Source organism: Entelurus aequoreus, linkage group LG13 (assembly GCF_033978785.1).
Source record: "Entelurus aequoreus isolate RoL-2023_Sb linkage group LG13, RoL_Eaeq_v1.1, whole genome shotgun sequence".
Taxonomy (NCBI): Eukaryota; Metazoa; Chordata; class Actinopteri; order Syngnathiformes; family Syngnathidae; genus Entelurus; species Entelurus aequoreus.
This window is the reverse complement of record NC_084743.1, coordinates 48732987-48847986: the sequence shown is the minus strand read 5'-3', so window position 1 is coordinate 48847986 and position 115000 is coordinate 48732987. Positions and strand designations below refer to the sequence as shown.

The 115000-nt window shown below is 39.0% G+C and overlaps 4 protein-coding genes across 9 annotated transcripts in view; 1 reads left to right on the top strand and 3 right to left on the bottom strand.

The window, feature by feature from the left end:
• The window catches only part of LOC133663473 (paired box protein Pax-3-like), a 61670-nt gene extending 51819 nt beyond the window's left edge, over nt 1–9851 (bottom strand). For 3 of the 4 annotated variants that reach the window (XM_062067957.1, XM_062067956.1, XM_062067953.1), the window contains exons 1-4: nt 9460–9851; nt 9145–9380; nt 9014–9071; nt 7569–7718 (exon numbers count right to left, since the gene is read on the bottom strand). In XM_062067957.1, coding sequence (XP_061923941.1) covers nt 7569–7718; nt 9014–9071; nt 9145–9380; nt 9460–9544 — 529 coding nt within the window. In that variant the 5' untranslated portion in view covers nt 9545–9851. The remainder of the gene's footprint in view (nt 1–7568; nt 7719–9013; nt 9072–9144; nt 9381–9459) is intronic. The other variant, XM_062067954.1, reaches the window with a different exon arrangement.
• A 10875-nt stretch (nt 9852–20726) lies between these two features.
• LOC133663472 (E3 ubiquitin-protein ligase RNF182) lies at nt 20727–23278 on the bottom strand. The gene has a single exon (XM_062067952.1). The coding sequence runs from the start codon at nt 23091–23093 to the stop codon at nt 22314–22316; it is 780 nt and encodes a 259-aa protein (XP_061923936.1). The 5' UTR covers nt 23094–23278; the 3' UTR covers nt 20727–22313.
• A 25053-nt stretch (nt 23279–48331) lies between these two features.
• Nucleotides 48332–104359, top strand: LOC133663883 (sphingosine-1-phosphate phosphatase 2-like). Of its 3 annotated transcripts, none has more exons than XM_062068606.1 (5): nt 48334–48496; nt 58804–58971; nt 90328–90507; nt 100060–100149; nt 103703–104359. In XM_062068606.1, the coding sequence occupies exons 1-5, from the start codon at nt 48416–48418 to the stop codon at nt 104249–104251; spliced, it is 1068 nt and encodes a 355-aa protein (XP_061924590.1). In that variant the 5' UTR covers nt 48334–48415; the 3' UTR covers nt 104252–104359. The 3 variants fall into 3 exon arrangements, with proteins under 3 accessions (XP_061924589.1, XP_061924590.1, XP_061924588.1); XM_062068604.1 differs by having other exon boundaries at nt 48334–48601; XM_062068605.1 differs by lacking the exon at nt 100060–100149 and having other exon boundaries at nt 48332–48601.
• An 8858-nt stretch (nt 104360–113217) lies between these two features.
• The window catches only part of LOC133663025 (paired box protein Pax-3-like), a 3307-nt gene continuing 1524 nt past the window's right edge, over nt 113218–115000 (bottom strand). The window contains exons 4-5 of the mRNA XM_062067205.1: nt 113288–113338; nt 113218–113222 (exon numbers count right to left, since the gene is read on the bottom strand). Coding sequence (XP_061923189.1) covers nt 113218–113222; nt 113288–113338 — 56 coding nt within the window. The remainder of the gene's footprint in view (nt 113223–113287; nt 113339–115000) is intronic.

Here is a 115000-nt window from a genome sequence, read left to right as displayed (position 1 = left end):
CTGGGTCAAGGCCCTTAAAAAAGTATTTGAAACTTGTTGAAGTAGAATATAAAATATATTTAGTCAGTTTAAAAAAGTATTTTAAACTTGATGAAGCACTAGTATTTATTTTGGCACTTTTTGAAACGTTTTTTGAAACTTAAAAACAGTATTTGAGCAATTTCAAAAATATTTCAAACCGTGTCAACATACTTAAAAAGTATTTTAACTGGATGAAGTATTTTACACAGTATTTATTCCGGCACTTAATGTTTGAAACATGTTGAAGTATAGTTAAAAGTGTTTTAACTGTATTTATTTCAGCACTTTTAAAAAACTTTTTAAAACTTGAAAACAATATTTGGGCAATTAAAAAAAAATTATACTTGGTCAATGCACTTAAAAAAGTATTTAGTATATAGTATTTGTATAGGCAGTTTAAGAAATATATTTCAAAGGTGTACTGGCACTACTATTTATTTATGCACTTTGAAAAAGGATTTGAAACTTCATACAAACAGTATTCGAGTCCCTAAAAAAGGATTTCAAACTTGTTGAAGTGTTTTATACTGTATTTGGGAACTTTTTTTAAATATATAAAAATTATTGGGGCCATAAAACTTGCTGAAGTTTATAAGACTACAGTAAAAATGCAATATTACAAACGTGTTGAAATAGTGTACAGCTCTAACATATAAATTATTAAATATTGATTTGTTTTTAACAAAAAAACATTTAAAAGTTATGAAAGTTGTTATTTGCACTTTGTAAAATACATTTGAAACGTGTTGAAGTACTAGTATTTATTCAGGCACTTTTTTAAAAAGTGTTTGAAACTTGATAAAAACAGTATTTGAGCAATTTCAATTATATTTCAAATTGGGTCGAGGCATTTAAAAAAGTATTTGAAACATGTTGAAGTAGAATATAAAATATATTTAGTCAGATTAAAAAAGTATTTTAAACTTGACGAAGCACTAGTATTTATTTTGGCACTTTTTTTTTAAGTTTTTGACACTTGAAAACAGTATTTGAGCAATTTCCAAAATATTTCAAACCGTGTCAAGGCACTTAAAAAGTATTTCAACTGAATGAAGTATTTTACACAGTGTTTATTCCGGCACTTAGTATTTGAAAGTTGTTGAAGTAATTAAAAGTATTTGAAACTTGTTGAAGTACTAGTATTTATTTCGGCACTTTTAAAACAGTTTTCGAAAACTTGAAAACAGTATTTGAGCAATTAAAAAAAAAAAAACTTGGTCAATGCACTTAAAAAAGTTTTTAAAACTTTTTGAAGTAGTATATAGTATTTGTTTAGGCAGTTTAAGACATATATTTCAAAGGTGTACTGGCACTACTATTTATTTATGCACTTTGAAAAAGGATTTCAAACTTGATACAAACAGTATTTGAGTCCCTGAAAAAGAATTTCAAACTTGTTGAAGTGTTGTTTACTGTATTTGGGAACTTTTTAAAAATATATAAAAATTATTGGGGCCATGAAACTTGCTGAAGTTTATAAGACTACAGTAAAAATTCAATATTACAAACGTGTTGAAATAGTATAAAGCTCTAACATATAAAGTATTAAATATTGATTTGTATTTAACAAGAAAACATTTAAAAGTTGTGAAAGTTGTAATTTGCACTCTGTAAAAAACATTTGAAACGTGTTGAAGTACTAGTATTTATTCAGGCACTTTTTAAAAAGTGTTTGAAACTTGATACAAACCCTATTTGAGCAATTTCAATTATATTTCAAACTGGGTCAAGGCAGTTAAAAAAGTATTTGAAACGTGTTGAAGTAGAATATAAAATATATTTAGTCAGTTTAAAAAAGTGTTTTAAACTTGATGAAGCACTAGTATTTATTTCAGCACTATTTTTTAAAAGTTTTTGAAACTTGAAAACAGTATTTGAGCAATTTCAAAAATATTTCAAACCATGTCAAGGCACTTAAAGAGTGTTTCAACTGGATGAAGTATTTTCCAGAGTATGTATTCCGGCACTTAGTATTTTAAACTTGTTGAAGTAGTCAAAAGTATTTTAAACTTGATGAAGCAATAGTATTTATTTCGGCACTTTTTTTTAAATGTTTTTGAAACTTAAAAACAGTACTTGAGCAATTCAAAAAATATTTCAAACCGTGTCAAGGCACTTAAAAAGTATTTCAACTGGATGAAATACTTTACACAGTGTTTATTCCGGCACTTAGTATTTGAAAGTTGTTGAAGTAATTAAAAGTATGTGAAACTTGTTGAAGTACTAGTATTTATTTCGGCACATTTAAAACAGTTTTCGAAAACTTGAAAACAGTATTTGAGCAATTAAAAAAAAAAAAAAACTTGGTCAATGCACTTCAAAAAGTATTTAAAACTTGTTGAAGTAGTATATAGTATTTGTTTACGCAGTTTAAGACATATATTTCAAAGGTGAACTGCATGGTACTATTTATTTATGCACTTTGAAAAAGGATTTGAAACTTGATAAAAACAGTATTTGAGTCCCTAAAAAGGAAGTTCAAACTTGTTGAAGTGTTTTATACTGTATTTGGGAACTTTTTTAAAATATATAAAAATTATTGGGGCCATGAAACTTGCTGAAGTTTATAAGACTACTGTAAAATTTTTATATTACAAACGTGTTGAAATAGTATTCAGCCCTAACATATAAAGTATTAAATATTGTTTTATATTTAACAAAAAAACATTTAAAAGTTGTTATTTGCACTCTTTAAAAACATTTGAAACTTGTTGAAGTACTATTTATTCAGGCACTTTTTAAAAAGTGTTTGAAACTTGATACAAACAGTATTTGATCAAATTTAATTATATTTCAAACCATGTCAAGGCACTTAAATTGTATTTCAACTGGATGAAGTATTTTCCACAGTATTTATTCCGGCACTTAGTATTTGAAACTTGTTGAAGTAATTAAAAGTATTTGAAACTTGTTGAAGTACTAGAATTTATTTCGGCACTTTTAAAAAACGTTCTTGAAACTTGAAAACAGTATTTGAGCAATTTAAAAAATATTTCAAACCGTGTTAAGGCACTTAAAAAGTATTTCAACTGGATGAAGTATTTTCCACAGTATTTATTCCGGCACTTATTATTTTAAACTTGTTGAAGTAGTTAAAAGTATTTTAAATTTGATGAAGAACTAGTATTTATTTCGCCACTTTTTTTAACGTTTTTGAAACTTGAAAACATTATTTGAGCAATTTCAAAAATATTTCAAACCGTGTCAAGGTTCTTAAAAAGTATTGTAACAGGATTAAGTATTTTACACAGTATTTATTCCGGCACTTAGTATTTGAAACTTGTTGAAGTAGTTAAAAGTATTTGAAACTTGTGGAAGCACTAGTATTTATTTTGGCACTTTTAAAAAAGTTTTTGAAACTTGAAAACCGGATTTGAGCAACTAAAAAAATAAAAAAAATCCAACTTGGTCAATGCACTTATAAAATTATTTGAATCTTGTTGAAGTAGTATATAGTATTTGTTTAGGCAGTTTAATAAATATATTTCAAAGGTGTACTGGCACTACTATTTATTTATGCACTTTGAAAAAGGATTTGAAACTTGATACAAACAGTATTTGAGTCCCTAAAAAAGAATTTCAAACTTGTTGAAGTGTTGTTTACTGTATTTGGGAACTTTTTAAAAATATATAAAAATTATTGGGGCCATGAAACTTGCTGAAGTTTATAAGACTACAGTAAAAATTCATTATTACAAACGTGTTGAAATAGTATACAGCTCTAACATATAAGGTATTAAATATTGATTTGTATTTAACAAAAAAACATTTAAAAGTTGTGAAAGCTGTTATTTGCACTCTGTAAAAAACATTTGAAACGTGTTGAAGTACTAGTATTTATTCAGGCACTTTTTTTAAAGCGTTAGAAACTTGATACAAACAGTATTTGAGCAATTTCAATAATATTTCAAGATGGGTCAACGCAGTTAAAAAAGTATTTGAAACGTGTTGAAGTAGAATATACAATATAATTAGTCTGTTTAAAAAAGTTTTTCAAACTTGAAAACAGTATTTGAGCAATTTCAAAAATATTTCAAACCATGTCAAGGCACTTAAAGAGTATTTCAACTGGAGTAGGTATTTTCCACAGTATTTATTCCGGCACTTGGTATTTGAAACTTGCTGAAGTAGTTAAAAGTATTTGAAACTTGTTGAAGCACTATTATTTATTCTGCACTTTTAAAAAAGTTTTCGAAACTTGAAAACCAGATATGAGCAACTAAAAAAATAAAAAAATAAAACTTGGTCAATGCACTTATAAAATTATTCGAATCTTGTTGAAGTAGTATATAGTATTTGTTTAGGCAGTTTAAAAAATATATTTCAAAGGTGTACTGGCACTACTATTTATTTATGCACTTTGAAAAAGGATTTCAAACTTGATACAAACAGTATTTGAGTCCCTAAAAAGGGAGTTCAAACTTGTTGAAGTGTTGTTTACAGTATTTGGGAACTTTTAAAAAGTATATAAAAAATATTGGGGCCATGAAACTTGCTGAAGTTTATAAGACTACTGTAAAAATGTAATATTACAAACGTGTTGAAATAGTATACAGCTCTAACAAGTAAACATATTGATTTATATTTAACAAAAAACATTTAAAAAGTTGTGAAAGTTGTTACTTGCACTCTTTAAAAAGCATTTGAAACGTGTTGAAGTATTGTGTATAGTATTCAAAAAGGTGTTTGCTGAAAGTGATGTTTGTAGTAAAGAGGAGCTTAAAAAGGAAACATTTTGTAAGTGACTATTTTGTTTTTTTCTGGTAAAAAAAAAAAAGGCGGGTGGGGAGGTGTGAGGGGATAAAAGGCTCCGGATCACTCCCTGAATAATTCATCCTTCATTGCGGCTTCATAAAGTGTTTTGTCGGGCTTTGCAAGGAGAAGCTCCTCTTCGCTCTCCTTGAATTCTAAACAGGTCTCCTTTTCGTTTTTTTTTTAGTGCACCGAATGTGTTTCCAAGCTGGGCCTTTTGTCCGCGCACAGCCCGAGCGTGAGGCCTAAATGGACTCCTGCGTCTTTTGTCTCCAAGTTCATCCCCGTTGTGCGCGCAGCCTCGGCTTTGTGCGCTGATGGAAACCGTTGAACAAATGTTTGATCAACTCATCGTGGGGGGACAATGGTGTCCCCTCAGACCAGGACGCTTTATCTCTCATCCTGCACTTCACTCAACAAAGACAAGCAATGCAAAATACGACGCGTGGATTTGGAGACACTATCAAAATACTAGCCGGTGGGGGGGGCGGGAGGCATGCAAAAATCGATAGTATGGATCAGTGTCAGGTCAATTCTAGCGTGATGAAATCGATATTTTTCAGTTTTATTCAATAATTTTCACAAATATCTGTTTTTGTTGTGTTGATATTGTAAATGTTTTAGTTATATTATTTGGAAACTGGGAATAAGTCACTATTTTTTTTTCTTTTGTTTACTAATCTTGTATATTAACTTAGGTTTGTTCAACTAATTGTAAAAAGGAGCACATGTTTTATTTTGTTGATATTTTGCATTGTTAAATTGGTCAAAAGAATACGTTTTTGACTCACATATCTGTCCGGTGTTCTATTATGAATAGAATTAACATATTAAAAGTAATTACAGCAATGAAAAGTAAAAACTTTGATTAGTTATTTTGTCAAAGTGCATATTATCTTGAATAGGGAAAAAAAAAACTGAATAAAAAACATAATTAGCCAGCTTATATAGGACCCAAAAACTGGTTCCAAAAATGTTGCGCATGCACACAAATTCAAGGATAAGGTGACCATTATTTTTGAAAAGATGCTAAAAACCCAATCCAAGTAAGTAAGTAAGTAAATTGCAGATAAAATCACAAAGTGCTGTACAAAAAATAGGTAAAGTAAAACAACAATTCCATTTAAATCAACAGGGGCAACATCATAAAAAAGAATACAAAGTGGATTAAAATGATAGTTAAAAGGTGCATTAACTAAAAGCTTTACTAAAAAGATAAGTTTTCAAATGTTTCCTAAAAGTTTCAAGTTAACACAGTCAAGATCACGGAGGGACTGGTGCAAATTGTTCCAGAGTCTGGGAGCTATAGCCTGGAATGCCAGGTCTCCACGGGTTTTAAAACGAGTTTTTGGGGTCTTTAAAAGACCCTGGCCTGAAGACCGGAGGCTGCGACCTGAAGAGTAGGGGCATAGCTAGTCACTGGTGTACTGAGGGGCCCCACCATGCAACGCACGGAATGTCAGGACTAAAATTGTAAACTCAATGCGGAAATTAACTGGAAGCCAATGAAGACTGGATAAAGTACAGGTCAATCAATGCAGAACAAATCCGCTGTATATAGGTGACAATCCAAATTAGTGTAATATAATGCATTCATTTAATTTTTGAATGCCGAGGGGCCAGTAAACAAACAAGCTGCAGTCCCCGGGGCCACACGTTGGACACCCCAGCACAAAATGATCACAATATTGTAAACATATACATTGCCTAATTAAAGAAAGCAACATGAGTCCAATATGATATTTTAGATATGCTGTAGTAAGCACTCTGCAATGTGAATGAAAGAAAACCCTACACACACACACACTCTCCCCCCTTTTTCCCGCACTAAACCATCACCTGCTGTTTGATTTACTGTGCGGGCCTCCTGGGAAAAGCCTTAAGGCGTGGAGACATGGTCGATAAAGAATTCAAAATACAACCCCCACCCAACAACGTCACATGAGAAACTGAGAGACATCCAACAGGTCAAAGAAGTCCGAAAAGCAGCAGGAGGAAGCCGATCTTATTCAATCCCCATAACTTTTCTCCATATTCCTTCGCGCCATGCCTTTGCTGACACTTTTAATATTCCATGTTATATTTTTACAAGAAAAAGTTAGGACATTCCCTGCTGTGGTAAAATGCTACTATTTAGAACATAGAATGTGTAACATACAGGGATGAAATAAACAACAAGAATATGAAAATAATAAAATGGCACAAAAGCATGGCTTGTGAAAAAGTTTCAATGAATGTTTGGGAAAAAAAGGAATGAAATGAAAATGGAAGTAGACAAAACAAGTAGGTGATTGATTAAATGTGAAAGAATCAAGAAAAATTACATAATATTATATGATAATTCACTGCATGATATGATGAATAATAAACAAGTAAATATTGTAGTAAAAATTCCCAAAAAGCAGCATACAAGTGTTTCAGTTTCTTCTAGTCAGCAAATGTTTTAGTATAATGTAGAATAAAATAAAATAAAAAAATTATAACTCTTTGTTTATGTGAATTCATGTATCATTATTTATTTGTGTATTTGTGTCACAGATCGAACACAGGAAGTGAACCAAAGTATTAGCTATAATGAAATGTAGAATGGGTGTATGTGATTAAATAAGCTCTGCTTCTTCCTACTCCTTTTGAACATGTGGAACTATGTGCAACACTGTAATGTTGTGTTTTAATGTTGAAAAGAAACATACCCCAAAATCGTATATTCAATAAAAAGCAGCACAATATAGGACCACTAATCTGCATAAAAATGAACTCTAATACAGTATTTCATGAAGAAGAAGTTCACTCACATCTGTCGCCCAAGATGCCTTCAATGCTGTGTTTGGCCCTGCGGTCACTGTCCTCCATCCCGTTCTTCTCCCCATCATCCTCATCATCCTCTTCTTCTACATCCACTTTACCCCCAAACTTGCTCCTAATGACGCGACTGATGGAGGTTACTATATGGTTTAAAAAAAGAAAAAGAAAAGTGCATGCAAATAATGTCAACATTGTTGCCACTATTAAAACACTAACCTGAATATAACAATAAGCATAATGTTCATTCCGGCACCTGTTTTAGTGTTGTGTTCACATATCCCAGTGGTTCTCAACCTTTTTTCAGTGATGTAGCCCCTGTGAACATTTTTTAAATTCAAGTACCCCCTAATCAGAGCAAACCATTTTTGTTTGGAAAAAAAGAGATAAAGAAGTAAAATACAGCACTACGTCATCAGTTTCTGATTTATTCAAATGTATAACAGTGCTAAATATTGCTCATTTGTAGTGGTCTTTCTTGAACTATTTGGAAAGAAAGATATAAAAATAACTAAAAACTTGTTGATATATACAAATAAACAAGTGATTCAATTATAAATAAAGATTTCTACACATTGAAGTAATCATCAACTTAAAGTGCCCTCATTGGGGATTGTAATAGATATCCATCTGGATTCATGAACTAAATTCTAAACATTTCTTCACAAAAAAATACATCTTTAACATCAATATTTATGGAACATGTCCACAAAAAAAAATCTAGCTGTCAACATTGAATATTGCATTGTTGCATTTCTTTTCACAGTTCTTTTTGACAGACATTTTAGTGAGGGTCAAACCATCATGGCATGGGGGAAGCTCTGGGTTTATGGTAATGAATGGAATAGCCTACTTGATTTGATGTTCAGTTTATGAACTTACATTCATATTTTGCTGAAGAATTATTAAATAAATATATTTATAAAGGATTTTTGAATTGTTGCTATTTTTAGAATATTAAAAAAAAATCTCACGTACCCCTTGGCACAGTGGTCCCCCACCTTTTTGTACTTGCAGACCGGTCAATGCTTGAAAATTAGGTTGGGGAGGGGGTAATAAAAAAAATGTTTTTTTTTTTGTTTTGTTTTTTTTGTCATAAAGAAATACAATCATGTGTGCTTACGGACTGTATCCCTGCAGACTGTATTGATTTATATTGATATATAATGTATATATTGTGTTTTTTATGTTGATTTAATTTTTTTTTTTTTTTAAATATATATATATATTTTTTTTTTTTTAATTTTATTTTATTTGTATTTTTTTTTTTTTATTCTTGTGCGGCCGCGGCCCGGTACCAATCGGTCCACGGTGGTTGGGGACCACTGCCTTGGCATACCTTCAAGTACCCCCAGGGGTACACGTAAACCCCCATTTGAGAACCACTGACTTATCCCATCCTTTAGTAATTTATCCCCAATCTCCTAGCTAAACATACCCGGGTTTTCCCGCTTGTAGTCTTCAATTCTCCGGTCCACATCCGGCGTGGTCACCTGCTTTCAAAAAGTCAGAAAAGTGTCACGTGGTATTTGTTGTTGTAGTTGTTGTTGTTTACATGTCCTTAACTACCTTGGGCTTGCTGCCCCCGATGGCCCCCGGTCGGATGGAGCCCGTCTCCTGGTATCGGCACAGGATTTTGGACACGCAGCCGTGGGACACCCGGAGCTGTCTAGAGATGACGCACGGCCGGATCCCGTGGTGGGCCATCTCCACGATTTTATGCCGGATGTGGTTAGGCAAAGGTCGGCCATTTATGAATACTCCGCCGAGCTGGTTCACGCGGCCTTGACCCAGCGGCGTTGACACTATATTAACGGATAAATAAACGGCTTAAAAGGTAAAAGCGCGTCTTAAAAAAAAAAAGTCGCACTTGTGAAGTCTTACCTTCCAGGGGGAAGCCGCTGCGCGGGTAGTTTTGAGCCAGCGTGGGTCGCATCATTCTGGGGATAGACCCGGCCAGCGCGGTCATACTTCCTCCAACCCAAGCGATAGACGGAGCCCTTATCCAGGCGGTAAGGGAGTGTGATGCTGCCGGTCACCGTCTACCGCATGGGACGCTTCAAACGTTTGCGGTTCGGTTGGTGTCGAAGCGAACATCCAAACGTCCGCGAATTAAAGCCAGAAAGTCGTAATAGTCCACTTTATCCCGTCTAGTTCAACACGGAGGTGCCAAAGTGTCGTATCCGAAATGGTACTATAGTTTGTTGATGGCGGACAAAGTAAGAAGAGATAATCCAAAGTAGCCCAGCTCGTCTCCGAACCGGTCAGCGTTCTCGTCTTTGATTGGTCGAGAGGGCAGCCCCTCCCCTCCTCCTCACTTCGTTAACCAGACGCTTACTCTGATTGGTCGAGGATGGAAACTTTCCTCCAATTAGAGGCGTTGTTACAGTTAGGGACGTCTATTCGTTTATCAGAATGAAAGACCACAACTTTTCTTTGAAAAAAAAAAAAAAAAGTGTGTCTAAACTGGTTTGTTGGACTAGAAACTTAAATAATGTGACAGTCATTAAAAAAAAAAATTTTAAAAATTGACGGATTGGACAGGCAGGAAAAAACGAATTTTATTTTCATTTCAAAAACAATAGAACATATGTCGCGTAATTGCGTGCATACAAACCAATGCACCAATATGTTTTTTAATAGCAGAATGAAAATCAATATTACATTCTGAAACAATAACTTGAAAATAAGTTAAATATAATGTATTTAAATAATTGCATTATAGTTGGCACATTAAACTGTGAGTATTAAGAGATCACATGCGACATTAGGGTCTATACAACTTTTGAATATTATTAAAAAATATCCCCCTGGCCACACTTTGGCTGCACCAATTACTTAATTTTGATTATATTATTCAATGTTCTTAGTCCAGTTTTATGTTATGTCATTATGGAATTGAATGTGTTGATGTGTGCACTTGAAGCTGCGCGTCCTCGCATTGCACATGTTATTAATCATTTACTTGTGTAGTATTTGCGTCAATAAATGGCAATACATCGTTAAAGAACCATGCAATATAAAGCCCTGCACTCAGCGCGCCATCCTGAGACATTTAACGCATCCTAATTAGTTCCCACCCCATGTCCTCTGTATTGGACATCAATGGTGCTAAAGTGTGCACAACTTGAGGAATTTATTGCGGCTTTTTTTCAAGGCCTGAAAAGAATTGGGACGTGTGCCCGCAGCAGGATACGACGCCAGGGCCGCTGTAAAGACAGTCTGTGTGCATCCCATAATGTGCAATAATCCATAAAGTCGCACCCTTAAAACAGACAATGAGAGTATACTTAAAAATCATAATTCGTTTTCTTTGTGGGCAATGCTGAGGTTTTTTTCTCTCCACTGTGCAAGCTGAATAAAGTCATGCTCATCCTTTGATGAAATGTTTTTATTTTTATTTTTTCAAAACAAATTGAATTTATATTAATATAATTCGTTCATGATTAGGGACACATGGCTGCAGCTGTGTCTATTTTCATCATGCAACCAGTGCAAGAAAATAAACAAGAGGATGCAGTCAGTGTTTTCTCACGATCTATGCAACTGCCCCATAAACACCTGGTTTTTTTTTTTTCATGTCTCTTATTTTATTTATTTTTTTACTGGTTTTCAAGTTCCTGCATGAAGTGTGTGTGTGTGTGTGTGTGTGTGTGTGTGTGTGTGTGTGTGTGTGTGTGTGTGTGTGTGTGTGTGTGTGTGTGTGTGTGTGTGTGTGTGTGTGTGTGTGTGTGTGTGTGTGTGTGTGTGTGTGTGTGTGTGTGTGTGTGCGTTCCTTGATTTTATTAGGTAAAAGAAGGACCCTCATGCAACCACCAATTCGTGACGATTCGGGGGTCTTATTGAAAGGGGATATTAAGAGTCAAGCAAAACAGAGGGTGCAAATGGGAACCATGCATACCTCTTCTTTTAAAGCGACATTGAATATCCGTGTCTAATCCATTAGTATGGTGTGTGTGTGGAGGGGGGGATTCAAAGTCGGAACTTTGAATGAAAAAATAAATGAGTTGCATCACATGATCTGCGTGGAGGCCAATTACCAACTCATTATTGTCCAATTAATTTAAGCTGTCGTCATGATGCATAACAAAAAAGTTACACTAGATGTACTTGTCGGCATTTGAAAATGAGTAGAAAGAATGTGGGAAAAAAAGGATATATTCATTTCTATATGTCTATTTGGGCAAGTTTTTCTGTGCAAAATTGTTTCATTACTGTTGTCACCAATGTGAAGTTATGTGAAGCAAAAATAAAAGTAGCACAATTCAACACATGCCTGAAAAGGAGTGGGAAGAAGCAGAGTTTATTTATTTTACAAATCCCTAAAATCCCTTAAATATTGTAACTTTAAAATAATGGAAACTCAATGGAAAAATACTCAATTTCCCAGAAGAATAATAATAATAATACATTTTATTTATAAGGCGCCTTTCTAGGCACTCAAGGACACCGTACAAGATCGAAACAATAAAATCAAATTGGATAAAAACAACAATAATAACAACAACAAAGATAGAGAATAAATTATGATTATAATGAATAAGCAGTCAGAAATAGGTGTGTTTTGAGTCTTGATTTGAAGAGGGATATTGAGTCCAAGTTTCGAAGGTCTGGTGGCAAAGAGTTCCAAAGATGTGGGGCAGAGCGGCTGAAAGCTCGGGCACCCATGGTGGACAGTTTAAATAAAGAATGTGGAAAATCATGTTCAAAATAGATGGAATTTGTGTTGAATTTGGGTGTTTGTACAAAGTTGCGTTATTTTTGTTAGTGCTTATACCAATACATTTTTTACATGTGAGAAATGCATCCTTAATTAGGTAAAAATAATTAATCAGAATCGCAATGAACTTAATTCCACTTCCTACATGTAACTCCAGTTCAACATCCTGCACGGGTGGAGCCAATTCAATTCAAATTCCAATAATTCAAAGGAATTTCATTGAAAGCCTATAGCGGGGGTCGGCAACCCGCGGCTCTAGAGCCGCATGCGGCTCTTTAGCGCCGCCCTAGTGGCTCTCTGGAGATTTTTCAAAAATGTATGAAGAATGGAAAAAGATGAGGGGAAAAAAATTATTTTTTTGTTTTAGTATGGTTTCTGTAGGAGGACAAACATGACACAAACCTCCCTAATTGTTATAAATCACACTGTTTATATTAAATATGCTTCACTCATTCGAGTATTTGGCGAGTGCCGTTTTTTCCTACTTATTTTGGCGGTCCTTGAACTCACCGTATAGTTTGTTTACATGTATAAATTTCTCCGACTTTCTAGGACGTGTTTTATGCCACTTTTTCTGTCTCATTTTGTCCACCACACTTTTAACGTCGTGCGTGAGTGCACAAAGGTGAGTTTTGTTGATGTTATTGACTTGTGTGGAGTGCTAATCAGACATATTTAGTCACTGCATGGCTGCAAGCTAATCGATGCTAACATGCTATTTAGGCTAGCGATATGTACATATTGCATCATTATGCCTCATTTGTAGCTATATTTGAGCTCATTTAGTTTCATTTAAGTCCTCTTAATTAAATGTATATCTCATGACACATGTAATATAGCTTTTAATTTTTTTGCGGCTCCAGACAGATTTTTTTTTGTATTTTTGGTCCAATATGGCTCTTTCAACATTTTGGGTTGCCGACCCCTGGCCTATAGTGACAGTTCGGTGCACTCAAACAGTGTTTATTTTTATGTGTATGGTACAAAGAGCGATGTGCCATTAATGTGACGACCTTTAATAAACCGAACAAAAATATGAACACAGCACTTTTGTTTTTGCTCCCATTTGTCATGAGTTCAACTCAAAGATGTAAAACTTTTACTATATACACAAAAGACCTATTCCTCTCAAATTTTGTTCACAAATCTGTCTAAATCTGTGTTAGTGAGCATTTCTTCTTTGCCAAGATAATCCATCCCACCTCACAGGTGTGGCACGTCAAGATGCTGATCAAATAGCATGATTATTGCACAGGTGTGCATGTCCACAATAAAAGGCTACTCTGAAATGTGCAGTTTTATCACACAGCACAATGCCACAGATGTCGCACGTTTTGAGGGAGCGTGCAGTTTGCATGCTGACTGCAGTAATGTCCACCAGAGCTGTTGCCTATGAACTGAATGTTCATTTCTCTACCATAAGCTGTCTATGAAGGTGTTTCAGAGGATTTGGCAGTACATTCAACCGGCCTCACAACCGCAGACCACTTGTAACCACACATCCAGCAGGTGCACCTTTATAACCAACTGAGAGCAGCCACACGAACAGCTGCTGCAACAGTTAGTTTGCATAACCAAAACATTTCTGCACAAACTGTGAGAAACCGTCTGAGGGAAGCTCATCTGCATGCTCGTCGTCATCATCGGGGTCTCAACCTGACTGCAGTTCGTCGTCGTAACCGACTTGAGTGGGCAAATTCTCACATTCAATGGCGCCTAGTACGTTGTAAAGGCGTTCTCTTTACGGATGAATCCCGGTTTTCACTGTTCAGGGTAGATGGCAGACAGCATGCGTGGCGTTGAGTGGGAGAGGGGTTTGCTGATGTCAATGTTGTGAATGGAGTGGCCCATGGTGGGGGTGCGGTTTTGGTACGGGCAGGGGTATGTTGTGGACAACGAACACAAGCGCATTTTACTGATGGCATGTTGAATGTACAGAGATACCGTGACAAGATCCTTAGGCCCATTGTTGTGCCATTCACCAGAGACCATCACCTCATGCTGCAACATGACAATGCACGGCCCCATGTTGCAAGGATCTGCACACAATTCCTGGAAGCTAAAAACATCCCAGTTCTTGCATGGCCAGCATACTCAGCGGACATGTCACCCAATGAGCCTGTTTGGGATGCTGTGGATCGGCGTATACGACAGCGTGTTCCAGTTCCTGCCAATATCCAGCAACTTGGCACAGCCATTGAAGAGGAGTGGACCAACATTCCACAGGCCACAGTCAACAACCTGATCAACTCTATGCGAAGGAGATGTGTTGCACTCTCTGAGGCAAATGGTGGTCAAACCAGTTAATGACTGCTTATTTGATCACCCCAGAACCCCAATAATAATAATAGAAATGGATTCGATTTTATATCGCGCTTTTCTATTATTAGATACTCAAAGCGCTCACAGAGAAGTGGGAACCCATCAATCATTCACACCTGGTGGTGGTAAGCTACATTTGTAGCCACAGCTGCCCTGGGGTAGACTGACGGAAGCGAGGCTGCCAGTTTGCGCCTACGGCCCCTCCGACCACCACCTATCATTCATTCATCATTCATTCACCAGTGTGAGCGGCACCGGGGGCAAGGGTGAAGTGGATGTCAAGAGGCGGGGAGCGAACCTGCAACCCTCAGGTTTCTGGCACGGCCGCTCTACCCACTACGCCATACCGCCCCTGAGCACCCAATAAAGCAAAACTGCACATTTTAGTGTGGCTTTTTTATTGTGGGCAGCCTGAGGCACACCTGTGCAATTATCATACTTTTTAATCATATGCAAACTGACTGTTGCAGCAGCTGTCCGGATGGCTGCTCTCTGTTGGTCATGAAGGTGCACCTGCTGGATGTGTGGTTACACGTGGTCTGCGGTTGTGAGGCCGGTTGTATGTACTGCCAAATCCTCTGAAACCCCTTCGGAGACAGCTCATGGTAGAGAAATGAACATTCAGTTCATGGGCAACAGTTCTGGTGGACATTACTGCAGTCAGCATGCAAACTGCACACTCCCTCAAAACTTGCGACATCTGTGGCATTGTGCTATGTGATATAACTACACATTTCAGTGGACAGGCACACCTGTGCAAGAATCATGATGTTTAATCAGCATCATGATGTGCCACACCTGTGAGGTGGGATGGATTATCTTGACAAAAAAGAAGTGCTCACTTACACAGATTTAAACACATTTGTGAATAATATTTGAGATGAATAGTTATTTTGTGTATATAGTAAAAGTTTTACATCTTTGAGTTCAACTCATGACAAAGGGGAGCAAAAACAAAAGTGTTGCGTTTATTTTTTTGTTCAGAATATGTTACGTTTTAGCGTCAGAGGAAATAAATGAATTTTACTTTAATATATTAAGGACACATCATCTTGAGGAATGTGAGGTTTTTTTAAGGATGTGGAGGAAAATATGAGATTTGCAGTGATTCTCATCACTTTAAGTGTCATGTAGTACCTCCGGTCTACCGGCTGAGGGCGTAGTTGACGCACATTATTATTGTGTCAAACTGCAAAGACAGGTCAAGCATGATTTAAAAAAGAAGGCTTGCTGACATAACACACATCTGTACATGGAGAAACCAACACATATATAAACAATGTGGTGTATATTATTGTTTCCTTTATTACGGAAATGTGTTTTGAGAACATTTCTCTGTGCAAATACATTGGGTACTTCAACGACAACAATCACAATCAAAAAAGCCAACAATAAATACAATAACGCTCTCTTTTTTTTTTTTGCTCGTGTCGAATTCGAGGGAGAAAGTGCTTCAGAAGACGGGGGGTTTGGAATCATATTGGATAAATTATCACAAGTTTTGTGTTAGTCCCTCACATGAGCGTATCAGAAGATCCAAATAATCCATTTAAATTCTTCTTTTTGAGATTGCCATTCACATGCTCCAAATACAGCAATACTACTAGATGTTTCATTACTGTATATATGCAGACGTAAAAAAAACCACTAAGTTCATCCCAGGGTATGCAAATCCGCATGTTATCACCTTTGATGGACATCTTCATTCATTTGCATTGAAACCAGGCCCCGAATAAATGCTACCGTGTAAAGCAGATTTCCTTGCAATGTGCCTTGTTTGGGATGATTGCAATAAAAAGGTCGCTTCAAGGAGAGGCACAGGGTAGTCAGAGACAAAAAGTCCCTTCCGTTAGAAACAGCAAGAAAACAAAGTCCCCCTTTCAGCAGTCATATTGTGCACATAAATAGACAAAACAGTGTGAGTGTATCCCGTTTAGCAAAAGAGAAAACATTGGAAGGGGTGCAGTTCTTTCATTGTCAGAAAAGGAAAAAAGTGCCATGTAGGGCGGGGGTTTCCAAACTTTTTTTTTTTTTGCAAGAAAATTGAAGGATGGGAAGGGGGTGCAATATGATACATTTTGTACATGAAGGATGCTAAAATGTTGTTCAGGGAAAAAAATACAGAGAAACTCGACACAATATGTGTTGACGTTATTACAGTATGTACAATACAGTGGTACCTCAGTTAGCAATTATTTTTGGGATAAGAGCTGTCTCTCGGCTAATTGTTATACTCTAGGTTACTAGCAAAGGATTTGTGTTCCATGTGGTTGGCGTAATATCAGATCACTACATCCGGTGTTTCACTCTCTAGCTCTTTAGCTAATGGCTATAAGACATAACTCTGTTTTTGCAACCATGGGAACGAAGAAAGTGAGTGAAGAAAGCGGATGATATTCATTGAATTAAAGAAAGAAATCATTGCAATATATCACCGAGCTTGGTTAGGCAGCATAGGCAAAACAAGTACCCTACAATCATATAAGGGTGCTGCATTTTTTTTTTTTTACCACAAACGTATTCTTAGCCCATTCCTGCTCCGTCACTGATAAGAATATGATGCGAAATTTTACACAACATTTTGATTGTCACTGTGACGCACGGTGTTAGTGCGGGGTTGAAAAGTTGACAATCGAATTCCGGTCAGAGTTGTGCCGGAAATATGAGCAACTTCATCCATCCATCCATTTTCTACCGCTTGTCCCTTTTGGGGTGGCTGGAGGTGCTGGAGCCTATCTCAGCTGCATTCGTGCGGAAGGCGGCATACACCCTGGACTTCATGTCAAACATATTATTTTGCACTTATAAACTTTAAAAAAAAAAAAATACTTAACTAGTTTTAGTATAAAACATACATCCAATTTAAAATATAAAAATCGTTTGTTATAAATTTAAAAAAAAGTGTGAAAAAATGTAATGAAGGAAGGGGGGCCTCCAAATAAAATTCTGCTTACGGCCCCAATTTAGCCGATTTGTAGGTGTCTCGTTTTGTGGGAAGAAGCACATGTAAATCATCAATAAATGAATGACAGGGTGCATCATATGGAATGTTTTACCTTTAACTTATTCTTAGCCCCTTCCTGCTCCGACACTGATAAGAATACGATGGCATATTTTGCCCCAAATTTTGATTGTCACTCATGGCGTTAATTTGACAAATACAGATCGAATGCCGGTCTGCGTTACACCAGAAATATGAGCAACTTTGGATAAAATGTGTTGTTCTGCACTTCAAAAGCAAAACAAAATGCTGTTATTAATTTTTTGTGGAAAAAAAATGCATCAAATTAAATTCAAGTTTGATTTAGAAAATTATTGTTTTACGCAAATAAAACAAACATTAAAAAATGTAATGGGGGGCCTCCAAACAAAATTCTGCAAAGGACCCCAATTTAGCTTGGGGAGGCCCTGGGCCCCATGATCTGGGTGCCCCTTTTTGCGTGAAGAAGAGCATGGAAAACGTCAATAAATGAACGGCAGGGTATGCTTCATATGAAATTTTACAGCAGAATTATTCCTAGCCCCTTCCTGCTTTGTCAATGATAAGAATATGATGGCATATTTCTCCAAGAATTTTGATTGTCAGACATGGCGAAGAGTGTTGGTGTTAGTTTCTTCCCATGTAACTTATTTTAGTACAAAACATTCATAAAAAAAATCAAGTTTGATTGAAGAACTATGAGTAATCGTTTGACATAAATTAAAAAAGTGTGAAAAAATGTATAATGGCGGAAGGGGTCCTCAAAATACAATTCTGCTAGTCTGCTGAAACAGATGAAGTGGATAAAGGCTATAATGAAACCAACCAATGATGTTTAAAAGATATCTAAACTGCAGACATTTATCGATGAAAATATAGAGCAGCTGAAGATGGTGTGTTTGACTGAGAAGCATGGCTCAAAGAAGATTCCGAACAGAATGCCTAGAACTTCAAAACTCTGCTGTAGTTATTTGTAGTATTGTATTGTTTTTGATACAATATTAGCTATAGAAGGTTGTTTTTCTCATTGAAAAGCTTGTCACGTGTTAAAATGGCGGTATTTTGTAAGGGGCTCAGAACGGCATAATTGAAATTCGATTCATTTCAATGTGGAAGGTTGATTTGAGATATACGAGTATTTTGGGGAACAAGAACCAATTAAAGTCATAAGCTGAGGTACGACTGTACTTGGGCGAATCTGACAAAATGAAATGGCTGCGCTCTGGACACCTCTTAGTGGACAGATACTAAAGCAAATTAGTCTTATATCCAATCATAAATCTCTTTAATGATCATTTAGCGGTTGCCTGAATGGACAGATGTACCTCCTGGCCAAGTATCGAACCCAAGCCCTCTGCCATGCAAGCCAGAAGCATTGACCATTACACCACCAGTTTTGTTTTGTTTGTTTAACATGCCAAATATCATGGACAAAAACCCCCAAAACAAGCTATGATCCAAAAATGGCCCCCAGGTCACACTTTGGACACCCCTTCTGCATCGTAAAGCTGCAGGAGAATAAAACGTGTGCAGAAATAACATCCAAACACACCCCACCGGATGTATGTTTGGAATATTTATATCTTAAAATATTTTATCACGTTAAAAAAAAAAAAACTAAAGTCGTCCCGTGCAACATTTTTAAAAATAATATTGTGGCCGAAAATAAGCATTTTCAAGCATAAAAATGTCTCAAAAGAACTAAAAACATAAACCCCAAAGTACACTGTAAATATGTTCATTGTAAATTCACAGCCAATTACTGGCTAATCATTTCACAGTAATTTACTGTAAAATACCAACTGCTGAGCTGTGATTTCATGGGTGATTACAATAAAGTTATGGCAATTTTATAATTAACCGCTCTATCACCACCTCTTCCTGGACAAGAGTGCGCAACGCAGTCTACGGAACCCAGTTTGAATTTAAAGTAACAATATGGCTGTGTACACACTAAAAAATGTTGGGTTAAAAAATAACCCAGTTTTAACCCAACTGCAAGATCAGAAAAGGACAAAACCCCTTATTTGAGGTATTTTAACTCAACATTTTGGGTTAATTTTTTCAACCCAACTTTTGCGTTGAATTATTTAACCAAAAAGTTGAGTTACGATAACTTAATGTTGGGTTATTCCCAACCAAACTCCTGGGTTGAATTATTTAACCCAAAAGTTGAGTTACGATAACTTAATGTTGGGTTATTCCCAACCAAACTACTGTGTTGAATTATTTAACCCAAAAGTTGAGTTATGCTAAGTCAATGTTGGTTGATTCATAACCCAACTTTTGGGTTGAATTTATTTAACACAAAAGCTGAGTTATGCTCACTACAATGTTGGGTTATTCCAAACCCAACTATTGGGTACCGCAATTTTAGCACTCCTTGACCCAATAGTTGGTTAAACATTATAAATTTTACTGCTGGTTTGTTCTAATTCCTTCCCAACTTTTTTATTCAATTAACATATACTCAAAAGCAAGATATGAGTGACATTTTTTTTTTTTTACAAGAATTGCTGTGTATGGTCATAATAGTTCTATACAGCATGCTCATATATTTCCATGTACATAAGATGTGTGATTGTAAATAATGTTAATGATATTAATCCTTAATAAGATTCCCTTAAAGAAAAAAGTGACTTCTAAATAAAGAAAGCCTTTTACCCAAAAATGCGTTACTCAATGAAAAACAACCCAAAAATGGTTCATAGTTTTGAAAACCCAGAAATTTAGTTAAAATACCCTTATCACCCAAAAAATGAATTGCTCTTCATAAAAATAACTAAAAAATGTAACCCAACACTCGCAACTCATAGTTTTGGTTATCAAAATAACCCAGCATTTTTTAGTGTGTAATATAGGGATATCCATTTTGTATAACCATGTGTTGCAATGTCACAGTCAATTTTGATTATGGTATTTTTACTGTGAATATCCTGGTAATTGTTTACAGTGTAGCATTGGCCACTTGCCTATCAGCATGGTGGCCACTGATTGGTTCAGCCTCAGGCAGCATTACTATTGGATTAAAATAGTGAGTTATTTCATGTCTGAGGACTCTCCTAATGTTAAAAACAGTATTTGGAACACTTTTTTTCTATATGAATTGTGAAATTAATTTCTCACGGTCAGGCTCGCAACCACTTAACAGCAATAAGCAAGGGATTACTGTATACCATTTGCAAAAAAAAATGAAAAAAGGAGTTGAGATGATATCAGAGTGCATCATCGTGGGCGGTAAAAGTAGAATATGCATATCAGTCATGGTATAAATCCCAGCTTCAATCGGGCCGATACCATAAATCAGGGGTGTCAAACGTACGAGTTTGAGGGATGAGTTTACTAAGTATAAAAATTAACCTGAAATATTTGAATGAAATGTGTTCTAAATGTGTGCACTAGATGTCGCAATAGCAATTCTTTGTAGATGATGCTACATATACACACAATAAACCACATGATGTTCATACTACATCAGGTAAATGATCAAACTACATAAATAACATAGTGTAATTTGATTTTGACATAATTTTAGGTAACACTTTAGTATGGGGAACACATTCACTATTAATTAGTTGCTTATTAACATGCAAATTAGTAACATACTGGTTCTTAATTAGTCATTATTAAGTACTTATTAATGCCTTACTCTGCATGGCCTTATTATACAACCAGTAAGCCATTAACTAAGAGTCTTCTCTCGATAATCTCAGAATTATTGCTTATTAGTAACCCTAACCCTTATATGTTCTCCTATATAGTGTCCAAATAACTGTAAATTAAGTATTTGTTACTTAGAGCAGTGGTCCCCAACCACCGGGCCACGCCACAAGAAATACAAAAATTATATAATTATTTTTTTTTTAATTAAATCAACATGAAAAACACAAGATACACTTACAATTAGTGCACCGACCCAAAAAAACTCCCTCATTCGCACAAAAGGGTGGTTTCTTTCTGTTATTAATATTTCTGGTTCCTACATTATATATCAATATAGATCAATACAGTCTGCAGGGATACAGTCCGTAAGCACACACGTTTGTATTTTTTTTAATGACCGGTCCGCAGTTACAAAAAGGTTGGGGACCACTGACTTAAGAGTATGTTCCCCATACTAATGTTTGTATATTGATAGATTGAAAATTAACACCAATGGGTTGACTGATGAACATTATCACATAATTTATTCAGAAAATATAAATAACGACAAATAAAAAGAGAATACTACTAACCGCAACATGTAAGTGTGAAAAAGCCCCAACGACATTATGATTTTTTACAATTTCAGATTGAGCTTGTTCTATTTTTAAACAAAGAACCCAATCTGAAGTTGTCTTTATTTTTAAGTTATCGTGCCGTGATTTTACCAGTCCGGCCCACTTGGGAGTAGATTTTTCTCCATCTAAAATGAGTTTGACAGCCCTGCTATAAGTTAAAGTATAATGATAGTCACACACACACTAATTTGACCCATCCCCTTGTTCCACCCTCTGGGAGGTGAGGGGAGCAGTGAGCAGCAGCGGTGGCCGCGCCCGGGAATCATTTTGGTGATTTAACCCCCCAATTCCGCCCCCTTGATGCTGAGTATAAGTGCATATTTTGCGGAGAAAATGAGAGAAAGGTTGACCTCAAAGGCCTTTGGGTGTTTGCTATCAGCTAAAGGCCATTTAGGATGATTTCATTATAGAAAAAAAGGGGACAAGTCCCAGCAGCTCAGGCGTTCCTCCGGGAGTTTCCGGTGGTGGACGAGCGGCCCGTCTCGTGGTCCGGGCGGTATTTGAGCCAGCAGATGAGCCAAGTGACCACCACCGAGAACATGGCCAGGATGCTGGCCACCGACAAGCAGATGGGTCCCGCCGGGGACGGAGGGATGCTGTGGCTGTGCACGAAGATCAGGCCCATGAAGAGCAACACCAGCATGGACAGGAAGGAGAAGATCACGCACACGCATCCGGTGGTCAGAGCCACCCGCTTGCAGCTCTGACAGCTGTCGTAGCGCGCCGAGTCCTGCGAGAGGGTGGTGGCCGTGGACACGGTGGTGGACGGCGTGGCTTGGCCGCCGGACGCTCCCGACGCCTCCTCCCGGCGGAGCGCCACCAGAGCCGGGTGCAGCGGCGGAGGGTAGGGCGGCAAGGCGTCCTGCGGGAGCGGGTCGGAGTCGATGTAGAGCGGGAAGTCCTCCGTCACCTTGGTGTTGTTGGGCAGGTTCTGTATCCGGTAGTCCGGCACCGGCGTCCGGTGTCGACACACCGGGCAGCTGATGCGCCACGGCCGCTCTTCGCGGAGGTGCAGCGTGTTGAGGCACTCCTCGCAGAAGGTGTGCAAGCACTCCAGGATCTTCGGCGCCCGGCGGTCGAGGTCGAAGTAATTGTAGCAGATTTTGCATTCGTACTCCTCGTACGTCAACGCCGAGGGGGGGTCGGCGGCGGCGGCGGCGGAACCCGCTCCGCCGCGCGGCGCCGCGTCTACTTCTGCCATGTCATCTTTCGCCATCCGCGTTGAACACAAAGGAAGCGGAGATGCTGACGTCTCTCGGCGCTCGCCCCCTCCTCCCAGCTCAGGGAGACGCCATCATCCTCCCCGCAGAACGACGACGACGACGATGATGATGATGATCCGCTCGTGAATATTCAAAAGCTCTCATTTCCGCCTCGCTGGTGAGGGAGCGGGTGACGTCACTCGCCAACAATCACATCCTGTTGACCGTCCTTATAAGGGCGGGCAATACGGCATGTTTTGGTATCGATCCGATACCACATAATTGTGACTAGGGGTGTGGGGAAAAAATCGATTGGAATTCAAATCGCGATTCTCACGTTGTACGATTCAGTATCAATTCTCATGTTTCAAAAATCGATTTTTATTTTAATTTTTTTTATTATTTTTTAATCAATCCAACAAAATAATACACAGCAATACCATAACAATGCAACCCAATTCCAAAACCAAACCCGACCCAGCAACACTCAGAACAGCAATAACCGGAGCAATTGAGAGGAGACACAAACACGACACAGAACAAACCAAAACTAGTGAAACAAAAATGATTATCAACAACAGTATCCATATTAGTAACAATTTCAACATAGCAGTGATTAAAAATCCCTCATTGACATTATCATTAGACATTTGTAAAAAAAAAATAAAAAAAAAGAACAATAGTGTCACAGTGGCTAACACTTGCATCGCATCTCATAAGCTTGACAACACACTGTGTCCAATATTTTCACAAAGATAAAATAAGTCATATTTTTGGTTCATTCAATAGTTAAAACTAATTTACATTATTGCAATCAGTCGATAAAACATTGTCCTTTACAATTATAAAAGCTCACTGCTGCTGCTCACTGCTCCCCTCACCCCCTGGGAGGTGAGGGGAGCAGTGAGCAGCAGCAGTGAGCAGCAGCAGTGGCTGCGCCCGGGAATCATTTTGGTGATTTAACCCCCATTAGTGTAGTAGTGTTGTCCCGATACCAATATTTTGGTACCGGTACCAAAAGTATTTCGGTACTTTTCTAAATAAAGGGCACCACCAAAAATGTCATTATTGGCTTTATTTTAACAAAAACAATCTTAAGGTACATTAAACATGTTTCTTATTACAAGTTTGTCCTTAAATAAAATAGTGAACATATAAGACAACTTGTCTTTTAGTAGTAAGTAAACAAACAAAGGCTCCTAATTAGTCTGCTGACTTATGTAGTAACATATTGTGTCATTTTCCATTCTATTATTTTGTCAACATTATTCAGGACAAGTGGTAGAAAATGAATTATTAATCTACTTGTTTATTTACTGTTAATATCAGCTTATTTTCTGTTTCGACATGTTCTATCTACACTTGTGTTAAAATTGAATAATCACTTATTATTCTGTTGTTTGGATGCTTTACATTAGTTTTGGATGATACCACAAATTTGGGTATCAATCCGATACCAAGTCGTTACAGTATTATACATTGGTCATATTCAAAGTCCTCATGTGTCCAGGGACATATTTCCTGAGTTTATAAACATAATATGAATTTGAAAAAAACGAAAGAAGATTTTGTGATGTTAAAAAATATAGATGTAATCATAGTAGTATCGACTAGATACGCTATTGTACGTGGTATCATTACAGTGGACGTTAGGTGTAGCTCCACTAATGGCGTTTGTTTATATTGTAGCATCCCGGAAGAGTTGTTGCTGCAGGGAATTCTAGGGAATTTGTTCTGTAGTGTTTATGTTGTGTTGCGGTGCAAATATTCTTCCAAAATGTGTTTGTCGTTATTGTTTAGTGTGGTTTCACTATATGGCACATATTTATGACAGTGTTGGCATTGTTCATACTGCCACCCTTAGTGTGGCATGTATGGCTGTTGAGTAAGTATGCACTCCATTCGTTCGTGGGCAGTGTTCAAAGCAAAAAAAACTAAGTCATTAATTCACATGGTAGAAGCATTGTGTACATTTGATATTTATAGACTCTTTGAATATCAACTCAAAGGTTCTGTGAAACGGACAACACACGCCACTTGGGTGCTCGACCCATAAGCACCCACGGTATCGGCGCCTATGATAACAGCAGAATATTTGGTTCCATGATAAAAACAACAAACCATCAAATTTGATTAAAAAAAATAGATTTGAACTATACACACTTTTTTTTACCTTAAGTCTCATCTTAAAACTCATTTGTATACTCTAGCCTTTAAATAGACCCCCCCCCCAGTTGATCTGCCGTCTCTTTTCTGCTCTATTGTGTAGAGGGGGTGCACAGATTAGGTGACCACAGATGACGCACAGCTGTTCAACGTCAGGACCCGGGGTGGACCACTCATCTGTGCATCAGTTGGGGACGTCTCTGCGGTGCTGACTTGTCTCCACTCAGATGATCCCCTGCTGGTCCCACTACGGACTGGACTCTCACACTATGATCTAGATCCACTCGACGTCCATTGCAGCGGTCCCCACATCTGCGGTTTCTCATTGTAGCCCATTGGGTTAAGTTTTTTCTTGCCCTGATGTGGGATCGTTGTGGCTTATGCAGCCCTTTGAGACACTCGGGATTTAGGGCTATATAGATCAACTTTGATTGACTGATTGAAGCATAAGTTTCACACTAATAATATATAATAAATATACCTGCAACAGTGCAACTTAAGGGGGGATTACACTTTTTTGGAATTTTGCTCATTATTCACAATCCTTATGTGAGGAAAACACACATTTATTTATTTTAATTTGTATGCACTCTAACTCATAAATAAACACAAGCCAAAGTCAGTTAACAATGGAGCCAATGTGATTTGTTTTATTCTGCCTATAAAATGCTCTAAAAAACAACCAAAAGCCTCCATCATCATTTTATATACATGTTGTAAGTATACAGTGGGTACGGAAAGTATTCAGACTCCTTTAAATTTTTCACTCTTTGTTTCATTGCAGCCATTTGCTGAAATCAAAAACGTTCATTTCATTTTTCAATAATGTACATTCAGCAGTCAGAATCCCATCTTGACTAAACAAAACAGAAAAGTAGACATTTTTGCAAATGTATTTAAAAAGAAAAACTGAAATATCACATGGTCATATAGGGATGTATGTCGTAAGAATTTCATGGGTACGATACACTTACCGATATTGGTACTCTTATCAGTTCTATATGGAATTGGTGTAAACAAAGATGTTAAAAAAATGCATTTTCATTACAATTACAATATTGAAAACAATATTTATATAGACACAGCACATACCTTTTACATGGTACTGTACATCACATCATAATTTGTATCATATCAAATATATAATATAGATCAATACAACCAGTTAGCATATTAGGTGGGTGTGCAGTTGAGCAAGGTGTATTTTGATGCCACGCAAACACAGCGACTGTCAGCAAATGCTATCTTGCCTTTGAGCAACTTTCTCAATGATTGTATTTCTTAAATTTTTCACTCTTTTGAGTGTATTAATATTGGCCTGTCGATTACTGGATCGCTTGACACTGGACTTTGAGGGTCTTTCGAGGCAGGAATATTGTTGTGCTACAAATCTTTGTGTGGTGTTGCTTCCTTATTTGTGGTTATTGCAAGCTGATTATCACATCTTTATGGGGCTGGGCAATATGGCAAACAAATTAAAAATTAAATCGTTTGATTCCAAACATAATCACAATTTAAAAAAAAATGTTTTAACCTGACAGTTTTATAGAATCTGTACTAAAAAACAAATACACTAGGGATTAGTTGAATGTTTTATTAACATTCTAAGTGAACAAAAAAAGGAAATTAAATAAAGAAAAGCACAATAACATATTGATAAATTTGAGTTCACATGTTTTCAAGTGAAAGAAAGATGCATCAGTTATTATTTCATCACTAGTGTTCCAATTAATGTATTAGAAGCTGTCAAGTTAACATCAACTTACCAATGAAGATTGGTCACAGTTGTGACCACCAATTAAATTGCAGTAGTAGCAGGTGTTTTTCACACAGTTTTATGGCGACAAGTAGTCATCATATTTTCAAAAGAAACATATCACCTGACACGAAAAAGTCATTTGGGAAATGTTCGGCTCTGTATTTTAATGTTACTTTAGTAGCTCGTGTGTCCCGTAGGCAGGCACAGAAATGGCCCCAGAAGGGTGCACCGTGCAGGGCTGCACTGGCTGGCAAAGCTCAATGGAGGTAAGTGTTTCTCGAGTGCCCGGTGAAAATGATTTCCCCTTTTCTTCTCAATGACGGCATTAGTAGTAGTAGTACATTACACCAATTTCTGTGACTTTTCGCATTTAGATTCTGTTTTTAGCGAACATTGATTGCATCCGCGATTCCGATGACACGCAAATCTATGATTCTGTTTACTTCCGCGTACCCAAAAGTGGGGCAATTAAAGGTCGATTCCGATTGGCTGTTCTGCCATGCCTTTTTTTGTGCTTTAAAGCAGCGCCTGAATGAATGTGACAGCGCACGGGTGTCATAATTACAACAGTCACCTGAATAAAAAAATACAGATGGCAGTATCATTAGTCCAGAAGTTTCAGTTTGGATCGACCCAATTAGGAACTGCTACCTAAATATACCAGTACTCGGTGTACATCCCTAGTCATATGTATTCAGACCCTCTGCTCAATATTGAGAAGAAGCACATTTTTGAGTTAGTACAATCATAAGTCTTCTTGGGAATGATACAAGTTTTTCACACCTGGATTTGGGGATCCTCTGCAATTGTTTCTTGGAGATCCTCTCCAGTTCAGGTTGGATGGTGAACGCTGGTGGACAGCCATTTTCAGGTCTCTAGAAATGCTCAATTGGGTTTAGGTCAGGACTCTGCTTGGGCCAGTCAAAAATGGTCACAGAGTTGTTCCGATGCCACTCCTTTGTTATTTTAGCTGTGTGCTTAGAGTCATTGTGTTGTTGGAAGGTGGACATGTGGCACAGTCTGAGGTCCTGAGCATTCTTGAACATGTTTTCTTACAGGATATCTCTGTACTTGGCCGCATTCATCTTTCCTTCACTTGCAACCAGTCGTCCTGTCCTGTCCCTGCAGGTGAAAAACACCCCCATAGCATGATGCTGCCACCACCATGTTTCACTATTGGGATTGTATTGGGCAGGTGATGAGCAGTGCCTGGTTTTCTCCACACATACCGCTTAGAATTAACACAAAACAGTTCGATCTTGGTCTCATCAGACCAGAGAATCATATTTCTCATAGTCTGGGAGGTCTTTGTTTTTTGGCAATCTATGCAGACTTTCATGTCTTGCACTGAGGAGAGGCTTCCGTTGGGACACTCTGTTACAAAGCCCCCACTGGTGGAGGGCTGCACTGATAGTTGACTTTGTGGAACTTTCTCCCATCTCCCTTCTGCATCTCTGCAGCTCAGCCATCGTGGTATTTGGTTTATTTTTTGCCTCTCTCACCAAGGCTCTTCTCCCACGATTGCTCAGTTTGGCTGGACGGCCAGGCCTAGGAAGAGTTGTGGTCATCCCAAACTTCTTCCATTTCAGGATTATGGAGGCCACTGTGCTCTTAGAAACCTTGAGTGCTGCAGAAATAGTTTTGCAACCTTGGCCAGATCTGTGCCTTGTCACAATTCTGTCTCTGAGCTCCTTGGGCAGTTCATTTGACCTCATGATTCTAATTCACTCTGACATGCACTGTGAGCTGTAAGGTCTTATATTGACACATGTCTGCCTTTCCTAATCAAGCGCAATCAGTTTGATTAAACACAGCCAGACTCCAATGAAGGAGAAGGACCTTCTCAAAGAGGTACAGAAGAATTGGACATAATGTGACAGCAAATGATTGTAATACTTATGACCAAAGTGATATTTCAGTTTTTCTTTTAATACATTTGCAGAAATGTCTACATTTGTTTTCTTCTGTCAAGATGTGGTGTTAAGTTGGTATGTTTATCAATAAGATTTTATCAATAAGATACCCTTATCAATATTCCGTTATTTATCAGTACTATACTGAACAAAAATATAAATGCAACAACACCTGTGTTTTTGCTCCCATTTCTCACGAGTTAAACTCAAAGATCTAAAACTTTTGCTATGTACACAAAAGTCATATTCCTCTCAAATATTGTTCATAAATCTGTCTAAATCTGTGTTAGTGAGCACTTCTTTGCCAAGATCATCCACCCACCCTCACAGGTGTGGCATATCAAGATGCTGATTAAACAGCATGATTATTGCAAAGGTGTGCCTTAGGCTGCCCACAATAAAAGGGCACTCTGAAATGTGCAGTTTTGCTTTATTAGGGGTCTGGGCATCCCAAACATGCTCAATGCCTGACATGTCCGGTGAATATGCTGGCTAAATAAGAACTGGGATGTTTTCAGCTTCCAGGAATTGTGTACACATCCTTGCAACATGGGGCCATGCATTGTCATGCTGCAACATGAGGTGGTGGTCTCTGGTGAATGGCACAACAATGGGCCTCATGTGCATTCAAAACGCCATCAATAAAATGCACTTACGTTCGTCACTAGAGAAAAGCGCTATATAAAACATAAATCACTTTATAAATGACTACAAATGTGCAAACTGCTTTACGGCATACGTCACTCGCCCTTTCCCCATTCGTTGCAAAGACGGAAGTCCATGCGAACGCCTTCGTGCAATTACTGCTATCATGGCAGAAGCTGCAAAACAAAAAAACAAAAAAAAGCTTCATAAGTTTTGTCTGAGGAAAAAAAAAAGGAAGGCTACCCAGATAAAAGGACAGTGAAGGATCAACATTGGCCCGCTGGCGTGAGCTCAAAGACGAGGAGGGATTTCAGACCGATGCTGCCTTGGCTCTGTTCATGCTTCAGTAGTAAGTGACTTTCGATGCTCAGATCAAAATGATAATGTTAGCTATCGGAAATTAGTGTGGTAGCAATAAATAGCCCCCAGCTTGATATTTCACAGTTCCACACGGACACGACCAGCCACACAACACTGCAAAGCGCAAATATAAAGTTTGAGTAAAATATGTAGGTTTCTACTGTGGAAAGATCAGTCATACTGAATCACTGTGGGATTATCCATCTATCCATTTTCTACCGCTTATTCCCTTTGGGGTTGCGGGGGGCGCTGGAGCCTATCTCAGCTACAATCGCGTGTCAGTTTGTATGTACGTGACGTATGTAGTTTCTGACGATTTTACGACGCTATGCGCTGGTCCTCATGGGAAATGTGGTCTTCCTTCAGGCAAAACACTACCGCTTTGGTCCACAGCCGTGGCTAACATCAACCAAAACTGAAAGTTCTTCATAGGGAAACTGCATAATCATTATAAGAGACATGACGATAGATGTTTATTTTTTGCATTATAAATATTAAATAAACGTGATCAAAACTTTGCTTACGATGGAGCCAATGCGAGGCGCGCAATCCCATTTCTAAAGCTCTTAAAACAACATCCAAATACCCCCAATAGGGTTTTATTTACTTGATTTAAGTAAATATGTAACGTAACGGGCATATTTATAATAAAATCTAAAATTTACCTTTTTTGATCATTTTAAGCATACGCGGCGCTTTGATTAAAAAAACGCATTGCTTTTCTTTTTCTTTAGCACTGATTAATACTCACTGCAGACTTCATGAAAGCCAACAAACATAATAAAACATCACTTACTGTTCAACGTCTGCTGTCATTAGGATGCAGACTGCGAGGGTGCTCATATATTCCCATTTAGATGAAGAATGACTCATAATCCTCAAAACGAAAAGGGGTGGAGGGCGGGGAAGGCATACTTGCCAACCTTGAGACCTCCGAATTCGGGAGATAGGGGATTGGGGGGGTTTGGCGGGTTTGAGGTGGTGGGGGGGCATGGTTCTGGGGTTAGCCGGGGTGTATATTGTAGCGTCCCGGAAGAGTTAGTGCTGCAAGGGGTTCTGGGTATTTGTTCTGTTGTTTTTATGTTGTGTTACGGTGCGGATGTTCTCCCGAAATGTGTTTGTCATTCTTGTTTGGTGTGGGTTCACAGTGTGGCGCATATTGGTAAATAGGGTTGGGTATCGTTTGAATTCGAACGATTCCGATTCCGATTCTTTGTTTCGATTCCGATTCCTGACGGTTCTCTATTCCGATTCTTTCAAGAGGCAGGGTCAAAAAAAAGTTTAGGATATTTTAAATGAGCTAGCTAACCTACAGTCTTTCTGAATTAAATAGTCTGACATTCTCCATCAATTTTAATTCTATTAACTTTTTATGAACTTTACTATAAATTCCTCACAGGGCTGTTTTCAACTAGAATATAAATATCAAATCTATGAACTTGAATATAAATATTATAAATTATGAATACATTTTCCCAGGGGTACACTTTCCTCAAGAGAGCTTTATTTTTGAAAACCTCATGAAAACACATTTACACACACAAGTGTATGATGCTGCAGGAAACCTCATGAAAACACATTTACACACACAAGTGTATGATGCTGCAGGAAACCTCATGAAAACACATTTACACACACAAGTGTATGATGCTGCAGGTACTTAAACATGTTACCGTGCTCCCACTGATGGGTTAACCTGGTGCAGAAAAGCAAATAAACAATAAGAAACAACTTGCAAAACCCAGTCCAGATTAGCAGCAGGTACAGTATAAAATCAGAGACAGTTCTTGTTTAGGAAAATGACCATATCCGCCTTCTCAGGCAGGATGCGTGAGCGTTCTGGACAGATAGTGTCTCCTGCTGTGGAAAATACACGTTCGCTGGGTGTGGAAGAAGCTTGAACGCATAAATAGGAGAAAGCGCGATCTGACAGCAAAGGATAAGTCTTTTGTTGGTTCCACCGGACCATCACCATGCAGCAGGGTCGTCAGACATAAGTATCGGTGGAACGTCCTGGTACATCTGCAGCTCTCTCTCCACTCGTTTCTTGATGGACATGGAGCTCTGTTATTTCGCGGTTATTTCTTTTTTTTTTGTAAAGTAAAGCCACACTTTCGACCGCCGACGCCCGCTATCCATGCTTGAGCTTGACTGACTCGCTCGGCTATGCTAACACTTCCGGCGGTGGGCGCTTCTTCGTTGGTGCTCAGCGGCTTCTTCTTCTGCCTTTTTTTTTTTTTTTTTCCGGTCGGCGGACTGGGTATCGAAAATAGGAATCGAAATTTAAACTTTTGAACGATACCGGGAGAATCGGAAAGTTAGTGCCGGTTCCAATCGATACTCGATACTCGATACCCAACCCTATTGGTAACAGTGTTAAAGTTGTTTATACGACCACCCTCAGTGTGACCCGTATGGCTGTTGACCAAGTATGTCTTGCATTCACTGATGTGTGTGCTAAAGCTGCATTTATTATATGAATGAGCCTGCTCGCTGTTTGCATGGGGTAAAAGCGGAGAATGGAGGATGCTAAAGGTAGTGCCTTTAAGGCACGCCCCCAATATTGTTGTCCGGGTGGCAATCGGGAACAATTCAGGAGAAAGGTTGCCCTGGGAGATTTTCGGGAGGGACACTGAAATTTGGGAGTCTCCCGGGAAAATCGGGAGGGTTGGCATGTATGGGGGAAGGACCTGTTGTCCTCGCCAGTTTCGGTTCCTATAAGGCTGTCAAAGTGTACCTACTCAGACGTCTTCTGTCCAGGTGAGATGCATGATTTATGATCTACAATAAACTCCCAGGCAGCAAGGAAGCTTGGAAGCAATGTTTACATTATCGAGTGGATAATGTGAACATAGAGACACACGGTAGTGATCACGGCGCCGCTATAAATAGTAGGCCTGCGTTGGCGCTTATAATAACAATATCACAAATACTTGGTTAATATTCAAGTCACGAAACGTAAATGGAGTATTGCTGCCGCTTTTTGAATGGTTATTTATCGGATTTTGCGGGCCAAATAGATGAGCTACCATTGGCTCCGCTGTAAGCAGAGTTTTATTTACTTTTATTCAGTATTTAGAATGCATTAAAAAAATGTAATCCATCAGTCGTCATGTCTTTCATAATGATTGTGAACGATAGGCAAAAAAATAAAAAATGCAGTTCCCCTTTAAGTGGCGCTTTAAATAGTAAATTTTAAAATGAGATTTTATTAATAAACATGCATCCATCCATCCATTTTCAACGGTTTGTCTCTCTCTGGGTCGCAATTAACATTTATTAACACACACAAAACAGAGTATAGACTGAAGGCTAAGCTCGTGACTTCAATTCCATTTGTTCTATCAATCATCTTTCGTTATCATTCATTATGGGTGACCTACTGTACCATGTACATAGTGAATATGCTCTGTATAATGCTCTGTTTATTAAATTAAAAACATTAAAACTGCACGATCTTGTTGACCTCAACACTGCTCTTGTGACGTACAAAGCTCATAACCACATGCTGCCTCGGTGTCTACAGGAGAAGTTCAAACCTAGGGAGAGTCCCTATGACCTCAGAGGTTCAGCTGTCTTTCAGAAAGCAAACATAAGAACGAGCTTAAAAAGTAGATGTGTTTATGTCAGGGGGGTTCAACTGTGGAACAGCTTGGATGATTCCTTAAAATGTTCCAGTTCCATTCACACATTTAAAAAAAACTTTAAGACCAATGTCTTGGAAAAATATATCACTCTTGAATTAACACAGTAGTTATTACTATGATCAATGTTAATTAAAAACTAAATGTGGGATATAAATATAATGGAAGTATAATTGTTTGTATATAGTATATAATTGGTGCAAAGGTTTAACATGTGTACAAGGATATTTCACATGCCTTTACTGTGTATATAATTGAACAGTATTTATGTTGTATACAATGTGTATTTATAATAGTTGTGAAAAAGAAATGTCATATTTTTTTTGGAAGCTCATCTCGTACTTGACTTTGTTTATAGGGTTATGCGCATTAAGTGTTCAACTTCAGCCTAAACTCTTTCGGTCTGCAACATTTTTTATTTTTTTTAATGAATGTACAACTGTTTGTTTATGTAAAACTGTTTGTTTATTTTGTTGACCATTGACCGAAGAAATAATAAACTAAACTAAACTAAACTATATACTCCCGCCCCATTTTTTGTGTATATTGTTTTTCAAATCACCTGACATGTATACTGTGTATATGTACATAATTTATCAATTTTTTTTACGTCATTTTTATATACATGTGACAGGTTATATATCTTTTATTATTGAATGCATCAAATGTGATGAATATAAGTTGTGGTGAAGAAGGAACTGAGCCGGAAGGCAAAGCTCTCAATTTACCGGTCGATCTACATTCCCATCCTCACCTATGGTCATGAGCTTTGGGTTATGACCGAAAGGACAAGATCACGGGTACAAGCGGCCGAAATGAGTTTCCTCCGCCGGGTGGCGGGGCTCTCCCTTAGAGATAGGGTGAGAAGCTCTGCCATCCGGGTGGAGCTCAAAGTAAAGCCGCTGCTCCTCCACATCGAGAGTAGCCAGATGAGGTGGTTCGGGCATCTGGTCAGGATGCCACCCGAATGCCTCCCTAGGGATTTGTTTAGGGCACGTCCGACCGGTAGGAGGCCGCGGGGAAGACCCAGGACACGTTGGGAAGACTATGTCTCCCGGCTGGCCTGGGAACGCCTCGGGATCCCCCGGGAGGAGCTGGACGAAGTGGCTGGGGAGAGGGAAGTCTGGGCTTCCCTGCTTAGGCTGCTGCCCCCGCGACCCGACCTCGGATAAGCGGAAGAAGATGGATGGATGGGATGGATGGGTGATGAATATTTAATGGACCACAATGGAAACAAGCCTTTTGGTTTTTTGTGCCATCCATTTGCCTTTTTAAAGCATTACATGGATTCAATTCTTTAAGATGTCAATAAACTTCTCAATCAATCAATCAATGTTTAATAAGCGTATGAGGATTTTAAGTGTCAAAAAAAAGACCTTTTTACGGATGTCTCCATTAGTCGCGTTTTTCCACTGGAAACAGACCCACTCTGCTTTGCCCTAATACCTCGTCCTCATGGCGGTGCTATGTCTGTATGATTACCATAATCATTTGTAAAGCATAGAAAGCGCTGCGTCTCTATAGCTTCAGAAACCACTGGAATAATCTGGAGAGTTTAAGGTTTACTATCATTTGAAAATAGCATTGCAAATCCTCTTACCAGCTACAGCTTCCATGTTAAAGGTTTAAGAAAATAATTTGGAAGCATTTAGCCGGCCGGATTAAAAAGCTTAACAGTATGTACAGTATGTACACTGTAGTCCACGGGCCGTACTTTGCCCATGTCTGCTGTAGACCCTATCATGTGCCTCTCAGTTATTCAATTCCGTTTTACACAATAAGAAACAAATACATACAGTATTGTACTTACAAAATGTAATCAGGTCATGTCTCAGCTTTTTTGCTGGACAACGTTGAGCGAATTGACTTGTTAGAAAGCATCCTCTGCTGGATTCATAGCTGCAGCACGCTGTATACAGTTCACATTCGGTTTATAGACTCGTGCGGCCAGTATATGTACAAAATAAAATGTGTCCAAAGATTAGGCTGGTGCGCCTCTTTAACCCGCATATTACAGTATATGTATGGAAGTCAAACATTTCTGCCTAGTATTTATTTGGGATGCACAATAATGGAAATTTGAACCAAGACCCATAACTGATCATTTCGTAAATAAAACCAGAAAACAATGATTTGCAAATCCTTTTCAACCTATATTCAATTGAATAGACCGCAAAGACAAGATATTTAAAGTTCGAACTGGTAAAATGTTATTTTTTGGAAATATTAGCTCATTTGGAATTTGATGCTTTGATGTTTCAAAAAAGATGGCACAAGTGGCAAAAAAGACTGAGAAAGTTGAGGACTGCTCATCAAACATTTTTTTGGAACATCCCACAGGTGAACAGGCTAATTGGGAACCGGTGGGTGCCATGATTGGGTATGCAAGCAGCTTCCATGAAATGCTCAGTCATTCACAAACAAGGATGGGGCGAGGGTCACCATTTTGTGAACAAATTGTCTAACAGTATTTCTCAATGAGCTATTGCAAGGAATTTAGGGATTTCACCATCTACGGTCTGTAATATCATCAAAAGGTTCAGAGAATCTGGAGAAATCACTGCACGTAAGCGGCAAGCCTGAAAACCAACATTGAATGCCCGTGACCTTTGATCCCTCAGGCGGTACGGCATCAAAAAGCGACATCGGTGTGTAAAGGATATCACCACATGGGCTCTGGAACACTTCAGAAAACCACTGTCAGTAACTACAGTTTGTCGCTACATCTGTAAGTGTGAGTTAAAACTCTACTATGCAAAGCCAAAGCCATTTATCAACAACACCCAGAACGCCACCAGCTTTGCTGGGCCCGAGCTCATCTAAGATGGACTAATGCAAAGTGGAAAAGTGTTCTGTGGTCTGACGAGCCCACATTTCAAAATTGTTTTTTGAAACTGTGGACCAAAGAGGAAAAGAACCATACGGACTGTTATTGACGCAAAGTTGAAAAGTCAGCATCTGTGATGGTATGGGGGTGTATTAGTGCCCAAGGCATGGGTAACTTACACATCTGTGATGGCACCATTAATGCTGAAAAGTACATACAGGTTTTGGAGCCATCCAAGCAACATATTTTTCATGGACGCCCCTGCTTATTTCAGCAAGACAATGCCAAGCCACATTCTGCACGTGTTACAACAGCGTGGCTTCATAGTAAAAGAGTGCGTGTGCTAGACTGGCCTGCCTGTAGTCCAGACCTGTCTCCCATTGAAAATGTGTGGTGCATTATGAAGCGTCAAATATGACAACGGAGACCCCGGACTGTTGAACAACTTAAGCTGTACATCAAGCAAGAATGGGAAATAATTCCACCTGAAAAGCTTCAAAAAATTGGTCTCCTCAGTTCCCAAACTTTTACTGAGTGTTGTTAAAAGGAAAGGCCATGTAACACAGTGGTAAAAATGCCCCTGTGCCAACTTTTTTGCAATGTGTTACTGCCAATAAATTCTAAGTTAACGATTATTTGCAACAACAAAAAAAAAAAAGTTTGTCAGTTCGAACATTACATATCTTGTCTTTGCAGTCTATTTAATTGGAATATAAGTTAAAAAACATTTGCAAATCATTGTATTCTTTTTTTTATTTACTATTTACACAATGTGCCAACTTTACTGGTTTTGTACATTTACACAAGATTTGGTGGAAGAAATGTAATTTAACCATTCACACTTTTGCCCAAATTGTAGACACAACAACGAATATGCACATATATTGAAGGTAAAGTGGTACCTCAACTTAAGAGTCCCCCAGCTAAAGAGTGTTTTGCTCGAATGATTGTTATGCTTTATGCTACAAGCAAACATTTGAGATACAAGCATCGCCGCAAATGCCACAGCGAACCCCGTAAGATCCGCCCAAAACATCTGGTCTTACTCGCCATCATTAGCGTCATTGAATTTAAAAAGGAATCATCAAAAACATGACATAGTGTGTAACTAGCTAACTATGAAAATACATTTGAGTATAGCACTGCTAGTCTGCACCATACTGAAGCAAAATGCCAGCCAAAAAATTTACAATAATATTTAAACAGTAAACATTGATCCATGAAAATATGGAACAGCTGCTAATGGTGTGTTTGACAGAGAAGCAGCTGGAAGGAGATACCGTGGAAGTCCACTCTCCAATGCTGTACCCTATTATTAACATACTTAATGAAACTACTGTAGTTATTAGCAGTGCATTCAATTGTATTGTTTTTGTACAATAGTCCTTATCTAAAAGTTATTTTTTTCTTCTTAAAAAGCAATTGTGCTGTTTTGGGTGGGAAAGCACCAATTTCAATTAATTAGATTTCAATTAATTTCAATGGGCGACGTTGATTTGAGATGCAAGTGTTATGAGTAAAGAGCTCTGTCACGGAACCAAGCTTCTAAGTTGAGGTACTACTGTCTAAGGATAACGTCAACTAAAATGTTTCTACCTAATTAACTATAATTTGAGTTCAAATATACTTTTCTACTATAATTCTGACCCACGCTAACGTCATTCCATAGTTCTTTAGCTATGTGGGACGGCGTGGCGAAGTTGGTAGAGTGGCTGTGCCAGCAATCGGAGTGTTGCTGGTTACTGGGGTTCAATTCCCACCTTCTACCTTCCTAGTCACGTCCGTTGTGTCCTTGGGCAAGACACTCTGATGGCTGCTGGTTAGCGCCTTGCATGGCAGCTCCCGCCATCAGTGTGTGAATGTGTGTGTGAATGGGTAAATGTGGAAATACTGTCAAAGCGCTTTGAGTACCTTGAAGGTAGAAAAGCGCTATACAAGTATAACCCATTTATCATTTATTTATTTATCTACGTCTAAATCACTAATGCTCGCCTCCATTGCGACAAATAAAATACATTTCTTACAAGTATCATCCCTCCAGGACGAAGAATAGCTAAACATGCTTCACTATATGCAATAGCTAACAGCAAGCTAGCGCTTCTGAACACAAACAAAAGAATGGGCTTACACAGATATCGATTGTAACGATATCAAGTACAAGACACGTATCTAGTCAATACTACAATAATTACATTGAGATTTTTTTTCTATCACCACAAAGTCTTTTTTCCATTTTTAATTTGTATTATGTTTATAAACTCAGGAAAAAAGTCACTGGACACATGAGGACTTTTTATATGACCTATGTATGACCCTGTAGCTATTTGGTATCGGATCGATACCCAAATTTGTGGTATCACCCAAAACTTATGTAAATCGAACAACAGAAGAAGTGCTTCTTACATTTTAACAGAAGAGAAGATGGATCATGTTAAAACAGAAAATAACCAGCTATTAGTGTTGTCCCGATACCAATATTTTGGTACCGGTACCAAATTTATTTAGATACTTTTTGCTGCTTCGATACTTTTCTAAATAAAGTGGACCACAAAAAAATTGCGTTTTTGGCTTTATTTTAACAAAAAAATCTTACAATACATTAAACATATGTTTCTTATTGCAAGTTTGTCCTTAAATAAAATAGTGAACATACAAGACAACTTGTCTTTTAGTAGTAAGTAAACAAACAAAGGCTCCTAATTAGTCTGCTGATGTATGCAGTAACATATTGTGTAATTTATCATTCTACTATTTTGTCAACATTATCAAGGACAAGTGGTAGAAAATTAATTATTAATCTACTTGTTCATTTACTGTTAATATCTGTTTTGTTTTTTTTTCCCCAAGATGGCGGCGCGCACAGACGCAGCGGCTCTCGGCTCTCCTTTTCAGTGCTCTTTCCTCCTTCTTTTCTTCTTGTTTTTTTTCCTTTTGTGCACCACCTGTACTGCAAACACCCGGTACACCCGCCAGTCACTCTTGGATATCGGGAACTCGCACCAGACATCTGCTTCAAGCGACTTTCACCACGAGCACAACATCCCAGACGACATAGCAAGAGCACCGGGCTCTCCGTGGTTTGTTGTCGGGTCTGGGAGACGGCGCAGACGGAGGAGGGAGAGGAAGCAGAAGCGTGGCCGCAGGTCCGGCGTCTTGCTCAGGCTTAGGAAACAACCCCACAAGCCACCTCTACCGAGCCTGTTCCTCTCCAATGCCAGATCCCTCGTACAGAAGATGGAAGACCTGGAGTTACAACTCGCTGGAAACCGCTATGTTCGGGACTGTTGTGCTATGATTATCACCGAAACCTGGCTTCACCCGGAAATACCCGATGCTAGCATGGAGCTAGCCGGCCGCACTCTGCTCCGCCGGGACAGAACTAAGGACTCTGGTAAGAGCAGAGGAGGGGGGCTCTGTATTTACGTGCGTGAGAACTGGTGCAACAACGGGACAATCATTGAACAGCACTGTTGCCCGGACGTGGAGTACATGTCTGTTAGATGTCGGCCTTTTTTTCTCCCGAGAGAGCTGTCTGTTGTTATCATCACGGCTGTGTATATTCCCCCGGACGCCAAAGTAAACACAGCGCTCTCTCTTCTGCTGAACACCGTCAACGAACAGCAGCGGGCCCACCCCGACGGTGTTCATATCATAGCAGGGGATTTTAATAAGGCCAATCTAAAGACTGTACTCCCTAAGTTCTACCAGCACGTGAAGTGTTCTACAAGGGGCAAGAACACCCTTGACCACGTGTATACCAACGTGAAGCACGCGTACAGAGCTACACCCCTCCCCCAGCTTGGACAGTCAGACCATCTTTCCCTCCTGCTCTCTCCTACCTACACCCCCATCAGACGCCAGGCCAGGCCCATCACAAAGATTGTTATGACCTGGCCTGACGATGCACTCCCCAAACTTCAGGACTGCTTCCAACACACAAATTGGGAAATCTTCCAACAACAGGAGCTGGAGACAGCCAGAGGAACGGTGCTGGACTACATACAGTTCTGCATCGGGAATGTGACTGTGGAAAAAAACATCCGGGTTTACCCCAACAAGAAACCCTGGATGACCAGCCAAGTCCGCACACTCCTCAGGGCCCGCGACGCAGCCTTCAGGTCAGGGGACAGGGCACTGTACAGTGCTGCTAGAGCCGACCTGAAGAGAGGGATTAAAAAAGCAAAGGCGGACCACAGGAGGTGCATAGAGTCCCATCTGTCCAGCAATAACTCACGGGAGGTGTGGCGGGGCATTCATGACATCACGAACTACAGAGGCTGCAATGTGACAACTGCGGATCAGAGTGTGACACTGGCAGAGGAGCTTAACTGTTTCTTTGCCCGTTTCGATACCCCCCAGCGACACTCATCTGCTCCAGCCCTGCCCCCGCCCCCACCGGGCTCCGGCACCACTCCACTCACTGTACAGGAGCACAGTGTCAGACGAGTGCTCCTGGCTGTGAACCCCAGGAAGGCTGCCGGACCAGACGGAGTACCTGGAAAGGTGCTCAGGGCGTGCGCCCACCAGCTCGCTCCCCCCCTCACCAGGATCTTCAACCTCTCCCTGGCTCAGGCAGTCATCCCATCCTGCCTGAAGTCATCTACAATAATCCCGGTGCCGAAGAAGTCTCCCATCACCAGCCTGAATGATTACCGACCAGTGGCCCTCACTCCGGTAATCATGAAGTGCTTCGAGAGACTGGTTCTCCAGCACATCAAGGACCATATACCTCCAGACTTTGACCCCCACCAGTTCGCATACCGGGCGAACAGATCCACAGAGGACGCCATCGCTGTTGCTCTCCACTCTGCTCTGAACCACCTGGAGCAGCAGCAGAGCTACGTCCGGATGCTCTCTGTGGATTATAGTTCTGCCTTCAATACAATAATCCTGGACAGACTCTGCAATAAACTGGACACTCTTCGCCTCCCCCCTCTCACAAACGCCTGGATAAGGGACTTCCTAACGGACCGACCCCAGAATGTGAGACTTGGCCCCCACCTCTCATCCACCCACACGCTGAGCATCGGCTCCCCACAGGGCTGTGTGCTGAGCAACCTCCTGTACTGCCTCTACACCCATGACTGCAGTCCAGCCCACAGTGACAACCTTATCGTCAAGTTTGCTGACGATACCACAGTGGTCGGGCTCATCTCCAGGGGTGACGAGGCTGCCTACAGGGAGGAGGTCCTGAAGCTGACGGCCTAGTCTTCGGAGAACAACCTCGCTCTCAACACCAGCAAGACCAGAGAGATCATCGTCGACTTAAGGAGGAGCAGCACCGACCCTGCCCCCCTCTACATCAACGGCGAGCGTGTGGAGGGGGTCCACACCTTCAGGTACCTTGGAGTCCACATCTCTAACGACTTTTCCTGGACAGTCAACACCACAGCAATCATCAAGAAGGCTCAGCAGCGGCTACACTTCCTGAGAGTCCTCGGGAAGTACAACCTGAAGCCTGACCTGCTGCTGACCTTCTACCGCTCGTCCATCGAGAGCCTGCTGACCTACTGTATTACAGTATGGTACGGCAGCTGCACTGCAGCAGACAGGGAGAGGCTGCAAAGAGTGGTCAAGACGGCTCAAAAGATCATCGGCCGCCCTCTCCCCTCTCTGATGGACATCTACACCTCCCGCTGCCTCAACAGAGCCAGTGCCATCATCAAGGACAGCACCCACCCTGGCTCTGACCTGTTCCACCTGCTGCCCTCTGGGAAGCGCTACAGGTGCATTAAAACCAAGACGAACAGGCTAAAAAACAGCTTCTTCCCCAGGGCCATAACCACCCTGAACAGACTTCCCCATTGACCCTCATAACTGCCTTCTCTTCGGTGCAATAACCCATTCCACCAACCACCCTGTTTCATGTAGATATTCATGTACATATTCATTTCACCCTCTGTATTGAGTGTACACTTGTTTTATCGCACTGTATGGAATGGCCTCAATCTCGATACCCTGCGTAATGACAATAAAGCTGATTCTGATTCTGATTCTGATTTTCTGTTTCAACATGTTCTATCTACACTTCTGTTTAAATGTAATAACCACTTATTTTTCTGTTGTTTGGATGCTTTACATTAGTTTTGGATGATACCACAAATGTGGGTATCAATCCGATACCAAGTCGTTACAGGATCATACATTGGTCATATTCAAAGTCCTCATGTGTCCAGGGACATACTGTACTTCCTAAATTTCTAAACACAATATACATTTAAAAAAAATTAAAGAAGATGTGATGCCAAAAAAAATGAGGTAATCATAGTAGTATCGACTCGATACGCTCCTGTACTTGGTATCATTACAGTGGATGTCAGGTGTAGATCCACCAATGGTGTTTGTTTACATTTTGACACCGGTGAGCTACGGTGTGTAGTGAAGCATGTTTAGCTATTCCTCGTCCTGCAGGGATGATACTTGTAAGGAACTAACTTTATTTGTCACCATGGAGACGAGGATTAGTGATTTAGAAGTAGCTAAAACACTGCCGACTGTGGCTGGACTTTCGCCGCTAGCTAACTAGCCATGTCTTAAAGCACCTCTTCCTGTGGGTGTTTCAGTGTTATAACTTCACCTTTATCATTACTTTTTAAGCCAAAATGCGTTCGTTCTCCCTTTTCTGTCTACACACCGTGTCTGCTTGTAAGTACTCTGTGAATGTGCGCTGCCGAACATGCTCGTCTGCTCGTAAACCAGCAATGACACGACGTGACGACGACGGGGGTGCGGGGTGGTGGAGGGGGACCGGTACTTTTCAGAGGCGGTATAGTACAGAATATGATTCATTAGTATCGCGGTACTATACTAATACCGGTATACCGTACAACCTTACCAGCTATTAACAGTAATTAATAAATAGAATAATAACCCAATTTCTACTGCTTGACCCTCATCATTTTGACACAATAATAGAATGGGAAATGACTCAATATGTTACTGCATATGTCAGCAGCCAAATTAAGAGCCATTGTAGCCTAAGTAACCCGTTTGCTTACTTACTACTAAAAGTGAAGTTGCCTAGTATGTTCACTATTTTATTTAATGCCAAAACTGTTCTTTGATCGCAAAAATTAATGTATTATAAGACATTTTTTTGTAAAATAAAGCCAATAATGCCATTTTTGTAGTTTCCTTTATTTCGAAAAGTATCAAAATACATTTTGGTACCGATATCGCCACCAAAATATTGGTATCGGAACAACCCTAACCAGGTGTCGGCTTAGCAGCACGGGCAGCTTCATAATCCTATAAATCTTCCTGATGGTGAATTTGAAGTAACTCATCAGATTTGTTGTGTTGACACTCGCCTTTTTCACTCACGGTTTAATTTCTGCAGAACACTGTTTACAAACTACTACGTGGTCTTCTGACATGCTAAAGACGGCAGTGTCATGGCATCGGTAGATGCGGAGACTGGAGATGATGTGCAGGTAAGAAAAGGATTTACTCCTTATGTACCTTATGTTGCGTTACATTGTGTGAACCGATCCCTTATTTTGGTTGTGTTAGTTAAAGTTGTGTTAACTTATGTTGTATCATGGCGCAAATTCTTACCTTATAACACTGTGTCACAAATACTTGTGTTGCATTTCTGTACTATACCTTATGTTGCGTTACATTGTGTGAACCGATCCCTTATTTTGGTTGTGTTAGTTAATGTTGTGTTAACTTATGTTGTATCATGGCGCAAATTCTTACTTTATAACACTGTGTCACAAATACTTGTGTTGCATTTCTGTACTATACCTTATGTTGCGTTACATTGTGTGAAACGATCCCTTATTTTGGTTGTGTTAGTTAATGTTGTGTTAACTTATGTTGTATCATGGCGCAAATTCTTACCTTATAACACTGTGTCACAAATACTTGTGTTGCATTTCTGTACTATACCTTATGTTGCGTTACATTGTGTGAAACAATCCCTTATTTTGGTTGTGTTAGTTAATGTTGTGTTAACTTATGTTGTATCATGGCGCAAATTCTTACCTTATAACACTGTGTCACAAATACTTGTGTTGCATTTCTGTACTATACCTTATGTTGCGTTACATTGAGTGAAACGATCCCTTATTTTGGTTGTGTTAGTTTATGTTGTGTTAACTTATGTTGTATCAAGGTGCAAAGCCTTACTTTATAATGCTGTTTCACAATTACTTGTGTTGCATTTCAGTACTATACCTTATGTTGTGTTACATTTGTACTGTAGGTTGTGTGAAATGATACCTTATTTTGGTTGTGTTAGTTAATGTTGTGTTAACTTATGTTGTATCATGGCGCAAAGCCTTACCTTATAACACTGTGTCACAAATGCTTGTGTTGCATTTCAGTACTATACCTTATGTTGTGTTACATTGTGAGAAACGATCCCTTTTTTGGTTGTGTTAATTAATGTTGTGTTATCTTATGTTGTATCATCGCGCCAATCCTTACCTTATAACACTTTATTAAAATTACTTGTGTTGCATTTCTGTACCATACCTTATGTTGCATTACATTGTGTGAAACGATCCCTTTTTTTGGTTGTGTTAGTTTATGTTGTGTTAACTTATGTTGTATCATGGTGCAAAGCCTTACCTTATAACGCTGTTTCACAATTACTTGTGTTGCATTTCAGTACTATACCTTATGTTGCGTTACATTGTGTGAAATGATCCCTTATTTTGATTGTGTTAGTTAATGTTGTGTTAACTTATGTTGTACCATGGTGCCAAGCCTAACCTTATAACACTGTGTCACAAATACTTGTGTTGCATTTCAGTACAATACCTTATGTTGTGTTACATTTGTACTGTAGGTTGTGTGAAATGATACCTTATTTTGGTTGTGTTAGTTAATGTTGTGTTAACTTATGTTGTATCATGGCGCAAAGCCTTACCTTATAACACTGTGTCACAAATGCTTGTGTTGCATTTCAGTACAATACCTTATGTTGTGTTACATTGTGAGAAACGATCCCTTTTTTGGTTGTGTTAGTTAATGTTGTGTTATCTTATGTTGTATCATCGCGCCAATCCTTACCTTATAACACTTTATCAAAATTACTTGTGTTGCATTTCTGTACCATACCTTATGTTGCGTTACATTGTGTGAAACGATCCCTTATTTTGGTTGTGTTAGTTAATGTTGTGTTAAGTTATGTTGTATCATGGTGCAAAGCCTTACCTTATAACAGTGTCACAGTTACTTGTTTTGCATTTCTGTACTATACCTTATGTTGCGTTACATTGTGTGAAACGATCCCTTATTTTGGTTGTGTTAGTTAATGTTGTGTTAACTTATGTTGTATCATGGCGCAAATTCTTACCTTATAACACTGTGTCACAAATACTTTTGTTGCATTTCTGTACTATACCTTATGTTGCGTTACATTGTTACTGTGGGTTGTGTGAAATGATACCTTATTTTGGTTGTGTTAGTTAATGTTGTCAACAAGGCAAGGAGCTGTGCTACAGGGAAGCGCACATGAAGCATAAAGCAACAGTCTGCAAGTCACACAAAGAATATGCAATAATCCAGCACCCGCTAAGATGTGAGGCTTGCATATAAAGCCCTCTGATTAGCATAGGCAGCAGGTGAGAAACACTGAATCACAAATCACAAGCAGGTGGTGACAACAGTGCTTGGCAGCAGGGGTGACATCAGTGCAAGCCAACGCACACAGAACAGGAAGTAAGAACAAAATAAAAGTGCTAAACAGGAAAAAACACCCACAAAACCAAACAAGTGGTTACAGGCCATGACACCTTCATCATTATGGGCTAATTTTTCAATATCGGAATTATCAATGTGGTGTCAATATTGCCACTATTGTGGATCCTTTGTACTTACAGTATCTTTTTCAACAATGAAAGTATGATAAAGGGATTGTTTTGCACTCAAGATTGCAGAGTTTTAGGGACGTGCCCCTTCATACATTTTGGGTTAAACAATCTAGTATAGTCAAGTATAAATATATAACACATTTACCGTATTTTTCGGAATATAAGTCACACCGGAGTATAAGTCGCACCTGCCGAAAATGCATAATAAAGAAGGAAAAAAACATATACTGTATAAGTCGCACTGGAGTATAAGTCGCATTTTGGGGGAAATGTATTTGATAAAACCCAACACCAGGAATAGACATTTAAAAGGCAATTTAAAATAAATAAAGAATAGTGAACAACAGGCTGAATAAGTGTACGTTATATGACGCATAAATAACCAACTGAGAACGTGCCTGGTATGTTAACGTAACATATTATGGTAAGAGTCATTCAAATAACTATAACATATAGAACATGCTATATGTTTACCAAACAATCAGTCACTCCTATTCGCTAAATCCGATGAAATCTTATACATCTAGTCTCTCACGTGAAAGAGCTAAATAATATTATTTGATATTTTACGGTAATGTGTTAATAATTTCACACATAAGTCGCTCCTGAGTATAAGTCGCACCCCCAGCCAAACTATGAAAAAAAACTGCGACTTATAGTCCCAAAAATACGGTAGCTTCATTTTAGAGATCACATGGCAAATTAGAGTAATATCCCATAATACATCGCACTGCCAATAAACACCCTTGTGTGGTGTTCGGGTCTGTGGGACCCGTTTTCATTTTTTATTAAAAGAAAAATGATACAATTAATTAATTTTTCAAACTGAGACTCACTGGCTTCGGCTCATTTTCTGTGAAGAACATATATCAGAATACATATTTAATGACCACACACCATACACCCCCCCTGCACATTTCTATTACATATAAGATGTGCGGGTCCACTGGACCGGGGGCTAATAGAAGTGTGGAAATTGATGTTTTGTGTACCACACGCACGCATGCATGCACGCACGCACGCACGCACACAGCAGGCCTAGACAGGAGGAGGACAGAGAACATGAGAGGGTCAAATGTGCGAGAAAATGAGAGCAGACAGTGTTGACAAACAATACTGCAACCTTGTGTGGGAACCGCAGGTGCAGAAACACAAAAGAAGAATCCCTGTGGGATGCAGAAACTGGCAGAGAAATTTCCATGCCACGTTCATATTGTTGTTACTCAGCCAGCGTTTGTGGGTCTGATGGACCCGTTGCATTTTCTGGCTTTTAATGCCTCACAATCAAACACTTGTATGTTAAAATACTGAACAGATGTTTATTGGGATAAGGTAAACATTTTGTGGCTTTTAATCCCTCACAATCAAACACTTGTATGTTAAAATACTGAACAGATGTTTATTGGGATAAGGTAAACATCTGTTTAGTATTTCAACATAAAAGTGTTTGATTGTGAGGCATTAAAAGCCACAAAATGCAACGGGTCCATCAGACCCACAAACACTGGCTGAGTAACAACAATATGAACATTACACAAGGGTTCATTTTCCTTCAAGAATAAAGTGAGTGCCAAAAATGGCCACCAGGCTGCACTTTACACAACAGGTGGACTCTTGCATAGTAACTTTGGCTACAATCCAGCATATACATCGTTGTCTCTAATCCACACACAAGTGTAATAAAACCCTGCTTTTGGATGACTTTATTTTTCCATGTCCTTGTTACCGACTTGGAATCAAAATCGATTCTTCCTCTCTCACACACACACACACACACACACACACACACACACACACACACACACACACACACACACACACACACACACGCACACACACACACATACACACACACACACTTTCGTGACGTCACTAAACAAGTGCAAGAGGACGCCGAGCCAACCTGTTCCACCTGTCAATCACACGACCACGCGGTCACAAGATTGTGGAGATAAAAACCTTCACTACTGCTCCTTGTCGTCGTTATCGTTACGTATTTTCTAATCTACGTTAAACCCTTCAAACGTAGCGCTGGGAACATGTTGAAATCGATCACTTCCGTCCCTTTCGCGGCTTAGCACCGCCCTGCTGCGCGCACCTGTGACGCGCATCAGCCACACCCCTGTGCCGCACGGTGCTTTTTGCTCTACAGTCAGGTGTCATTTCGTCCGGAAGTCAGGTAAACGCGTACACCTGACATGCGGGAGGCCCTGGCTTACCTGCATGACTCGGAGCTGGTGGCGGGCTTCCAGCGGCGATGTGGACTCTTCTTGGTCGAGGTAACGCGTCACAGACGCGGGGGGGCTATTGACCAATCAGTTGGTCCGCACCAGAAGACTTGGGACCACCAGGACAGCAAATCAAACTACAAATATGGAGAAAATGTATGTATTGACATTGAAGACAAATATTTTCAAATATATCTAATTAGAACCAAATCTAGATATTATTAAAACGCAATCATTTTTAATAGTATCTTCATAGTTTTAAATACAAATAATTTAAAATTAAATTATTATTAATTAACCTAAATAAAAAAAATATGTCAAGAACAACACCGGCTATGTTATTATTAGTGGTTAACATGAATTTTTTTTTTCCTTCAAAATGTCATTATTATTGACAATATTGATTAAAAAAATTGCTTGTCATCAAAAATTGATAAGGGGTGCAAACAGCCCTTTTAAGAATAAATGCAACTAATAGTAACACTAATAATAGTTTTAAATAAAATATAACAAATTATTATAAAATCTACACTGGACTAAAAAGCAATAATTTTAAATAGCATGTTAATAATTTTGATTAATAAATAAATGCAATCAAATAATTTTATAAGACACTATATATTTAATTTTAACACATTTTAAATAATGTCTTCAGAATAATTTTAGATATAAATATATTAAACTAAAACAAAAATACACAAGAAAAAATACATTTTAAATATTGTCTAAATAATTAAAATATATACTTAAATATATCAAATAAAAAAAATAAAAATTGAAGAACAACATCGTCTATGTTATTATTAGTAGTTTAACATAACTTTTTTTTTTTCCAAAGTGTCATTATTATTCACAATTACTAATTATATTGATTAAAAAATTGCTTGTCATCAAAAATTGCTAAGGGGTGCAAACAGCCCTTTAAGAATACATGCAACTAGGGATGTCCGATAATGGCTTTTTGCCGATATCCGATATTCTGATATTGTCCAACTCTTTAATTACCGATACCGATATCAAACGATACTGATATATCAGTCGTGGAATTAACACATTATTATGCCTAATTTGGACAGCCAGGTATGGTGAAGATAAGGTCCTTTTTTTTAAAATTAATAAAATAAAATAAGATAAATAAATTAAAAATATTTTCTTGAATAAAAAAGAAAGTAAAACAATATAAAAACAGTTACATAGAAACTAGTAATTAATGAAAATGAGTAAAATTAACTGTTAAAGGTTAGTACTATTAGTGGACCAGCAGCATGCATAATCATGTGTGCTTACGGACTGTATCCCTTGCAGACTGTATTGATATATATTGATATATAATGTAGGAACCAGAATACTAAAACAGAAAGAAACAACCCTTTTGTGTGAATGAGTGTGAATGAGTGTAAATGGGGGAGGGAGGTTTTTTGGGTTGGTGCACTAATTGTAAGTGTATCTTGTGTTTTTTATGTTGATTTAAAGGCCTACTGAAATGACATTTTTTTATTTAAACGGGGATAGCAGATCCATTCTATGTGTCATACTTGATCCTTTCGCGATTTTGCCATATTTTTGCTGAAAGGATTTAGTATAGAACAACGACGATAAAGTTCGCAACTTTTGGTCGCTGATAAAAAAAAGTCTTGCCTATACCGGAAGTAGCGTGACGTCACAGGAGGAAGGATTCTTCACAATTCCCCGTTGTTTACAATGGAGCGAGAGAGATTCAGACAGAGAAAGCGACGATTACCCCATTAATTTGAGCGAGGATGAAAGATTTGTGGATGAGGAACATTAGAGTGAAGGACTAGAGGCAGTGCAGGGTGTATCTTTTTTCTCTCTGACCGTAACTTAGGAACAAGGTCTCATTGGATTCCACACAATCTCCTTTTTCTATTGTGGATCACGGATTTGTATTTTAAACCACCTCTGATGCTATATCCTCTTGAAAATGAGAGTCGAAGAACGCAAAATGGACATTCACAGTGACTTTTATCTCCACGACAATACATCGTTGACGCACTTTAGCTACGGAGCTAACGTGATAGCATCGGGCTCAAATACAGATAGAAACAAAATGAAAAAAAAACCCTGACTGGAAGGATAGACAGAAGACCAACAATACTATTAAACCATGAACATGTAAATACACGGTTAATAATTTCCAGCTTGGCGAAGCTTAACAATTGAAGCTAACTAACTTAGCTACGTAGCTAACGTGATAGTATCAGGCTCAAATGCAGATAGAAACAAAATTAAAAAAAACCCTGACTGGAAGGATAGACAGAAGATCAACAATACTATTAAACCATGAACATGTAAATACACGGTTAATAATTTCCAGCTTAGCGAAGCTTAACAATTGAAGCTAACTAACTTAGCTACGTAGCTAACGTGATAGTATCAGGCTCAAATGCAGATAGAAACAAAATGAAAAAAAACCCTGACTGGAAGGATAGACAGAAGATCAACAATACTATTAAACCATGAACATGTAAATACACGGTTAATAATTTCCAGCTTGGCGAAGCTTAACAATTGAAGCTAACTACAAGGCGGCGGTGGGCGTTGTAGCTTTCGACGACACCCCGGCCGCCATCAGAGTCGGCAAGAAACATATATTTCCCCAAAGTTACGTACGTGACATGCACATAGCGACACGCACGTACGGGCAAGCGATCAAATGTTTGGAAGCCAAAGCTGTACTCACGGTAGTGCGTCTGCTATCCAGCTCAAACACAACACGACCTCCTGATTGTGTTGCTGTAGTCCGCTGCTAATACACCGATCGCACCTACAACTTTCTTATTTGCAGTCTCCATTGTCCATTAAACAAATTGCAAAAGATTCACCAACACAGATGTCCAGAATACTGTGGAATTTTGCGATGAAAACAGAGCTGTTTGTACGGTGACACATTGGGTACGAATACTTCCGTTGCCTTCGTGACATCACGCGCATACGTCATATCCAAAGAAGTTTTTCAACCGGAAGTTTAGCGGGACATTTAAAATTGCACTTTATAAGTTAACCCGGCCGTATTGGCATGTGTTGCAATGTTAAGATTTCATCATTGATATATAAACTATCAGACTGCGTGGTCGGTAGTAGTAGGTTTCAGTAGGCCTTTAATAAAAAAAAAACACAAAAAAAACGATACCGATAATAAAAAAACCGATACCAATAATTTCCGATATTACATTTTAAAGCATTTATCGGACATCTCTACTGCAACTAATAGTAATAATAATAATAGTTTTAAATATAAACATAACACATTATAATAAAAATCTACACTGGACTAAAAAGCAAGAGTTTTAAATAGTGTGTTAATAATTTTGATTAATTAATAAATTTAATTATTTTATACTAGACTATATATTTGATTTTAACACATTTTAAATAATGTCTTCAGAATAATTTTGGATATAATTATAATAAACTAAAACAGAAATACATTTTAAATATTGTCCAAATAATAATTAAAATATATACTTAAATATATCAAATTAAAACTAAATATGCACTAGAAAAAACACTTGTATTAAATACAGTCTGATAATCATTTTAAATACATATGTATTAAATTAAGACTACATTTACACTAGAATAAAAGCACATGTTCAATGTCATTTTAAGAATAATTCTAAATAAGAAATGAATTAAAATATTCTAAATTAAAATAAAATCTACACTAGAAAAAAAAGCAATAATTTCAAATATCGATTTAATAATGATGATGAGGATGATGTAATAATGAGATCAAATATTTTAAATGAGAACATATATTACATTATAAACAAAGTCTACACGAGAAAAAACTAATTTTAGATAATGTCTTGAGAATAATTTTAGATACAAATATATTAAATAAAAAATAATCATTAAAATCATTAAAAATATATACTCAAATATATCAATTTAGAATTAAATATACACAAGTAAAAATACTTGTATTAAGTATAGTCTGATAATTTTGAAAACATAGGTATTAAATTAGAACAAAATCTACACCAAAAACACATGTTCAATGTTGTCTTACAAATAACCTTAAATATTAATAAATTTAAAAATATTAAATTAGAATAAAATCTACACTGGGATAAACTGTTTTAAGAAATAATTTTAAATTAAAATATATTTAAAGATATCAGATAAGAAACATCTACACTAGAAAAAACACATTTTGGATATTATTGCCAGAATCATTTCAAATACAAACATATTAAAACAAATATACGACTAATATTTTTTAAATACAAAAATACTCAAATATATTGAATTGGAATTAAATCTTCACTTGAAAATATTGCTTATATTAAATACAGTCCGATAATAATTTTGATTACAAATTAATTTCAATATACTAAATTAGAACAAAAACTTCACAAAAAAAATACAGACACTTTAAATGTTGTCCTTATAATTTCAAATACTAATATATTTATATATAATCTAGACTAGAAAACGAACAAAGTCAAAAGCAAACATTATCACGAATAGTCAATCAGGCTCTGACTGGCTTTTCTCGTTTGTCTTGCTGCCTGTGTTTGCAACCGTTTATACAGTGACAAGTTGAGTAGCATGTTTACATTTGTCCTTCTGCTTTTTTGTCGGCGAGGGTCGGATTCAAAACATAAATTAGTGTTAAATCTAATTTTTTTTAAAAAAAGCTTATTTTTTAGTAGTTTTAGAAAGTGATGCACTTGGTGCAAAACAAATCCTACTATTCAAAAGTAATGTACTGTATACACATTATACTGCTGTCTATTCAGGCTGGATGAAAAGTAACTCCCTGATTTATATTGCCAACAAACACTTTCAATATCCATGCATTAGTGAAAAAGTAAACACATTTTAATAGTATTTTTTTATGTAAGAGCTGGGGTTGTCCAGGAATTGTGTCCAATGATTTCAGCAGGATTTCTTGTGAGATGAAGAACATAACTTCCTGTATTTGCCATTCAAGTCTTTGTTTTGGTACAAGAGACTTCTTACTGTAACCAACTCCAATGAATACAGTCACAGGGTGTAAAAAAGTGATATTCAACTGGCGGCTTGCGGGCCAGATCCAACCCCGGAAGGACACCAAAGAGTGCTCCTGTTGTATAGAGGAACTTGGACCATTGTGAACAATCGGGTCCAAAGTTTACATCACTGATGCATAACTCAAGGCAACTCTTTAAGTCCTCTCCTTTTTTGGCAGTTATAATTTTTTTGTAATGTGATTTATGTAACTAAAGTGTTGATGTAGCTTGTTTAGTTCAGATGCAGTCAGTAGTCGTTTGTTCAACTTCTTTAGGTATACTAGTGGTGTTCCTCAAGGTTCCATTTTAGGTCCCCTCCTTTTCATTATTTGGCCTATTCAACTGGAGGCCCGTGAGTTTAGTTTAAAACAACTTGTGACTCACATTTTTGCAGCAGATTCTTATACTGTATACATACTTGCAAACCCTTCCGGTTTTACCGGGAGACTCCCGGTATTCAGCGCCTCTCCCGATAACCTCCCGGCAGAAATTTTCTCCAGACAAACTCTCGGTATTCAGCCGGAGCTGGAGGCCACGCCCCCTCCAGCTCAATGCGGACCTGAGTGGGGACAGCCTGTTCTCACGTCCGCTTTCCCACAATATAAACAGCTTGCCTGCCCAATGACGTCATAACATCTACGGCTTTTAGAGAGTAGAGTGCACAACTGCGCACACAACAAGGAGACGAAGCAGAAGAACGAGGAAGTTACAGACATGGCGACGCCGTCGATGAGCAAGATGAAGAAATACGCTTGTAAGTTCCAAAACGTATGCAAACAAGAATTTCAGTTCATCCAGGACAGTTCAGAATCAGAATAGTTTTATTGCCATTGTTTGAGAACGGGTTCACAAACTAGGAATTTTTCTTGGTGCAATCGTGCAACATAAAACACATATAACACATATTTGGTATGTTGCCTGTACATTTTGTAGAACAGACTTCTGCTCTGAACACGGTGGCCGAAATGATATACTCATTCATTAACGGAGAAGTTAAACAGGACAATACTGCCATCTACTGGATAGCCTCCGGAACACTGAAATTCAAGTATTTATTTTATTTATATGTATAATAAAATAAATATATATATATATATATAGCTATAATTCACTGAAAGTCAAGTATTTCATACATATATATATATATATATATATACACCTCCGAACCAAACCGAAAACCCCGTACCGAAACGGTTCAATACAGATACACGTACCGTTACACCCCTAATATATATATATATATATACACTACCGTTCAAAAGTTTGGGATCACCCAAACAATTTTGTGGAAAAACCTTCATTTCTAAGAACAAGAATAGACTGTCAAGTTTCAGATGAAAGTTGTCTTTTTCTGGCCATTTTGAGCGTTTAATTGACCCCAAAAATGTGATGCTCCAGAAACTCAATCTGCTCAAAGGATGGTCAGTTTTGTAGCTTCTGTAACGAGCTAAACTGTTTTCAGATGTGTGAACATGATTGCACAAGGGTTTTCTAATCATCAATTAGCCTTCTGAGCCAATGAGCATACACATTGTACCATTAGAACACTTGAGTGATAGTTGCTGAAAATGGGCCTCTATACACCTATGTAGATATTGCACCAAAAAGCAGACATTTGCAGCTAGAATAGTCATTTACCACATTAGCAATGTATAGAGTGTATTTCTTTAAAGTTAAGACTAGTTTAAAGTTATCTTCATTGAAAAGTACAGTGCTTTTCCTTCAAAAATAAGGACATTTCAATGTGACCCCAAACTTTTGAACGGTAGTGTATATATATATATATATATATATATATATATATATATATATATATATATATATATATATATATATATATATATATATATATATATATATATATATATATATATATATATATGAAATACTTGAGTTGGTGATTTCTAGCTGTAAATATACTCCCCTATTAACCACGCCCCCCGCCCCCAACCACGCACCCTGCCCCACCCACGACCACGCGTGGTGTATAGAGGCCCATTTCCAGCAACTATCACTCCAGTGTTCTAATGGTACAAAACTGACCTTCCTTTGAGCAGATTGAGTTTCTGGAGCATCACATTTTTGGGGTCAATTAAACGCTCAAAATGGCCAGAAAAAGAGAACTTTCATCTGAAACTTGACAGTCTATTCTTGTTCTTAGAAATGAAGGTTTTTCCACAAAATTGTTTGGGTGATCCCAAACTTTTGAACGGTAGTGTATGTATATATATATATATATATATATATATATATATATATATATATATATATATATATATATATATATATATATTAGGGGTGTAACGGTACGTGTATTTGTATTGAACCGTTTCGGTACGGGGTTTTCGGTTCGGTTCGGAGGTGTACCGAACGAGTTTCCACACGGACATATTAAGTAGCGTACCGCACGTTGTGTAAACAATGCACACCGAGGCACAACACACAGCATGCTAGCAGCGACCGGGCTATGACAACATGTAAAAGCCAGAGCTGGAAGACCCTCCTGCCTCGTTAAGATCTCCCGTTTGGGAACACTTTGGCTGCGCGATACAACAATGGAGGACGGAAGGTTTGCCGACATTGTTCAGCAGCTGTTTCTGACAACACGTCAAACATGCTAACCCATTTGAAGCGTCACCACCGCATTCAAGCAGCCTCTCCTCGGCGAGTCAGGCCGGGCTAAAGCAATAACAAATGTTTTTATAGCAGCAGATTTAAGACCATATTGCATTAGAAACTAGATTCTGACCCACTTCTATGGTGGAAGAACAATGAGCCCATATATCCTCTTACTGCCAAGTTAGCCAGGCTGGGGGGGGGAAAGAAAAGTTAATCTGAGGCTGAGTGGACTTGAAACTGTTTAATGTTGCACTTTTTATATGTAGAAGAAAAGTTTTGTCATTTTATTTAATCTGATTGATTGAGACTTTTATTAGTAGGTTGCACAGTGAAGTACATATTCCGTCTGAGTCTGAGCAGCAACTTCAGGCAATTTAATGTTGATTAACGTGTACCCCGACTTAAACAAGTTGAAAAACTTATTCGGGTGTTACCACTTGGTGGTCAATTGTACGGAATATGTACTGTACTGTGTAAACTACTAATAAAAGTCTCAATCAATCAATCAAAAAAAGCACTTTATATGTAGAAAGGTTTTGTTAAGAAACCATTCTGAGCCTAATTTTATTTAGTTTTTTATTTTATATTTGTTGACCACATTAACCCTGGCAATGGACCCTGTGTGTATACTGTATGTATGTTATGCCATTGTTTACAAATTTGGTAAATAAATAACCAAAAAATGTGTATTTTGTTGTTTTCTTACTGTACCGAAAATGAACCGAAACGTGACCTCTAAACCGAGGTACGTACCGAACCGAAATTTTTGTGTACCGTTACACCCCTAATATATATATATATATATATACATATATATACATATATATATATATATACATAACACCCAACAGGTGCGCTCAAAACCGAAAAAAGGGCAATCATTTTATCTTGTGTCTGGGAATATGTTTTCAAACACTGGGAGTTTCTGAGCTATAAACGAGCAGTGGCTTCACATAGTCACCACTAGCGTTAGCACTAACTAGCAGTGTGAGGCAATCCTTCATCGGCTTGTGTCCAGGTAGTGCCTTTTCCTTTGCTGCAGTAAAGGTCCGCTGTGGCATCTTTTTTGGTCTGATCAAAATAAAAAACTTGCTAAAGAACTACTCCTCTTTCGCTGATAACATCTAAGTGAAGGTGCCGCAAGCCAGAGACCAACTACTCAGCTAAAATGTTAACTTAGTGGTTGTTCTGCAACCCGAAGCTGTACGGCAAGACTGAGAGTTTGGACACATTTAAAGTGTTTCTGATCCAACAAATTGATCTCTAAGATCGGCTGACACAGCTTTGACCGGGGCTAAACGCATCAAAAGTGCCCTTAGCCTCGAAGCTCTTCAAAATGGCCGCGCCGGTGTGTACAGGATGTAAACGGGATGTCACGTGGGGACCCCGCCTCTTCAAAATGGCCGTGGCAGCCATACAGGAAGTGATGTCATCAACATGGCAGCCCACAGAGCGCTTCCAGCCACACACAAAATTTATGAAAGAATGAAATGTAAATGAAATGTTTATATCAGCAACCCGCGGCTCTCAAGTCGCATGCGGCTCTTTAGTGCCGCCCTAGTGGCTCCCTGGAGCATTTTTTAAAAAAGGATTAAAAATGGAAAAAGATTGGGGGGGAAATACAAACGAACACAATAGTTTGTTTACATGTAAAATCTTACACTCCTTCTTTGTCTCATTTTGTCCACCAAAAGTTTTATACTGTGCGTGAATGCACAAAGGTGAGCTTTGTTGATGTTATTGACTTGTTGGAGCGCTAATCAGGCATGACTGCAAGCTAATCAATGCTAACATGCTATTTAGGCTAGCTGTATGTACATATTGCATCAATATGCGTAATTTGTAGGTATATTTGAGCTCATTTCATTTCCTTTACCTATGTCCTCTTTGTATATATTTAGTTTTGCATGTCTCATGACACATTACCTGTATGGAATATTGGCTGCATTTCAGATAGTTGTTTGTGTGCCATGTTGTTCCAGACCACAGCAAACAATTCCTAGCTTGCCAAAGATTGTAATAAATGTATTAGAAGACGAGAGCCTGCCGTTTCCTTTAACTTGAGCACACACATATATACCTTTTACCATTATAAGCCAGTAATTTCCAGGAGTTATCTCACCTTCTGAGTAACCTCGGATTTACTAATGGTTTCTAATGTTGTAAAAATGTGTAGAATAAATATGACATTTCTAAATTTCTGTCAACAAAGATTTGCTTCAGCCTGCGACACAGTCATTTTGATAGTAGGCTATTATAGCTAATATAGACACTTACATCATGTGTTGCCTTCATTATAAGATTTATATACGACTTTTCATTTATTGCGGCTCCAGACAGATTAGTTTTTGGTCCAACATGGCTCTTTCAACATTTTGGGTTGCCGACCCCTTGTTTATACGCTGAGACATGGTCCCCACACAGCGGCATATTATGCGCCATGTAAACGTTCGCAAACGGAAAATAACACAAATAGAGGCGTTCGTAAATTGATGTTCCACTGTACGTTGTGGCTTTTCATTAAAAAAAAGGGAACATTAAGTTCCACCAATCACTCCACTACAGCCACAGACAACTTTTGAAGGATAGTGCATGGAGTCACTTTTAATGAGCTGCAGGTAACCAACTAAACAGTGACATGCGAGATCGATCCTGCTCCTGCTTGAGCTACCTTTCTGTGCCCGGCTGGCCCACTGTTGATTATTTGTGATGTCCTGACAGGGTTGCATCATCACCAAGCCAGGGTATGAAGTGAAGAACCGGCTGCTGCACATCCTCTTCCTGCTCTCGGCTGGCCTGGGGCACGAGGTCTTTTACATCACCTGCCTGCCGTGCATACACTGGAACCTGGACCCCTTCCTGTGTCGACGCCTCGTCAACATGTGGACTGTGAGTCCTCACTGTGCTCTTCTGTCCCCCCGTCTCGCTTTTACAAAGCATCCTCTCTTCTCTCTGCGGTCCATCTCTTCACCTTTCAACCTCCTTTCATCCTTCCCCTCCCATCCGTCCAGTGCCCTGTCTGTGGCATGTACATATATCCTCAGGCCGGGGGCCACCAAGGCCAGACTGCTTGGGCCCTGGACTGAGAGTTTACACATCAGGACATCAGAGAGGAAATTCTCTTTACCTTGTTTTATGTTTGTTCCTTCTAGAAGACAAAGGAGTCACACATGTCAGATTTGCTCCTCGAAAGAGAGATTGACATTTTAGACGGGCAGTGTGTTTTTGTGCCCTATGTGTCCCCTCCCCGCAGCACTTGCTGGGTGCCCTGTGTCTGAACCCCTTGTTGGGCCCCCTAAGGGCACACGATAGAATTCTTTTCTCATCCTGGCTACACCAGGCCCTTGAATGAACTCATCCTGCACACACACACACACACACACACACACACACACACACACACACACACACACACACACACACACACACACACACACACACACACACACACACACACACACACACACACAAACTCTTGTATTTCTTACCTTCTTGAGACCTCTGAAAAATGCCTACCTCTTTAGGACCACCCTTTCTAGATATATAATGATTTGTATTTACAACATTAATAATACCTACATACTATGCAAATATAGAAAAGGTAAGCTTATAGTATTTTTTTCATTATTTACTTCAAGTTATTATAGTATGTCTCTATATACATATTTATTTTATTTTTTAAATTAAGTTTGGCCAAAGGGGACTTACTTCAATTTCTTAAACACACTTGTTATTACATATTTTGGCCAAAGGGGGAGCACTTCAAAATTTGTACACAAACTTGAGGGGGAGCACTTTTAAAACCGACACACAGTCAATTTGAGAAATCCCTCCTTTTGGGGACCACCCTAGTTTTGATAGATTTCACCACCAGGTGTGCAAAAGAGATCTCTATTTTTTGTTTTTCGTAATGTACTTTAGGCCGATGACAAACGAGTCACGAACCACAGATGGCCCTCGTGCCGCACTTTGGGCAACCCACCTGTAGAAGCTAACTGTTAATGGCCACTTAGTACCGTAGTGTATTTGTTCATCCTATGGTCATATATGGGACGCGGGTTGTCTTACGTCAGCACCGGAAGTCATACAATCAGCTGTTCACATGGCGGGTTTTTTCAGGGATGAATAGGGAAGTCCTTCTTTAGCTGCCGTCTTGTTTTATCATATATTGCTGCCTTTGCACCTGTCAATGTTTACTTTTGTATGCACATTAAATCAACAAAAAGTCCTGACTTTGGAGCAATGTTCACAGACTCTAGTATTTGCAATGGTTTTCCGTATTGGGACCATGATTTCGGTCCTAACCTGTTCACCGGTCCTCATATGGAAGGTACTTTTTCTTGGTGAGGTCTCAAGAAGGGTAGCAATTAGAGATGTCCGATAATATTATATAACATTATTATCGGTATGGTTTTTTTTGTTGTTTTTTTTTTTTATTAAATCAACATCAAAAACACAAGATACACTTACAATTAGTACACTAACCCAAAAAACCTCCATCCCCCATTTACACTCATTCACACAAAAGGGTTGTTTCTTTCTGTTTCTAATATTCTGGTTCCTACATTATATATCAATATATAGCAATACAGTCTGCAAGGGATACAGTCCGTAAGCACACATGATTGTGCGTGCTGCTGGTCCACTAATAGTACTAACCTTTAACAGTTATTTTTACTCATTTTCATTAATTACTAGTTTCTATGTAACTTTTTTTATATTGTTTTACTTTCTTTTTTATTCAAGAAAATGTTTTAAATTTATTTATCTTATTTTATTTTAATAATTTTTTTTAAAAAGGACCTTATCTTCACCATACCCGGTTGTCCAAATTAGGCATAATAATGTGTTAATTCCACGACTGTATATATCGGTATCGGTTGATATTGGTATCTGTAATTAAGTGTTGGACAATATCGGAATATCGGATATCGGCAAAAAGCCATTATCGGACATCCCTAGTAGCAATACAAGAACACACACACACACACACACACACACACAAACACACGCTCACTTCAGCTTGCCAGCTAAACACACCAAATTCCCTCCCTCTAGTTAGCCATTACTAGCTCTGCTATGTGTTCTCCTCCCACTGGTGTCTTTTATTGGCCTCATCAGTGCCGTGTGCTTTCTCTCTCTCTCTCTTTTTGGGTTCACCATTTGGATTGTCATCCCTGGGGGCGCATCACCATGTACTGCTGACTTCTAACAGCAAACCCATCATTGTTCCTACAGACCTAAGTAATGTTTATAGGAGTCCTCGCACTATGCTGTTTCTGTCCACCCACTCACACATACACAGAGGGGCGCCGCCGGGAATTCCAGGCCCCATAATAAAAAAAAAATCACAATATTAGCTATTGTCTATTTTTAGGTGCCCCTTTTAGTCAGGAGCCATTGGAATGGTCCCAACTTTCCCGCTGGGGTATGGGTTAAAAATCAGGCCTAAATATACATAAGATTAATAATACATATAATGTTATGCATATTTTTCAAAATGGGCATTTAAAGGCCTACTGAAATGATTTTTTTTTATTTAAACGGGGATAGCAGATCCATTCTATGTGTCATACTTAAACATTTCGCGATATTGCCATATTTTTGCTCAAAGGATTTAGTAGAGAACATCGACGATAAAGTTCGCAACTTCTGGTCGCTGATAAAAAAAAGCCTTGCCTGTACCGGAAGTAGCGTGACGTCGCAGGTTGAAAGGCTCCTCACATTTCCCCATTGTTTACACCAGCAGCGAGAGCGATTCGGACCGAGAAAGCGACGATTACCCCATTAATTTGAGCCAGGATGAAAGATTCGTGGATGAGGAACATGAGAGTGAAGGACTAGAGTGTTGTGCAGGACGCATCTTTTTTAGCTCTGACCGTAACTTAGGTACAAGGGGTCATTGAATTCCACACTCTCTCCTTTTTCTATTGCGGATCATGGATTTGTATTTCAAACCACCTTGGATACTATATCCTCTTGAAAATGAGAGTCGAGAACGCGAAATGGACATTCACAGTGACTTTTATCTCCACGACAATACATCGGCGAAGCACTTTAGCTACGGAGCTAACGGGATAGCATCGGGCTTAACTGCAGATAGAAACAAAAGAAATAAACCCCTGACTGGAAGGATAGACAGAAAATCAACAATACTATTAAACCATGGACCTGTAACTACACGGTTAATGCTTTCCAGCCTGGCGAAGCTTAACAATGCTGTTGCTAACGACGCCATTGAAGCTAACTTAGCAACGGGACCTCACAGAGCTATGCTAAAAACATTAACTATCCACCTACGCCAGCCAGCCCTCATCTGCTCATCAACACTCGTGCTCACCTGCGTTCCAGCGATCGACGGAGCGACGAATGACTTCACCCATTCATCATTGCGGTTGGCAGCTAGCGCGTCTGCTATCCAAGTCAAAGTCCTCCTGGTTGTGTTGCTGCAGCCAGCCGCTAATACACCGATCACACCTACAGCTTTCTTCTTTGCAGTCTTCATTGTTCATTAAACAAATTGCAAAAGATTCACCAACACAGATGTCCAGAATACTGTGGAATTTTGCGATGAAAACCAAGCTTTTTGTATTGTGATACAATGATTCCGAATACTTCCGTTTCAACGATTGACGTCACGCGCATACGTCATCATACATAGACGTTTTCAACCGGATGTTTAGTGGGAAATTTAAAATTGCACTTTATAAGTGCAATTCAACATGTGTTGCAATGTTAAGATTTCATCATTGATATATAAACTATCAGACTGCGTGGTCGGTAGTAGTGGGTTTCAGTAGGCCTTTAAATGGTAAAAATAAAACATGACATGTCTTTTTACATTTTACATAGGACTAAAATCTAATGAGAGATCTGAGCAAAAAAATAATAAATTAAACAAAATATGAATTAGGTTGATTGGCAACATTACATTGGCCCTAGTGTGTAAATGTGAGTGTGAATGTTGTCTGTCTATCTGTGTTGGCCCTGCGATGAGGTGGCGACTTGTCCAGGGTGTACCCCGCCTTCCGCCTATGTGCAGCTGAGATAGGCTCCAGCACCTCCCTGCGACCCCGAAAGGGACAAGCGGTAGAAAATGGATGGATGGATGGATGGATGAATACAAATGTTTTTATACACTCTTAAAGGGGAACTGCACTTTTTTTGTAATTTTGCCTATCATTCACAATCATTATGTGGCGACGGATGTATTTTTTTAACGCATTCTAACTTGTAAATAAAGGTAAATAAAAGTCCGCTTACAGCAGCGAAGCCAATAGGAGGTCCTCTATTCCGCCCATAAAACCCAATAAAAAAGCACCAACAATACTCCATTTACATTTCATGACTTGAATATTAACCCAGTATTAGGGATATTGTTATTATAAGTTGTAAAGACAAACCTTTTATAGCGGCACCGTGATTACGAGCTTGTGTGCCAACTTTCCCTCATATACGTCGCCCCTGCTCACACACACACAACAAAGCAACGCAACATATGAAGTGCATGCATGAGCATGAGCAAGAATTTAAACCCTCTGGGGCATAATTGCGTGGCAATAGAGTAGCACCAGGAATAAAAACTCTTCATGATTGAAATGGGTTATATTCTGATTTCTACGTTTCAAACACTTCCTTGTGGTCTACATCAGTGATTTTTAACCATAACCAACCGACCTTAACCATAGGGCCCAATGTTGGGCCATTAGCACATAATAGAGGGCCGGGAAAATATATCTGTTTCTTAGCTGTGGTCCGTATGGGCCGCAGCGGTACTCGGTGGTAATACACTTTTCCACCACTTGTGGCAGTAATGACAATCTCCAACAAACAAAAGAAGTGTGGAGTTAAAGTCACAGAGTTTCTTAAGCGCAAAAAATATGACTCAAGTAGTGAAGCTGTATTTTCATTTGCACTAACATTTTTTGACAGTTTAAGAAACATATATTATTAATTTATTAACTTTGTTAAAATGTATTTATTAACAGCATTGCATAATTGTATGTATATTTATTTTTCATCAGTTTTTCTGAGTTCCCTCTTTTGCAGTATATTTGATCAGTGTTTATTTTTCTAATTAGCCTGACCTAAGCCTGAAAATTAATAATATCTATGATTTACACATGCTTTCATATAATTTGACAAGCTTGTAAACGATAAGTAGGTTAGATATATTTATTGAATATGATTAAAACCAAGAGTAAGATCATTAATTCGGTGTTAATATATGAGTGGGCCCTTGGCCGCACTGTAGTGGATAAGTTGAGCCCCGAGGTCCAAAAGGTTAAGAACATCTGGTCTACATAACATGTAATGGTGGCGCTTTGGTCAAAATGTTAGATGATGTTTTACAGACCATCTTCAAGCCGCTTTTTGAGTGTCTCTTCAGAATACACCGTTTTGTAGGCTGTTTTATTTACGCCCCGTAGGCTCCATTGTAAGCCATAAAACTTCCATTACTACAATCTTCTCTTAGATGCAAATAAAAGACTGTTTCACACAAACATTGTATTGTGATTGCTATTCTGTGAATTGTGAATTATATTTATATAGCGCTTTTCTCTAGTGACTCAAAGCGCTTTTACATAGTGAAACCCAATATCTAAGTTAACGTGACGTAACTGACAAGATGACAAGATGGCGCCGCATGGGAATGCTGCGGCTCACTAATGCTCTTGGGAGTGTAGAGCGATTTGGCAAAAAACACCCGTCATTTCTGTCAATTTCATGGCTGGCTCAAAGCGTGAACACTCTGTGATCACATACGACCGACAGACAATTCTGGATGTGGATGGATCGGGTCGTTATAGACTGAAAGATGCATGTACGGTGGACCTCCTCACTAGCATGGGAATACTTCGCGGACTACATCGAGCGGCCTTTGTAGCAGCGGAGTCAAGTGCTAGCGGTGACCGTCAATGGAGACGACGTAAGCGGTGCGAGCGGAAGCAGAAGCGGGGATGCCGAGCGGGGCTAACAACAAAGAGAAAAGCTAACCAAAGAAGCGTGGAGTCTCCGGGTAAGAAGCCATTTAAACTAGAACTAGCCGGCGTCAGGCTGGATAATCCCTGCACACATAGCAATTCTCTTAAAATAAAACACAACTCACATAATGTTTTTTCTTTTGTGACCGTATCAGAGGCAGACATACATTGTACTGAGGTAGCTAACTATGATGCGTTCAGTTTATCGCAACATCAAGCAAACAATCTGAATATCCCCGTCGTATCAATTCCTAGATATGGTCGAAACTATTTAAAGTGCAATACGCATAATAAACGCAACATTATTAATATTGCTACTTCGGATAATTTCAATAAACAATCCTCAAAACAGCCCACTACCTATAATATGGGCTTTTTAAACATAAGATCATTATCTTCCAAAACGTTATTAGTGAATGAAGTCATTAGAGACAACAAACTTGACGTCGTTGGTCTCGCCGAGACCTGGCTCAAACCAGACGATGTTTTTGCGCTAAATGAGGCATCTCCTCCTAACTATACCAATACACATGTTGCCCGACCTCTTAAAAGGGGAGGGGGTGTCGCACTAATATACAATGAAAACTATAATCTTACACCTAACCTAAATAATAAATATAACTCGTTTGAGGTGCTCACTTTGAGGTTTGTCACACCGCTGCCTCTCCACCTGGCTGTTATCTACCGCCCCCCTGGGCCCTATTCGGACTTCATCAGTGAATTATCAGAGTTTGTTGCTGATCTAGTGACGCACGCCGACAATATAATCATAATGGGGGACTTTAATATCCATATGAATACCCCATCGGACCCTCCATGCGTGGCGCTCCAGACTATAATTGATAGCTGTGGTCTTACACAAATAATAAATGAACCCACGCATCGCAACGGTAATACGATAGATCTAGTGCTTGTCAGGGGTGTCACCACCTCTAAAGTTACGATACTCCCGTACACTAAAGTAATGTCCGATCATTACCTTATAAAATTCGAAGTTCTGACTCATTGTCAACAAACTAATAATAATAATAATAACTACTATAGCAGCCGCAACATTAATGCTGCCACAACGACGACTCTTACTGACCTACTGCCTTCGGTAATGGCACCATTCCCAAATTATGTGGGCTCTATTGATAACCTCACTAACAACTTTAATGACGCCCTGCGCGACACCATTGATAGTGTAGCACCGCTAAAGCTAAAAAGGGCCCCTAAAAGGCGTACCCCATGGTTTACAGAAGAAACTAAAGCCCAGAAATTATAATGTAGAAAGCTGGAACGCAAATGGCGCGCGACTAAACTTGAGGTTTTCCATCAAGCATGGTGTGATAGTTTAATAACTTATAAACGCATGCTTACCTCAGCTAAAGCTAAATATTACTCAAATCTCATCCACCTCAACAAAAATGATCCTAAATTTCTGTTTAGTACAGTAGCATCGCTAACCCAACAAGGGACTCCTCCCAGTAGCTCCACCCACTCAGCAGATGACTTTATGAATTTCTTTAATAAGAAAATTGAAGTCATAAGAAAAGAGATTAAAGACAATGCATCTCAGCTACAACTGGGTTCTATTAACACAAATACGACTGTATATACGACGGATACCGCCCTCCAAAATAGTTTCTCTCTCTTTGATGAAATAACATTGGAGGAATTGTCAAAATGTGTAAATGGGACAAAACAAACAACATGTTTACTTGACCCAATTCCTGGGAAACTTATCAAGGAGCTTTTTGTATTATTAGGTCCATCAGTGTTAAATATTATAAACTTATCACTTTCCTCTGGCACTGTTCCCCTAGCATTCAAAAAAGCGGTTATTCATCCTCTACTCAAAAGACCTAACCTCGATCCTGATCTCCTGGTAAACTACCGGCCGGTGTCCCACCTTCCGTTTATCTCGAAAATCCTCAAAAAAATTGTAGCACAGCAGCTAAATGAACACTTAGCGTCTAACAATCTCTGTGAACCTTTTCAGTCCGGTTTCAGGGCAAATCACTCTACGGAGACAGCCCTCGCAAAAATGACTAATGATCTATTGCTAACGATGGATTCTGATGCGTCATCTATGTTGCTGCTTCTTGATCTTAGCGCCGCTTTCGATACCGTCGATCATAATATTTTATTAGAGCGTATCAAAACACGTATTGGTATGTCAGACTTAGCCTTGTCTTGGTTTAACTCTTATCTTACTGACAGGATGCAGTGCGTCTCCCATAACAATGTGACCTCGGACTATGTCAAGGTAACGTGCGGAGTTCCCCAGGGTTCGGTTCTTGGCCCTGCACTCTTTAGTATTTACATGCTGCCGCTGGGTGACATCATACGCAAGTACGGTGTTAGCTTTCACTGTTATGCTGATGACACTCAACTCTACATGCCCCTAAAGCTGACCAACACGCCGGACTGTAGTCAGCTGGAGGCGTGTCTTAATGAAATTAAACAATGGATGTCCGCTAACTTTTTGCAACTCAACGCTAAGAAAACGGAAATGCTGATTATCGGTCCTGCTAGACACCAACATCTATTTAATAATACCACCTTAACATTTGACAACCAAACAATTAAACAAGGAGACTCGGTAAAGAATCTGGGTATTATCTTCGACCCAACTCTCTCGTTTGAGTCACACATTAAGAGTGTTACTAAAACGGCCTTCTTTCATCTCCGTAATATCGCTAAAATTCGTTCCATCTTGTCCACTAGCGACGCTGAGATCATTATTCATGCGTTCGTTACGTCTCGTCTCGATTACTGTAACGTATTATTTTCGGGCCTCCCTATGTCTAGCATTAAAAGATTACAGTTGGTACAAAATGCGGCTGCAAGGCTTTTGACAAAAACAAGAAAGTTTGATCATATTACGCCTATACTGGCTCACTTGCACTGGCTTCCTGTGCACTTAAGATGCGACTTTAAGGTTTTACTACTTACGTATAAAATATTACACGGTTTAGCTCCAGCCTATCTCGCCGATTGTATTGTACCATATGTCCCGACAAGAAATCTGCGTTCAAAGAACTCCGGCTTATTAGTGATTCCCAGAGCCAAAAAAAAGTCTGCGGGCTATAGAGCGTTTTCTATTCGGGCTCCAGTACTCTGGAATGCCCTCCCGGTAACAGTTAGAGATGCTACCTCAGTAGAAGCATTTAAGTCCCATCTTAAAACTCATTTGTATAATCTAGCCTTTAAATAGACCCCCCCTTTTTTAGACCAGTTGATCTGCCGTTTCTTTTCTTCTCTCCTCTTCTCCCCTGTCCCTTGCGAGGGGGAGTCGCATAGGTCCGGTGGCCATGGATGAAGTGCTGGCTGTCCAGAGCCGGGACCCCGGGTGGACCACTAGCCTGTGCATCGGTTGGGGACATCTCTGCGCTGCTGACCCGTCTCCGCTCGGGATGGTTTCCTGTTGGCCCCGCTGTGGACTGGACTCCCGCTGATGTGTTGGATCCACTGTGGACTGGACTTTCACAATGTTATGTCAGACCCACTCGACATCCGTTGCTTTCGGTCTCCCCTAGAGGGGGGGGGTTACCCACATATGCGGTCCTCTCCAAGGTTTCTCATAGTCATTCACCGACGTCCCACTGGGGTGAGTTTTTCCTTGCCCGTATGTGGGCTCTGTACCGAGGATGTCGTTGTGGCTTGTACAGCCCTTTGAGACACTTGTGATTTAGGGCTATATAAATAAACATTGATTGATTGATTGATTGAAATCACTCTACGGAGACAGCCCTCGCAAAAATGACTAATGATCTATTGCTAACGATGGATTCTGATGCTTCATCTATGTTGCTGCTTCTTGATCTTAGCGCCGCTTTCGATACTGTTGATCATAATATTTTATTAGAGCGTATCAAAACGCGTATTGGGATGACAGACTTAGCCTTGTCTTGGTTTAACTCTTATCTTACTGACAGGATGCAGTGTGTCTCCCATAACAATGTGACCTCGGACTATGTTAAGGTAACGTGCGGAGTTCCCCAGGGTTCGGTTCTTGGCCCTGCACTCTTTAGTATTTACATGCTGCCGCTAGGTGACATCATACGCAAATACGGTGTTAGCTTTCACTGTTATGCTGATGACACCCAACTCTACATGCCCCTAAAGCTGACCAACACGCCGGATTGTAGTCAGCTGGAGGCGTGTCTTAATGAAATTAAACAATGGATGTCCGCTAACTTTTTGCAACTCAACGCTAAGAAAACGGAAATGCTGATTATCGGTCCTGCTCAACACCGACATCTATTTAATAATACCACCTTAACATTTGACAACCAAACAATTAAACAAGGCGACTCGGTAAAGAATCTGGGTATTATCTTCGACCCAACTCTCTCGTTTGAGTCACACATTAAGAGTGTTACCAAAACGGCCTTCTTTCATCTCCGTAATATCGCTAAAATTCGTTCCATTTTGTCCACAAGCGATGCTGAGATCATTATCCATGCGTTCGTTACATCTCGTCTCGATTACTGTAACGTTTTATTTTCGGGTCTCCCTATGTCTAGCATTAAAAGATTACAGATGGTACAAAATGCGGCTGCTAGACTTTTGACAAAAACAAGAAAGTTTGATCATATTACGCCTATACTGGCTCACTTGCACTGGCTTCCTGTGCACTTAAGATGCGACTTTAAGGTTTTACTACGTACGTATAAAATACTACACGGTCAAGCTCCTGCCTATCTTGACGATTGTATTGTACCATATGTCCCGGCAAAAAATCTGCGTTCAAAGAACTCCGGCTTATTAGTGATTCCCAGAGCCCAAAAAAAGTCTGCGGGCTATAGAGCGTTTTCTATTCGGGCTCCAATACTATGGAATGCCCTCCCGGTAAAAGTTAGAGATGCTACCTCAGTAGAAGCATTTAAGTCTCATCTTAAAACTCATTTGTATACTCTAGCCTTTAAATAGACTCCCTTTTTAGACCAGTTGATCTGCCGTTTCTTTTCTTTTCTTTTCTACTCTGCTCCCAACCCGGGGTGGACCGCTAGCCTGTCCATCAGATGGGGACATCTCTACGCTGCTGACCCGTCTCCACTCGGGATGGTTCCTGCTGGCCCCACTATGGACTGGACTTTCGCTGATGTGTTGGACTTTCACAATATTATGTCAGACCCACTCGACATCCATTGCTTTCGGTCTCCCCTAGAGGGGGGGGGGGGGGGGGGGGTTACCCACATATGCGGTCCTCTCCAAGGTTTCTCATAGTCATTCACATTGACGTCCCACTGGGGTGAGTTTTCCTTGCCCGTATGTGGGCTCTGTACCGAGGATGTCGTTGTGGCTTGTACAGCCCTTTGAGACACTTGTGATTTAGGGCTATATAAATAAACATTGATTGATTGATTGATTTAAACCAGTGTGGGTGGCACTGGGAGCAGGTGGGTAAAGTGTCTTGCCCAAGGACACAACGGCAGTGGCTAGGGTGGCGGAAGCGGGGATCGAACCTGGAACCCTCAAGTTGCTGGCACGGCCACTCTACCAACCGAGCTATACCGCCCCTATTAGTATTATTGGGATGCTCATTCACTTGCCTCAGCTCTGAACCCGTTTAAGTCGACATCCTCTTAGATTGGCTGACTCACATCAACATAAGCGGTTGTCAACATAAGCAAAACTAGCAACAGCTTGCACATTTACTCGCCCTTTCCGAAGGAGGACGTTGACATAACCGCAAATCTTTGCAATAAACCCGCGAGCAATGGTTATGAAGTAAATGCAACACATGTCGACAAAAACGTGGCCGTTTTCTACAGAATTTACATGTTTAATGTCGACAAAAGCGGTCGACCACACACCAGCTGATGTACTTTATGACGTCTACCATATCATAAAGAGTTGTACAGTACAGATTTACTTTTATGTTGCTATTCTAAACTTTGCCAAGAGGTAATGCAATTGTTGGGGTGTGTTTGTTTATATGTTAGCAGTTAAAAGTTATGGGCATATTTGAATGAAACTTTCAGGAAATGTCAGAAAGGGGAAAAAGAACAAGCGTTACGATTTTGAGGGTTATCCGACTTATTTATACAAGCGACCCTGCCTCCACCCACAGACACAAAGACAGTGGATAACTGACAAGAGGGTTCAAGAAGTTTCTTTCGCCATAGATAGCTCAAAAAGTTTTGACCATATATTGATGAAACTTTTAGGAAATGTCAAAACTGGGAGTGTTACAATTTTAAAGAGTGAGCTAAATAATTTATACTAGAGTCCGCGCCGCCACCCACAGACACAAAAAGCCCCTTTCAACCAAAAGTTCAGAAACTTCTAGTTGCGGAAACTTTAGGTTCCTGTAGAAGTGTGTGGTTTGTGTTTCCACCGCATTTCACAGTTCAGGCTAGTTTATACAAATCTGGCTGATTATGTTTGCTATATTTCTACACTGACACCATGTAAATAAACAGACAATTTTAGGTAACAGTTTTTTTTTTTACAAAAAAGTAAGTAAATGAAATACAAAGTAATAATATACAAAACGATATGATTTATAAAATAAAGTCTACCGAATTGTTTATAAAAAAAGTCAGGCTTTTGTCTGCAATGTCCAACTGTCAGAAAGTTGTCCTCTCAGTAAATGATGAATTCATGAAGATCAGGCAATTCCTTTTGGTCCATTTAGCTGTACATAACATTTTATAAATAATAATAGTCAGTGTTTATCTCACGCCGACAACACGAACACATCGGCTTTAGAGTTAGCTTGTTAGCATTAGCATTCTGTTCACTCTGGTTAAGGCTAATAACTACACAAATGGAGTGTTACTGACTACTTTTTCAACATGTAATAAAGTAAATAGGTAATTTTTTACGTTATTTACCTTCGTTCCACTCGTGTGTCGCCTCCCTTTTTTTCCAAATTTTTCCAACAAAGTCGGAGTAGTAAGCAGCTGGGGTCGTTGCTTCGAGTCCGGCTTCATACTCCTCTGTAAATACGTTTAAAAGAGTCCGTCCACTTCTCGTAGCTTTAACGAAATTAGGTTTGTAAAAATAATACACAACATTAAACTGCACGGATAGAGTTTAAAGATGACGGTTGAGTAAAAACATTCCAAAATAGGTCCACTGATCAGCGTTCTTCAGGACAAAGATGCCCCACAAAAGTTCCTGCAAGTAGAAAGTTCCTTTCGTTCTTATTTCTCGTCGTTGTCAAGTTTGTTGTAATAGAAATACTCAAGAAATAATAAATAAAGAAGTCGTTATAGCATACTCTGCAATGGCGGTCGTGTGTTTGGAAAAATAAGTTTTAGGAACGCCCCCAACGGTGTTCAACCAATCAGCGTACGAAACCTAAGCCCTCCCCCGAAAAGGTTCAGGGTAACTTTGAAACGTCCCACCTAGCTAGGAGGAACTCCGAAAGGTTCCTGAAGAACTAAATCTACCCGAGTTGTTTTTGGTGGAAACACAGGGGGAACTTTATTTACCCGGGTAAATGGGGAAGTTCCTGAAAAAGTTCCTGCAGGGGAAAAGGGCCAATTGACAATGGATAACTGACAAGAGGGTTCACTCCGTTCATTTCCTTCCGCTATGGATAGCTCAACAAGTTATTGGCATATTTTGATTAGACTTTCAGGAAGTGTCAAAAATGGGATAAGGAACCAATTCTTAGATTTTGAGGGTGATCCATATATGCTAGCGGGAGTGCTTCCAGAGACACGAGACAGTGAATGACTGACAAGAGGGTTCACTGTTTATTTAATATTTACTATTGGGAGATAGGGCCTGGCGGAGGTCTGTGCTCTACGAGTGCTTTTCTACTTACTGAATTGCATGGAAATCTGACTCAGGCTCCTACACATTTGAAGAAAAGTGTCGGTTTTCACACCCATCGACCGATTTGAATACCTGACAAGTTGGGGTCAAAAGTCAAATTAATATGTTTTTCCCTACCACGTTTTAGTAGTCTTTCAGTCAATCATCTATTTTGTATGGTTCTGTGTTGTCTTATTGGGGTTGGCCAATACAGCATTTTGGTATGGATTTTATACGGAGTTAATACAAGACCCGTATTTGTGATACTGATACCAATATAGTGTTGTCCCAATACCAATATTTTGGTACAGGTACCAAAATTATTTTGGTACTTTTCGATACCTTTCTAAATAAAAGGGACCACAAAAAATTGCATTATTTGCTTTATTTTAACAAACAATCTTAGGGTACGTTAAACATATGTTTCTTATTACAATTTAGTCCTTAAATAAAATAGTGAACATACAAGACAACTTGTCTTTTAGTAGTAAGTAAACAAACAAAGGTTCCTAATTTAGGCTGCTGACGTATGCAGTAACATATTGTGTCATTTATCATTCTATTATTTTGTCAAAATTATTAAGGACAAGTGGTAGGAAATGAATTATTAATCTTCTTGTTCATTTAATGTTAATATCTGCTTACTTTTTCTTTTAACATGTTCTATCTACACTTCTGTTAAAATGTAATAATCACTTATTCTTCTGTTGTTTGATACTTTACATTAGTTTTGGATGATACCACAAATTTGGGTATCAATCCGATACCAAGTAGTTACAGGATCATACATTGTTTATGTTCATCCATCCATCCATCCATCCATCCATCCATCCATCCATCCATCCATTTTAGACTTAGACTCTCAGCTGCATTCGGGCGGAAGGCGGGGTACACCCTGGACAAGTCGCCACCTCATCGCATGGCCAACACAGATAGACAGACAACATTCACACTCACAGTCACACACTAGGGCCAACTAGTGTTGCCAATCAACCTATCCCCAGGTGCATGTCTTTGGAGGTGGGAGGAAGTCGGAGTACCCGGAGGGAACCCACACAGTCACGGGGAGAACATGCAAACTCCACACAGAAAGATCCCGAGCCCAGGATCGAACCCAAGACCTTCGTATTGTGAGGCACACTCACTATCCCCTGTTCCACCGTGCTGCCCTTGGTCATATTCAAAGTCCTCATGTGTCCAGGGACATATTTCCTGAGTTTATAAACATAATATACATTAAAAAAAAACGAAAGAAGATGTTGTGATGCCAAAAAATATCATAATCATAGTAGTATCGACTAGATACACTATTGTACTTGGTATCATTACAGTGGATGTCAGGTGTAGATGGCGTTTGTTTACATTTTGATGCCGGTGAGCTACGGTGTGTAGTGAAGCATGTTTAGCTATTCCTCGTCCTGCAGGGATGATACTTGTAAGAAACATACTTTATTTGTCGCCATGGCGACAAGGATTAGTGATTTAGAAGTAGCTAAAACACTGCCGACTGGGGCAGGACGTTAGCCGCTAGCTAGCTAGCCATATCTTAAAGCACCTCTTTCTGAGGGCGTTTCAGTGTTATAACTTCACCTGTATTGTCAGTTTTTAAGCCAAAATGCGTCAGTTCTCCCTTTTCTGTCTACACACTGTGTCTGCTTGTAAGTACTTCGTAATTGTATGCTGCCAATCATGCTTGTCTGCTCGTAAACCAATAATGACACAACGTGACGACAACGAGGTCGCGGGGGGGATGGCGGGCTGGTACTTTTCAGAGGCGGTATAGTACCGATTATGATTAATTAGTATCGCGGTACTATACTAATACCGGTATACTGTACAACCCTATACCAATATTTTTTTTAAGTTAATTGAATAATGGTTTCTTTAATTTGTTGACCATGTTAATTGTTTTTTTAGTAAAGGCGTGAGGCTTGGATCAAGGGGGGACAATATTACATTTTGTCACAGATCTACATTTAGGTGCACAAATAACTTCCGGAAAAAAATCTGTATCAAAGCTTGTAGAAAACCCGAGGTACCACTTTAGGACTTTATAACAAATTGTATTGGTGTGTGCGTTTGTGTTGTCTTTACTTGAACTGAACACACGCTCTTCCTCATGTTGACAGATCAAAGTCCAGCTTCTAAGATGGCCTCAATTAGAACGTGCACACACAAACACACATTCTTGTATGTGTTACCTTCTTGAGACCTCTGGAAAATGCCTACCTCTTTAGGACCACCCTTTCTAGATATATAAAGATTTGTATTTACAACATTAATAATATATACATACTATGCAAATATAAAAAAGCTTGTTGTGAAAAATGAGTTGGGATTTCACAAGAAAAAGGTCACAATTTCACAAGAAAAACTTAGAATTTTGGCAGTATTGATTGATTGAGACTTTTATTAGTAGATTGCACAGTACAGTACATATTCCGTACAATTGACCACTAAATGGTAAGACCCGAATAAGTTTTTCAACTTGTTTAAGTCGGGGTCCACGTTAATCAATTCATGGTAAAATTATAATACAAGTCGTAATTTTACTGAACGCAAGTCAAAATTTTACAAGAAAAATTTTATATTTGTGTAATATTATGATAAAAGTTGGGATTTTACTCAATAACAGTCGCAATTTTACAAGAAAAGCTTAAAATGTTGGCAATTTCATGAAAAGAGTCGTAATTCTACTGGACAAAAGTCAGAATTTTATAAGAAAACTTAAATATGTTGGCAATATTACAATAATAATCGGAATTTTACTTTGCAAAATTATGACAAAAGTCATCATTTTACTCAAAAAATGTCACTGTTTTACAAGAACAACAAAAACATTGGCTATATTGTGATAGAAGTCAGAATTTTATATGACAAATGTCACCATTTTGCATTAAAAAGTAACCGTTTTACATAAAGTAATAATTTTAGGGGAAAATATTGCAATACTACAGAAACAGAGAGAATATGAGAAATTGTTCCCAATTTTATAAGTAAAAAGTCGACACATTGTGAGAAAGACTGCTTTTAGTTAATGTATTTTTATTTTTTTGTTTGTCATTGGTTTTTAATCTTCATTATTTACTTCGTTATTACAGTATGTTTATATATACACTACCGTTCAAAAGTTTGGGGTCACATTGAAATGTCCTTATTTTTGAAGGAAAAGCACTGTACTTTTCAATGAAGATAACTTTAAACTAGTCTTAACTTTAAAGAAATACACTCTATACCAGGGGTCACCAACCTTTTTGAAACCAAGAGCTACTTCTTGGGTACTGATTAATGCGAAGGGCTACCAGTTTGATACACACTTAAATAAATTGCCAGAAATAGCCAATTTGCTCAATTTACCTTTAACTCTATGTTATTATTAATAATTAATGATATTTATCTTTGTGGAAACACTGATCATCTTAATGATTTCTCACAATAAATATATATAGAAACAGATAAATATCAATATGCAACACTTTATTTTTATATTTTCTCTAAGTGCACATTTTTCACAGTCTTGTGAAATCACAATATCCCATTTTAACTAGCTAGCCACTAACATTTTTTAACAAATCATGAATTACTTTGCACCATGTTTGTACAAATAATAACTCATGTAAAATACAAAAGTCAACTCTCAAATTTTTAAATCATGTCACACTTTGAACTGGATACCAAATCTGTTATCTGTTTCTTTATCAGTTAGTGAAGACCAAGTCTTTAAAATATTTTCTTGGATTTTCAAATTCCATTTGAGTTTTGTCTCTCTTAGAATTAAAAATGTCGAGCAAAGCGAGACCAGCTTGCTAGTAAATAAATACAATTTAAAAAATAGAGGCAGCTCACTGGTAAGTGCTGCTATTTGAGCTATTTTTAGAACAGGCCAGTGGGCTACTCATCTGGTCCTAATGGGCTACCTGGTGCCCGCGGGCACCGCGTTGGTGACCCCTGCTCTATACATTGCTAATGTGGTAAATGACTATTCTAGCTGCAAATGTCTGGTTTTTGGTGCAATATCTACATAGGTGTATAGAGGCCCATTTCCAGCAACTATCACTCCAGTGTTCTAATGGTACAATGTGTTTGCTCATTGGCTCAGAAGGCTAATTGATGATTAGAAAACCCTTGTGCAATCATGTTCACACATCTGAAAACAGTTTAGCTTGTTACAGAAGCTACAAAACTGACCTTCCTTTGAGCAGATTGAGTTTCTGGAGCATCACATTTGTGGGGTCAATTAAACGCTCAAAATGGCCAGAAAAAGAGAACTTTCATCTGAAACTCGACAGTCTATTCTTGTTCTTAGAAATGAAGGCTATTCCACAAAATTGTTTGGGTGACCCCAAACTTTTGAACGGTAGTGTACATTTTATTTATTTATATATATATATTTTTAAATTAATTTAGGCCAAAGGGGGCGCATTTCAATTTCTTACACACACTTGTTATTTCATATGTTGACCAGAGGGGGAGCACTTTTAAAACCGACACAGAGTCAATTTGAAAAATCCCTCCTTTTTGGGACCACCCTAATTTTGATAGATTTCACCACCAGGGGTGCAAATGAGACATTCTCTATTAGATGCAATGGTTTTCCGTATTGGCCCTCACATGGAAGGTACTTTTCCTTGTTGGTGTCTCAAGAAGGTTAGAAATACGAGAACACACCCGAACACACACACACACACACACACACACACACACACACACACACACACACACACACACACACACACACACACACACACACACACACACACACACACACACACACACACACACACACACACACACACACACTTGTGGTGAACCCTCCATGTGTCCAGACTGTCCCTATAGGTCAGGCTTTTAACACGACCGACACAAAGGCACTAGTGACAGGCTGGCGTGGTGGGCATTACCCGAGGCATGGGAGTGCGATGTATGTGTGTTGGTGTCGGCTGAAAAGGGGGCGGAGCCCGGCTATCATATCATGCACGCACTTGAGCTGCATTGTTTGAAGCCGCAGGACGTTTAGACGTAGTGGTTGACAATGCAGGCACACACAGTCTGCCTTGTTGTATGAATGCAGCCATGGTGAATAGATGAGGTCAGACATGCCTGACGGGCTCAGCATTGCCTCGGCCTCTGTTTATTGTCCATTTCATGCTCGCAGTTGTGTGTCTGTGAGTAGGTGTCGTGTAGGTACATGCAAGGATGGCACTGGAATAACGTTATTTTCAGGTTTGACCACACAAGACTGACAGATTTAATATCGCATAGTCTTTGTCTGCAACGTATTTAAAGGGGAACTGCACTTGTTTTTGGAATTTTGTCTATCATTCACAATCCTTATGTAAAAAAATATTCTTTTTTTTATGTACATTTTAACTTTTAATATACGGCAAATACAAAGCGGCTAACAATGCAGCTAAAGCCCTCTAAACAACCATCCAAAAAGCGCCAACAACACTTACATTTCAGGACCTTAATATTAACCACGTATGAGCGATATTGTTATTATAACTGCTAACGCTATTTTTAGCAGTGCTTTGATCACAGAGCGCTAAATTAGACTGACCATACGTCCTCTTTTCCCCGGACATGTCCTCTTTTGCAGGGCTGTCCGGGCGGGGTTTCTTAAATGCCTCAAATGTCCGACATTTTGAATTAGGGTTGCGTGTATTTTTAATGTACGTCCAGGGTTAAGAAGGGGTTAAAAACAAAACAAATTGTGAAGGAGTGCGCATGCAGCAGCATTCGTGAGGGAGGGCCAGAGACAGAGAGAGCGAGGGAGTGGATTGATTGATTGATTGAAACTTTTATTAGTAGATTGCACAGTACAGTACATCCATCCATCCATTTTCTACCGCTTGTCCCTTTTGGGGTCGATGGTCCACGTTAATCAATTCATGGTACAAATATATACATAAAAAAACAACATAAAAAAACAAAAACATTTTGAAATGAGGGATAGATCTGAACTTGATGTAGACTCCAGAGATTTAAACGTTAAATATAAAATGTATGTATGCCCTGGCACACCATAATCATCATTTCATGACCCAAGCAAAACACTTTTTACACTTTTATACTGAAATAAATACACCTACAACTTATTAAATAAAAACATAGAAAAACCTACCAGCAGCGGTAAAGTTTAGATCCATGAAGGAAAGAAGAAAGTGAATGAATGTTTATAACTGAATAAATTTACATATGTGTACAAACTAGTTTTCTTTTTTGTATTATTTCTTTTAATGAATTAACTAACGTTTATGACAACCTTTTTCCAAAACACAATATAGCATGTGAGATATAACAGGATAATGCATACATTTATCTTTTGTTTTCAAAACGCTTGCAAAAAAGTGGGACCCCAAAAATGTACTGTAGGACCCCATTTTTATGACTTGATGGGGTCTCTGGGACCCCATTTTGAAAATTCCTAGCGCCAACACTGCTGTCAACAGAGGAGAAAAAATGCTTTATTTAAATAAATATATTATTTATAAAGCAAGTTCGAGTATCATTGGCAAATTTTCACCTAGTCCCGGCCTTGGCACGCATATGTGTGTCCTCTTTTTGGGATTTCAGAATATGGTCAGCCTCGCTAAATATCTTATGCTGCTATATTAAGTTAAAGTACCACTGATAGTCACACACACACTGGGTGTGGTGAAATTACCCTCTGCATTTGACCCATCCCCTTGTTCCACCCCTTGGGAGGTGAGGGGAGCAGTGAGCAGCAGCGGTGGCCGCGCTCGGGAATCATTTTTGGTGATTTAACCCCCAATTCCAACCCTTGATGCTGATTGACACACTGAGCCGGTGAGCTGCAACTGCTTCGAAGGCCTGTAAGTTGGCGAAAGTTAATTCTAGATAATATATCATGCCTCTCACCTAGATAGTAGAAGGTTGTTGTCATAAACCGAGAAGTTAGTAATCTTTGACATTCAACTTAAACCCGGAGATGGCGAAAAAGACACGAAAAGAGGCTTGTTAGCGGCAACTTTTTTTTTTTAACCCTTCGCAAGGATTATGATTAATTCTTCATCAAATGGGAAGATATAAACATCCCATCAGTCGGCTTCCCACTGAGAATGTACATTGTACAGTGAGTTATTGTGTTCATAGTTTGTATTTCCTATTTAGCACTTAGCAATGCTGCTACATTATGCTTAATGTTTCACCAAAGCTGAATCTGTTTAGCACACAGCTTTTAAAACTTGTAGCTCATCCTCCTTATATTCAGGCTCAAAAATATAAGGCTCTGGATCATCATTTGTCCCAAAGTAGTCTTTTTTGTCTCTCACAAAGTCTGCCGTGAGTAGTAGGTTTGTTGTTGTTGAAGAGAAAAGGGAATGTTGTGATGCGTCGTGTGCTTAAAATGACCAAAATACGTAAATTATACTTATTATTATTGTGCCTGTTACTACATTACACATCATTTACAAAACCCAAAACCAGTGAAGTTGGCACGTTGTGTAAATCGTAAATAAAAACAGAATACAATGATTTACAAATCCTTTTCAACCAATATTCAATTGAATAGACTGCAAAGACAAGATTCTTAACATTCGAACTGGAAAACATTATTTTTTGCAAATATCAGCTCATTTGGAATTTGATGCCTGCAACATGTTTCAAAAAAGCTGGCACAGGTGGCAAAAAAGACTGAGAAAGTTGAGGAATGCTCATCAAACACTTATTTGGAACACACCACAGGTGAACAGGCTAATTGGGAACAGGTGGGTGCCATGATTGGGTATAAAAGCAGCTTCCATGAAATGCTCAGCCATTCACAAACAAGGATGGGGCGAGGGTCACCACTTTGTCAACAAATGCGTGAGCAAATTGTTTAAGAACAACATTTCTCAAGGAGCTATTGCAAGGAATTTAGGGATTTCACCATCTACGGTCCGTAATATCATCAAAAGGTACTGCATCAAAAACCGACATCAGTGTGTAAAGGATATCACCACATGGACTCAGGAATACTTCAGAAAACCACTGTCAGATGTGGCGGGTCACTTTAATGACGTGGCGGGTCACTTTAATGATGTGGCAGGCAATTGATTGATTGATTGATTGAGAAGTTTATTGACATCTTAAAGAATTGAATCCATGTAATGCTTTAAAAAGGCAAATGGATGGCACAAAAAGCCAAAAGGCTCGTTTCCATTGTGGTACATGAAATATTCATCACATTTGATGTGTTCAATAATAAAAGATATATAACCTGTAACATGTACACTACCGTTCAAAAGTTTGGGGTCACATTGAAATGTCCTTATTTTTGAAGGAAAAGCACTGTACTTTTCAATGAAGATAACTTTAAACTAGTCTTAACTTTAAAGAAATACACTCTATACATTGCTAATGTGGTAAATGACTATTCTAGCTGCAAATGTCTGGTTTTTGGTGCAATAGCTACATAGGTGTATAGAGGCCCATTTCCAGCAACTATCACTCCAGTGTTCTAATGGTACAATGTGTTTGATAATTGGCTCAGAAGGCTAATTGATGATTAGAAAACCGTTGTGCAATCATGTTCACACATCTGAAAACAGTTTAGCTCGTTACAGAAGCTACAAAACTGACCTTCCTTTGAGCAGATTGAGTTTCTGGAGCATCACATTTGTGGGGTCAATTAAACGCTCAAAATGGCCAGAAAAAGAGAACTTTCATCTGAAACACGACAGTCTATTCTTGTTCTTAGAAATGAAGGCTATTCCACAAAATTGTTTGGGTGACCCCAAACTTTTGAACGGTAGTGTATATAAAAAATTACGTTAAAAAAATTGATAAATAATGTACATATACACAGTGTACATGTCAGGTGAGCAACATTACATGAAGTGGCGATAACATTTTGGTCAATGAACTGTCAGGTTTTTTTTTAACTGTAAAATCTACAGTTTGTTATTTTACAGTGTATGTAAAAATATATATAATAATTGTGTATGGAGGCAATATATATTTATATCTTATTCACTGTTACAAGCGGCCCTCAATGAAAACGAGTTTGACACCCCTGATTTAGCTCCTACTAAATATAACTATACGATGTTATTTTGATTTCATTTTCACATTTGGGCATTAAAAAAATCACATACCTGCCTTTTCTTTAGTTCTTCCTCCTATTGCATCAATCACTTCAGATTAGATTTGTATTTCTGGTAATAACATTTCTATTTCCTCCCTTAAACACATGAAACATTGGCCTCTGTGTGCACTGACACTGACTATGGCAGCCATTCATTAAATATACAAGGAAGAGCTTTAAATAAACCTGAGCTGAGTGGGCTGCTCCACTAAAAGGTACCCGGGGACAACAAACCAAAAAGCCAATGGGCAGCACTTTTGGAGTATATTTGTAATGATCTATACACAGTACATAGCAAATATATGTTTAAAGAGGTTCTGTTGGCCATCCAGCAATCTTATAGAAGACGGCATCATTTGATTTGATGTAATCTCTTCACTCAAGTGTGATCACTTATTCATGAGTGTGTGCTTAGTTTTAGAGGCTGGCCTCACTGTTATGTCATCTTAAATTTTACAGCTTCCTTTTCCATTACTGTTACATAATGATGAAATGAGGTGAATACCGCAGGAAATCAACCATACCCAACTATTAGAGACACAATACTTTAGAATTGTGTTTGTGCATGTGTACATAAAGAGTCTAGTTGTTGTATACTGTTGTTGTGTCAAAGGTGCGGCCCAGCGGTTATTTTCAACCTGTGGTTTGTTTTTTCTTTTAGTCGCACATTCTAAAAATTACTACAATTAATAAGATATTACAAAACCCAAAACCAGTGAAGTTGGCACGTTGTGTAATTCGTAAATAAAAAAAGAATACAATGATTTGGAAATCCTTTTCAACTTATATTCAATTGAAAAGACTGCAAAGACAAGATATTTAATGTTCGAACTGAGAAACGTAATTTTTAATTTTTTTTGCAAATAATCATTAACTTGGAATTTAATGGCAGAAACACATTGCAAAAATGTTGGCAAAGGGACATTTTTACCACTGTGTTACATGGCCTTTCCTTTTAACAACACTCAGTAAACGTTTGGGAACTGAGGAGACCAATTTTTGAAACATTTCAGGTGGAATTCTTTCCCATTCTTGCTTGATGTACAGCTTAAGTTGTTCAACAGTCCGGGGTCTCCATTGTGGTATTTTATGCTTCATAATGCGCCACACAGGGGCGTCCATGATAACATTGCTTGGATGGCAACATATGTTGCCGCAAAACCTGTACACTACCGTTCAAAAGTTTGGGGTCACCCAAACAATTTTGTGGAATAGCCTTCATTTCTAAGAACAAGAATAGACTGTCGAGTTTCAGATGAAAGTTCTCTTTTTCTAGCCATTTTGAGCGTTTAATTGACCCCACAAATGTGATGCTCCAGAAACTCAATCTGCTCAAAGGAAGGTCAGTTTTGTAGCTTCTGTAACGAGCTAAACGGTTTTCAGATGTGTGAACATGATTGCACAAGGGTTTTCTAATAATCAATTAGCCTTCTGAGCCAATGAGCAAACACATTGTACCATTAGAACACTGGAGTGATAGTTGCTGGAAATGGGCCTCTATACACCTACTGTATGTAGATATTGCACCAAAAAGCAGACATCTGCAGCTAGAATAGTCATTTACCACATTAGCAATGTATAGAGTGTATTTCTTTAAAGTTAAGACTAGTTTAAAGTTATCTTCATTGAAAAGTACAATGCTTTTCCTTCAAAAATAAGGACATTTCAATGTGACCCCAAACTTTTGAACGGTAGTGTATGTACCTTTCAGTGGCGTGCGATGAGGTTAATGTCTGGTGAGGCACTGACTTCATCACAGTCAGATTTACAAACTTATGAACCCCAAAGAGTATCTTATTCACCATTTGATTGGCAGCAGTTAACGGGTTATGTTTAAAAGCTCATACCAGCATTCTTCCCTGCTTGGCACTCAGCATCAAGGGTTGGAATTGGGGGTTGAATCACCAAAAATTATTCCCAGGCACGGCGCCGCTGCTGCCCACTGCTCCCCTCACCTCCCAGGGGGTGAACAAGGGGATGGTCAAATGCAGAGGACAAATTTCACCACATCTAGTGTGTGTGTGACAATCATTGGTATACTTAACTTTAACTTTAATGTTACACTTACAAACTGTAGCACACAAAAAAGCACATTTGATAAAAAAAAAAAAAACGTTATTATGGTCTTACCTTTACTTATAAGTGCGGGAACAGTTGTGTTCGTGTTGGAAGAGTTGTGAATGATCTGTGATGCAGTCTGCAGGTGTACCTAATGTTGTGTCCCTGCGGTCGTTCGCGGCTTCTCCAGCGCGAGCATTGTTGTTTTTGCACTTTTTGGCTTCTTGTTAAGTGACTTTTTTTGGGTGGATTCGGTCTTGCACGTGGAGGGTTTGGGTGTGGACTTTGGTTGGTGTGGCCGCGGTGCTCCCGTCAGGCGGTGCATTCTGCGGCGGAGGTGCTTGGCACCAGGAGGCGGGGTTATGAGACGAGCCTCCAGTTTTATGATCGCTCAGCACAAGAAATACGTTACACACATACAGTTGTTGACAAAATACAGTGGACATTATATACCTCAGCTAACTAAACTATGGAAATGTATAATATAATTCATATAGCAATACGGTCTCACTGCACAGCAGGCCAGCAGTTAGCCGAGTCATTGTGCACAATCCATGTTGAGGCCCAACGCAGTGACGTGCCTCAACTGGCTGCTGAGCACCGTCTCTTCTCAGTATTTGAACGGCAAATGTGAAAATAAAAATAAAAATAATCTAAAACTGGTGAAGTTAAATGTAAAATAACTTTAGTATAATCACTGGATACATATAACAATTTAATTATTATTTTTTTCTTTTTACTTTTTTTTTTCTTTCCATGATGGCAGGTGAGGCCGTACCTCCCCTGCCTCTAGTGACTGCACGCCACTGGTACCTTTCAGCATTAATGGTGCTTTGACAGATGTGTAAGTTACCCATGTCTTGGGCACTAATACACCCCCATACCATCACAGATGCTGGCTTTTCAACTTTGTGCCTATAACAATCAGAAATTTTCTTTTCCTCTTTGGTCCGAAGGACACGACGTCCACAGTTTCCAAAAACTATTTAAAATGTGGACTCGTCAGATCACAGAATACTTTTCCACTTTGCATCAGTCCATCTTAGATGAGATGTTTCTGGGTGTTGTTGATAAATGGCTTTGGCTTTGCATAGTAGAGTTTTAACTTGCACTTACAGATGTAGCGACAAACTGTAGTTACTGACAGTGGTTTTTTGAAGTGTTCCTGAGCCCATGTGGTGATATCCTTTACACACTGATGTCGCTTTTTGATGCAGTGCCGCCTGAGGGATCCAAGGTCACAGGCATTCAATGTTACGTGCAGTGATTTCTCCAGATTCTATGAACTTTTTGATAATATTACGGACCGTAGATGATGAAATCCCTAAATACCTTGCAATAGCTTGTTGAGAAATGTTGTTCTTAAACTGTTGGACAATTTGCTCACAAAGTGGTGACCGTCGCCCCATCCTTGTTTGTGAATGACTGAGCATTTCATGGAAGCTGCTTTTATACCCAATCATGGCACCCACCTGTTCCCAATGAGCCTGTTCACCTGTGGGATGTTCCAAATAAGTGTTTGATGAGCATTTCTCAACTTTCTCAGTCTTTTTTGCCACTTGCGCCACCTTTTTTGAAACATGTTGCAGGCATCAAATTCCAAATGAGCTAATATTTGCAAAAAACAACGTTTCTCAGTTCGAACGTTAAGTATCTTGTCTTTGCAGTCTATTCAATTGAATATAGGTTGAAAAGGATTTGCAAATTATTGTATGGTGTTTTTATTTACGAATTACACAATGTACCAACTTCACTGGTTTTGGGGTTTGTATAAGATGTTATTTGTTACCTGCAACCCAAAGCTAAAATGCTTTATTCGGATAGCTTAGCATATACTGACATTCATTGGATGGATTTCAGCCTTTTTGATGTGCAAACTGTATTACAATTACAACACGTGTACTTTAAGCATTTACAGTAATACCTCAGTTTACGAGCTTATAAGATTCCAAACTAAAAACACTTGTATCTCAAATCAATGTCCAGGAACACCACAATTTGAACATGCAACATGCCTTTCAAAAAGAAAACAATGTAGATAAGAAATATTGTATGAAAAAAAATACAAAATAACGTAGTACAAACAACTACAGCAGTTTTAGCAAGTATTGTTATAATAATACAAAAACATTTACATTGTAGAATGGACCTGTATGGTGTCACCTTCCGTCAAACACACCATCAGCAGCTTTTCCATAATTTCATGGATAAATGTCCGCTGTTTTGAAATTATCTTAACAACCCCGATTGAAAAGTAATTCAAAGGTAGATCATTAAAGAGCCTTTTGTCATCTTTGGTGTAATGCTGCACCGTGTTTGGGACATTTAGGAGTGCAGTTATCTGTGACTTCATGTCAATATTTGCCTGTACCTATTTGAATGATGCATGTTATTTTTTCTACTTCATTTTTTTTAACATATTTTATTTTATACATAATTGTTGTGGGTTCTATATATATATATATATATATATATATATATATATATATATATATATATATATATATATATATATATATATATATATATATATATATATATATATGTATGTATATATATATATATATATATATATATATATATATATATATATATATATATATATATATGTATGTATATATATATATATATATATATATATATATATGTATATATATATATATATATATGTATATATATATATATATATGTATATATATATATATGTATATATATATATATATATATATATATATATATGTATATATATATATATATATATATATATATATATGTATATATATATATATATATATATATATATATATATATATATATATATATATATATATATATATATATATATATATATATATATATATATACATATATATATATATATACATATATATATATATATATACATATATATATATATACATATATATATATATATATACATATATATATATATATACATATATATATATATATATATATATATATATATATATATATATATACGTATATATATATATATATATATATATATATATATATATATATATATGTATATATATATATATGTATATATATATATGTATATATATATATATATATATATATATATATATATATATATATATATATGTATATATATATGTATATATGTATATATATATATGTATATGTATGTATATGTATGTATATATATATATGTATATGTATATATATATATATATATGTATATATATATATATATATGTATATATATATATATATATATATATATATATATGTATATATATATATATATATATATATATATATATATATATATATATATATATATATATATATATATATATATATATATATGTCATACTGGTACACATTTGCGCATATACTGTACGTCATGGTGCAGATGAGCAGTGCTACGCTCAAATCTATCATGTTTTTGATGATTTCTTTCTCTAATTTAGTGAATATCATCCGATGTTTCTTTTCAGCACTGTCCTTCATGCTCACTTTCTCCTGTCCTATGGTTGGAAAGCAGAGTTATGTTGGTCTTTAGCTATAAGCTAATGCTAGCGAGTAAGACTGGTGATAGTAATTATTATATTAGATATAGAAAAGTTGACCTGTGTGTTTACATACTTCTTAGAAGTTGTGCTTTCGTTTTTGTGTTGTTTTGTGTTAAATCTCTAAATCACAGTTGGACTTTTTAGCAATGTATTCTTTTATTGATACAGCCTTACTAATGGAAACACTCTAAGACAGGGGTGTCAAACATACAGCCTGCAGGCCGGATCAGGGCCGCGAACAGGTTTAATCCGGCCCGCGGGATGAGTTTGCTAAGTAAAAAAATGAGCCGAAATTTTTGACTGAAACAAACAGCTGTTTTAAATGTGTCCACTAGATGTCGCAATAGCAATTATTTGTATCTTTGTAGATTATGCTACATATGTAAAAAAAAAAGGACCACATTATATTAAAGTTAAAGTCCCAATGATCGTCACCAACGTTCCCTCTAACGTGCGCGCCTGTGCAATTGCACACTGCTCGAGCGTCCTCTGCGCACGGCAAATCTATGCCACGCACAAAATCAAATAAAAAAATAAGCGCATAACAATTTTCGACACGACACGGACACGACAGAGAAAACAGTTTTCGTCATCATTGTTCAAATATTGTAACGTCTGTCGAGACGCTTTGAGGACATGAATTCCATCCATCACTTTACTGAGCAAAACTCTTTATTGTCGGCCATAAACACATCACCAAAACATTATTAAAAAAAAATTATATCTAGCAGAACTGGTCATTTTCTGCAGTACAAACCAGACCAAAACCAACTTTGTTATATCAACAGCAGCCGCTCGCTCTTTCTCACTTGCGCCAACACATGCACATATGGCACTTAGCCAGTGATGCGTTTACAGCCACACAAAAAGTCAGACAACTCCAACACCACACATAAAGTGTCATTCCAGGTTGTTACACTATGATTTACCAATCAAATGTGTGCTTATTCTAGTGTCATTTATTAGGAATCTTAATTTATAAATATTAATCATGAAATGCTGTTAGTATATTAAATAAATACTAATAAAAATATATTTTTTACAAACAGGAAGTTGCAGGAATGTACACATGATCCCCTGCTTACATCTCATTGTGCAACATGTGAATGTTTTAATGGGAACTAAATGCAATATCTGAAAGGGGTACACATTATTTCCAAAGCAGGACCTCCACCCAGACAAACAATACAAGTACACAGTTCATGAAAAACAATATTTTTTATTATTATCATTGTAAGTGGGCCTAAACACTTATATTAGAAAATAACCTCAATGAAATGACTGCTGTCATTTGATTATAATAATAAGAGAATGTCTATCTGTGTTGGTCCTGCGATGAGGTGGGGACTTGTCCAGGGTGTACCCCGCCTTCCGCCCGAATGCAGCTGAGATAGGCTCCAGCACCCCCCGCAACCACAAAAGGGTCAAGCGGTAGAAAATGGATGGATGGATGGATGGAGATTGAACTTGTTATTTAGTCAGGTTTGGGACAGGTGTGCTGCTGGTGTAGCCACAGTGTGCACGTCTGATGTTGCTCACAGGGGCTCCACTGAATGCTCACGGAGTTTTAGCGTTTGCTCACACACATGAAAAATTAGAGGGAACATTGATCGTCACACACACACTGGGTGTGGCGAAATTTGTCCTCTGCATTTGACCCATGTTCACCCCCTGGGAGGTGAGGGGAGCAGTGAGCATCAGCGTGTGCCGCGCTCGGGAATCGTTTTGGTGATTTAACCCCCAATTCCAACCCTGGCAATGGGTCCCATTTTTTAATAGTCTTTGATATGACTCGGTATTGAACTCACAACCTTCCAGTCTCAGGGCGGACACTCTAACCACAAGGCCACTGACCTGGTCCTGGTGGTGATGTTAGTGCACCAGCCGAGGAAAATAAACAAACAAAGTACATAAATAACATCCTGTAATTAGATTTTGATATTTGTTTTATCTTGATAGATTGAAGATTAACACCAATGAGTTGACTGATGATCATTATCACATAATTTATTCAGAAAGTATAAATCACGACAAATAAAGATAGAATACTGTTAACCGCAACATGTAAGTTTAAAAAAACAACAACATTATGATTTGTACATTTTCAGAATGTGCTTGTTCTATTTTTAAACAAAGAAAACAACCTGAAGTTGTCTTTATTTTTAAGTTATCGTGCCGTGATTTTACCACTCCGGCCCACCTGGGAGTAGATTTTTCTTTGTGGCCCCCGATCTAGAATGAGTTTGACACCCCTGCCCTAAGAGCTGTAAAGAAAAACAATATACATGTAAATAAGTATCCAAGAATAGATCTTACTGTAGGTTATTTGTCCATATATTACATAGTCAAACCTTTATTTCAATCTGTATTAAATTGTGCAAATATATACAATGAAATATAACCACTTTACTATTACCGGGTAACAACAATCTAAATTGAGGGTGCAATATAATTATATTAAGATATTAATTTCCCTATAAATAAAACACACATAGCCTTTACATTTATCACAAATATAAACACTATACATGCCTTAAAGGAAGCCATTTAGTTTGATACCGGAGCTTTATTTTGAAGGCTAATTTAGTATAGTATGACAAGTGTGTGGTCATTCACTAATGTCATGAAGCCACAATCCACACGTTTAACACCAGAGGTTCCAGGTATTTCTTAACCTCATAAACAATAAAGAAGGTCGTTAACACTGATGCTATGTAAGCCTTGACCTATAAATAATTGTTTTAGGAGTACCCACCGATGTCGCATCATCGATGTGTTTCCTCCCTTGCAGTTGGTGATGTACATCGGCCAGGTGATGAAGGACGTGCTGAAGTTGCCCCGTCCTTGCTCCCCGCCGGTGGTCAAGCTGGAGATGCGTGTGGATGCAGAGTACGGCCTGCCCTCCACGCACGCCATGGCCGCCACCGCCATCTCCTTCACGTTGTTGCTCAGCGCCCCCTCTAGGATCCAGGTGAGCATCACCGACACCTGCCAGGAAACGTGCGGTAAAGCAGCGTCCTGTAAGAAATATGAATTGAATAATGAAATAATATTTTCATTCGATCATCATACAGTGAAACCCACTTATTTTGAATTTGTATTTCCCCAAACCTCCACACAGTCATTTAAATACGGTGACACCAGTGGACAGTGTGATTTGTGATTTATTTACTACTATTATGCTAAATTGTGACACTTTGGGCGTAATTTACTTAAGGTTTGCGTGTACTAAAACACGTGCAGTCTGAATAACACAGGCTACCCAGCAGGCAGAAGACATTGATACAACGTTGATTATACATACCGTATTTTACGTATTTTATATTTTTCGGACCATATAGTGCCCTGCCGATGAATGGGCTATTTTCTATCTTTTTTCATACAAAAGGCGCATTAAAGGAGTCAAATTATTATTATTTTTTTCTAAACTGAAAACACTTCCTTGTAGTCTACATAACATGTAATGGTGGTTCTTTGGTCAAAAAGTTGCATAGATTATGTTTTACAGATCATCTTCAAGCCGCTTTCTGACAGTCGCTTCCGGATGCGCCGTTTTGTGGGCGGTCTTATTTACGTGGCTCACCTTCGGCAGCATCTTCTCCCCGTCATCTTTTTAGTAGCGGTGTAGGGTGCAAGGACGGGTGTGGAAGAAGTGTCAAAAGATGGAGCTAACTGTTTTAATGACATTCAGACTTTACTTAAATCAATAACGGAGCAGCATCTTCTCAGCCGGAAACAACAACAGCACCGTAAATGTGTCCCGTGAAAAAACGTCCGACCGGAACTCTTTAATAACTAAAGTTCCTTGGGTGAATAAGGTAAACTCACTACACCGGTATGTTTTAGCGCTTTCATGGCGAGTTTACTGACAGATGTAAGTAAGAACTTTACACTACTTTATGTTAGAAATGGCAACAGCGGGGGATGACTGTCCCGTAACAAGAAGATGGAGAAAAAGAAGAAGTTTATTGACCACGGCCTCACTGCGGACTACAAAGGCGGATACGCGCAATTTTTCAGGATTTATGCAGATCCCAAATACAGATCAGCAGAAGGTAAGAAAAGTTTATTTTGCATAATATTGCGAAACAGAACGCCAGATAATTTCTTACCTTGTACACACACCATAATAATACTCATATGTTGAAGCACATCGAGCGGTGCGGCTTCATAGCTTACCAAAGTTGTACTAAAACATTTTCATAGATTTTTGAGCGCCGTGTCTAATTTTCTATATTTTCAATGGAGCATGTAAAATGTTGGTGTTTACTTAAGTTATAGTGCAGTCTACACGTATCTCTTATGTGTGACTGCCATCTACTGGTCACAATTATCATTTCACCATATACCAAATAAAATAGCTTCGAGGTTGGTAAGCACAACCAAAATTATTCCGTACATTAGGTGCACCGGGTTATAAGGCGCACTGTCGAGTTTTGAGAAAATGAAAGGATTTTAAGTGCGCCTTGTAGTCCGGAAACACAGGTCATAAGAATATAAAAAGTTTCAATTTTTACAGTATTTGGAATTCATTCATTAGCTTACGGTCTTTAGTGGATCAGATCAATTCTCCTTCCTGGGTGGTGAGCCTGCTGAAATCAGATGTGTAAGTGGGACAAGTATTGACAGTCAAAGGTTCATAGAAGATTCCATCGGAACTGCTTGGGGTCATTTTTGACCCCACTTGTGGAAGAGTGGATCGTGATGCAAAAACTGCAATTCCTTCATATAATGAAAAAAATAAATGAAAATGCAGATGGCCTCAGGTCACAAACATGTTTTATATAAAATGTTGTCGTTGTTTACTTGAGCCATATCGCCATCATATTGCAGTCTACATGTATCGCTTATGTTTGACTGCCATCTACTGGTCCCACTTATCATTACACCACGTACCAAAAAAAATTGCTTCGAGGACGGTAAGCAAAACCAGAATTATTCCGTACATTAGGCGCACCGGTCTAGTTTTGAGGGAAAAAAAGGATTTTAAGTGCGCCTTATAGTCCGGAAAATACGGTACATGTATTTTTAAACTGACTTTGAACCAAAGTTGCAAAATAGTTGTATTTGTAAATTGAGACAACATTGATGTCTAACATTGGATCAACGTTGGTTGGGATATCACCAAATGTCAATGGTCAAATCAACATATGCAGCTGAAATAGGCTCCAGCACCCCCCGCGACCTTAACAGGGACAAGCGGTAGAAAATGGATGGATGGAACTCAACGTCACAACCTGACATTGAATAAATATTATTAAAAAATATGTTGTTTCAACGTATTTGTGCTGTACAATATTGGTTGGAAAATGACCAAAATTCAATGGTCAAATCAACGTCAGTACCCAACATTGAATGAACGTCGTCAAAAAGCAAAAAGTTAGGTTTGAGTTGCTCAACGTCAGGACCTTTCATCACATTCGGAATGTACGTGCAAACTGGCACAGTTACGCACAAATGGCTGCGACGCGGTCAAAAGAAGGTGATCAGTTGGAGAAAGACAATCTTCCGTGTCAGTGTCAGCTCTCACCAAATGAAAATATTAGACGTATCATCTGCCAAGCAATTCAATCTTTGAGTTAATGAATAATTTAGGGCTGATTTGGAGACAAAATACATAGTTTTGGTATTGACTGGCATTTTATGGCATTATTTTTGTCATATAGGAGATGTTTTACTAACAACTTTTTGCGACATGCATTTTCTTCTGTTTGCATCATTCCAACGCGCTATTGCAGTCATTGCCAGTGTTGTGGCAAAAACATCGGTCGTTTTGTTGTCTAGATCAGTGTTTTCCAACCTTTTTTGAGCCAAGGCACATTTTTTGCGTTGAAAAAATTCAGAGGCACACCACCAGCAGAAATCATTAAAAAACGAAACTCAGTTGACAGTAAAAAGTCGTTGTCGCAATTGTTGGATATGAATTTAAACCATAACCAACCATGCATCACTATAGCTCTTGTCTCAAAGTAGGTGTACTGTCACGACCTGTCACATCACGCCATGACTTATTTTGAGTTTTTTGCTGTTTTCCTGTGTGTAGTGTTTTAGTTCTTGTCTTGCGCTCCTATCTTTTTTTGGTATTTTCCTGTAGCAGTTTCATGTCTTCCTTTGAGCGATATTTCCCGTATCTACTTTGTTTTAGCAATCAAGAATATTTCAGTTGTTTTTATCCTTCTTTGTGGGGGCATTGTTGATTGTCATGTCATGTTCGGATGTACATTGTGGACACAGTAAGTCTTTGCTGTCGTCCAGCATTCTGTTTTTGTTTACTTTGTAGCCAGTTCAGTTTTACTTTCGTTCTGCATAGCCATCCCTAAGCTTCAATGCCCTTTCTTAGGGGCACTTACCTTTTGTTTATTTTTGGTTAAAGCAATAGACACCTTTTTACCTGCACACTGCCTCCCCCTGTTCCCGACATCTACAAAGCAATTAGCTACCGGCTGCCACCTACTGATATGGAAGAGTATTACACGGTTATTCTGCCAAGCTCTAGAGAGCACCGACACTCAACAACAACACATAATTTGCAGACTATAATTACTGGTTTGCAAAAAATATTTTTACCCCAAATAGGTGAAACTAGATAATCTCCCATGGCACACCAGACTGTATCTCACGGCACACTAGTGTGGTTGAAAAACACTGGTCTAGATTGCGTTTCTATATTGCAGAAAAGGATTATAGTTGTGTGCCGCATGTTCAACAACATGGCCGAAAACCACAGGTTAAAGCATGATGCCAGATTCGCATTAAATGTCTTCATGGTGACGGCCGGTAGTACACGCTAAAACCTCATTTAAATAAGGCGGTCTGCACCACTTTTGCACTTGTTATCAATTTTACACGCGATGTTAGTAGATCACACACAACACGTCCATTAGTAGCACATGCAATTTTATAATTTGTACACGCTGTCTAGCACTTGTTATTTGGGAACTTAGTAAATTGTCATGCAATGTTAAAATTGCGTGTGCTATTAGTGGGCGTGTTGCTGGTGATCTACTGAGTGTAAGACAATTCCACAATGTGTTCTTTTATTGTTTTAGGCCATACTGTCCATCAACAGCCCTAACTGAGCTGTTGGACAATGGCCGAGGAGGGGCGGGGCCAGCAATCATCGTCAGTCTCCATCAGCAACACCCGTCGAGCTGCTTTATGGTTCCCCTGACGGACTCGACGGAGTCCATGACTGTCAGTCCCGCCTCTTTCTCTCCCTGTCGCTAAGTCAATAAAACAATCTACGTCACAATTTGAAAGGAGAGCATTTTAAATGATTTGCGGATCACATTCTGGTGTGATGGCTTTTCTCTTCAAAGACTAACATATACTGTAGCACAGGTAACTTTGGCATAGATTCCTGCAGGGCATGCAATGTTGCCAAGGGTTCTGAATGGTTAAAAGGCCTCAGGGCAACCTTCAAGGTTCCCCGAGTTGGTCAGAGGTCACGGCAGTCAATCACAAAGCGACCCCCTCCTGTTCCCGTCATCCTTTGTGGCTATTCAACAAAAAAAAAAAAAGCTACTCTTTATGAACTACCAGTGAATAGACTTCCAGCTGCCAAGAACAGGAAAAGACCCAGGAAAAAACAAGGCAGAGAAGTGAAAGAGGAGTTGAATAAAGCTTCTATTCTGACTGGTATTGTAGTGGACGAGGAACAAAACCATGTAAGGAGGGGGAAAGATCATCTTTCTGCTTAAGACAGGACTCGTACGTCACCTCTTAAAAGGGCAGATGAAGGAAGGCTTTGGAAAAGAAAATAATGGCAGGATGAGACACCTGCCACTAGGGATGAGTACCACATTTGGTACTTTGGTTTGGAACAGACCGTCAGTACTACATATTTCAATACATTTGTTGCGTGTGGCGTCACATCCGTTTGAAGACTCTGCACCGACTCAAGCACTTTGCCGGGAAACAAGCAGTCAGGCCCAACTCGGTCAGCCTGCCTCTTCGAGGTAATGTCACAATTTTCCAATTCTATCAAAGCAAGAAGGTGGCACTCAAAAGTACAGTAAGGCTCCGTTTTTTCTAAATGCGCTCGTTTGATGCTAATTTACACTGGATTTGCCATTGACATGCTAAAGATTACCATTAGCAATTTTACATGCCGATTCCAACACCTCCAGGCTTGGTAATGAAAACTACAAAACGGAAACCCTGATCATTTCTCCCGATATAAAGATCCCCCTGATTAAGAACTCCCTTGGTTCTCTGGGTGCATCTGTTAAAAGCAGCCTCAGAAACCTTGCGGTTGTGTTCGATCAGTCCATGTCTTTGGAGGGTCACTGCCATCAACTGACCAAAAACGGTGTTTATCATCTCAAAAATATTTCTTAATGGCCTACTGAAACCCACTACTACCGACAACACAGTCTGATAGTTTGTATATCAATGATGAAATCTTAACATTGCAACACATGCCAATACGGCCGGGTTAACTTATAAAGTGCAATTTTAAATTTCCCGGGAAATATCCGGCTGAAAACATCTCAAAATGATGACGATTGCGCGTGACGTCACGGATTGAGCGGAAGTATTGGGACACCATTGTGTCCCAATACAAACAGCTCTGTTTTCATCGCAAAATTCCACAGTATTCTGGACATCTGTGTTGGTGAATCTTTTGCAATTTGTTTAATGGACAATGAAGACTGCAAAGAAGAAAGCTGTAGGTGGGATCGGTGTATTGGCGGCTGGCTACAGCAACACAACCAGGAGGACTTTGAGTTGGATAGCAGAAGCGCTACCGTGAGTACGCAGCTTTGGCTTCCAAACATTTGATCGCTTGCCCGTACGTGCGTGCTGCTATGTGCATGTCACGTACGTAACTTTGGGGAAATATATGTGCTGTATGAACTTTGCGGAAGTGAACGGTACTTTGGGCTGTGGGATTGAGTGTGTTGTGCGGGTGTTTGATTTGTATTGGTGGGTTATATGGACGGGAGGGGGGAGGTGTTTGTTATGCACGATTAATTTGTGGCATATTAAATATGAGCCTGGTTGTGTTGTGGCTAATAGAGTATAAATATGTCTTGTGTTTATTTACTGTTTTAGTCATTCCCAGCTGAATATCAGGTCCCACCCGCCTCTCACAGCATCTTCCCTATCTGAATCGCTTCCACTGCCCTCTAATCCTTCACTTTCCCTTTCCTCATCCACAAATCTTTCATTCTCGCTCAAATTAATGGGGTAATCGTCGCTTTCTCAGTCCGAATCGCTCCCGCTGCTGGCGTCCATGATTGAAAACAATGTGCAGATGTGAGGAGATCTTCAACCTGTGACGTCACGCTACTTCCGGTACAGGCAAGGCTTTTTTTATCAGCGACCAAAAGTTGCGAACTTTATCGTCGATGTTCTCTACTAAATCCTTTCAGCAAAAATATGGCAATATCGCAAAATGATCTAATTTCAGTAGGCCTTTAAGTGAGAAATTTTTTGTCAAAATTGGATCTTGAAATGATCATTCACGCGTTTCATCTCGTATTGACTATTGCAATTCTCTTTTCACTCTTTTCAACAAGTCAACGCTAAAGAGACTTCAGACTGTACAAAATGCGGCTGCCAGACTTTTGACCGGTGCACCCAGAACAGCCCATATTACCCCCATATTATCCAATCTTCATTGGCTTATACTTATAGTATAAACACATTGTAGGGCCCAACAAAAAAAAAGATTGGCACATTGAAATCAACCCTTGGATGCACAACCTACCAAGACTTACACTCTTTCAATTACCACCCCGATTAAAATCAATGCGTTTTGCAATAAGCTGGATAGTTATTCTTCAAAATCTTTCAAACAAAGAGTTGTAATATTTTCATATTCCAGGTATTCCTCATAAAACATGTTTGTGACCTGAGGCCATTTGCATACCTGCTGATCTGTATTTGAGATCTGCATAAGTCCTGAAAATTTGCGCGTGTCCGCCTTTGTAGTCCGTGCCGACACCGTAGTCGATAAGCTTCTTCTTTTTCTTTATCTTGTTATGTGACATTCATCCTCCGCTGTTGCCATTCCTGATATAAAGTAGTGTAAAGTTCTTACTTACCGTATTTTTCGGAGTATAAGTCGCTCCGGAGTATAAGTCGTACCGGCCGAAAATGCATAATAAAGAAGGAAAAAAACATATATAAGTAGCACTGGAGTATAAGTCGCATTTTTGGGGGAAATGTATTTGATAAAACCCAACACCAAGAATAGACATTTGAAAGGCAATTTAAAATAAAGAAAGAATAGTGAACAACAGGCTGAATAAGTGTACGTTATATGACGCATAAATAACCAACTGAGAACGTGCCTCGTATGTTAACGTAACACATCATGGCAAGAGTCATTCAAATAACTATAACATATACAACATGCCATACGTTTACCAAACAATCTGTCAATGCTAATCGCTAAATCCGATGAAATCTTATATGTCTAGTCTCTTACGTGAATGAGATAAATAATACTATTTGATATTATACGGTGTTAATTTCACACATAAGTCGCTCCTGAGTATAAGTCGCACCCCCGACCAAACTATGAAAAAAACTGCGACTTATAGTATAGTAAGGAACTTTAGTTATTAGAGAGTTCCAGTCGGACGGTTTTTCACAGGACACATTTCCGGCCTTGTTGTTGTTTCCGGATGAGGAGATGCTGCTCCGTTATTGATTTAAGTAAAGTCTGAATGTTATTAAAACAGTTAGCTCCATCCGTCCTTGCACGCTACACCGCTACAACAAAGATGACGGGGAGAAGACGCTGCCGAAGGTGAGCCACGTAAATAAGACCGCCCACAAAACAGCGCATTCTGAAGCAACTGTCAGAAAGCAGCTTGAAGATGATCTGTAAAACATAATCTATGCAACATTTTGACCAAAGAACCACCATTACATGTTATGTAGACCACAGGAAGTGTTTTCAATTTAGAAAAAAAAAAAATAATATGACTCCTTTAATGCGTCCTATAATCGGTGCGCCTTTGGTATGAAAATAGACCTGACTAGACCCACTCATTGGCAGTGCGCCTTATAATCCGGAAAATACGGTAATTATAGTTGTAAAAACCACGGCAGGTGCATTATACAGGTTGTAGTCAACTGCACCTTCTACCAACATGGCCACCAAACACAACTAGTCATGTGACTCTCCTGTATTCTCAGGATATTCAATCGATCGCAACTGGACTGTTTGGTTTGTCTTAGAAGACTTTTCACCTCTCATCCAAGTAGGCTTTATCAGTTCATGCTCATAGACTTAGATCGGTCAGATCTAGTCTAGCGGTTGGTGCCAAAACCCTAAATATTTATACTCCAACGCCAGGAGAGTGTGCCTCGGCAAGTATGGTTCCTCCTTATCGTAGTGAAAAAAACAACTGAAAACAAGAAATCCTATCGTCAATTCCAAGGACAGTCAACGAAGTGGAAATTCCCCTCGTTTTCATTGAGGTATTGAGTGGCAACGTGGCCAGCAAACACAACTGCTCACGTTTCTCTCCTGCCAGTTGGATGGGCAGTTGCATGAGAGATGACGTCATATGTGTAAGTGTAGACAGTCAGAGTTGCTAAGAATTAAAGGTTTGTACAACATTCCGTAGGAACTGCTTGGAGTCATTTTTGACCCAACTTGTTTGGAAGACAATTTCTTAAAATTAATGAAAAATTGCAAATGGCCTCTTGTCACAACAATGTTTTATGAGGAATGCCTGGAATATGAATATAATATTATATATTTATTTTTAAAGATTTAGAAAAATAACAAAATGACCCCTCATGTGCATCTAAGGAATAATGGCAAAGACTACTTCCTATTTAAGGCAACACACTGTAGTCTATACAGTACTGCCATCTATCCATCCATTTTCTACCGCTTGTCCCTTTCGGGGTCGCGGGGGGTGCTGGAGCCTTTCTCAGCTTCATTCGGACAAGTCGCCACCTCATCACAGGGCCAACACAGATAGACAGACAACATTCACACTCACATTCACACACTAGGGCCAATTTAGGGTTGCCAATCAACCTATCCCCAGGTGCATGTTTTTGAAGGTGGGAGGAAGCCGGAGTACCCGGAGGGAACCCGCGCAGTCGCGGGGAGAACATGCCAACTCCACACAGAAAGACCCCGAGCCCGGGGATCGAACCCTACCGTGCTGCCCTACTTCCTGTTTAAGGCAACATACTGTAGTCTCCACAGTACTGGCATCTATTGTCTTAGAATTGCAACTGCATGCAAAGTCCACTATATAGTACAGTGCTGTACAGTACTTGCAAATGATACACAGAATTGTAAGAAAACAAAATAAAAACTGGGCTGTGCAGCTCAGTGGTAATACATGTTAATTGTTTATAAAATAACATATAACACATAAAAGTACAGAAAATTGGTATTGTTGAGTGCCGATATCAATTCCCAGGTACCGTATCAGTTCAAATGTGAAAGGTACCCATCCCTAGCTGCACCCGAACATTAACTGACAGATTGAATCATTTCATCGTAAATTGATCGCTTTTTTTGTGCATTTTTGTGTGTCAGTTCCAGTTTGAGTTGGGTCTGCTGATGGCGGTGACGCTGTCGACAATGGTGTGTCTGAGCCGTCTCTACACTGGCATGCACTCTGTTTTGGTGAGCTCGTTCAACACGCACGCGCGCACACACACGTTCTTGTATTTGTTACCTTCGTGAGACCTCCGAAAAATGCCTACTTCTTTAGGACCACCCTTTCTAGATATATAAAGATTTGTATTTACAACATTAATAATATATAAATACTATGCAAATATAAAAAAGGTAAGCTTTTAGTTATTTTAATTTTTTTAATTTTTTGTTTGTAATTGTTTTTTAATCTTCATTATTTACTTCAAGTTATTACAGTATGTCTCTCTATAAATATATATATATATTTTCTTTAATGAATTTTGGCCTATGGGGGTGCATTTCAATTTCTTACACACACTTGTTATTACATATGTTGGCCAGAGGGGGAGTACTTCAAATTTGTACACACACTTGTTATTTCATATGTTGACCAGAGGGGGAGCACTTTTAAAACCGACACACAGTCAATTCGAAAAATCCGTCCTTTTTGGGACCACCCTAATTTTGATAGATTTCACCACCAGGGGTGCAAATGATATTCTCTATATTTTTGTTTTTTGTAATGTGCTTCAGGCCGATGACAAACGAGTCACGGACCACAGACGGCCCCTGTGCCACTCTTTGGGCAACACAGCTGTAGAATCTAACCGTTAATGGCCACTATAGTATTAGTTCCGTAGTGTATTTGTTCATCCTATGGTCACATATGGGACGCGGGTTGTCTTACGTAGGGATGATGTTTGATAAGAAATTATCGAGTTCGAGCCTATTATCGAATCCTCTTATCGAACCGATTCCTTATCGATTCTCTTATCGAGTCCAGATAGGTTGTTGTATATGGAAAAAAACACACAATATTTGGTTTAACAAAAGCTCACTTTTACTATGTAAGAAAAAAATAAAATATAATAAATAAATAAATATTGACTGTTACCCCCCTAAAAAAATAAAAAAATAAAAATAAATATTGACTGTTGTTACCCAAAGTATATTAAGTGGGATTTTTCAGAAAAACAAATATACACAGTAACACAAAAACAACCTCTCTCTGTGATCACTATAGGTGTATAAATAATAATATAGTGTTAAATAAAATCAGTCCCTTGGGCACAAAACTTAAAATACAGCTCTCCAAAAAGTGCACTTCTTCTGCTATTTGATATAACTGTTTGTTATGATGCTTTGACATTTTTGCACTTTATTTCTTTATTGAAAGAAAATTCTATGAAGAGAAACGTTGTTTGCAAAGCTGGTTACAATGCTAAAAAATTAAAAGTTAAAGCTAAAAAAGAAATACACTTTATTGAGTTAACATTATTTCTTTATAGGGTAGATAGATAGATAGATGTGATGTTATGTTATGAGCTAGGGAATATAACAACTACACTACCCAGCATGCAACGGGAGTGACGAGCATGCGCGGTAGCCCCGAAAAGTGTTGTTGCATATCGTCACCCGGCAGCTAAGAATGAGGTTATGAGCACGCTGTGAAAGTAAACGTCAAGAACTCAGCCAACACGCCTCGTCTGCATTATTTATAATTAGACAGACAACACATATACAGTGTGATTTTGTTTTGTTTACAAGGAAAGAAAAACAAAAGTTAAAAAAGGGAGATGTCATATATGTATGTGCTGCGGTTGCTTTAAGAACGTTGCGACAGCTGCCGTAAAGGAGGTGCGTTGCTAGCCTGGTTGCTATGTTTCCGGTTGGTCGTAAAAGTGTTCTTCATGTGTTTGTACCCTGCTCAAATCTCTCAGTAAAGTTATTCATTGGATTATACCTTTTGTTTTGAACTTTATTACACCTTGGAGCGCTTTCTGCTTTCCCTATCTGCGCCTAATGACTGAGCTACGTGACGTAATTTCTTGTGATGTCTCAAGGGGCATTTTTGGTTGGGACGGGATTCGTTCCCAGCGATTCGAATAAAGAACCAACTCTTTTTCTTTACTATAGTGGTCTCGATAACGGGTACCGGTTCTCAAACAGGGATTCGAGTCCGAGGACTCGGTTCTTTTCTTATCGAACAACCGGGAAAACCGGTTTCGAGTATCATCCCTAACGATAAGAATATTTAATAACAATACGAGGATTTTGTTCCAAAAGGAAGTAGTAAAGTTGGAAAGTCAGCTGGTGTCATCGCTCTGACGTCACTGGCAGCACTTTTTGCTCAAATGAAAACAATGTTTATTTTTGCTTTAATAAATGAGGTCAGTGTCCCACAAACTACCAGGAAGGATTTCTCTTTTGTATCAAGTGTGCCACTTTAGTTTTGAACTGCCTTTGCTTTCACTTTCGGCTCCTTTTGCCCCTGCATGGACGCTCGTCTTTGTTTCATCATTGTTTTGTTGCAAAACCACTAAAAACTGGGACTTCATTGGCTGTCAACATGTAACATGCGGCGTTTTCATAGGAACTTCCCCAATCTGCTTTCACTTTCTGTTTGAAATCCTTGCAACTAGAGATGTCAGATAATATCGGACTGCTGATATTATCGTCTGATAAATGCTTTATCGGAAATTATCGGTATCTGTTTCAAAACTTAAAATGTATGACTTTTTAAAACGCCGCTGTACGGAGTAGTACACGGACGTAGGGAGAAGTACAGAGCGCCAATAAACCTTAAAGGCACTGCCTTTGCGTGCCGGCCCAATCACATAATGTCTACGGCTTTTCACACACAAGTGAATGCAAGGCATACTTGGTCAACAGCCATACAGGTCACACTGAGGGTAGCCGTATAAACAACTTTAACACTGTTACAAATATGCGCCACACTGTGAACCCACACCAAACAAGAATGACAAACACATTTCGGGAAAACATCCGCACCGTAACACAACATCAACCTCCTCATGCTCTCTCAGGGAGAGCATGTCCCAAATTCCAAGCTGCTGTTTTGAGGCATGTTAAAAAAAAATAATGCACTTTGTGACTTCAATAATAAATATGGCAGTGCCATGTTGGCATTTATTTTCCATAACTTGAGTTGATTTATTTTGGAAAACCTTGTTACATTGTTTAATGCATCCAGCGGGGCATCACAACAAAATTAGGCATAATAATGTGTTAATTTCATGACTGTATATATCGGTATCGGTTGGTATCGGAATCGGTAATTAAGAGTTGGACAATATTGTTCACAATTTATTCACAATAAACTCCATAAGTAATCACAATAAAAAATAAATAATAGTAATAATTTAATAATAATAATTGTGCGTTAACACACAGGGACGGCGTGGCGAAGTTGGTAGAGTGGCCGTGCCAGCAATCGGAGGGTTGCTGGTTACTGAGGTTCAATCCCCACCTTCTACCATCCTAGTCATGTCCGTTGTGTCCTTGGGCAAGACACTTCACCCTTGCTCCTGATGGCTGCTGGTAGCGCCTTGCATGGCAGCTCCCGTCATCAGTGTGTGAATGTGTGTGTGAATGGGTGAATGTGGAAATACTGTCAAAGAGCTTTGAATACCTTGAAGGTAGAAAAGCGCTATACAAGTATAACCCATTTATCATTATTTATCATTTATCATTTGATTAAAATAGCATAATTACAATGAATATTTGACTTCCTTTCCAGGATGTTATCTGTGGTGTTTTGATCTCAGCACTCGTGATGGTTCTGACTTACCCGTACTGGGAATCATTCGACCAGTTCCAGCTCACCAGCAGCGTCTCTCCCATGGCGGCGTTGGCGTTACCCTTCTTCCTCTGCTACACGTACCCAGAACTGGAACACTACAGCACCACGCGGGGGGACACCACCACCATCCTTGGAGCCGGGGCCGGATGCTCTGTTGGGTATTGGCTCAACGAGCAGTTAGGGGAGACTTTTGAGCCCAGGGGGGTGCTGCCTGTACCCTTACCCGCACTGACCGCACACACACTGGCGCTGGGCATTGCCCGCTTCCTTGTTGGAGTGGTGGCGGTGGTCGGAACCCGGCAGGTGATGAAAGCGGTCAGCTTACGTTTGCTGTATTGGTGGTACGACATTCCAAAAGACGACCAGAGTGCCAGGACCAGGAAAGAGATCGAAGTACCGAGCAAGTTTGCCACGTACACGAGTGTTGGACTTGTTCATTCTTTGCTGGTCAGTAGAGTCTTTCTTTTACTGGGACTACTATGTTGAATAAACGTGTGTGTAATCTGCATTTGCAATGACAAATGTGATTAAATGTAATAAATATGTACTTTATATAATAAAGAGAAGACTGTTGGTGAGATTCTCATAAGTAATGCAGCAACGGCAGCTTTTGGGTCAACTGCCATTAAACTTCTTACACACTCCCGTCATAAAAGAGCCCCTCTTAAAGGCCTACTGAAAGCCACTACTACCGACCACGCAGTCTGATAGTTTATATATCAATGATGAAATCTTAACATTGCAACACATGCCAATACGGCCGGGTTAACGTATAAAGTGCAATTTTAAATTTCCCGGGAAATATCCGGCTGAAAACGTCTCGGTATGATGACGTTTGCGCGGGACGTCACGGGTTGAACGGAAGTATTAGGACACCATTGCAGTATTCTGGACATCCGTGTTGGTGAATCCTTTGCAATTTGTTTAATGAACAATGAAGACAGCAAAGAAGAAAGCTGTAGGTGGGATCGGTGTATTAGCGGCTGGCTACAGCAACACAACCAGGAGGACTTTGAGTTGGATAGCAGACGCGCTATCCGACGTTAGCCGCCGACCGCACCGATGATCGGGTGAAGTCCTTCGTCGCGCCGTCGATCGCTGGAACGCAGGTGAGCACGGGTCGTGATGAGCAGATGAGGGCTGGCGTAGGTGGAGAGCTAATGTTTTTAGCATAACTCTGTAGAGGTCCCGTAGCTAAGTTAGCTTCAATGGCGTCGTTAGCAACAGCATTGCTAGGATTCGCCAGGCTGGACAGCATTAACCGTGTGGTTACAGGTCCATGGTTTGGTTCGGTGTCTCCTGATAGTAGAAGTAATAGTAGTATTGTTTATCTTCTGTCTATCCTTCCAGTCAGGGGTTTATTTCTTTTGTTTCTATCCGCAGTTAAGCACGATGCTATCACGTTAGCTCCGAAGCTAAAGTGCTTCACCAATGTATTGTCGTGGAGATAAAAGTCACTGTGAATGTCCATTTCACGTGCTCGACTCTCATTTTCTTTCTTTTCTTTCTTTCTTTTAGTTTATTTCGAACATGAACACATTTACATCATAATACATCACACAATTTCATATCATTTCATTTACATCATGCCCGAAAAGGAGTAGGAAGAAGCAAAGCTTATTTAATCCTACCCCTTTCCCACTTCAAAGCATTTACAATTATATAAAATCATTTACTGACCTTTTTATATAATAAAATAACATCTATGAATTAGTATATACAACAGTTTGTAATATGTAATTGTTAAGCGCATTTAATAATATAAATAGCAAAGCCATGTTGAATATCTTACGCAGTGACGTCATGTGCCTGCGTGCACTGAAATGGTATGTTGTGAGCATGCGCAGAATAAAACGGCTCAGTGAGTTCCTGGACCAAAAGAAGTAATGGTGGTTTGTTTATTTCCTCCCGTGAATATAAAGTGCTAGGTAACCACATTGGTGACTGTTATAACGATAGACTGCTGCAGAAATGAGTAATGCTACAGGTTATGGGCCCAGTCATTCAGGCCAAAGATGGTTTAGACTTTTATTCGACGGTGACGAGAAAAATTATGAACTCTGGGAAACGAGGTTCCTCGCACACATGGAGTTACGTGGTCTCGGAGGAGTTATCCTGGAATACCCACACATAGATGAGGAAGACGAAGAAGCTCTCGCGGAAGATGAGGCAAAGAACGGTGAGGCATATGCAGAGCTAGTGCAGTGTCTAGACAATAAGAGTTTGTCGTTGATAATGAGGGACGCGAAACGTGATGGAAGAGCAGCACTGGAGATTCTTCGCGAGTATTACGCGGGAAAAGACAAACCTCGTGTTGTGAGTTTGTATTGTGAACTTTCCTCGCTCCATAAGGCTAGTAATGAAACTGTCACGGACTATATTATTAGAGCAGAGACTATTTTCACGTCATTAAGAAGAGCAGACGAACAGATAAGTGATGGGCTTCAGATAGCCATGGTAGTAAAGGGGCTACCTGACTCATATAAGCCATTCGTCGTGCACATTACCCAAACAAATGACACTGTAACGTTTGGCGAGTTTAAAACGAAACTGCGAAGTTATGAGAGTACAGAAAAATATGGGAAGAACGACGTGAATGCAGAAGAAGACAATGTGATGAAGGCTAGCGGGGCAGCAAGATTACATGGAAGAGGAAGAGGAAAGAAAATGGATCTAGCTGATGTCGAGTGTTACACATGTGGGAAAAAGGGACACATGGCCAGGACATGCCCTGACGAATCCCAGACGAGAAGAGAGTATCGAAAATGGGATACACCACATCGGGGAAGGGGACGCGGTCGAGGACGAGGCCGTGACCATATAAAGAAAGCTGATGGGGAGGCAGAACCTACATCTTTCTGTTTCTTCAAATTGAGTGACTGTCCTCCACAAATAAGAAGCAAGAAGGGTCTCATGGTCGACTGTGGCGCCACGACCCACCTGATCAACGACGCCAGAAAGTTCAAGACAGTCGACAAGAGCTTCAGGCCTGAGGACCACATGATTGAGCTTGCCGATGGAACCAAGGTGAGCGGGATGGCGAAGATGAGGGGAGACGCCGAAGTCTACTTGCTGGACAGCGAGGGACGACGAGTCAAAACAAGGCTCAAACAAGCACTTTACATCCCATCATTTCCACAAAATATTTTTTCAGTGAAATCAGCGACAGCCAACGGAGCGGAGCTACGCTTCAAGGACGGTGATAACTGGCTGGTCCACAAGGATGGTACCAAGTTCAAAATGGATGTGTATGGTAGGCTGTATTACCTTATCACAGTAGAAGATCATGTTGATGAAGTGTACGGGTGTCATGACATTCAAACATGGCATAAGATACTTGGTCATTGTAATTTTGATGATATTGCAAGATTAGAAAAGGTAGTTGAAGGGATGTCGATTAAAGGGAAACATGACAAGTCCAATCAAAACTGTGAAATATGTACACAGGGAAAGTTTACCCAAAGTAGAAACAGACAGGCAGATGCTAAAGCTACAGCTGTACTAGAACTAGTACACACAGACTTATGCGGTCCCATAGAGCCAACAGATAAAGATGGATACAGATATGCAATAGCATTTACTGATGATTACAGCGGGATGATTTTTCCATACTTTATCAAAGCGAAGAGTGACACATCAAAAGCTACAGAGAAATTCATAGCAGATGTAGCTCCATATGGAAAGATAAAGTGCATAAGGTCTGATAACGGTACAGAGTTTACCGGGCAGGAGTTCCAGTCTTTACTGAGGAGTAACGGGGTAAGGCACGAGACGAGTGCACCCTACTCACCTCATCAGAATGGAACCGCCGAAAGAGGTTGGAGAACCTTATTTGAAATGGCACGATGCATGCTATTGGAGAGTAACCTCCCAAAGCAATTATGGACATATGCTGTACAGACAGCAGCTCAAATCCGCAACAGGTGTTACAGTAAGCGTCTAGAGCAGACACCTTATTGTGTTTTCACAGGAAAAACACCTAACTTATCTAACATGGAGATATTTGGTTCCGAATGCTACGTGTATAAGCAGGATAAAAAGAAGCTGGATTCTAGATGCGAAAAAGGAGTATTTGTAGGCTATGACAAGTATAGCCCAGCATATAATGTGTATTATCCTGACACTGGAAAAGTCCTAAAACATAGGCTGGTAAAATTCATCACCAAAGGTAGTGCAGATAGCCAGACTCAGACATATTGTGATATGGGGAGTGAGATTGAGAATTATGAAGATGCACGGCCAAAGGTAGTCAAGCAGGGTCAGGGACAGCCTAATGAGAGTAAAGAGTCTAGTGTTGAGGAGACTGCTGAGGCAAAGCTACCCCAGACAGGTAGTACTCAGAGAGAACAGGGAGAAAGGAGGTATCCTATAAGAGAGAAAAAGGCTCCAGAATACTTAAAAGAGTACCAGTGTAAAGCTGAGTGTAATATTGACGATAGTGAAAATGTAGATTATTTCTACAGAGTGGCATATGATGTACCTAAAACATTTACAGAAGCTATGGACTCTAAGAAGTCAAAAATGTGGGTTGACGCAATGAAAGAGGAGATGAACTCTTTGACAGAGAATGAAACTTTCACTCTGACCCCACTGCCAAGAGGCAAACAAGCAGTGGGAGGTCGCTGGGTATATACAGTGAAAGAGAGCCCAGATGGATTAGAGACTTGTAAAGCAAGATATGTCGCAAAGGGTTATGGTCAAGTGGAAGGGATTGACTATAAAGAGACTTTTTCACCGACAGCCAACATGACGTCTGTCCGAGCATTGATGCAGGTGGCTGTACAGGAGGACCTTACCCTGCACCAAATGGATGTAAAGACTGCTTACCTACATGCTCCAATAGACTGTGAGGTATATATGGAACAACCGGAAGGTTTTGAGGTCAAGTCAAAAACAGGAGAACACTTAGTGTGTAAACTCAATAAGTCATTGTATGGTTTAAAACAGTCCGGGCGTATCTGGAACATGTTACTGCATGATCATCTTACAGAGAATGGTTTTGTCCAAAATGATGCTGATCATTGTGTCTATAGCAGAGAATCTGAGAATGAGAAAGTGATTCTGTTGGTATGGGTGGATGACCTAATCATAGCGGCGAGTAGCAACACCTTACTCAGTGATGTAAAGGAAATGTTGAAGAGAAGGTTTAAGATGAAAGATATGGGTCCACTTAAACACTTTCTGGGTATTGATTTCAAACAGAGTGAAGGAGAGATCAAAATGACTCAAAAGAAACACATAGAGAAGATGTTAGCAAAATTTGGAATGTCAGACTGCAAGCCAAGATCCACCCCATGTGAGCAAAAGTTAAACTTTGACAATGAGGGTGAAGTTATCGATTCAACTGGATATAGAGAAATAGTAGGTAGTTTGATCTACATTATGACATGTACTAGACCTGACTTGAGCTGGGTTGTTAGTAAACTATCACAACACCTAGCAGAACCAACGCAGCAGCATTGGGCTACAGCAAAGCACCTACTAAGGTACTTAAAGGGTACTATAGATCAAAAACTACACTTCCAGAAATGTGAGAAAAGCCTTCAGCTTGAGGGATATAGTGATGCTGATTGGGCAGCTGATAAAAATGATAGGAGGAGCACAACTGGATACTGTTTCAGCTTGACTGAAAATGGTCCAGTTATATCGTGGAAGAGCAGGAAACAGCCAACGGTGGCACTCTCCACCTGTGAAGCTGAGTATATGGCACTAGCAGCCACTACTCAAGAGAGTATGTACCTTGTGCAACTACTTAAAGGAATAGATAGTAGTCACCAGCATCTACCAGTCAAGATATATGAGGACAACCAAGGGGCAATAGCTTTATCTAAGAACCCAGTATGCAGACAGAGGAGCAAACACGTAGATATAAAGTACCACTTTATACGGTCTGCACAAACAGAAGGGAACATTTCTATAGAATACTGCCCTACTGCAAACATGGTAGCTGATGTTTTTACCAAGCCAGTGACAAAGGCAACATTTGAGAAGTTCAAGGGGTATTTGTTTGGAGAGTGATGTGAATTGGCAGATGTAAATAAGTTTGAAGTTTTAACACTGCCAGTATGCTAAAATGTTTTATTTTGGAGTTATGTATTATTGGTTTTTGTTTTGCCATTATAGAGAGCTATAAACATGTCTTTGAGTGGGAGTGTTAAGCGCATTTAATAATATAAATAGCAAAGCCATGTTGAATATCTTACGCAGTGACGTCATGTGCCTGCGTGCACTGAAATGGTATGTTGTGAGCATGCGCAGAATAAAACGGCTCAGTGAGTTCCTGGACCAAAAGAAGTAATGGTGGTTTGTTTATTTCCTCCCGTGAATACAAAGTGCTAGGTAACCACATTGGTGACTGTTATAACGATAGACTGCTGCAGAAATGAGTAGTGCTACAGTAATTAATTAATTCAGTCATTATTAACATACTGAGATGAAGAATATTTTCAATAAGGTTGGAAGTTTTTCTCATAATTCTTCTTCTTTGTACTTTGTAAGCACTATTAATTTAAACAACCTCTTAAACTGGATCATGTCAGTACAATTTTTAACTTCTTTACTTAATCCATTCCATAATTTAATTCCACATACTGTTATGCTAAAAGTTTTAAGTGTTGTACGTGCATATAAATGTTTTAAATAATTTTTTCCTCTAAGGTTATATTTGTCCTCTTTAGTTGAGAAGAAATGTTGTACATTCTTTGGTAGCAGGTTATAGATTGCTTTGTACATCATTTTAGCTGTTTGCAATTTTACCAAATCACCAAAACTTTAATATTTTTGACTTAATAAATAAAGGGTTTGTATGTTCTCTATATCCAACATTATGTATTATTCTAACTGATCTTTTTTGTAACATGGTTAACGAATGTAGCGCACATTTGTAGTTATTTCCCCATATTTCTGCACAATAAGCCAGATATGGTAACACTAGTGAGCAGTAGAGAATATGAAGTGATTTTTGGCCCAGGACGTGTTTTGTTTTATTCATTATTGAAATGTTTTTTGCTACCTTATGTTGTATGTTTTGTATATGAGATTTCCAGTTCATTTTATCATCTATTAATACTCCCAAAAATCTGGTTTCTTTTACCCTTTCGATGTCTACTCCGTCTATTTGTATTTGCGTATGATGCTCTTTCCTACTATTACCAAATAGCATTATTTTAGTTTTACTGAGATTCAAAGATAGTCTGTTTTTGTCAAACCATCTTTTTAATTTGTTCATTTCTTCTGTTATTATTTGTATTATCTTCTGTGTGTTCTCTCCTGAACAGAAAGCAGCTGTATCATCTGCAAATAAAACTAACTTTAAGTCCTTTGTAACTTTACAAATGTCGTTTATATAAAGATTAAACAATTTTGGTCCCAGTATTGATCCCTGCGGCACACCACAGGATATATCTAGCCGTGTTGACATATTTTCACCCATCTTCACATATTGCTTCCTGTTGGTTAAATAGCTTCTTACCCAGTTCAATACCAAACCTCTGATGCCATATCGTTCTAATTTTTGTATTAAAATATCATGATTAATTGTATCAAATGCTTTTGTTAAGACCATGAATACTGCTGCCGCACATTCTTTACCATCTATTGCATTGGTAATTTCCTCTGTTATTTTAATTAATGGTATTGATGTTGAGATATTTGCTCGAAATCCATATTGGTTCTCCACGAGCGTCCCACTTTTGTTAATAAATAAATCTAATCGACTATTGAATAATTTTTCCATGATTTTGGAGAATTGTGGAAGTAATGAAACTGGTCTGTAGTTAGTAAACTGGTGTACGTCTCCATTCTTATAGATTGGTACGACTTTTGCAATTTTCATTTTGTCTGGGAATTTTCCGGTTAAAAATTATACATTGGTGATATATGTCAGAGGTTCTGAAATGTCTTCTATAACCTTTTTTATCGTTACCATATCTATTCCATGACAGTCAGTTGAAGTCTTGTATTTACAATTTTTTACAATTTTGATTATTTCTTCTTTTGTTACACTTTTAAGAAACATGGAATTGGGATTTCTGTCTATGAGCTCACTCAAGTCCTCAACTGACCCATCATCTGCATTTGGAATTCTTTGATCCAGATTTGTTCCGATATTAACAAAATAATCATTGAAACGTTCAGCTATTTGGTTCATATTGTCATTTTTTGTATGTCCATCTAGAAAGTACTGGGGGTAATCTTTCTTAGCACCATTTTTAATGATGCTATTTAGGATGCCCCATGTTGCTCTCATGTTGTTTTTGTTCTTGTTTAATAATTGACTGTAGTATTCCTTCTTACATGTTCGTAGTATACCAATTAGCTTGTTTTTATATTTCTTATACTTATTTTCTGCCTCTATAGATCTTTGTGTTATAAATATTCGATACAATGTGTTTTTTTTGTGACAAGCATTTTTCAGTCCTTTTGTCATCCACGGTTGGTTGTTTTTCTTTTGCTTCTTACTATGTTCTTTCCATTTTCAAGAGGATATAGTATCCGAGGTGGTTTGAAATACAAATCTGTGATCCACAATAGAAAAAGGAGAAAGTGTGGAATCCAATGAGCCCTTGTACCTAAGTTACGGTCAGAGTGAAAAAAGATACACCCTGGCGTCCTGCACTGCACTCTAATCCTTCACTCTCACTTTCCTCATCCACGAATCTTTCATCCTCGCTGAAATTAATGGGGTAATCGTCGCTTTCTCGGTCCGAATCGCTCTCGCTGCTGGTGTAAACAATGTGCAGATGTGAGGAGCTCTTCAACCTGTGACATCACGCTACTTCGTTTACTCTCCTTTGACAAATGGACAAAGTTTTTCGGTAAGTAGAATCACAGCTGACCTGGATATTGGAAAGTTCTCTTGCCGTCTGAGAAGTGTTGTATCCCAAATAGCTGCAATCGCTTTCTCTTAAGGTATTTATGTGTGATTTCCACAAGCGTCTGTACATGTAGAAGAAGGAGAAACACGGGCACGTCTGGATGACTCGCCTTCATATTGCTAGTGGTTAGCTCCGAGTTACGAAACCGCTTTATTATGAAGCTGGCTGTGGCGCATTCTTTCTGACGTCACTTCCTGTGTGGGGCGCGGTCTTTCTGACGTCACTTCCTCTTCGAACTCTGTTTGTAAACGATCAATGAGTCCATACAAAGCTAAGTGCCGGAGATTCAAGAAATACACGGTGCACTTACCCGTTTAAAAATTTGTCCGAGGGGGGGACCTTAAACGCTGGTTTAGTGTGGCTGAAACGGGGCTTAGGCTAAATAATTATTTGTTTAAGGGGTTAAACGACTTAGTGTAGACATGGCCTATTGCTAACAACATTGGCACTTATTGTGTAGCTGTGGACCTACAAATGACGTACACAGGTAACATTTTCTCCAAAATAGACAGTTGGGATTTTTTTCACCATTTTGGAACTCCCAACTTTTAGCTACAAAATGTGGGTAAGCCTGCATCAGCCTGCTGACATCGCCAACACAATTTCATATTGCATGGAATGTGTTTTGGTAGCATCTTGAGCGTACCGCCTTTCTGCTCGCGTGGGGTGTGCATGGTCTCTCGCTGGCTGTCCCTTACTTCGTTGAGAAAATTGGTCAGGGTGATCAAGAGTCAACCGAGAACCACCAAAAAGTAGGTCTGCAATGAATTGGAAGCTGCTGGAACACAGGTGTCAGTGTCCCAAATCTCATTATTACCACGCATAACTGGCTGATTGTTTGAGGTTTATTTTCAAATATGATAAATCACATTTTTTAATTTCTCTTTACACCGAAAAGTAGTAAGAAGAAGCAAAAGCGTGGCTTGGCTGGTAGAGCGGTAGTGCTAGCAACTTGAGGGTTCCAAGTTCGATCCCCGCTTCCGCCATCCTATAGTCACTGCCGCTGTGTTCTTGGGCAAGATTCTTTACCCACCGGCTCCCGGAGCCACCCACACTGGTTTAAATGTAACTTAACTCTGATTCTGAAAACTTAGATAGTGGGGCTAACTTTGTTAAGCGATTTGAGTCACTTGAGAAAAGTGCTATATAAATATAATTCACTTCAAAGCTCATTTAATCCTACTCCTTTTACAATTCATAGCAATTACTACCACAAGATCCATCCCACCTCACAGGTGTGGCATATCAAGATGCTGATTAAACAGCATTAAAAGGCCTCTCTGAAATGTTTAGTTTTGTTTTATAGGGGGTCAGAAAAGCAGTCAGTATCGGATGTGACCAGCATTTTGCATAGAGTTGATCAGGTTGTTGATTGTGGCCTGTGGAATGTTGGTCCGCTCTTCAATTGCTGTGCCAAGTTGTTGGATATTAGCCGGAACTGGAACACGCGGTCGTATACGCCGATCCACATCATACCAGACGTGCTTCATGGGTGAAATGTCCGGTGAGTACACTGGCCATGCAAGAACTGGGATGTTTTCAGCTTCCAGGAATTGTGTGCAGATCCTTGCAACATGGGGCCGTGCATTGTCCTACTGCAACATGAGGTGATGGTCCCGTCGCCGGCCCATATCATAACCTCACCCCCACCATGGGCAACTCCATTCACTACGTTGACATCAGCAAACTGCTCTCCCACACGATGCCATCAGCCCTGAACAGTGAAACCCGAGATTCATCCGTGAAGAGAACTCCTCTCCAACATGCCAGACGCCATTGAATGTGAGCATTTGCCCACTTAAAGGCCTACTGAAATGAATTTTTTTTATTTAAACGGGGATAGCAGATCTATTCTATGTGTCATACTTGATCATTTCGCGATATTGCCATATTTTTGCCGAAAGGATTTAGTATAGAACAACGACGATAAAGATTGCAACTTTTGGTATCTGATAAAAAAAAAGGCTTGCCCCTACCGGAAGTAGCGTGACGTAGTTAATTGAACATATACGCAAAGTTCCCTATTGTTTACAATGATGGCCGCATGAAGTGAGAGAGATTCGGACCGAGAAAGCGACAATTTCCCCATTAATTTGAGCGAGGATGAAAGATTTGTGGATGAGTAAAGTGCAAGTGAAGGACTAGTGAGGAGTTGAAGCTATTCAGATAGGGAAGATGCTGTGAGAGCCGGGGGTGACCTGATATTCAGCTGGGAATGACTACAACAGTAAATAAACACAAGACATATATATACTCTATTAGCCACAACACAACCAGGCTTATATTTAATATGCCACAAATTAATCCTGCATAAAAACACCTGCGTGTTTGTTATGCTAGCTCCTAGCTCCTCTGCTAG

Coding starts and splice junctions, on each gene's coding strand:
- LOC133663883 (XM_062068604.1), top strand. CDS start 48,416: ATGCGGGAGGCCCTGGCTTACCTGCATGACTCGGAGCTGGTGGCGGGC. Junction 48,602..58,803: donor ACTACAAATATGGAGAAAAT/GTATGTATTGAC, acceptor ATGTCCTGACAG/GGTTGCATCATCACCAAGCC. Junction 100,150..103,702: donor CTGGCATGCACTCTGTTTTG/GTGAGCTCGTTC, acceptor CTTCCTTTCCAG/GATGTTATCTGTGGTGTTTT.
- LOC133663472 (XM_062067952.1), bottom strand. CDS start 23,093: ATGGCGAAAGATGACATGGCAGAAGTAGACGCGGCGCCGCGCGGCGGA.